At 36.9% G+C, this 115,810-nt stretch overlaps 2 protein-coding genes across 2 annotated transcripts; one reads left to right on the top strand and one right to left on the bottom strand.

Annotated features, from left to right (window-relative positions):
• Positions 1-19,632: 19,632 nt before the first annotated feature.
• LOC146601082 (uncharacterized) lies at positions 19,633-70,037 on the bottom strand. Its single transcript, XM_085312308.1, has 14 exons — positions 69,997-70,037; positions 65,768-65,851; positions 56,954-57,151; positions 54,667-54,771; positions 52,465-52,592; positions 50,247-50,327; positions 47,867-47,989; positions 47,103-47,195; positions 44,958-45,018; positions 44,326-44,474; positions 40,932-41,135; positions 40,365-40,531; positions 39,810-39,961; positions 19,633-19,988 (listed from the first exon to the last, which is right to left on the bottom strand). The coding sequence occupies exons 1-14, from the start codon at positions 70,004-70,006 to the stop codon at positions 19,633-19,635; spliced, it is 1,911 nt and encodes a 636-aa protein (XP_085168434.1). The 5' UTR covers positions 70,007-70,037.
• Positions 70,038-77,624: 7,587 nt separating this feature from the next.
• ANXA1 (annexin A1) lies at positions 77,625-95,561 on the top strand. The gene is made up of 13 exons (XM_085313655.1): positions 77,625-77,725; positions 81,657-81,735; positions 83,879-83,972; positions 84,755-84,849; positions 86,316-86,429; positions 87,006-87,096; positions 88,190-88,269; positions 89,170-89,226; positions 90,661-90,754; positions 91,344-91,439; positions 92,423-92,481; positions 93,358-93,480; positions 94,869-95,561. Exons 2-13 carry the CDS (start codon positions 81,670-81,672, stop codon positions 94,926-94,928), a joined length of 1,029 nt encoding a protein of 342 aa, XP_085169781.1. The 5' UTR covers positions 77,625-77,725; positions 81,657-81,669; the 3' UTR covers positions 94,929-95,561.
• The last annotated feature ends 20,249 nt before the right edge of the window (positions 95,562-115,810 follow it).

Genomic DNA, 115,810 nt, shown 5'->3' with positions numbered 1-115,810 from the left:
AAGGTTTAAAAGCAAGCAAAGACAGATCTGGATGAATTTTTATGCAGCTACATGCCAGTTGCATTTCCAATCCCTTGCTACTATTATTTTCTAAAATAAAAGGAGTAACAAGATAAAATGAAGAATGGGGAAAAAAAAAAGTAAGATAAAATCTACAGTCTGTTGTCCTCAGTAGTGCAATATTGTTAGATTATACTTTTCTTCTGAGTATGTTGAATTTGATTTCATCTTATGGGGATGTATACACAAACATAAGATTAAGTTGTAACATTAGGTAGGCTTAGGCTGTGTAAAATTCACACTAGGAAGTAATATGTTATGGGAACCGTGCTGTGGTTACCATACTGTACTGTCTGGAGTCAAAGGCAATCAAATGGTGCAGGGTGCCAAAAAGTCTATTGTTTTACCATTTTTATACTTGATTATCTAGAACATAATGCGTCTGTGCTCATGCCACCATTCTTTGTCTTTGCACTGGAAAACATGCAAATAATAAATCTTTGTTTCTCAATGATTACCAAGAACACAGACAGATGTTTAAAGACATAAAATTCAGCTAGCTTGTATTTTTGACATTTCAATTGAAGAACTCTTTTGTATTGTACATGTGTGTACATGCATGTAAATGAGAAATGACAAATTTATCCAAGTATAAAGTAATTTATCTCTGTGAATTATGCATTTTCCTGGGCATAAATACTTTTCCCCTTATCAGAGAGATAAACTATAAATCCAAATGAATATCATATGTCACCTGAAGGTTTGTATTCATGAAAAAAAATAAGAAAAAGGAAAAAATAATGACAGCTCAGCTGCAGTCCCATCAGAAATAGGCCAAAACTCTATAAAAACCTGACACATATCTATGTTGCCTGCACACATTACATTACATTTACAAACTAGGTCTAATGTGGAGCTAGACTGCATATCGCTCTTATTTGATTAAACAAGGCTGTAAAAGACCTCTCAGGAGACTGACACCCTGGCACAAAAGGCTGCTGGAAATATATGCTTACAGCTCTCATGAGACTCTTAGCAGACTTGACAGCCCTGGAGCTCAGCAACCTCTGGGGTGCGGGTAGAGAGGATAGAGGGCTGAGGGCAGAGGAAGAGGGGATGGCCCCAGCTTTGTCCCTTCCGTCAGTCTGACTGCTAGGATAGCTTGTGGAAGACGAGGGTCAGAATCATCTCACCCTTCCCAACCTGCAGTTATTGGCACAGTAATGGAAATAGTTGCAGAAAAACAAAAATCAGCTACTTGGAGAAMAAAAGGTTTTTCATCCTCATCAGAGGCGATAATCCAAATATTGATTGACACATAGACATTTTTTGCGAAAAGAAGAAAAAAACCAGGAAAATATGCACTTTTGTCACCACACAAACAAATCCTAATGTAAAAAAAAGGAAAGGCCTCTTACATCGCCCAAAGTAAACAACAAGAAACTGTTCAGATTATTGTTTTGTGTGTTGGGCTCAGCGAAGCTGTATTAACTGAAAAGTCTCTAGTACAGTTAATATTACCCCTACACTTAGTAGTCTTCCATTCAGCTTGAATTCCGCTGAATAATATGGAATTACTCACTCTTCTCCTGTGTATCAAAGTAGATTTTTAATGGTGTATTTATCTTCAGGTTACTCAAACGAAATCTGTGTCTTGAGAATGGTGCAATGCCAAACTGCCAAACCATTAATAATATCTTCTGCACAATACTTGTCACAGACTTATTGTGTGAATTACTTAAGAATTATATTTTACTTTCAGAAAGCAATATACATTTTTTTCTCTATTAAAACTTTCTCTTAAAAGCTGTTAATCAAAAAGACAAATCATGACAAAAAAACATTTCTGACATGCACCCTACTGCTGGATAAACAAAGTACCATAGATAGTATGACTCTTCAGCTATCAAAATTGGCTGAATTTTACATTTTTTTACCTTTGCTGAAGGTAGGTTGTTCAGGAAAACATTCATCTGTGAACTCAGTGAGTCTCTACATGAAGGCATCTGCCTGAGATTTCAGACAGCTTAAAGAATAGTTGTTAAAAGAAGTGCCCTGTCCAGCTTACTTTTTATGACTGCTGAGGCAATGTTGGTAGTCGATTTAATCTTTCTTCTTCAATTGAAGATGCTATGGAATTCAGTAGCTTCAAATTTTTTATTCAATTCATTCAATATTCAATTAATTATTGGATCACAAAGGTTTCCATTTTGCAGGTAACATTTTTTTTTAATCACTATGGGCTGGCAGTAATTTTTTACATCTGTTGCTGGTCTCCAGCTTTCCAAGTGAGAGGGGATTGCTTGCCATGTACATGGGAAGAAGGCTTTTGAGCTAGATGTCCAGAGAGCTCTATAGAAGCCAACACACAAGGAGTTGATCCAAAGGAACTGGTGAGTATAGGTTGCCTACCTGAACTCGAAAACCATCTCTCCTGAAATCATGACAAATTTTCATCACAGGATATTGAGCATAAGCAGCGGCAGCCAGATGGACAGGAATCAGAGCAATTAAACACTTTAATAACAGACCACTAACAGACCACTGTTACCAAGCTTATAAATCAGGGTAAATTATAGCAGTGCACCTCTGTACAGCCACTACTCATAGTACTGCATATGCCTTGGTCACCTGCATGAAGCTGAGTGGCTCAGATTTGGCAACAGAGCTCTAGGCTTTAGGTCTGCTTGTTGAGCACAAGCCCTTTCTGCAGCTTGCTTTTTCTAGCCTTGGAGCAAGGAAGGCTCTAAAAAAGTTATCAGTGCTCAGCACAGACTTATGCCTGAAGCTAATGTCACACTAGCTTTACATCAGCATAACTTCACCGAGTTTAGTCATGTTACTGTTAACCTAACCCAGCAGGAGAACAAGGTCGGGCCTTTATAAGAAAGGTTGATTTACATTTTAGGCATGTTTTTAGGTATTTRGATTGCATGTATTTTCACAGTTTGCAAATATTTTAACACCTTTTGTGTCTCTATTAGTTCTGCCATGGATTCCTGAGAAACATAAATGTGGTGTAATATTATGCTCACAAAACCTGAATAACTCCCTATGGATGGTAATGCTCTATGCAGTGGAGAAACTGTGTGTTAACATATGGAGAAATCTTCATATTATTCATCACCTTTTTCTCAATCATTTGCAGATCAGTGGAGGATGAAGGACTGTTTGGCATTTGTCCATCAATTCCTGTCTTCTGCTGTAAAACTTTTTAACAATAGCCAAATCAAACTAGCAGAAGCTTAGTGGCTTTGGACAAGTCCAGTCTCTAAATGATGTCTGGTATGACAAAACCTACATCTGTGTCATTTAGAATGGGTTTGCTTCAGGCATATCTCTGCCCATGGCAGTGAAACAAATGTCTTTCACTCTGGAGGAGCTGATAAAAGAGCGGAATATAGTATGATATTGTTATTAAACTTCTTGTAGGATGAATCAGCCTCTTGAAGCAATCTTATGTGTTGCAACTCAGTGATAAAATGCACATTTTATCATAACATATAGCATAAAATACACAGTTTATTTTAACTAGATATATGTAGGAAAGAACTAAGCAGCAAGCATCAGTCAAGTGTTTCTGCTACTCTAAAGGAAAAAAAAATTAGTATGGTCACTAAGGTAAAAAATAATGCAAACATTTAGCACATTCTCTAGATTAACTGTAAGCTGAATTTTTGTTAAAGGAGATAAAATGTTTAGATGTTCAATTTAGCTGTGACACACCTGTATATCTGAATCTGGGAGAATTACTTTAGGAAGATTCTAGGCATGACACTGTTAAATTTGTTGCCAAGCAACAAATCTCTATCTCCAAAGTTTGTAATCTTGTTTCTGCATAAACTTCAATTAGAAAAGTCTTCCCCAAAACAAAAGTAAAGGATGACTCTCTGACAGTTGTAAAATAATACAGCAGACAATTTAACAGGAAATGCCTTAATCGTGTTACTTTTTACAGCATATGCTCTAGCAGCTGAAAAGAACAGCTCCAGGGCAGTCAGAAAAACACCTGAGTTTTATGAGCTGTCAGATACGGAAGATATGGGATGAAGCTCCTGAAAAGCAACATTGTTCAGACCACAGAGCTATGTGGAGAAGACTGGCTGCCTTTGCAGTGTGTCATTTTCCAGAGCACCCTAGGACTGTCGTTTCAGTGGATTGGAGACACCTGCTATGCCTGTTCCAAAGACACCTGCTTTACCAGAAAAGTGTTGCTCAAGTTGACTGCTCAAATCAGCTATTTTTCTGCATAGAAGAACTTCTACAGTAAAAGAATTTTGGTGCTTTTAGATGGGCAAGGAGACTGAATTAATATTGACTAAACTTAAGAGCTTTATTAAGACTGTCCAATCCACTGAAACAACAGTTCCTAGGTAATAAAAATCCACCCCAAGCAATAACTACACACGCATATCTTTGTCCAGAAAAGCTCTTATTCAGGTCATCTACAGCAAAACATCAGGTATTAATGCCTGAGCTAAGACATATTTACCAAAGAAAGGGTTGGACTCCAGTTTCGGGTTATGTTGTTGGCATCGTTACAGGACACAACAAAGAGCTGTTGGCCTCTGTGTATGCCTCTGCTACTTGGGACTGACCAACAAGTTTTCAAACTTTCACTAAGATTTAAAAAAATAAAATCAGAATAGCAAAAGAAGAAATTCATATAGTTGTTTTAGAAATGTTGATATTAATTAGAAATTAAAAATAAAGTGTCAACAAATTCAATATATTTAAGCAAATTAGTTAACATCTAAATAACATGGCCAAAGACAAGTTCTTCTGTTTTGTGTCCACTACCAGGACTGAGTGGTTAGTTTCCAGTTTTGCAGAATGCATTTTAGTGTAAAGATTTATTGCAGAAAAAATTGAGAATGATAAATGATTGACTTCCTATCAGGCTTAAAAAACTATTTAGAAATTGGACTAGCCTTCCAAAATCCTCCACAATAAATATTGCTTAAGTGAGGTTTGCACATAGTTTCATTAACTATGAAGACACCAGGGAAGGTTGGATAAAAGTTGCCTAACATTTAAATATAAAAATTGAGTTCTATTTTTTTAATGTAGCCATAATCTTAACATGTTCATCTACCTTGAGTGATTTTTCTTGCTTGTTTTTCTACTCCCACTGTTCAATTGAAGTTGGGATCACTTTCTGGAAAATACGTTTTTCTGGAAGTTTAAGTATGTCCTGTAGCTATTTATCACTTTAATGGGGAGCTGGCACCACCAGAGTTCTATTCTTCTCTTTCTTCCCACCGTAACACTCACATCTAATAAGCAATTTCAGACTGTAACTGCTTCATCAGAAAGACTTCCTTTATTCTCAAAGTCTGTTATTAGAATCTCACATCTTTCTTTCTTTCTTTCTTTTTTTTTCATCATCATTTCTTCTTCCTTACAATTGTGGCTATTTGTATACATATAATAAAAATCTTTATTAATTATTTTTTTTTTCATTCAATTGAATTTGTACATAGAAATGAATTTATGAATGAGCTACCTCGTTTTCTGTTTCACCATGGGTATTGAAATTAATGAGGTTTGTGTATCCTGATACTCTTTTTTTCTACTGGGTGTACTTGAGACCTACTGTCTTAAGATACAATTACATTTCAAAATGTCTCTTGCCTCCCTCTTATGCAAATTTTATACTCATCTTCATGGAAGAAATTAATAGATGGGACATTTAGAATAAAAATTTATTCCCTAGATTGTTAAATTTTGAAATAAATCTGTGAGCCAAGAAATTCATAAACACTACTAATTTTTGACTTCCTTATCTTTTCCAAGAGTGAATAAAAGTAGTTTGCTTATTCTCCTCAAGATAATTCTGAATTCAGATTAATTATTGCTGATTGATTGTGAAATATTGCAAATAGGATGTGATTTATCATATACTGATTATTGTACCTCGATTATTTGGTGTATGAAAATAGCTAATTGATTAGGTACGTTTTTGATTTTCTAACAAATTATTTCATTAGATTTCATTGTCAGTATTTGTCTTTCATTCCCTTACTGCCTACTTTTCTAAAGTTGTTTACTTTTCTAAAGTTTCTATTTTGCAGTGGTGTTAAAATGTGCATTGATCTTCATTAAATTAATCAAAATAATGTAGCAAGTGAGCAATGCAAACTTTCTCTAATATAAACAATCTAATGTCTGTAAATTTATTTATTTCCTATGAGAAGTAGGTGAATCCTAAAAGAGCACTAGTTTAGTAAAAATTCCACAGTATTTTACAAAACACTGTAACCGGAGATGAAGTGCAGACCATTATAAATAGAAAAGAACTGGACCACTAAAACTGAATTCTTGCATATATTTTCAAGTATATGCATGCATATGAAACAAATGTTGGGATCTCAGGGAAACAAACTGCTTCTCTTAATGCATCATTGCAGCTTAAATAGGTAATAACCATTTGTTCTACTTAACTGGAAGATTTCAAAATACACAAAACCATTTGGATGATGGAGATCTCTAAAGAATAGAAGCCAAGAATTATATCAAAGTACTAATTATGTCAAAGGTGAAATTTTAAGAAAGTTAGGAGAGTATGTGGTCAGCTTTGTCCTCTACTAAACTGTAATCAGTAAATTGTCTTTATCTTAAAACATGTAATAAAATATAACCCATGGACTTTTGAGCTCAATAACAACTGAAGGTAAAATTCATTCAGCTTTAAAGTCCAGGTTATCAGAGTGTATGTAAATACAAAGGTGATATTGGCTTACCTGATGGAACAAGGGCCATATCTTCATATGGAAGATCATTCACAAAATCCTGAAGGTCATTTTAACCCAGAACAGGCACTACTACAGTACTTGCCAAATAGAAAAGCTTGTGGCTAGGGTTCTGTATTTTTCTTACAGTTCTGAACACCAAACCTTCAAATTTGTGCATTTCCTTATAGTCTTATTCACTTCAGTATGACATTCAGTACTGTTGAATTTTATTCAACTYTCGGGAGGATATGGCAAGAAGACAACAGGAAAGAAAGTGAAATACAGATAATTAGCTTATTGCATGAGATTTACAATGCACAGTAGCAAAGATTTTGCAACGTTATAAATCTTATTGCTGTTCATACAACTGAGAAATAAWCAGCTTCACAAAAGCTTTCTACAAGAAGCAATTTTTACTTAAGAATTCCTTTAGAATGGATAACTTCAGCCAGCTGCAAAAACACCCTTTTCACGGCCCTCACGTTCGCTGATTATGCTTTAACTTCTTTAGCCTCCATTCCAGTCACCTGGAAGATGAAAGTTAAACAAGAAAAATATCTGTCATCAAGCAGATGATAACAAATAAATGGTAAATTAGATATGACAAGTTACATTTGTAATGCCATTTGCTGTTATTTCAGTCTGAAATGCTCCTAGTATATTTAATTTTACTACTTGCAGCAGTGTTGCAAGATACTGCTGGCTCCTGCAATTCACTAATGCAGAAAAGGAAAAAGAGAGGCACAGGTGGGAAGGTTCACTCATGAAGACTGTCCTGTCACTTCTACTGACTAAAAACATGAGGCTTCCTCACTTTTTAAAGGAATTATATGATACGGCAGAAGGGAGCCTAAAGGAGGCAATTGAAGAGTCACTGTTTTTAAGGAAAAGTTCAATGAATTCTGAATTTGTGTAGTCTAGATCCAGTGTACTCTAGAAAAATTAGCCTGACTCAGGCRTTTTCATCAGCTTCATCTTGCTCAGCCCTTTTAAGGAACTTCTTACATTTCTAGGCTTTTTGTAACATCCAGAAATTCAGGATGGGAGATGAAACATGCTRTTCAAAATATTTTTTATCCTTTTTTGTTGAGTCTTGGTTGTACACTGTATGCCTTGAAATTTCACCTGAATGTTGTTCTTCACTTTTTCACAGTTGCTTCCTGTGATTGTCTTTATTGTATCTGTTTGAGAAATGTCTAGAACGCTATTCAAGACAATACAGACACAGCATAACTGTAAAGCTACCTCTGTGTGTTGATAYGTAGCTTAAACACTGCCTATATTTAGGAGAGATATCTGGAAACCATGCTCTTAGCCAGATCTTTACATAAATAATACATCAGTGAAGAGGTACTGATGTAGTGATGATGTGATGATTTTAACTGCAATTTAAGCTCAGGTGATAATATAAATAAGAATGAACTTTGTTCTTTATCTGGTAAGAGTAAAACTGTATCGGCATTTTATCTGAACAATGTCTGAGAGTTCCTTAATCTTCTCATAAAGCAATTTCATGTTCACAGACTGTTAATGATTTACTTTCCTTGCTCAACTGTCTTCTGCATCTGCTTTTCGTTATACCACTAAGTGCTATAAAGTTTTGCACTGATTTCAACTCACAACGTGATACATTTCCAGGCCCAGACTCCTGTTGGGCACATGTGAAGCATAAGTCTTGTCTGTGTATCTTTACTGCATGTTTGCTAAATGAGTTGAATGATGGTATTATTCAAACTTTTTAAAATTGAAATTTCTTGAAAAATACAATAACACCACTGTGTTCACTTTTCTAAGATTAGTATTGGATTTAATATAAAATTAGTATAACTTTATATTGAATCAGAAACCTTAGAGGAGATCTGCGGCGGAACAAAGTAAATAAGAAACTAAGATAATGAGATACCTAGAAGTCAATAGAAACTTGATTTAAAGTAATCTGTGCTTAGCTGCTGAAGTTAAATATCCACCATTGCTTAACTTGCAGCCATGCAACCCAAGGCTCTRCTCTTTCAAGATCGCAAAACCTGAGCAGCCTCAGGGATAACGAGACCTTGAATGGAAGGTTTCAAAGGGAAGAAATTGGCTGCCGTAATATTTCTTCCCTGRGTACCTGTCTAGCTGTCGTTCCTCCAGGAATGACGAAAAGTGTGATATAAGGAATCTCTTTCTTTCTTTCTTGCATAGTTGCTAAGAGTAACCAAAATATAAGGGCAAAATGCTCTCTATTTTACTTTACTTAGGAATACTTACAGTATGGCTCAGCATATTTGAATGAGGTCAGAATACATCTTGGAAGGCAACCAGTGAGGATGAGACTGCAGGAGAGGCTAGGTGACACCACAAGCACGTGAGCTTTTGCCAGCATGACTGCAGAACTAGCAAAAGTTTATCTGCACATATCTGCTTACACTTCCAGTATGTATTTTCAGTACAGTATGGGAATGTTTTAAGGTACAYAGTAAGGAGCTAATGGGTCACAATGAGCAAGGAACTGGCTCAGGAAGAGGTATATTTATACCTTTTGAAGCACAAGAGCTACATTTCTAGATTGTGGGGAAAATTAGTCTGAGGCAGAATTCCTCCTGGAGAACTCTCCACACATGCTGCAGTGGTCTAATCAGAACTTTTTTTGCAAAAATAAAAAGAATGTCAACCAAAATGCTGTTTTATCTAGGAGAAAATACAAGAAAAAAACCCTCCTGGACTCCTGACTGATGGCCTGCAGGAAAGTTCAGACTTCCATGAACTGTACCTCCAAAACCCSTATAAAAACAAGGCACTAAATGAGGCTTTTTGAAGGTCCTGGCCCTTGAGATTTCAGCCCAAGACTTCAGGAAGAGGGCTCAGTATTTCTTYGAACTTCTACAGCATGGGGTAATTCCTCCTTCCTCTATTTTCCCCACCGTATATCGTTCCTACCCTACAGCTTATTCTGACTGAGCACAGAGTGGAATGATTCACAGTTTGTTTCTGAATGGTACAGCCTACTAAACTCCAAACTTTGTTTTTTTATATCACCAGGCTATGTCACCATTTCTAAAGCCACCTACTATGGAGAAGCCGTTCCCTTGGCTCCCAGGCTTAAATGATATGGAGTGGTTTCTGACCCCACTACTTAAGAGTAGTCTTTGAAGTGCAGAGCAGCTCAGTTCACACTGTGTAGCACTGAGTGTCTCCCCCATGCCCTTAGGGTGCAGTTTTATGTGTATGTGGTCTCAGTCCATAATTTCATGAAATAATGTGAAGCTGTTTTTCAGTTCTTCAGAAGCATCTGTGGCAGGAAAGATGTTAAGAAGGAATGAAGCCCACTGGAATACTACTGAAGGTAGGTTTTTTTTCAGAATTTTTATAAAGATTTTTCCTGAAGAGATATATTCCTGATCCCGTCTGGATTTTATGTCAGAGGAAGTTTGCTGGCTTGCTTCAAAAGAGAGGCTAGAAGCAACTAACAAGTGCAGTAGATCTGATTCTCCTAGTARATTAGGTAGTGTAAATGTACCTAAAGAAATTATTTCTGAACCACTGACATTTTCAGCTTCCTTTAGTATGAACTCTAGATGTTTTTTGCCTCACCATACATGCATTTCTCTACACATCTTTCTCATATGATTTTGRAATACTTATTTCAGAATATTAAACTCTCGCCTTACAAATATTTAACCTTGAAGATTGTTAATGAAATGATTAAACTGTCTGGTTTCTCACTGTCAGTAGTCTTTTAATGAACTAACTGTCATTCACTCATTTAACCTTCAGTGAGAAGCCAGCAAAACTTAGCCCATATTTGAACAGACTCAAAAATGATCGTGAGACTGTGTGAGACACAAAGACTATTCAATAATTAAAACTACCAGTTAGTTCCCAAGCCCTTTTGCTGAATGTCAGCATCAGCAATGATGGGAGCCACTAGCAGCAGAAGGCACACCACTGCTGGTGATTGCAACTCCCAGCTCTGTGCTGGAACACGTATCACTGGGATGGCTAGGAATACCATCCTTCAGGAATTTTAGTCTACCAGATGTAATACACACATCTCACTCAATGAAATGCTTTCAGTTTTCATTTTTATGTAAGTTTCATTTTTATGTAAGTTCACAAAGTCATCTTTAGCTCTTCAGAACACACTATTTTCATTTGAGTTAGCAAATTCATGCTAGCACAGAGCTGTTTAGGTGGCCTTTCTCTGCAAAATTATCACTGCAGCTGTTATTAATGGTTGTCAGTGTTGGAGGAAAGTCAACGGCTTACATGGACTTTTAAGATGGATTCATCAGAGCAAAGTTGTGTACAAGAGCAGAGAATGAAGACAAGTCCAGTATTACTATTTAGATATAAAGATAAATAGGTAATGTCCATACAGATATCTGTAGAATGGTATTTTTCATGGAGTGAGAGGGAGCAACATGCTGTATCTACAATGAGTTAGGAGTTCAGATCTTGTCCTGTCTTTACCAGACAAACGATGAATATTTTGATATGTTCATCACCTTCTTGAAAATGTAAATAAGCATTCATTCATTCATTCTTTCTTTCAGCACACATTCTAAATATATTATGCTACTTTGAGAGTAAGAAAATGAAAAGAGCTTTTCTTAAAGTTTTTTTTTGTTTACTTATTTTAACATAGTCTGTCAAAAGAAAAGTTTTAAATTAGCTTCTGAAGAAACAGAAGAATACATACATAAACTGAAATTAAAAGAAAAAAATCATAAAATAATGTATTTTCATTTCTATGAGTCCAATCTATTTTATCTTCTGAAAGCCTTCAGGGAAAAAAAAAAAAGTTTTATGTACTCATAGCATTTGGAATATAGTTTTTAATACATCAAGATAACTTAAACTCAACCAAATGTCATAAATTTTTCCCTGCCAGGAGAGAATGAGTTGGCAGATTCTATTAAACTGAGGCTGGTGCGGAATAAGCAAATTATGACAGATGTAGGAAACAAAAGGGAATATAACTTTATTGTATAGAGAGAGTGAGTGAAAAGTCACAGGGCATTTAATCATGATTTATCACACAGAGTAAACAGAAGAAACAATAAAGCTCAGTTGTGAGAACAGATAACTGAAACAATAAAAGCCACTACAATTAAAACATGTGGCTAGGCGAGAGTGGAAACTGAGTGATGTGGCCTAAACACTCATGCGTAAATGCAATAGCAAAGGTACTGCTCAATGGACCTTTGTGGGAAAAGTATTCCCATCTCAGCCAAATTGGCCTTATTGGTAAATCTTTCAAAGAAAGAGCTAAGAAAGAGATTCAGGACAAAATGCTGACCAAAAGAAGCAAGGAATTGTGAGAAAATGAACAATTATTTACTTAAATGCTAAAGGAGACAGCACATATAGGCAACTTTTGTAGATATTCTCAATGGCTTTGAAGAAATTGCTGCTTCTGTTTTCAGGTTTTCCACCCAAAGGAAAACAAGAACAATATAAAAATGTTGAATTCTAAGAACTAGATAGTTGTTCAGATTTGAAGGGGAAATAGTTTTGCAGGAGATTCTGGAGATTCTTGGAAGTCATCTCAAGGGAATCTGATTAAGAAATGACCACTGTGCATCTATATGAAAAGGCATCTGTTAATAACAGCACAACCTCATCTAAAAAGTATTTTATCTACTTGTCATCAACACTTCCTCAATACTGATATTAGCAACAGATATTTCAGGACATCATATTCTGGCCTCGTATTTTCCATATTCACAAAATCTTGAATGTTAGATAAAAATCAGCAAAGAAAGGAAATTTACTTTATTCTTACCACAGAAGGCACATTGTAGAAATACAGTGATATGTAACCTGGAATCGCTGAAACACAGTGAGATATAAATACTACTAGTTTTGCCTAGTAGTAGCCTAGGTTAACAACAACCTTTTGATATATAAACACCATTTAGTCTTGTTAAGCCAGAATGGTTGATTGTACTTSTGTAAAGCAATTGGTGAACAACACCAAGGTGAAATTACAAATATTCTTTATCTACCATATCAAAGAGCAAGATGAATGACATCTGATGCAAAATATTTAATGCATTTTTTGTCAAAACTTGAACAGAATTGACAGCTAGACATATTCTTTATACTGAACTAGTACTACCTCCTTATAGTGTAGAACGGTTTTATGTATTTCATCCTTTATTAGTTTGCTTATCTATCTGTCTATTTACCTATCTATTTATCTATCTTTACTCAAAATATTGGGACGTCTACATTTTAAGGTATTTTCTACAAGTAAATAAATCTCACTATCACGATGATAATTTGGGGACTTTCTCATGGCCCTTCTTTTTTTCCTACATCAGCATCAGCAGCACATGGGAAATGAAATATCAATGAGAAAAAACACAGATACGAAAAAAACCCCATAGCTATGCTGTTTAGAGAGGAGGTCAGTTACATTAGCAAGGAGCCAAAGAAATGGAAAGTTTACTACTTTCTTTTTTAATCTAACTCCAAAAAGGAAATGTCAAAAACCATCAAAATTCACAGCACAATTAGCATAAAAGTGTGGCAGGCCAAAAAGAAAAGAAAAAAAACAARTTAGTTGCTTGAAAAGATCAATTGCGCCTCCTTGTGGTGTACCGAAAAACTGTTCAATCTTTGACTCATGGCTGGTTTTTACTAAATTGAGTCAACAAAGGTAATTCTATTTCGATATACTCTGAGATTACATGAGGGAAAAAGCATTAAATGCAGCTATCTAGAAATGTTTCTTTTTCTGTGTCTGTGTAAAAGATCTTGAAGCAGATCACTGCAAAAATGCCATTAAACTCTATGTGAGTTTTGACCAGTACAAGTACCTCAAAAATAATAGTCAAATATTGTCATAATTACATCAAATTATGACCCAAAGTTGGTCACATTCCTGCCCTGGTACTATTGATCCAATTTAAGGCCCTTGTGTTAGTTTTTTTCCGCTCTCAAATATCTGCTAGTAGACTTTTTTACTAGAGGGTTTTTCCAATATACTCACAACTACAGAGGACCGTGTAGCATTTGAGATTGCCTTTAGGCTGCACACATCTCAACCAGGTGTTCACTTCATGSTTGTACCTTGCCGCCTTTCCACCCAGCCACAGTTTTGGTACTGTCCTACCCTCTGCATTGTGGGCAAAACGAAGAGGTATTGGTACTCTCCAGCTATCTCGTTTCCCCTGAGGTGCAGATCCTGAGCAATCAAGCTTTTCCCTGGAGTTGTGTGGGGAGTATTGTTTCATTAGCAGTCACTTTGAGAAGCTAAAGATCAAAACTCTGTACGTCTACCAAAGAAAACCACAAACCAACTCAGTCAATGAAATAAAACAACAAAGTTAAAAAATCCTAAATGCTCAAAAGATAGATCAAATAAAAAGAAGTTCTGAAGCTCAACTCTGATGTCTCCAAAGGCTGGAAGCTGCTTGTACAATCACAGCAAATTTATCTGTGTGTTTCTGCTCATTTGTGCCACCCAAGCCTGTACCACTTCATTTCTCAGACTGGTCTTTAATAGGTTTGTCTCCATTAGAGATGGTACGGGCATGTAAGTATACAGATAAAACATTTAATACAGTCTTCATTTGAGTAATCTTCTTATTGTCTGTTTTTATTGCAGAACAGGTATGAGACAAGTGAAATCCGCACCCCTAAGAGAATTCAGTAAGATTTTCTGGAGTTAAATGAAGGATTTATAGAATTTTTGTTCTATGGAAGTGATTTCTATAGACTGAGAAATAAATAAAAAATCAGAAGCTGGTACTAGGCAGATTGTTGTTCCTTTGTTACTGGTGAATTATATTTGGGAAAGTAATTTGCAAATGCTGATACTAGTGCATTGTGACTCTACAAACCTTGGTGAAATAATAGCTTAGGTATACTGTTGTATATGTCATGAGATTTCAGTGGCTTTATATCAGASGTCTAGCGATTATTCCCTTACTCCTGGTCATTTTTTGTTATGGGTAAARGTGCAGTCCAATGTTATCACTTGTAAAGAATGGACTGGTATAAATATAATGAGTATTGGGGATAGTGGTGGAAGCTGAAGATTCGAAAGTTTTGCTAGATATGAACTTCATAACTTTCAGTTTGAAATTAATGTTGAAGATACAGAACAGTCTTAAGCAACATTTATTTTTGCTTTTCTGAACGCTCGTCTTGTTAACAAAATATTGTAAATATATATTACATGCACATGACTTAGAAGTTTTTTTTTTTCCACTGGAATTGAATAATACAATTCCCTTTGTAGTAAAAATGCTTGGACAACCTTGATATTCCCATTAGTCTGGAATGCCTGTATTGAAATGATCTCCTCCGTCATTTTTCAATGAGTAAGTAGAGTGGTTGGAGAAAAGATAACTTGTACAAATAGTACATAGAGAGCACACTGAGAACACGGCAGAGTGCGGTTTGCTTAACATTAATGTAATACTGGAGAAGCTTTAAACTTATCTGAACTGCCAACCACTATATGTGTGCAAAGTGGGAATGAAATGGCCAGATGTTAGGAGATCTGGAAATAATGGTTAGCCACAGCTTCACTATGAAAACACAGCTAAATGATGCCAGATTCTGCCATTAGCAAGAACGAAGTAGAAAGAATGGCTCATTCTATAAAGGGGAAATGACACATAATTGCAGGTAAAGCTGTTAATACTCTTTGGTTGTTATTATCCCCAAACCTTGTCTTTGCACTAGTAACACATTGTGACAGAACTGATCAAAAATGATGACTGAAACAACTTTGCTTATTTTTCTAGTGTTCCAGTGAACACTGTCCCAATAATACGRTCTCAGATATCTTTTGAATGCACTCATTCAATAGACACAACTTGGCTTTTGTCTATGCTTTGGCTAGGAGGAAAAGATTTGGAAGATTACAAGAATGATGGACAGATCTTCCTGAAATCTGGTCAAAATTTGCTCTTATTGACCCAGCAGGGATTTTTTCCTGGAAGACTTATTCATGAACATCTGCACAAGTAAAATCAAATGAAGGATGTAAAATAGGAGAGTCTAGAGTCCTCCTGTCAAGACATGCATTTGCTATACAGAGTGGCTCCTTCAAGGGTACTCTTTGGATTGTCTGTGGCAGTCTAGACTATGCTTGGAAGCCCTTTTCAGAAAACACAGTGATATTTTACATGCAGCTATGTGAATTACAGCCTCTTTCCTCTGTAATTTAGTGCTGGATTCTTTGGCATCATGAGCTTCTCCTCTTCCTGAAAACTGCGAGTACAAGAATGTTTTATATATAATGGCTATAAATATATGTGCCCCTGGTGGCACTCCATTCCTAAKAGAACTTTCAAATCTGTAAAAGATTTCTTCAAATTAAATAGCCTGAACAGAACTATCTTTTTTGGATCAAAGGAGCATCATCCTTCAAAGACTTTTACCGTAAATGGAGGATCGAGGTGGACTGAAATGTCATTCTTGCTTTTTTAAAAAGGATGTTTCGGTGCTTAGAGGAACATGTGCTAACAGGCACTGTATGAGTGAGCTTAGTTTGAAATGCAAGTGATTAAAATTTGAACATAAAATTTCYCAATGAAGTTCAAAAAAACCAACATCAGAGGGAGCCATAGTCTTTCCAAATGTGCATATTACTGTGGCTGGATGCACATGGGACGTTCCCAGCTGGAATAGGCAATAGTTTAATCTGGTGTCTGAAATGCACCTTATAGCATGAAAGGCTTTTTGGTTTTATACTCATTCTGCTGTAAAAATTAACTACAATCCAAAACTTACTTATTTCTAGTTTTAGAAAGCTCCCAAATTCAGTGCTAGGAGGTTAAAATGTCCATTCAGGCAGAGCTGTATGTAGATCCAGGGACTGTTCAGACACTTTCAGTTAAATGATTCTCCTGCCTTCTGTGTTTCTTGGCCTTTGACATTAGCTCATATACTTAATTTATGATTCTGTTGCTGCAGGGAATACATGTCTTCGTGGCCCTTTTGGCATGCCCTTTTTTTGTGTATGGTCTATGCCATTACAGTGTGTGTTAAGTATTTAAAATAGGGATTCTTGAAAATTAATATTCTTTAAAGACAGAGAAAAAAAGGAGCAATCTAAGCAGGGTAGTATGTTAGCCTATATTTTTATCTTTGCTTTCGTGGAAGGTGAATTTAATACGGATCTCTACTCTAAAAAAATTTTTGCAAGGCAGTAAAGCAGTATATTGGTTAGACAAGCATCCAATGGAGTTGYAGTGGAGCTGAACATGGCTGTCACCACTCAGGGAATACTCATACTGAATGCCTTTCATAAAGGGAGAAAAAATTCTCCCAGCTTCAGTGTTATGTCCCAAAATGTTGGTAGCTCAGCTGCTGTGGTCCCTCACTAAGATGATACTGACATTTTGTAAAGAAAAGCAACAAGGTTTTACACCTTTATACCATAATGTTTCTAGTGTATCCRGTATGGTTTTTGTTTCCATGTTATGTATAAAAGTTGCTTTTACTCTGAGCTTTAATTAYAGAGTCAGGATGTTGCACCGATCATTCTGCAATTTCTAGAATTACTGGAAGTTCTCATCTAACTATCACAGAAATATAATTAATTTGCTAATGAATGATGAGTGAATGAATGAATAATAATGAACAAGATATGGGGAGAGAGGAGAAAGGGGGCTAAGTTTGATGCAGGCAAAACTCACTCATTGCTCCTTAGAAGAAAAAAAAAGAAAAAAAGGATACAAAAAAGAAATGAAGCACGCAGGACAGACACTAATCACTTTCCATTTAGTGCATGATGAGAAGTCACTGTACAGCAGCGGTGCGTGTGGTGAGAGAGTCTGCCTAAAACAGAACTGAGCCGACGATGTAACGAAATGATGAGACAGGAACAGAATTTAGCAAGGAAATCAAAGCCCAGTGACCCGTGTGACAACATGCATTTATCCAGCCAATGTGACTCCTGTGAGGAGCACTCGTTTATACTTCAGCAGCAGTTAAGAGCTAAGAGTCTGCATCCTCTGTAATTTRCTGCTGTCTTCTATGTCTTCTGTGGCATCACCAGCTCCTCCCTTTTTCTCCTCCCCTAAAATTTGGGAGCAGGAATGTTCGAAAGTTTTTCATTGTAGCCTCAAACAGCTGCAGGAGCTAAAAGGGAGCTGKCTGGAAATATCAAGGTAGTACTGATTTCCATTAATATAATGAGCCAACACCCCTTCTGCAGTCAAATTCTGAAAAGGAATTGTTGTGAAAATAGATTCTACATCATTAAAGGAGCAGAACAGTATCAGGAGTGACTCTTATGATCATTTGCTCTCTATAAAAGAAGGTATAAAAAATGAGAATACAGTTTATACTYAAAATACTGAATTTATTCAGAAATTAGACTAGATAAGAAAAAATGTAAAGTGTTCATGTAAAGTATTGTGTATATATGCATAATTTTTTATAATTATCCAAGTATTTGTTTTTAATATCTTTTTTTCTTACTGGATAAACAATTGATCATATTTCTTCAGTACTGTATAGTTATAWAATTTTATGCTGTGTGAATAGTATACAAATTAAGAAATATTTGGACAAAAAATAATTAATTCATTTAGAAAAGAAGAGTTAATATGCTTTTGTTTGTTATATGTTACTATAAGTTAAGTTTATAGTGGCATGCTTTTTAAAAAAGTCTATGGTTTTCTTACTAAACTGCTTTTTATTAACAACAAAAGACTATATATCTAGCATATACTGCCTATAKTTTCAATAAGCACATGATGAAAAAGCAAAATAGTGTGACGGTAAAGAAAAGCAAATTCAGCAGTAGTGAATGGAAGAATAATTTATTTAATTTAAAAATAAACAAGAGRAAAAGTGAAGAATATGTGACTAACTGCCTATAGGAGATAACTWTCTATAGAAATGGATGTGTAACATATTTGAGAATTATACAATAGAAAAATATTTAAACTAATTGTTTCTTATTCTGYGAATATGAAGTGTTATCATCAACATCTTTAAATGTGAGGCTAGCTGAGGATTTTTATAAATGTGTTACTTACTGAGGATCTATTTTCTCTGCTTTGGTGCATAATATTGCAGCTGTTCATTTTGTAGAAATKAAAAGGACAGATAGCATCTCCTAGTTCAGCTCTTAGTTTGAATCTGCAGTACTTTAATTCTGCTGCCTTTCCTCTTCCAAAACTGAGAGGTTTTTATTTATATGCAATACTATCCTTCCTTTTTAACAGCTTATTTGATTGTTTCTGTAGTCAGAAAATAATATAAAAATCATAAAACTAGCTATATTTTATTTAAGACTGAAATAAAAGATCATATTTTCAGTTTCACAGCAATATAGAAATTAGAAGAGATTTTAAGGACTTCATGCAGTGGATTTCTCACCCTCTCTTAATACAGGATAAATTTTAACAAGCATGACCTATAAGAAGAATTATAATTTATACTAGCAGTAGTTAGATTTTYCTTTTACTTGTCATTGAAATATGCATTCTTCTTAACTAGTTTGTAGGTGCCATTAAACACATTGTGTTGAATCCTTTTTTCTTTCAGAATCTACCTATGGAAATGTTCATTTCTCTTTTGAGCAGTTATGAGATGACAAGGACTGCTTGCATTTGCAGACATCCTTGTTGCTATCAAAAGGAAGAAAAGATGTAACAAAAGGATGAARGCCCCTCCAGGTCCAACCCCTCAGCTGCTTTTCAGAAGCTGGTCTCAACTCAGAGAAGACCCTCGTATAACCATAACACGATTAAGAAAAAAATACAGAGACATATTTCAAATAAGGCTGGGATTTATGCTGGTGGTAGTTCTGAGAGGCATTCACACAGTTAAGTAGAGAAGGAGAAAGCTTTGTGGGCAGACTAGATTTTTATACTTTTTCACGGCCTGAAAATGGGTGAACTATGACTTTCAATGAGAAATATAGAGAAGGCTGTAATCTTCACAAGATGATTGCAAGAAATGCCCTGAGAAAGCTGCCGTCAAGGGAGGCCGAAAACTCCACGTGTTTTTGTCTACTAGAAGAACAAGCTTGCTTTGAAGCTTTGGATCCCGTGAGAGCATTTCTGGACCTCTCAGACGGAGAAGGCAGCTCTCTCCTATAAGCTCCTTCACTGGATGTGTAGCAAATGCCATCTGTACCCTCTGCTTTGGAAAAAGGTGCAACCAAAATGACAAGGAGTTCCTCACAGTTCAAATTAATCATGTGGTCATGAGGATCTTTAGCTCTGGCAGTGATGCAGGTTTGTTCCTGATTTTTCATTATCTTCCTGACAGTAAACTGAGAAGTGGCTTTGCCTATATTCAAAAAAATGAAGGATTTAACGACTGAAAATATTTAGGAACACTATATCTCCTACTATCAGATGAGAAGGTTTGCTTTTCTTAATTTGAACTGCTATAAGAATCCCTCGAGTTCAAATAACCAGTCTCATAATTTGTTGCTTTTTTTCCATTCAGCATTATCAAGAGGTTGCAGGGATAGTGTATTGAAAAATCTGTGATGTCTATATTTAACATACACTTTTTATRCCTCCTCCCTATGCTAAATTCTAAGGAGTAAATAAATCATTCATATACAGTTCATGTAGAACTACATTCAAGATATTACTGGTACTCCATGTGAATGCTGAAAAAAATTAAGGTGATTAAACTATGCTGACAAATGAGAAGATCATTTCTACTGTCAGTTACATGTTTGGGGCATGTATGCTTACATTTCATAATTTCTTTACATTTCTTTAATGGTTTTTCAGTCATTGATTCTTCTATTTTCCCCCCTAGTCCTCTTGCCCTCACTATTAGAAAGCACAAGAAAGCACAGTGGGAGCATTTTAATGTTTTAGTATATTCCAGTATGCTAAAGTAGAGGACAAACATAAAGCTCAGAAGAGAAAAGGACAATCAGCTGTGATAATATATTCCAAAAAACCACTATTCTTTTATGAGCATTAGTAATAACAAATTATTTTAGATACTTTMTTATCTTTAAAAATCTGCCAAAAAATAATTTTAAGCACTTATGTTGAAGAAGCAGACAAAAGAGATAGTGGGTTGAAGAAATAGCAATCTTGGGACTATGAAGAGATCCTAAAAGAGAAAAAAGCTTCAAGTCCAGAAAAAAAAAATGGTCATACCAAGTATAATGATATTTTTAATGTGAAYGTTAAGAAGTCTGTTTATTTAGCAACTTTTTCTTCCATAATGTAAATATCTTCTAATTTTATCTTTCTGCTAAATAAATAAATATTTGTTACTTATTAAATCATTTACTTATTATTTAATATTTCCAAAGAGGCAAACTGTTAGTTTTTTAAGGTAGCGAATGCATCTTTATATTACCKTTAAGAAAGTAATAATCACCTTAATCAATTTCACAAGTCAAATACAAAATTCTCTCTTCTTTGTCAAGAAGTTGCCCACAATGCTGTATGATAGTCACAGTGGCAAAAACTAACATGTTTTGTCTGCAGGCCAGAAGAAGAAATGCAGCCTGTGTTTGGTTCTGAATAGCTGGTTCTGATTATACAGCTTGGGAAAGGTTTGAGCTGGGCAAATCTTTCCCCCTTTTAATCCTGTTGGTACAGATCAAGGGGACAGTATTATAACTTCTGCTTCTTGAGCTTGAAGAAATTGTCTTTCAAAGTGACRCTTACTAATGTCAAAAAGTTTGTTTTACAAATATTATTGTGCAAAGAGAAAAGGTGAAGGCACTTTGGGAAACAGGCGATACCTACAACTACAAAAAGTTTCATGGTCCTGGCTAGAAGTAATAATAGCATAGAATAAAGGAGAGTATGTTTCACAGAAAACTGAGTTGCTTTCTTTCTAAATTATCCCAGATTAGTTAAGCTCTTGTTTTTAGACCCCAGCAGGTACATATTTTATGACTGTGACATTAGGAGCCAAAATCAATGATGTCCTGAAATTCAAAGTTTGTAGGTACTGTTTTCAGTTTGGACCCATTTGCACACAGAAGGCTGGCAAAAAGCTCTCTCTACACACGCCATGCATGAAATGCATTGTCCTACCTGTACTCCCACCTCATGGCATACGCTTGTAGGCTCGTATTCATAGCAGTAGGAGTTTCATATGAATTTTTGAAGAGAAGACATTAAATCTGAAAAATACATATAGTTTGCAAATTTTGGAAAGGCTGTCAAAGTGAATTTACAGATTATACTTAGTTTGATTCCTTAGTAAATTAGTAGTATTATGTGTAGTGATACTGAGGAACTGGAATATAAAAAAACTGTGAAACAAAAGTGTTAAGCTCTTTCTAGTGCTGGTTGGTGGAAACTACAGATTTCTACTGTCATGGTAGCATATTTTGTTCCTGAAATCTGATACAAACATTGTTTTAATCTTTCCTTGATTTCTCAATATAYTTCTCATTACTAATTCATAGAACTRTATTGGTTACAAAATGTAAAGCAAGAATTACAGTCCCTTTCAGAACTATAAMGAAAAATAAGTTTATTAGTATTTAGTTACCATAATCTTGACATCATATTTATTAAAATATGTTACCTGATTTCTATATAATATTAATATTTATTTTTAAACTGAAGAAAAGCTCAGTTACAATCCTCTAAAATCAAGTATTATTTTAAATCACAAGAAATACTAAAAACTAACTTCTTCATTCATTTATTAACATAAATCAAGTATAACTCCATATTAACTGATCTTTCTGTACTATAAAATGCATTTAAAAAATAAACTTCCTTTCAACATAGATCCTATTACATTTTTTCTGTGTGCTCCAAAACATACATACAGGGTTCTTATACAAGCTATTTCTTCAATTATTTTTTGACTTTTTGAAATGCTCCATCAACTAACCTGTTATGTTGTTAGTTACTAAAATTGCAGTTACAGCACGAAATACTAATCTCTACTGCATAAGATACTTTATAGGTAAGTAGATTGCTACATCCCTGTCTTGACATTGCTTAATCTATTAAGATATTTACTGGTTAAATATATAAATTTCTGATTTCATTTATATCACCAATTTCAAATTTTTCAATCTAGCACATACATTTACTTGAAATAGGAAATCTCTCTCTCTCYCTCTCTGTCTCCCTTTCCCTCTCCCTATTTCCTTCTCCCTCCCTTCTTCTCTCCTCTCTCCCTCTCTCGCTTTCTCACTCTGTCTCCTTGTCTGTCCCTCTGTCCCTCCTTTTTTTTCTCTCTTGCTCTATGCCTCACGGGGGAAAATATTTCCTTTTTTATTTTAGTTGGCTGTGCTTTTTGTTTCTCTCTATTCCTTTCCAGTTAACCAGTCTGACAGTAAAAATTGCCTAATCCTCAAACCTAGGCTGAAAAACTTCCGCAGGTGACGTACACGTGGTATCCCAGAAATCCTTAGTAATGATTCCAGGGCAAGGGAGACATCCAATCCATTCTTACTGCCATCTACAGTTTCCTTCTGTTTTGGTCACCCAGGAATCACAGATAAATTGGAATTGTAAAATGGAACACACATTTTGTMTAATTTGCATGTACTTTAAATGAATTTATAAGTTTTAAAATTGCATGCCTAGTGCCAAATGCAGAAACAGCCATAATACATTCTTTCTATGCATGCAAAAAATTGACAGAGAAACATTCAGATTTTTGTGGAGCTTTAACATTTTTCATATACTCTGAATTTTGGACATTTTGTGAGTGCTACAGTTCTGCAGTAGCCACACTAGATGCTTTCCAGTTGCAGTGCAAAATGTCATACACTTTTAAGACTATTTCAGCCCGCTTAATCTTTTCTTCCGCGTGACTAGAAGAGACCATTGGGCCAAGTCGGCTGCCTAGGCAAGTCTTCTGTGTCTTACAGAGAAGTTTCATTTTTGAAGTGTTCAGTCATTCACCCTATGTACCTTTCACAGTTCCTCCTTTGTAAGCGCTTAGCCAAAGCTTCTCATGCCTTAATGTAATGAAAGTTTCTGAAGATTCTACAACACCTACCTGGTAGGAACTCGGGCCTATTTAACACTGAAAGATTTCTAAGAGACAATTGTCAAATAAACAGGGAGGTAGCTGAAGAAGTAATGATCTTTGGGCTTGGTAAAAAAAGACGTTTGAGAGACAGTTTGCTCATGTGAAAATCTTCATCTGTTTAATAGTGACTACACTGACTAAATACCAAGAGTTTGGTAGGCTAGAATTTACTTCTCCGAATGTTGGACTAACAATGAATCCCAACCAGTTTAAAATTTCAGTCTTACTGCAATAATAAATTTTAGTAAATTTGGCCCCAATTTTTTTGAAGGCACATATATCTGGAAATCTTTGTGAGAAACAAGAAGCATTCAATTTTTGGATTAAAAAAATAATGTTTAATGAGCTTTTTTCTGAAGAAAACTATTTTAGTTGCACTTTTAGCTTAGTTTTATAATCTAAAAATAATTTGGTGATTAAAATTCTTCCTAAAGAATGCTTTTTTCTGGTTTATTTTTTATGTAGTACATAGGAACTCACATTTTGCAGCATAAATAGTAGTCTATTAATGACTACTGTAAATGATTAATGTAAAAGTAATCTCAATTCTAATCTTACATTTTAAGTAATCACACAAAAGATGGTAAAGCCACTTCCTCAGAACTTGCCATGATTTGTTTTCAATGAAATAGGAATCCAGCATCTTTCTAAGGCCTTAGTGTCCTTAAGATCGTGTCAAATGAGGATGAAATACATATTTTTTTTATGGTACTATGGACTTAGTCAAATTGTTATATATTACCTAAGTGATAGCAAAAAAAAAAAAAAAAAAAAAAAAATCCTTGATTTGATAAAACTGCCTATCTAGGAGATTCAGTCAAAGCTACTTAAAACAAGATAAAGATGGCAAAAGTGAGTTAAAAAAAACGTAATTTACAGACAGAAGAAGTTACTTATTTTTGCTAAAGACAAATTACAGTATCATTCTCACAGCTAGGTAAATATGTTCATTTGTCTATCATTTGTGCATTTTTTCTGTTAGCTAGGGAAAGCTTTCAGTGAAGATACATTTGTATGCTGTATTTGTATTTATAGATGCCAGCTGAATAGATGCAACTAGAAATAATGTCTAAAGAATTATTTCAAGAATAATAGATTTTAGAAAACAACTTCAGCTCAATAAATGTTGTTATTAGCAGATATCTATGACATCTCAGAGTATCTTCTGCAGAAAATGAATAAGAACTTTGCTGTTCTCAGTATATGGCTGTGCTTAAGAGTATGTTTTGCAAAGGTTAAGTATTGTTATTTCATTCACATGAGGTTTTAGAATTTGGGTCTAAATATTAGATGAGCAGTCAATATTTCATTTTCTGGCTTACAAGATAACAGAGGAAGCTTGAGCACTGCCCCTAAAAGCATTGGCATAAAGTGAGGTCAAAATTCCCGCTCATTTCAGGCTTACATTTTTAGCAAAGCAAGTATAATGCGTACACAATTCATACAAAATAACTTGTCTGACATTCATTCTCTATTGCATTTCTACATGAGCAGTTATTATTCTAAGTATTGATACAGAAATAGTGAAGCGTGCCTGTAGTGTTACCTGACATTACTGGGAGACTCAGCTTGCAAACTGGTTCACTTTGAGATTTAGTGGGAGGTGATAGATTTGGCTGTGCTGAATAGGGTGAGGAAGCTATGGTTTCTCTTGTAAGAGTAGTTCCAGGTATCAATACTTATTTCATATCAATATTAGTTTCATATCATAATTAAGTTTAATAATTTATCTCTTTTTCTGCCATAAAAACATGGATTTGTTAGTATATCCTGTTTAGACCATTCCACCTCTAGAGTAGGAAAGATTTAGAGTAGAAATGAAAAGCTGTCATAAGAGCAGAAATAAAGAAGACTAGGACTAAATCATGTAGAAAATRTATTATTAAGAACATCCAGTATGAAGTTATTTAAAACAAAATATTTTAATCCTTTCCTATACYGCAGTAAATTTGTGTCACCTGATTTAATGGAAGGATGTATGTCTGAATAGTTTTGAAACACTTGTCTTTCAATCTGATTAGCTAATATTTGAAACAAAATATTACTGAAGTAACAAGTTCAATTAAAAAAAATCTGATACATTGATTACCAGAACAGTTCTATTCTTTACTAATGTAGAGATATAAATCTGTAAAATATTTTAGCAACCACATTTCAAGAAATAAGCCAATCAAATAAAAATCACTATACTAGAATCAGGTGAAAATGTTTTTATTTAAGACATTTTCCAAAAAGGTAAAATAATGTACAGAAATTAAAAAAGAGATAAGAAAAACAAAGAAAAATGAAAAGAGGAGAAAAGTTGATAGTGTGGGGTGGAGACAGTCCGGGAAGCAGRCAGCCGGCGTTCTCCGTCAGACTCCGAGTCCCAAGGCCCCGCAGGGCTGTCAGTTTCAGTAGCATCTGTAACTGCTTTACGTCTACCCGGATTTGATTCAGCTCAAGAAAGATGAGTTCAGAGTTTCCTCTAAAGAATTAAATTTCAGAACAGTTACTCTGAGGACTTTCTTTGACATTGAGCTCCAGCTTCCCAGCCAGAGCTGATCTATTCCATTTCCAAGAGGCATGCAAGCACCATACAGTGCTTTGCTGGGCGCACAAGGGAGTCATCTAATGTCTTTTAGTTGTTCACAACTTCATTTCTTGTGATTATTTATTAGCTGAAGAGATAAGGCCTGCCAGTTCTCACTCTTTAGAGACAGACTACCCCTGCTCCCCCACCATGTAAACACACCATCATCCCTGGTCYCTTGGGACACTGAGTCTAAAGCAGRCTTTAAACTTACCTATTCCTACTTGAAATAAAATAGTTTGTAGTCTGTATGAGGAGAGAAATTCAAAATCTCATTTGTGTTTCAACAGGGTAAAAAATTCCTATTCATTAAAAGTAGGCAACTCCACTAAGTTAACAATAAGTTTTCATGCTAAATAAGCAGTGAGTGTATTCCTTTCTGATCACCTAGTAACCAATATGCAGGACGTGTGCCAAGACTCCACTGAGGAATTGTAAAGCAAAGCAAACCTTCTCCTAAACTGTTGCTTTTGTGGGGAAATGAAGAGCATAGACTTAGRGCTGGGTAATTTTGTTAAGATATGCACTGTCTGAATCTGCAGGCACTAGAATATTTAAGCAAATAAACAAGAAAACAAGGTTCATAACCAATCAGATTAGATTACGCTGTTAAAGGATACTTTTTAAGGATACTGCATTGAAACAAGTCTTTAAGCAGCAACAACAAGAAAAAAAGTTAAYGTGCAATTTGCTTTATTTGTATTCGAAACCAGTGACTTCTGTTTACTAAATCGTGAGGCCCAGTTAGAAAAACAGACAGACAGCTATCAACAAAATGCATGCTACAACAGTGTATCATTGATGCTTTTATACTTGATAGAAAAGAATATAATTTTAATRTTCCTGGGAATATAAAAGAAAACTTATCCAGAGCGCATGCAGAGGCAATGACCRGCACTTGTGAGAGCAGGTTTCTGTGATGGGAAAAAGGAGCAGGAAGCTTTTCCTGTGCAGATCTCCGACTGCTTTCTAGGCTGGCAAAATCAATACTAGTGCTGTTAACCACAATCTCTCTAGAATTGTTCCTCTCTATCAAGTAATTATCTTAAAAAATATGGACTCTTGTGGTCATGAGCTAGAATTGTGCCAGTTCTTCCTTTGTTACTCATATTACTCTGCGTTATCCTGTGTTGAGTGTGGGGGACAAGGCCTCACCAAACTGATATAYGGAAAATAGGGTCTTGTCACAGAAAATGCTCAAGGTTATATCATAGGGTTAACATTTTCTTCTGTTTCAGTATCAAATTAGCAATATTCATTATACAATGCCCTACTTTTCCTTTGTTCTAAGCAGAATTGTAGGGTTTAGGAGTTAGCTGACTGYTGTTGTTAGTTCACTTTCCACTGCTATAACATAGCTGTGGTCTACAAGGAATAATTAAATAAATAAATWAATTAAAATAAAACCAACTGTGGAAAGACAAATTTGTCCTGTTTTATTGCAAAATGAATTAAATGTCAATAAAAAGGGTCCCTTTTTTAAGCCTTCGTTTCTTATAATAGCATAGAAGGTAAGTTTTTTCTTTCAGAAGATGATCATTCTCTTAAGTATGGCATTCGTTTTGTTTCTGTGCAATTAAAAAGGTGACATTAGAYTGTACTAGATGTTGGAAAGCCAGAGGTGCAAGTATTGCATGTGCACAAGTTGGAAGAGAAGATAAGGGGAAGTMAGGGCTGGAGAGGGCTTTCATTTCTTCTGTGAAGATTAGGCCAAGTGGGGCCAGATTTAAGGGAATCCTGTATCAGTAAAAAGCATCCAAACGGAGGTATGCACTTCCACTAATAATTGTGACCGTTTCAGCTTTGGTTATATGTATTTTAGGCAGAGAGAAATATATCCCACTTGGAGATGGACAGAGTTCTGTTGCCAGGTGAAGGCATTTTCTTTAGAACATGGAAAGGAGAGAAAACTCTGCTAGAAATTTGCCATTAATGTTTGAAAAATCAAAGTCTTTACTTATTCCTGACTTTCTGGAAAAACCTATACATGTGAGTTTTAGCACCAAGACAAAAATCTTGGATGTTCTCAGACAGTCACAATTTGATCACACTGGTATTGGTACCCATAYCATTGCTAATCTTAGTTTTGCCCTTTCCTTTTGCAAAATGTATGAGCACAGTGGTAAAAAGTCAATAATAAGACTATAAAAAATCCTCTAAGTTAAAATTCAAACCCCCCTATATATTCTGTCAATCTAGCTGGCTTTGCGTCATGCTGTCACTTGCTTCCATTCCTACTGCGAAACATGTATTTGTCTTACGATCTTTTCCATCACACAATATATAAGATAATATTAAAACACATAAGAAAAGACAAAATTTCGAAACTTAGCTCCGTAAACAAGGAATGGTTTTACAATGTGTGTCAGCAGAGAGCTGTTAAAGTGGAACCCGTATTCAAAGTAGAATTTGAATGGTTCCATTAAGACAATACTTATTGTGTGTTCGTTTCCAAGAACAGGCCATTTTTTTTTACATCTATTTAAATGAGCGTAGTTAAAATGAATTTGTCTAATGATCTGGAGATTTCCATATTAACGGAAAGTTCATTCRGCAACGTATCTCACATGAGGGACAAAGCACCTCTCTGAGCCTGAAGAGGTTTAATGRGAGAGCTGTGGATACCTGAAAAACATGACAGTGTTGAGAATTACACATAGGAATAGTGTTTTTATTTTGTATGTAATCTACCTTTTACTGAAAAGAAGTCCCAATCATGTCTGTAAAACACTCATATGTTGTAATTGCATAGTGTACACCAAATTTCCCCTGGGATAGTGATATCTGAAAAAATCAAAAATAGTAATGTCAGAATTTTATCACAGCCTAAGCTATGGAAGAAAGCCATCATCAATGCAGACAAGTTAACTATCTTAGGAATTTGTGTGCTAGAGAGCTCGGCAGCAGCTCCTGAGCGTAGTCTGGAGCAATAAACACTGTTCCTCTTGAAACTGGAAAGGAGCAGAAAGAGGATGGTAAAATTCATACTCAGCCTTCCGCTTCTTTCAATCTTTCTTTCTAGTAAGAAACCTAATACTTGGCTGCTGTAACAATAAAGATAATGACAATGAATAATGCTCACCYGTGTTCTCTCTGCATGTCTAGTTAATAAACCATTTATCCAAAAAGTGAGGTTGACTAGTGTATAATTTAATTTAAAATGTTAAATCTGCCTAAACTGATGTAAAACTCAAACATGTTTGGGAGTGGATATTTTTCTGATTCAGAACTTTTTTCTTCATACAACTACTTTCATCTTTCAAACTATAAATGATCAATAAGTTTTGCAAACCTTTGCTTGTAGTCTTCCATTCTGAAAAGACAGAGAATTCTTTTTTTTTTTTTCAAATTGTATATAGTGAAAAATTGGTTGCTGTAACTGTTAGAGCTATTTCTTCTGTCCTTCATACTTGTTTGAGATAGGATCTACTTTTCTGATTGGTAAAACCAGTATATGTGAAAACGGAAGAAGACTCATGCTATTTGCTTCAAGCAACTAAATATCCCTTATTCATYAATTTTTGGGGAACATCTTGAATTTTTTCTCATTTTGGATCTATGGAAATACAGTTCCAGGGTAATACAACATTATTCTGGTATTKTTCTGTTGACTATGTACAGAAACAGCAAGGCTAGATATTCAAAAGTTTCATCCCCGGCCATCATGCCTCTATCCTGTGTTCCAGTTATACCCCTTCCTGCTTTCATACCAATGAGCAAGGGATGTGCACATGGAATTTTGCCTTTTATGAATTTTTTGCCTTTTAGAAACTGAAGCACAGGAAGTTCTGCCTGACCGTGAGGGGGAATTTCTTCCCTGTGAGAGTGACGGAGCACTGGCACAGGTTGCCCAGAGAGGTGGTGGAGTCTCCTTCTCTGGAGATAGTCAAGGCCCGCCTGGATGCAACCCTGTCTAACATGCTGTAGGTGACCCTGCTGGGTGGGGATGTTGGACTAGATGATCTCCRGAGGTCCCTTCCAACCTTCCAACTGATTCTAAGATTCTGTGACTTTTTAAAATTAGTAATTTTCAAAGACATAGAAAAGCAGTCCCCACTCTACTCAAATTCAGAGGGCATTAAACTGCTAACTTCCATTTGTGCTCCTGTAAATCTACCCTGAATTAGAAAGCTCAGGTTACTTCCTGAACAAGGAAAGAACATTTCTCTTTACATGGAGTTGCAGGAAATCCGCCAAAATAAGCACAGAAAACCTGTGACTGCTTCTCATTTTACYGAGTAACTTTGTATGACACAATCTGCATGAAGCAACGTATTAAACCAATGTTAAGGCAGATTAAACTGCCTATACTTCTTCACTTCAGCTATGATCAAACAGCAGAACCATTTTATTTCTGCTAGTAAAAACCATCACAGAAAATGATTCATAGTGGTGCTGAGTTGTGATTTCTGATATAACACTATGTACTTGATGCTATCCTGAAGTCAACGGCTTTACTATACAGTTATGAAATGCRAATGAGATCAGTCCTTAGACCGGGGATCTCAGAGTTTTCCTCTGAGAAGGGTATCATCATTATTTTTGCAGAAATATATCAAGATTGATTCTTTTCTTATATAACTGCCATGAGTCAGGGCATGTCTTTGATTTTCTCAATTAATTGCACTTGCAAGAATAATTTTGGCAGGAATGTCTAAGGCACTTGAAACATAGGCCCCATGTGTCTCATATTAGAGTCAAGCCTATTACACATGACAAAATGTCATGTGAAAGCTTTTTCAGACAAAAATTTATCCAAGATTTTTGTTTCTTTTTGGAATCATCTCAGACACATTATTAATGCTCAAATAAGTATAAGCAATAAAAGAGAACTGATGGAAATGCTCCAGACTTATCAAAAGATAATATAATAAGTACTAGTAATGGCATTTTTTGAGCTGGTAGGTATTAATAAATTCAGTCAAACTTTTTAACCATTACTCTTGGGAAGTTTCAGAGTATTTTAGAATAGAAGACTGAAAATTATTGCAGTGCATATTAATTCAACTCCATTATCTTCCCTTGAAGATATTGGACAGTACACATGGCTATACTATGAGAGTTTTACTTTACATTTTACTGCTGCTTTTTTCGGGGGGAGGTCTTTTTCTTTTTCTTTCTTCATGACCAAATACTTCATTACTATGGCTGGAATGAATCTTTGTCAGACATTAAAATAGAATTTCATGAAGAAGTTGGTATTATTGGTATTTATTGGTATTTAATCAGAAAAAACTCATTATTTTCATGAACTGCAGTAAATATTCCCACTTGACTGTTTGMAGGTAAAAAGATTATATCTGTTAAATGAGAATTATGTTACATGGAAGCTTTACTAAAGAGTATTTACTAATTTGCTACAGCAAATGCTTCTTCTCTGACAAGAAATGAAGCATTTTAAAATAAGGTTTCTAAATAATGTATGTTTTCTAAATAATTATTGTTATTTTTTTCAGGATATGTGCATTTGTTTTGGTTACCCTCTAAATTCTTTCTTACTTTTCTTTTCTTCTTCTTTTTTCATTTTTGTCTCTATGTGCTAGGGGAAGAGTAAAATAAAATAACGACGGATTTCCAATACCAGTGTGATGCATCATAATCATCCTTAAAAGGCCAGCCCTGGAGAAGATTTACAAATGAGAGAAACTGACAGATTTCCTCAAAAATTAATGTGCCTTGTTCATTTTTACAGTGCAGGATGATGTAAGTACCCCCTTTTCAGCTTTGCTATTTAAGACTTGATTCAGATCTTGCTCAGACTAAAGTGAAAATTTTATTTTATTTTATTTTTGGTATTATTTTCTTCCAAAACATTAAAAAGATTGAGAGCTAGTAGTGGAGAAAAACTTTCTTTTTTTCCTTTTTATTTCAAAAATAAAAATAAAGTGGGAAAGTGAGATGTGAAAGAAGTGAGGTTGTTGAAAAGATTAGATAGGAGAAAGTAGTGTGATTAGTAGGATTTTCGTTTTCCAGTTATTCTAATAGAATTTATATATCTTGACTATCTCAGTCCTTCTGATAGCCAGACATATATTTACATCTTGATTTCAGGAATTTCTTTAAATATCCAAGATCAGAAACAAACTGTCAATTCGCTAGTTTCAGTTAGTATACATTTACTTAATAGAATAATTCTTACTAAAATCAAATCAAGCTTAGATCAGTTGACACTGTTTTCTTGTTYTTTTTTTTTTTTTTTTTWTTTATGATACACTGGATAATTTAATGGAACCTAAAGTATTTAAGAGCTATTATTTTAAATGCTGTTTTGTGAATTTTTGTAATTAAATTTCATCCCCATCTTAATGTTGACATTAATAGCAAGTAAAAATCATCTAATAAAGAAAAGAATTCTTTTCTATTTGTTGCAGCATTAGATAAAGATATAAAAGCTAGCAATCTGAACAATTGCATGTTAAGCCATGAAACTGCTTCAGTAAACTAGCACAGGCATAGGATTAAATGAGGGAAGAAACTGAATTATGAGTTCTGGCATTAGACTCTCAAGGGGTATAATCCAGAAAGGTTAGATAGGATAGTAAGGATCATGTCAAACATTGTTCATTCGTACAACCTTTTCRTATGATGACTGTTTAAATGGTTAAGATAGCTAACAAGTAAAGTTAATAAAGAAGTTCCCTCTCAATGGATGCTAATGTCTTAATACAACTGAATATATTACATTTCATTTCATTTCACCATTTCATTTCATTCCACTTCATGTCATTGTTTCATTTAATTTCATTTCACTTTATGTAAAATATTCAGTTGCTGTACACTAGGTGCATTGATTACTGCAGTAGAGATCAAAATGTTCCTCTGACTTGCAGCAAAGATCTGGCTAGTTGAATGGTTTTCATTCTGTAAAGTGGATTTAATACAGCCCTTGACTGTCTCACCACCAAATACATCAAAACGGTATCACATCTTATCTGCTGCAGATCAGTTTGCAGTCTGGACATGTACAGTCCATGTGTAGTTCATATATAGCTTTTGCAAATATTTAGGTTATTCCACCTTCTGTGGTGGACCAGCACTGGCCCGTTCCCACCAAATGCTTGGACAGATGATCAATGATGCTGCATCTTGAAGAGTGGTGTGTCCATCACTAAGGACTGATGACAACCCTTCTCTTACCCACTCTGGTTGTTTTTCTCTACAGCATCATCATGACAACGTATCTATATTTTAGTGATTCTGCCGCTTTGTTTCTTTTCTCTTGCATTCCTTTCCAGTGGTCTTCCTGCAGAGAGGTGGACTAACAGCCCAACTGAAATAGGCCATAAGTACATTAGAGGCACTCAAGAGCATACAATGTGTTCCCAGCAGTATATATTTAAAATACATTTATTAATTTGTTAGAAGAAAAATCCTCTGCCATAAGTATACTTCTTAAGACAAGAGTGTTCTTTTTAGGGGGTAGGTATGTCAAATCTAGAAGCACATAATGAACAAATAGCAGTAAAAGACAAACGAAATACTGTCGATATTTACTTTCTGAATGCCAGGCCTGTGCTGGACTAAAATATGTGTACAGTTTAGTGTATAGAGAGTAACATCAGAGACTTGACTCAGCTGTCCACTGCAAACAAACTTCATAGCTCACTGCAAAGGAGGGTGAAGAACTGAGATACTTCTTACTTTAGTACAAGAAGTGGCACTTCAAGACAGTCACTGAACTATGTCTGAAGTTGCCACAGAGTGAAGAAAATCTTCAGGCTTTACCTTAGCTAAAAGTTTCCATAATTTCTGAAATACACATTTGTGACAAACTTTGACTCTAAAGTTCTTGGCTATGTAATAATTACCTTCTTAGATAACCTCTAAAATTAGAGGTAGCAGTGTTTTCAACAGTATGAGGGGAAAAAAAATCTTTTTTTTTCTAAGTTCAAGATAGGGACACTTATCTATGAATTATTGAATAAATATGTTTTCCCTTCTGTGTTTGATAGCTTGCAATTTTGCATGAAAGCCTTGGCATTTCACTCACGTCTGTTGCTTATTTCTTGTGGTACTTGACATTTCTCAGAACAATTTTCACCTTTTTAAAGAAATTGGTACAATTTTCATGTTTATACCTGGATTGATTTGTTGGAAAAATGTACTCCTAATGAAATAGAAGGGTAATAATGGAAGTCTGAAAAGGAAAGTTGTCAATTATGCTCTTGTAAGATRTAACAAAGATATACAAGATGAGGCAGAGAACAGAAAAGAGAACATAGGTCCAGTCATAGCTGAAATTTCAACTGAAAATTGAAATATTTTCAGAACATTAGCTGCATTCTTGGTTGATGCAGATTGGTAAGAGAGATACAAGCATTTGTGCTCTAACAGCTCTTGTAAGGATTGTATTGACTTTCTCACTCCCACGGGTCCCACTGCTCTGGGCTAACTATGTAGCACTTTGTTAGGTCAGMAAGTATTTTGGGTGTAGCCTAGACAAGTGGACATTTGTTGAAAAGTTCAGTATAACTGAGATATTATCCATGAAAGTTCATCCTAGGATCTGGAATGAAAAGCTGCCTAAGTAGGAGTAGGATAAAGCTGGTTTTGAACAACTTACTTCAAACCACGTCAGAAGTGAAAATAGCACCACAAAGGTATACTTCATTTCTTAAAGGAAGGAACTGTGGAGGAGGAAATAGGGTTATTTCTTTACTAGCAAGAATTCAATGCTTTCCACTTTATACAGAGAATTTTTTAATAAGGAGCTTAGAAATGAGATAGACCAGGTGCAGGAAATTGAGGAATACCCGTAAGGAAATATAAGGAAAGGTAAGAGTTCTTTGCATGGAAAGTGTACTAGCTATACTGAGAAACAGCTGTGTCCTGAGGGGTAGCAAGCTGCAGCTGAGTATCAGTGATTCTTGCAGTTATTGTGGTCTTTAAATATGTAAGAGGAGCAAAGTTTGTAGGAAGAGGTGACAACTTTTTAGAGCAGTTGTGGTGAGCTTACTTTAGGAAAGTAAGTGCCTTTATTTGCTGAGGATAAGATGACAGCTTTCTCTAACGCGTGTTTTTACCGGTACTTCTCATTGCCTTCTTGCAGGTGACCAAAACGCATTTTCTTCGCACAGTGTGTGAGTAGCCCCATCTACTGGGTAATGTAAAATCACAGCTCCTTACTCCTAAAAATTATACAAGAAATTATGAACTCTCTGCAATTAAAAATGTCCCAGAGAGTAAACTGGCTTTGAACCGCAGGCAGTCCTGCCTGACTGCGAGGGGGAATTTCTTCCCTGTGAGAGTGACGGAGCACTGGCACAGGTTGCCCAGAGAGGCTGTGGAGTCTCCTTGTCTGGAGATCTTCAAGGCCCACCTGGATGCAGCCCTGTCTAACATGCTSTAGGTGACCCTGCTGAGCAGGGAGGTTGGACTAGATGATCTCTGGAGGTCCCTTCCAACCTTACTGAWTCTGTGATTCTRTGAATTGTCTGACATATAATAGAGCTAACTAGCATATGAAATGATATACAATGAACAAATATGTTGCTCCTGTGGAACTTAAATTAGACTTCAGTGAACAAAGTCTAGCATTTTCAGAACATTTCCGATAATTCAGAATATTTAAAAATAATTCAAATAATTAATTTAAAATATTTTTAAAAGTTACATATTTTATACTGTGTTACAGTGAAGCCAAGAGATGTCTGGGCTTTGGTCTCTTTTTATTARTTTGATTACCAACATTATGCAACATAGCCTTTGTCAAGTACTGCCACAAAGTTGTTTTGCAGGATTTTAAAATTCAGTATAAAGTGCAAACAGTCCAAATGTTAAAGTGTATTAGCATAAAACTCTTCTACTTTTGGTATTCTAGGGCAAATCCTTTTAGCTTTCAATTCTGATCMTTTTGATTTACATTTGAGAGAAAGAAAAACTATACAGCAATGAATTTCAGTGGTTGTCCTTACCATAGTTAACAGAAAATATTACTGTTCAGAATTTGTTTAAAGTAATTCACCTTTTGCTTTGTTTGTAAATTATCCATGATGCAACTATGCTTCCAATAAACCCACTAGCATAGACTCTGGAAAAGAAAACATACGCACTTTAAATGCAAAGAAACAATTTCAATATTAAAAATATTAGGCCTAGAAGTTTTGGAGGATCTGAAAAGATTAATAGCAGCCTAATCAAAACTAATAACAACCCTACATAAGCTCTGGCTTTGACTCCTGTAGAATATAATCCAGGGGTCTAAAGGTAAATATCTTTATCCAATATGTGATAAAGATATTCTTTAAACAAGAAACATCTCCTTGAAGATATATTTTTCCCTCTAAGTTTCAAATTTCAAAGCATTCARTTTTCCTACTTCCATATTATAGATAAATAGGGAGTAATCATGCCTAAGTCCATATTTTCCTTGGCAATGGAAATAATTAAATGAAGACACAAGATGATAGAATTCAGAAAGGAAGGACCTTGATCAAAACTGGGCAAGGGGCAAAAGGACCAGAACCGCTGACTAATTTCTTTGCACCACTTCATTGTAAATGAGGTTAAGAAGGCTCCCAAAATGGAGTCAAACTTAAGTGTTTGCTGAYACTCAAATTGAAGTGTCAGCAAACAGCATAATAACATGAACAGGAGGAAACTGCCAGGTTCAGGCAGTATTCAACCAGGAGATTCAAAGGAACTAAATATAAAATTACTGAAATTTACTGGATATTGGGCTAGTTAGATCTTTTGTTAGATCGCTGGGCTAGTCTTAACAGGTCTAGCTCATGGTGCTGCTAATGCCAAGGTCATGTGTTCAATCCCCATATGTGCTAAACTGAGGGTTGGACCAGATGATCTCCAGAGGTTCCTTCCAACCTTACCATTCTATGATTCTATGATAGTTCTTCATCTATAAAAGAAAGGAAAAGGCTTAGTTTAAGTCTTCAGTTATTACTCTGACAAGATTAGGAGAGTCTCCTAGTACAGTCCATCTTTTCTTTCTCCTTCAGCTGAATCCTGCATACTTATGTGCTCCCTTTTGGGGATCTAGCAATTCAGCTAATGTGTACTCATGCACATCTCCACACCATCAGTGATCAATATAGAGAATTGGYTGACTGGTAAAAACTGGCTGCCAGTGTATGTATGAGCTGCTTTTATTCCAGCCCATGTACCAATTATGCAGCATTACAATAACATGATCTACCAGATACAGTGTGTCCATAGTGATCTACTGACTTTATTGTATCATTTACAGCATAAAATCAATATTCTCTCCATATATTTACTTTTAAAAGGTAAAGACAAAAAAAAGTCATTCATTTGGGATTGACCTATAAGCATTTGATATGTGATGGCTGTCTACCAGGTCAAACATTATTAGCCAGTCAGGTACTTCTTATCTAAGCCTTTAAAAATGAACGTAACTCTTCTTTTTAAGTATAAATATCTTCTATTTTGTCCAAAACATTTTAAGCAAAGAGTGTAACTTTTATTTAAACAAACAAAAGCTCTATTGTTATAATTAGTGGTTGTGGGACAGACCTTGCTTAGCATTAACTGGTCAAACAATTACTATATTTTCCTCTGGTTCCCTCCAGCTCCCTCTCTCCATGGGATGTTCCTGCTGTCCCTTTAGACAGATACTCCACATGAAGATTCCCAGATTTCCTTCTGTAACCTCCTCTCTCTATATATTGCTTGTAGAGGCAGCCCAGACACCCAGTTTTAGTCAGCTACGGTTTAGCTGTCTAAAACATATCCCATCGAACTTCAATCAGATCTATACCTTAYGACTCAAAATCCTGGACTCTTTTGTTAGTCAGGAACTCTTTTACGTTATCACAGTACTGTCATTTTTTAAAATATCTTCAAAATGTTTCTTAAAATGAGTATAATTTTGAAAAGATTTAAATGGCTGTGTAAGCTTTGCTGGCAGTTAAGTAGTAACAGTAAGTAGTTGTTATAGTAAGCAACAGCAAATTGAAATTCTTCATTAATTCTAATTCTGTTTCTACTCCAGAAGCACACTGGAAAGTGCTTTTCCGTTCCAGGCTGTCTACCCAAGGTCCACCTCTGAAATAGGGATCTTGCTCCAGGGCTGGTATCTCTCTTACTCTTCTTTTGTTTCATTAGCAGCCTAAAAATATCAATTATATTATTAATAATTGCCAATGTAAATATTTTATAGTTCATGTGCATTACTTATGAGTGCAAAGTTTCTGTGCATTAACTCAGCATAATAATTGTTGTGTTAATGTTTGTGTAGGGGAGATAAGGATTTCAGGTAATTTGAGGGATATTTGCTTTGAGATCCACAGCAGCAATATGTAAGGGGCCTCATTGCACCATGGTTCACATTGTGTTGCTTAAGTACTTTTTTGGGTCACTGTTGTGAGGAAAAATTCAAATCACCTCGCTACTTCTTGTCTGCCTTATTCTTTGATGCAAAGAAATGAGATGATATTTCACTTCTGGCCTACCACTTAAGTAGGAAATATATGTATCCCAAATATTAGCTACATGAACACTTTGCCTCTACTTGTAAAAGGCATCMATGGCCATCATACGTAAAAAGATTTGTAGGTAAATGAAAAATAAGTGCATATAAAGACCAAATAGAACATTAGAGCTTTTACATACAGAAAAAGATACAAATCTATAATTTGCTAGTTAAGAAGGTTCTACTATTCTTAAAGTAAGTATTCTTAGTGCTAGTATAATATGTATGGACTGTGTGTAACTCTGTATGTAGTTCCTATTGAGATCTGCTTTTTGGGAAAAGGCACACGTTTAGACATGTCACAGGATATAACCCAGAACAAATCTTAAATCCCTGAAGAACAGTTWGGAAAAGAAAGGCATTTTTCAATAGCTTCCTTAAAAACATGTCAGATGTCATTTTAGTTTATTACCTAGATTTGTGATTTACTCTTCTTCATGACTTTGTCTGGAAGGTGGCTTGTCTTCTCAGAGCATGTATCTTTTCCTGGRTCTGCTGGGGGTTTCCAGTAAGTGTTTAGTTATATAAGGGAAGTACTGAGTTATAGCACAGTAACCTTCCTAAACTAAAAATTATTTCAAATAGAATTGCACAGCCCTCCTCCTTTCCTTGCATAAGCTACCAAAGCCACATATTCTGTGTTGCAGAATCAGAAAAAAAACAAGCCAAATATTTGAAAAAGATTTCCTGCTAGTTCTCTCAGAAGTGCAGAATGATTAAATTAATCARTAATTAAACTAATGCAATGTACATATTGAAGGACTTTTACATACTGTTCAGGGTTGCCTCTCTCCAAACCCTACAGACATATTTACTGAAAATGACAGAGATATCAAATAAAAAAGCACAGTGGGAAGTAAATATGGAAGCTATGTCTTAACAAACCATGACTCCGTCTTAAAATTCATATACCAATTCATTAAAATACACACAACTCTAGCTGCTTCATGGGTAGTTTGTGGCAGGGCTGCATATTTCCTCAGTCAAAATATAAGCATGAATCTAAATGCCTTTTTACTGCTACTGTATTTCCTTATATTCTAAAATCAGCTGGTTCAGGATAATTTAGCTTCCCTGAATTGACAAGAGGTTTTCTCACCTGTCAAGGCTGCATAAAGACARTCCCTTTTAATCCAGTTGGGGATTTCCCCTGTCTGGATACAATCAAACACAATCTTCTCTGTTTCAACATATTCTAATTCAGACTTTGCTCTCCCAAGATTTCTGAAAAGCTTTGTCAAGAGTTGTGTCCTGTCATTGTCCAGAAAATGAACAGTTTGTTAGAAATAAGTAACTTAAACTACAACAAAGAGTATGAGGAAGAAGCATCCTGTAAAAATGTAGGAAGAAAGAGATGGTTATGGTGTAGCACACACTTGACAKCTAAGCTTATTTCAGTATATTTCATAATACATTGGATAAAACTTGTATAAGCCAGCTGAGCTGAGAAAATTTTCTGCTCTTCTGTAGATAGTTTCTCTGAGTTCCTTGATTTTTTTTTCTTTCAATAAAGCTACATTCTGCTTTGCTTTTTACTTATAACTATGCATGGAAATTTTAATAGCATTTATTAAAATGTATTTTCTTTGTGTGAAAACAACCAATTACTTTTCTGCATTATTTCTATCTTTGCTTTATTAACTATCTAGTATACCTTTTGTCATCCGTGGGTTCATTTCCATAACATACTTCATAGGGGAGAATGTCAGCCTGAGCWTTATTAAAGGCTTCTTTCCGATCAGTCCTTTCATCCTTGTTCTTCCGGATCTGCTGACTGATGTACTGTTGTGCCTCAGGAACATCACAGTATATGTTGTGAACCTGCGATGGATCAAAAATTAGATCATATTTGCTGCAAAGCTGGTACCTCTGTTTGTAGTTCATGTGGTTCAGAAATCAACTGTAGAGACAGCAAAAYATGTATTTTTTCACAATGCCATTCTTATGATTCACTAATTTATCTTTTAAAATAATGCTAATTAAGCAATGTGATGATCTAAACAATTTTGTGTAGGCTGAATTTCAGAGGAGATTTATCGTTCTTGAGTTCAATAAGGTATTCTAAAAATTTCAACTATAGCCTTTAAGTGAATGTAAACAAACACATCCATCACAAGTTTACCTATTTTTAATGTAATAACAGTGATTATAGTAAGTAAAAAATAAACTTTTAGAAAACCTGGCAAATCATTTTCCATCTTTTTAATGACCAACTACTTACTTCCTTGACAAGAGTTTTCAAAAATATCAGCATTGTGATTTGAGGTTTCATTTCTTTGTTATATCTTCTCTCACTTTGCAGAAACTCAGCGACTTCTTTCTCTCGTTTGTCTAAAGACTCTTGTATCTTTTGCAGTATGGTGCGTGCTTGCCAAAGATATCTCTTTTCCATGAAGCACTCAGGCTTCATCTCTTCATCAGCGACCTAGGAGATAACAAAAATATATTTTACATGTATGTTAGACTTTCATTCCTTTCATATGAACTTTCCAGGATTTTAATGAGTGAGCTAGAGCAAAAAGGAGAAAAGCAAAAGGAATATTGAAAAAGGCCCCAACATTTGGAATGTAGGCTCACAATTCAGAGAAGGAGATTTTTTAAAGATTCCTGAAGTAAACTTTACACTATCTAATATTACAGTGAGGACACTGTTGCAATATCACTGGGAGAATCAGAATTCAGAAACTGCTGTACAAAATGCAGAGTGTAAAAAAAAAAATACTTAACCATACAAAATTGCAAACTACAAAACCATACTAAACTAAAACCATGTTAATTAAAAGCAAAAACACAAAGACATTTCTTTTAATTTCATAAATGACTGTTTATAGCTATAGCTCTTAAATCACATTCTAAAATACCTGAAATTTTATTGCTATCTCTACAGTCTTTATTCTTTTCACATCGTATTTCTTATTTATGAAATAAAACTGAGAAATCAGACTTCTATTATTTCATTGAAAAGATGTAAATAGTACAGTCTACTAAATAGTCTAAAAATGAAGACCATACATTTCTGGATGGCTGTGCCAGAATCTAATATTTATAAGCTACAGATAAAGTAAGGAAAAAAAAGAGTAATTTTTACAGAATTATCTGCCAAATGGAATAACTCTAATAAAAACTACTGTTTGTCTGCATTATAATAATGGATACAATAATAGATTATAAATATAAATATAATATGTATTTAATATAAAAACTTTTAACTAGATAATCATAGCTTAAAATATCATAAAAAATTTTCTCATATAAAACTTTACTAACACTAATTTGGTCCATTTCTCATTCATTGTACACTTACCAACACAGATAAACTATCCATTGAATAACATGAATAAATACTTTATTTAAGTTGACCTAATGTTTTAAAAATCTGTAAGGCAGTGTTAGGGCACCTCTGTATGTGTTTTCTATTATGCATATTTTTCTTCCCCCATTTCAAATAGTGAAAAGGTTTTACCTATACTACAGAAGAGTTGTTCTCAGACTATCATATATCAAATCAAATATAAATAAATGCGATAAAAATAAATATGGAAATATTTTAAAACTTAGGAGAGTGGAAAGCTGATACATTTAAGAGGTATCATCATGAAATGAGTGCCTTTCCTTTATACAGGTATGCCTGAGATTAGCTAAAGAGCCTGTCTGCATGGCAAGGCACATCTTCCCAAGTGTGGTATGTACTCAGCACTCCGGGTTGTGAAAGAGCAAAGTGATCAGCAACAGAAGAACTTTCTCGCTGGGCAGTTAGGGAGCCTACAGCCCWGTAGTGGAGCACTCCTAGAAATCCCTGAACTCTGCAAGTAAATAAACCCTGGTCTAAAGACACACCAAAACAGAAAATACTARAATAAGAGACATATACCATTGTATATTCTGTATATAGCTATTCTGTATATACTATAGCTAAAAGCTAGGTAGCCTTGAAACACTTGCATACATAAACCTCTCAATAAAGAATCAGATTAAGATGAGAAACCCATGGTACTGAGGGAGATGGCGGATGCTGTTGCCAGACCACTCTCCATCATCTTTGAAAGATCATGGAGAACTGGAGAGGTGCCTGAGGACTGGAAGAAAACCAGTGTCACTSCAGACTTCAWAAAGGGCAAGAAGGAGGACCCAGGCAACTASAGGCCARTCAGCCTCACCTCCATCCCTGGAAAGGAAATGGAACAGCTCATTCTGGATGTCATCTCCAGGCACATGGARAAGAAGGTGATCAGGAGTAGTCAGCATGGATTCACCAAAGGGAAATCCTGCTTAACCAATCTGATCGCCTTTTATGGTGGAAGGACTGGCTGGGTAGATGAGGGGAGAGCAGTGGATGTTGTGCACCTTGACTTCAGCAAGGCTTTGGACACTGTCTCCCACAACATCCTCCTAGGCAAGTTCAGGAAGTGTGGGTTAGATGAGTGGACAGTGAGGTGGATTGAGAATTGGCTGAAAGGCAGAGCGCAGAGGGTTGTCATCAGTGGCGTGGAGTCTACTTGAAGGCCTGTGACCTGTGGAGTTCCCGAGGGCTCAGTACCTGTACCCATTCTGTTCAACGTATTTGTCAACGACCTGGATGAGGGCACAGAGTGCCTCCTCAGCAAGTTTGCTGAGAATAGCAAGCTGGGAGGAGTTGCCGATACACCTGAGGGCTGTGCTGCCATTCAGAGACCTGGACAGGCTGGAGGTTGCAGTGGAGAGGAACCTCCTGAGGTTCAACAAGGGCAAGTGCAGAGTMCTGCACCTAGGCAGAAATAACCCTGTGCACCAGTACAAGCTGGGGGCTGACCTGGAGAGCAGCTCTGCAGAGAAGCACCTGGGAGTGCTGGAGGATGACAAGTGACCATGAGCCAGCAATGTGTCCTTGTGGCCAGGAAGGCCAAKGGTCTCCTGGGGTGCATTGGGACGACTGTTGCCAGCAGGTCAAGGGAGGTGATCCTGCCCCTCTACTCAGCCCCCGTGAGGCCTCATCTCAAGTCCTGTATCCAGTTCTGGACTCCCCAGTCCAAGAGAGACATGGAGCTGCTGGAGAGAGTCCAGCGTAGGGCTATGAGGATGATCAGAGGGCTGGAGCACCTGCCCTACGAGGAACGGCTGCAAGAGCTGGGCCTTCATCTGCTGAGAATGTTAGAAAGTTGTCTGGACACAGTCCTGGGCAACATTGTTCAGGTGACACTGCCTGAGTAGGGAGTTGGACTAGATGATCTCCAGAGGTCCCTTCCAACCTCAGCCATCCTGTGATTCTGTGATTTTCATGTTATAACTCAGTTCATAGTATCTGAACAATAAATATTGATTTTTGCAGGAAAATATAGGTTAGAGGAGGGTTAAGAGAAGGAAAAGGAGAAACCAAAATTTCATAGATAGTATCTTCCTGAATAACAATTAGTTTCCAAAACACAAATCTTAATACACTAGATTTTGTTTCTGGGTAAAAGGTAACACTATTCATGTAACATTCATTACTGTGATGTTTTAATCATTCATCACCACCATTCTCAAGCCACATATATATTTGAAGAAACACAGTTTTTACTGTCAGGTAGTTCACTGGTTTATTTTAGCTTTTACTGTGTGAGTGAGCCTGACTGCTCAGTTACCATTTTTGTACTCACCTGTGCTACCTTTAATTCTAAAACCACTGACACATCTGCCTTTTCTTTTTCTGTCTTTTCAGATTTTTTCTGAAGAACTTTTATCTGGAAGTTCACAAGGTCATACACTTTGTCCACATATAGATTGATGTTTTGAAGTTCCTGCAAAGCTAAATTGAAAACAATAGAAAAAACAGGCAAGAACGGCTGAAGAATTTCTAATATGTATTTGCTAGAACATTGTCCAGTTAACCAAAACTTTCTCCCTTTAAAAATCTATACTTTTCAGTCAAATTTATATATTTGTAATTTATAATAATCAAAAAAATGTATTTATTTACTGAACCTCAAATAATTTTAAAGGAATCATATTTTATCTGTTTTAAAATTCTGAAGAGAAAGCTATAGGTGCTAAAGTAAATCAACTCAAAACTGATGCTGACTGTAATATGCCAGCTACTCTTATACAGTTTGGAGTCATGACTGGCATTATCTGCGGCTCCAACACTCTTCTATTATCCGAACTTAAAACACAGTATTACAATGAAAAAGTTTATATTGACTTCAGCTGGTATGCACCAGAGCATAAGAAAAGCAAACAGGAAAGAAAATAGGCAGACTAAGAAAGTCTGTGGCTGAAATACAAAACTCACTCAAGGTGTGCTGGGTGTAAAGACGATCTAGGTTTTTAGACAAACTTTCTAGAATCCAAGTCTGCAARACAAGAAGAGAACACAGCAGGAAATTAGTGTCCTCAGTTTTCATTATATTACCTAGAGGAGAATACCTGCAATAATTAACAACTTAATATTGTGTAGGTTGCACCTTTCCTTATTAAATAAGCATATCCTTGTTATAAAACAATTTGGTGAAAGGATTTTCCAAAACTGGGATTTTTGAGTGCTTGTCAATCAGGAAGTGGGCGTTATGTGGAAGATACTGTTGAAAAAGCATGAAAAAYGAAAATCTGACTTTAAATACTGTTGCTACACAGAACTTAATCAAAAGGTGGTGCTACATCATTAAACAAATACTGTTTCCTGAGCCCTGGCCTCTGAAACACTACAGAAATCTGCATTCAGTTTCATAAATGCAGAAGACAATCTGGCTCTGAGTCTTTTTCTAAGTTGTTAGTTAAGATGTCACTGAACAAATGCTTTGCAATAATGCAATGAAAATTGGTTGCTATAAAGTAATGTTGCGTAAGAATTACATGGAAAATTAAAAAGTGCTCAGAAAAAATAGATGAAGATCAGGCCATGCTCTTAGATTCTATCCACAATAAACAGCAAATTTCTTTCTTTTGTCACAGTCACAAGAAATTGAGGTGAACTTCAGCTGTTTCCTACCTCAGAAGATAGGCTCCATTTGCGAAATAAAATGCACCTCAGAATTTAAGAGGAGAGTAATTCTGAGCAAATCATCAATTGGCAGGTCAAATTAACAAAATCTTTTGCAGTGTACCCACAAAAATGAATTTCATTAGAGGTTAAGTTATTTCTAGAGGTAAATTTCAATAGGCAAATCCAGAACTACATACTGGAATATTTAGAAGGTTATGCTTTTTCAGTGTACACATAGAGCCAAATTTGGCACTGCATAGAATTTTACAGTGTACAAGTAAGTGATTTCGTGTTAAAGATAAAACAGGTCACTGATATAATTAGGAATAAATTAAATAATTTGAAAATGTATTTGGGTAAAACATTGAGACTGTGTCAGGCATATCAGGAAAAGATTATTGATATTAATCCTAGCAATCTATTTTATTCTTTAAAAACTTAATCCTTGTTGAATGTTACATGACATTTGACACTACATAACTGTTGCATAAAATATAACCTTGCTATTAGGCTCACTGTAAGCAAAAATGAAGGCTTATTCTGTTGAAATTCTGTGCAGTTATATTAATGTAGTGAAAAAAGAGTCAGGACTGGATCTCTCTCTCTACAAAGGAATTAATTGCCTCTAGGATGCACGAAGGACGCATGAAGGTAATCTATATCTATTCAGAAAAAACAGACACTCCCCTCTCATTTTAGTATAACTAAATCATAAATTAGAGAGTTGAACTGTTATGGTCTTGCAATATATAAAAATATATGTTTTCTTTTGACTTAACCATCTTTTTTCCTCTTTTTTTCTCCCCCCTATTCTGCTTGAGCAGGGCAGTGGGACTAGATGATCTCCAGAGGTCCCTTCCAACCTCAACCACTCTGTGATTCTGTGATTCTATAAAGTYGCACTGTTAGAAAGAAATTTTGCAAGTCCTGAGGAATTTTAGGCACATCCCTTTTTCCTTCTGACTACCATGCCAGACATTTTTACTAGTTAGGTTAATCGGTTGTATTGCAGTGTTGTAGTGGTTCAGATCAGGTGAAATTTTTGGTTATTTCTAAAAAAAAAAAAAAAAAAAAAAAAMATTGAATCAAAAATAAACAATGTGATTTAGTGCAAGTTTACAACTATTTAAAAGAAAGGAAATGTGAAATGTGAAAGAAAATTTACACTCATGATTTTTAGCAGAAAAAAAAAAGGTAGTATGATAAAAAAAAATGCATGGTATTTTCACTGGTGTTTAAAGGCCTCTATCTTCAAAAACTATTTGGGTGCTCTAAAATTAGAAGACAGGTGCCTAAGCAGCACAGGCATCTCAGTCCTAACCAATTTAGAAATATATATTTAAAGGTAAATAACACAATACCCTTGTTGCCCAGGCTCATGGAACTGCACAGATAAGAAATGGAAATAAGAATGCTGTCTTACTCCAAAAAGAAAACCAAATTAACTTTATGTACCTTTTCTTCTTCCCATTTCTCTGCTTGTTGATTTATTTGGTGAAGAAGCTCTTCCTTTTCTTGGCTTAGTTGCCTGTTCCTTTCCCTCAGACTCTGAAAGTGGCAGAACATGGCAAAAGGATCAGAATTTCTATGCCAAGGCTTCATTTTGCAAAAAGGCCACTATATCTTTTTCTGTGCCATACCTTTTGAGATGTCGTAATGAGTGGACAAGGCTGGTAAGTCCTGATGATCGGGCACAGAAAGCAACCGACCATCTTAAAACAAATATATAGATGGTAGTTTTATTCCAAAGTCTTGAAAGGGTTGAGTATGCAGAAACCTTTTTCTCCATGGGAAAGGAGGAATAGCACAAACCTTTTTCACTACTAGTAAGTATTAGCTGTACTATATTCAGTGTACAATATAGCTGTAAATATTCAGTGAATATTTTTTCATATTTTTTCATTAAAAAACCCAGCTATTTTCAAGTGTACGGACAGCAAGGCAGAACAGCACACTGATTTCTTCTTGGAGCAGTGAAGATGCCTAGGCTGTGAAAAGTGTTCTGAATACATATTGGTTAAGGTATTATTCATCTCCCAAAGGAAGAAAATCATCTCCAGAAAACCATCTACATGGTTCTTTAGTAATTTCACAAATTGTTTTCTTAATTTGACTGTCCTTCCTAAATAAGAACTTACGATGAGTTACCAGCTGCTTCTGCAACCTCTGGAAGTACCTGTGCTTCTTTTTCCCATGTAAAACCAGTACTTCTTGGGTACCTTAATAGTATCTTGCCAGTATGTGCTCCTCTTGTTCACTAGCTCTTGGTAGGCTTCTAACCGGGCTTTCAGACTCCTCATTTTATCACCATAATGTTTCTTCATTGTAGTTACAGTCTGTTCCTGTATTACAAAAGATTGTTGATTAAATGAAATGTAAGTAAAACAGGAAAGCCGAGCAAGAGGAAAAGAACGGTTTTCACTAACACTTTTTTTCTCTTTTTTCCATTATTTTTTATTGTCTGTAAACTTTTCATGTTGATCATATTGTCACAGAAGTTTTGTCTCTTCCCAGGCTGCAGACTTTGAGCAAGAACCCCTACTAAAGTATTTTCTCTCTCATTTTCTGAAGAAACAAAGACCAAGTACTTTCTGGGAGCACACCAGAGTGAATTTGCTCTAAGCAGATCAAAAGTAACTTTAAAGAAATAAAATTTTGCTCAGAAAAGCAAAGCATGGCAGGATAAAATACAAGCAGCTCAAAACATAACTCTATCATGCTCCATTTAAATAAGGCAATAAAATTTTACTAGTATAATATTTACTAGTATAAACAAATACAGACATTTACAAACAAATCAGAAATTTTGTAAAAATGAATGATTTCAGCGCTTCTAGGAGTGTTTCTGATTTCAAATATTTTAACTACATCAGAATAGCCATAACAAAAGCAATTCAATGAAAAAAATCATTATAATCCCTCTCCTTATGTCTTTGTCCTGCAGGCAATTCTCTCTAACCATCTGTTTGTCTGTGTTCTTTCTCTTCTCCCACTCTATTTCTCTTTTTCTCTGTCTATACCCCTAATAGTCTACAGACACGTAAAAATTTAAGATTTGACTAAGTGAGTGTTAAATTATTAGTGAAGCATGGAATCAGGCTTGCAGAGATATCACAATCTTTGTGCAGCTGAAATAACTTGAGATTTTAATGAAATCTTGTTCCATATCTAAGAACAGAGGTCAGTGTACACTACATCTAATGAACTCTCTTGAGTATGCTCTGTAATCTAAAGAGTTTGTTTTGTTTAGTTCACCTCACCTTGGAGGCTCAAGAAGACTTTCTGTATCTTTTTTCTGTGCGTGCCCTTTGGGCAGCATCAAGTTTATTTGTATGGAAATCGTATATCTACAGGAACTAACCGCCTGCCTTACTCTGGATTAAGAAAGAAAATCACACGGTGAATAAGCAACAAGAGGCAGTGACTAAAGTAGAAAGTAGCCAATGAAGGTGTGCGCAGCTTTTGATTTTGGGAGCATTACTGATTAATGTTGATGCAGAACTGTCCCCTCCACCCTTTGTCCCAGGCAACTGTGGCAGCATGGGGTTACAGGCCCAGGCTGGTCCCTGCAGATCCCTRCTGTAACCTTGGCGGAGTTTACTGCAAGGGGACCTGCTCTTTTGAAGAAAATACATAGAATACGTCAGCAGAATGTTGGCTGACTAAACTCAGGTGCGTAGCGACCTGTCTGGGCATGCTGACAGCAGGAATCATGGGGACATCACTTTTAGCGTCAGCCAGCCTGCAGTTTTGGACGGGAGGCAAGCATCTTGTCTGTATTTGAGAAATGACCATATTTTTCTATTTATATAATACTAGGCTGTCAGATGTGGTTTCTTCATTATCTTAGTTAGGTTCATTAACTTCATTAATCTCACAGTAACCATTGCAAGCCAGGTTAATCAAACAGTGGATTTACTTCCTCAAGATGGAAGAGGAAAGGACTCCACATGCAAGGTAGAGAAGAATATACCACAGATTAAAAAGCCCTAAAACTTTCTAGTGCTCTCCACTTTGACAATGAAGAGACTAGTATAGCTTGGCACAGCCTTTTACATTAAGTTTGTTCCTAAGAGGCATAGTCTACATCTTAAGAATAACCTTTGATGTAACTGTGAATATTTTAGCCATAATATCAGTCACTAGGGGATCATGACATTTAATAGGAAAGTTTTGTGACAATGGAGTTTAGAAAATACCTGTGACCATCTGGCTTAGCACAGCTGGTTAGAGCGTGGTGCTAGTAACACCAAGGTCATGGGTTCAATCCCAGTACAGGCCACTCATTTGAGGGTTGGACTAGATGGTCTCCAGAGGTCCCTTCCAACCTTACCAATTCTATGAGTCTGATCCCACCTTTAATACTGAGAAAAGTGAAAGGAAATAGAGGAAGTCAAGGACTGTAGTCACAGATGACAAAAGGCCAGATTTCATGAAACTGCAAGTCAGATACATTCAGACAACTTGATAATATTTCTGGAGACTTTGAATGGGTAGCTGAAAGCAGATATATATATAAATGAAGTGAATTTTATCCTTCAGAGTTCTTTTGGCTAATGGTATAATCTGAAAATGATGCTAATGCTTCAGTAGAATTACCTGGTTTTCTTTCCTTATGTTATCTAGCTCTTTGATTGTTTTCACGTGTTTGATTTTCATTTGCTGCATGTCTTCTACAATCTGAAGATGAAGAAAATGATCAACTTAGAACACTGGCAACTAACTTCAATTTTAATGCACCATCAAACAATCATTGTAATATATTTCTCAAAATGTTAATGACAAATTATATTTGTAATATGTAATTTGTAATTTGTAATTCAGTACACTGAAGAATTTGATCTTGAAAGCAGACAAACAACCAACAGGATTTCAGTCCAAAACCTTCAGGTTTCAGCAATTAAAACTTATTTTATATTATTGAATATAAATCTGTATACTTATTGGCTTGACCTGGATTTTCTTTTCTGGTCATAGGATTGTACCTTTATATCTTTTGAGTTACAGTAGTTATCTGAATTAAGTACAGAAGAGAGAACCATTACAATCATTCTAAAGTTCTTGGGAAACAGACAGCGTTGTGAGACTTATTGCTGGGAAAAAAGTAAAAAAAAAAAAAAAAAAAGGAAGAGAGAGATTGAACAGAGGTGAAGACAGCATTCTAGTTACTACAGACTTCACATTTATTTATTTATTTGTACCATTATAAATAACTCGAAAAACTTCAAAACTGACTTTAAGGTTCACCAAGGCATTTCTCATGACCAATAAAAAACGATGTATACATAAATGATTGGTAAAGTGACCTTTATTTCCCTCTGAAAATGAGTCATTTAAGCTTAAAATTGCATCAGGAGACTTAGTGACTCAGATTTATCCATTTTGTTCCTAATCCTGTTCATAATAGGTGCAAAAGGGAAATTCCACTATCTTTCATCCCAGTTCCTGCAGTCCATTTTCCTTTTGACTTCCTCGTCTGTTAGGTGCAATGTCAAATTACACAAAACTGATACTTGTTGCATTTCAAATGAGACTAGCAGACACTATGGGATGAACAACAGCAATAATGAACATGATTATGTGCAAGTTATTAAAAGTATGGAGCCTCTCAGAGGCTTACTTGGTTTCAGGTCTTTGTTCAGGCTTAATATGATAAAGATTCGGCTGACAATGAATAGCTGAGATGAAATTACACCAACAGAGAAAGTATCTCAGACTTTTGTGGAGGTTGATGCATGATTTTAAAATGGCTGTGGTGGGTAACATTGCTGTGTGACGGTAAATTAAATCCTTATGGGTATCTGCAAACTGTTAATTTGAGAGTGAAAAATCCCTACAGTCTGACACTGACACAGCTCAAAGATGTAAAAGTGGTTGAAGAAGCAAAGTGGTGTTCAAATATACCGTCCAATTTCTGCCAAATATACTGTCCTCAATAGAAATGATATTGCAAAAGCAGAGGAAWTTTACAGAGACACAATTAAAATATTAACAGATATCAAAAGACTCTTGTTGGGGGAGACTGAAAATATTCAGGTAGGTTTATCATTCTTGTCACCCACAGAGCTCTGAGCTGGCTTAATTAGATTACTTCAGATATTTTAACTTGCTTCTTAGCTCAGAAATCTGTACTCTCTACCAGAGGAGTCACCATAGAAATTCTATGCTGCATAATAAAAGAACAAGAGAACAAGAATATTTAATGAAATTGAAAGGTAGCACATTAAAACCACTAAACAGGAATATATCTACATATATATTGCATGATATAAAACAAAATTATGAAGTTCATTAACTCAGGGAATGATTGAACTAAAAAATTAACTTTAAAGGAAGTTTAGGTTGCTTTCATGGTTAAGCAGAAAATACCAAGTTGTGCTAGGTATTGCTATTGCATAAACTGCTGAAATTGCAACAAAACCTCACACTACAAGTCAAAAACCACTTCCAATAATCAAAGATTGTGATGAGAAATATATGAAAACAGGAGGGCTTTCTCTTTATTAGTCACAAGGGATTTCCTTCTATGTAGACAAATATCTGGAACCCGCAAATAAGCAGCCTCAGACCTGATCTTAACTAAGTTAACCATTTACATTTTAATGTTTTTATTTCCATGTTAATGCTCAAAATTTAAGAGCAGCCTTCCAAATATCCAGAAGAAGCAGTAAGATGGTAAAGTAAATTTGTATGAAAAAATCTACTAGGGAAATCACACTTAGTATACCTATGAGAAGAGAAAGTACAATCAATGAGTAATTCTTTTGTACATAATTCATTCACTCTTTTCTTTCTTTCTTTCTTTTTTTTTTTTTACCTTGGTGATATATAATTTAGCTAATTGGTACGGAATATATGGCAGTTCTTCTTTCCTCCAGCATTCCTCCAGCTCAGTGACTTTTTGGTCGTCAGCAGAACAAATTCCAGATGTGTTTGAATGCTCTACTGGATATCAAAAACACCTTTAACAACTCGAAATAAAGCATAAAAATGCACAGATACTCCAGATATACATTTTATGACTTTTTTCAAGACAGTAAGTACAGTGTTGAAACTTTTGTTTGATAACAAAGGAGATGATTGACATTCAGGGCGACAGACAAGCAACATGGCTTTGACTTGGAAGGGTGATGGAACAGCTCATTCGAAATGTCATCCTCAAGCATATGAAGGAGAAGAAGGTGATCGGGAGTAGTCAGTATGGCTTCACCAAGGAGATATCTTGCTTAACCAATCTGATATAGTCTTCTATGATAGAAGGACTGTCTCGGTAGATGAGGGCAGAGCAGTGGACATTGTCTACCTTGACTTCAGCTAGGCTTTTGGCACTGTCTCCCATAACATCTTCCTAGATAAGTTCAGGAAGTGTGGGTTAGATGGGTGGATGGTGAGGTGAATTGAGAACTGGCTGGAAGGCAGAGCTCAGAGGGTCATCATCAGTGGCGTGGAGTCTAGTTGGAGGTCTGTGGCTAGTGGCGTCCCCCAGGGCTCAATACTTTTTCATCAACGACCTGGATGAGGGGACAGAGTGCCTCCTCAGCAAGTTTGCTGATGATACCACGCTGGGAGGAGTGGCTGACACACCTGAGGGCTGTGCTGCCATTGACAGGGACCTCAACAGGCTGGAGAGATGGGCAGAGAGGAACCTCCTGAGGTTCAACAAGGGCAAGTGCAGAGTCCTGCACCTAGGGAAAAATAACCCTAGGCACCAGTACATGCTGTGGGGGCTGACCTTCTGGAGAGCAGCTCTGCAGAGAAGGACCTGGGAGTGCTGGTGGATGACAAGTTGACCACGAGCCAGCAATGTGCCCTTGTGGCCAGGAAGGCCAAGGGTCTCCTGGGGTGCATTAGGAGCAGTGTTGCCAGCAGATGGAGGGAGGTGATCCTGCCCCTCTCCTCAGCCCTCGGGAGGCCTCATCTCGAGTCCTGTGTCCAGTTCTGGGCTCCCCAGTTCAAGAGAGTTCAAGAGCTACTGGAGAGAGTCCAGCGTAGGGCTACAAAGATGATCAGAGGGCTGGAGCACCTGCCCTATGAGGAACGGCTGCGAGAGCTGGGCCTSTTYAKCCTGGGGAAGAGAAGACTGAGGGGGGATCTKATCAATGTGTACAAGTACCTGAAGGGAGGGTGTCAAGGGGATGGGGACAAACTCTTTTCAGTTGTCCCGTGTGACAGGACAAGAGGCAAAGGGCACAAACTGAACCACAGGCAGTTCCGCCTGAACGTGAGGGGGAATTTCTTCCCTGTGAGAGTGACGGAGCACTGGACCAGGTTGCCCAGAGAGGTTGTGGAGTCTCCTTCTGTGGAGATCTTCAAGGGCCACCTGGGTGTAACCCTGTCTACCATGGTCTAAGTGACCCTAAGAGAGAGGTTGGACTCTCCAGAGGTCCCTTTCAACCTTACTGATTCTATGATTCTATGACTTTTCTATGACTTGTGATACAATTGCACATAGGCAGAAGGACAACTACTTGTCCATATCTATTTATACTTTAAATACTTACAGTTATTTTTGCCACTAAAATTGCAAATAAAAACGTAGATAAAAATCATGCATAAAGATGCATCCTCTTAGGAAAATTGTTTTTTATGATTATTAAAATTGGCACTTTAAAGCTTCCTTTACAACTACCTTTTGCAAGTGGTTTTGGAAGACTCCATTCAGAGTGTTGTAGCTACTGCCTTTATTAAATTTTTATTACTGTCTTTTTTTCATAAAAAACATTTCATTACATTTTTGCAGATCAGATATCCTTAACTGGTCTTAAGACCAGGTCACTTCTTGCAGAAGCACAAAATTATTCTAAGTATCATAATTAATTAACTATCATAATTAACAACTACAAGATGTATATGGTCAAAAGAGATTGAGCTGATCATTTAGAATGGTGACTTGTGCAAATCCAAGCCTCAACTTCACTCAGAAATTTCAGCTCACACAGGGAAAAAAGCCTCCCCATCTATGTAATGTACCAAGTGTCAACAAAACAAGAATATTTAGTTTCTACTCTTACCACTGTACCTTTCTCTATAGCTTTCTTCTCACTCCACCCAATCAAGGAATTCAGAAAYGACCACTTGTTTGTGCTGAATCCAAGTTTGTGCAGCCAAGAGTCTCTCTGCTCATCTGTTAACAAAATGCAGGTCCTTAAAGCAAGTGAAAATCACTGTAATTTTCTGAATTCTCTTAATTCTTTAAACTACTGGATTAAAATGTGATAATATATAATTGTACACCAATTCTGTTGGACCCTACAAGGTATTATATGAGTAAAAATGATAGCAAAACAGGAGGAGATTAGGACATCACTGGGAGAGCTATAAGCAGAACAAAGGTGTATCTGAGACTTGAATGGTTCTACTGGATCCTGAAAATAGAGACATACTGAAATCAAATTTGTTTCTCATGATATTACTGGTTGCGACCATTTATTATGCCTAGCAACTTTGGTGAGCTTTTGACCATTTGCAACTAATATCAGTTGTTCTGCTGCGCACAGGAAAATCTAGTCTGTTTTCAGTTTTGCCTCTGAAATTAAGTTTCTGAGTGGGGAAATCAGATTCTTAGAGGAGATACATCTGACTCAATTTTCTTAGAGAGCACTCTGCATGCATGGAACACTTCTGCTAGGAGATATGTAAACCAAAACACTCAATACAAGCACTTTTTCCAAGTATCCTGGTATGAAAGTGGAACTGCACCTAAAGGAGCCCTCTAACTCTCTGAATAGGTCCAAACAATGATGAGAAAGAAAGAAGTTTTGGCCACTGGGGAAGTCTTGATCTAGGGCCATTTTAGTGAGATCCTGAAGAAATATTCATTTATTTTTACAGTGCAATGATTTTCTACAGCCAAATATTGGTCTCATCACATTGATTTTATTGGATATTTCAGTAAAATGTACTAGTTATAAATCTAGTCTACCTAGCTATTAGATAGAMTCAGCAGGTCCTATTGGCATATAACCATAAGTATCTTGTTGTCCAAAACATAGTTCTGATGATTTACAAAATACATAACTGGATAAATACATGTGGAGAAGAGTGCTCTTAGTTCAAGTTGTTATTCCTCTTGAATTTATTATTTGCTTAATTATAGCACATTCATACATATATTATATATAAATATATTAGATTTTTTTTTCTGACAATTATATCAGTTAAGGATGCATGTTAATTTATATAGACAATAACTGCTTCTCAAAGGACTTTGATATTTCAGTGCTTGGAACTACATTTATTTGATTCATATTTGGCTTTTTCCATTGAGTTGGAGACTTTCTGAAAACACAGGTTTTCTGGAAAAAGCCCTCCACTACACATTATTCTGCTTTTGGTAAATTAGATAGAACTAGCCACTAGATTATTAGCACTTACAAGCTGATACTACAGGTTCAATCTTCCTATCTAGGAAAAGATTTATCTTGCAACCCTTAAAGGAAAACAGACATACAGATATTGTTTCCTATTAGGAAAAAATATATACTGTATAGCTGGAGCTTGCTATAGCATCTGGTGAAATTAGTGCACAGTTCCCTTTCAGTTTGTAGTAATCCATGGAGAAGAAGGACACCTGAAATTTCCATGGTGTAGATTAACTCACGAAGAATAAAAATCAGTCTATCCATTTTACCTTAGTTGAGCATCTTATATAGAGGATCTTACCCCCAGAAAYACTCAATATTAAGTTTTCACACTACACTTGTAGGGTAATACACATAAAACTATGGAATGGCAGGTACTAGATATTTCTAATAACACTTCCTTTTCTTTTTCAGTTTTACCAGTAAGATTGGCTTATAAAGGTGTTCAAATCACAGCACCTGGCAGCTTAATACCTTCTGAGCTGCGAGCCTGATCAAAGTTCTCCTTTTCCACTACACAACTAGAATCAGAGCATAACTTTTAGTCACTCAAAACAAACCTCATTTTTTTCTTGACGTTGGTTAATTTCTGGTAAAAAATAYCTTTTTTAAAAATAGAATTTAAGATATAGAACWTATAAGTTTATTTCTGTTCTCCTACTGGCTTTGGTTTTAATGGGCATAAGGCTGATATGCATTTCTTGTGCAGGAGGACCATTCTACTATCCATWTGCTGAATTAGGGCAAGCACTTTCCCATTTCATCCATATTCATATTCATCCATATTCAGGCTATYCAGTGCTGATGATGAGATATAGACTATAACATTTATGCAGTTCTGCTGCATAATTTGCTACAATGCARTACTGGGCTACCAATCTGCCTTTTTGTGGAAAACAAGCATAGTATCATGCTGAATATCTGAAGCTCAAAGTGGCAGCTTACCCTGATCAGGTTCCTCTTCAGTCGTAACACTTTTAATCACACAGGAGGGATGTTTCTGTATCTCATCTGAATCAACAACACTGCCTGGTAGAGGAACAGATGTGTGAATGGTAGTCTGTGATTTAGGTTCAACATCATTCCTTACTGCGTCTTCAGAGACTTRAGAGATTGAAGGTATAACTGTCTGCACCCATGCTTCTGGAAAAAAAAATAAAGTGATTGTTGGTAATAAAATACTAGGACTGTTCCTACTTGAATAAACCCAAGGATGCAGCACAAGTGGAATACATCCTGAAGTGCGTTGAACCCGAGAAGTTTGGGCAGTTTTTTAGCTGAAGAGTGTAGGAGACTGGTTATGTCTGGCAAAAGTATATTATTGCCATAAAGAAACTGTTCCATCAGTTTTTACGCTGATCTACTTGGGGAAGGATTATGCTTTCTAAGGATAAATGATCTTCACTTGATCTTATTCTGGGGCAGAATGGACTACGGTCCATAACACTCATTGCGAAGATCAGGGTGCAGCTGGCAATACTCTGTTTTTTTCCTAATCTGCTCTTTAAAGTACTGCTAACTTCATTTCCCATAGATAAACTCTCAAGGAACCGAATTATTTTCTTACTTACCTAGATACTTTTCTTTCCACAGTGGAATCTATTAGGGGCAACCACATCCCACTGCAATATAGCACATCAGAGCAGTTGTTAAAATATCACCCACTGTCTTGCAAGCACTTTTCAGGTTGCTATCTCACAGCTAACCCTCATGCCTCGGTGTATCCTCTAATGACTGCAGCTCTCCATCCTACGCAGAAATTGCAGCTTAAATTCAGATTCACCTCAGGCCTGAACAGTAGGCCCTTAATTTGATTTTTAATGAGTAAATATTTATTTTCCTCTTCTGTCTCTCTTTTCTGTAATCTCTACTTTTTTTTCTTTATGAGCAAATGGTAGAAGTGAAGACCTTTCTGAGACATGATCACAGTTTATCGCTGTAGGCCAAAATTCCTAGAGAAAAACTTTAGTCACTCAAGGCACAATTACAGGATTTCATCACCTCCCCTAGACATGCTCAGTTCAGCAGTGAATCTCTTGTCCTACAGCTGTTTTTTCTCCTTAATTATCCTCACACTTCTAGAGAATCATAAGGGAAGGTTTCCATTAATAATGAAAAGGGGACAGTCTTTGCTGTATTCTGCTAGAGAATATTTTCGGCTGCCAAAAACTCATTATAACGGTATAGAGTTTCCATGTAATAGATGTACTAAAAATAATTACACTGTAACAAGGGTCAGCTTGGTTTCACCACTCTTCCTCTCCTACCATTACCACAGTCTGGAACATTTTTTGTTTTCTCAATCAATTTTCTCAGCAACACTTGTTGAGCAGACAATATATGAACATTTGCGTACGGATAGTAGCTTCCGAGCAACCTGAAATGTAGGTGATATTAGGCTGGCAGCTGGATGAATTACTACTGAAGCTGGAAAGATAAAATTTTTTTTTTGCTTATAATGAATATAATAAGCATTTAAACTTGTCTGTGCAATAAAAAAGCTGAAGCATAAGAGCTCTATCCAGAGCACAGACTTAGGTAAGCTATAGTGATAGCTATAGTGACAGTAAGCTTAGCTAAGCTATCTGAGTAGGAGGGTTTCATGAAGGTTAAAAACAAATACAATACTGTTTAACAGTACTGGGCACAAGTGAGAGATAAAAGCAGCAGAAACACTGTGGGAAGAGACAGATGGAAGCACTAGCGAAATACTTGTAAATAAGTTTTAAGGTAAGAATAAAGATGAAAACAGCTTTTGAATAGAGCATTTACCAGTAAGAGGCTTGTGTCTGTAAAGAGAAAGCCGTCACCTGTTTGATTCCTATTGTGGTTAAGATACAAAACAAGGTGGCTTTTTCATATTCCTTTTTAATAAAAAGAGTTAAGCTATAAAATAACTTAATCTATCATCAGTTTCACTTCTGTATCCTAAATAACCATGATTTAGAAGGAAAGAACAAAACATAATAAACTTTGATAAGCTCTCATTCTTGCAGTCACGTTACTACCAGTTTTGACTGAGACTAACAGTCTACTTTGCTTCATGGYTAGGCTAACCAGTCTGCAGTTTAGTGTAAGTAATTTAAAGCAAAGTTTATCTGATGATCAGAACTTGGTCTGAATGAAAGCACTCTCATAGTTCAAGGTGGGACCTGGCACATTTCTTTTAGGCTGCAGTAAGATCAGCATGGTGAGATCTGTGCCTTCTCTGGTAAATGGAAAGATCTTCAGCTTCTAATCTAAATATAAAAATATACAGAGTTAGTGACAATGAGGTTTCCCTCCACCTACCCTTTGTAAGAGGAAAAAAAATTGTAGGGAATTCCATCAAAGACTTCTGCAAAGAAATATCCATGTTCTGTCTTGTGGAGTAGGAGGTTTAATAGTGAATACTTGCAAAGAACAAGGAGAAAATACCTTATTCATCTATATAGTAAGGGTACATGTAATAAAATACTGACTCTAGAAGTAATCTGGAGCTTTACTTAACCTCTAGTTTTTTCTATACAATATTTTAGATAATAGCATGACTAACCTGGGGATTTTGGAAGCSGGGGGGATTAGCTTATTTTACGAGATAGGTTTTGGTATCCTTTCCTTCCCTGAGATGTTATTTATTTCTACCTGTCATTATTTAAGATACAAAAAGAGAAGCCTATAATTTTAGAAATGGAGGAAAAATGATTCCTTGATGTGCAACCTGAATAGATTTGTTTTCTATTTAAAAGGTTAATTTTCATTTCATCTTCACTCCCAACAGTGAATCTCAACACTTTATTTTTTCTTTAAATTGGGTCCCTGATAGTATTGTTTCCATTTCTAAGAGTATTTTGGAACTTTGCAGGGGGTAATAATTTTAGATAAAAGCTTCAATTTTCATTTAGAGTTCCACTGTCACTGCAGGAACTTCCTATATATCCTCCAGGGAAAGGTAGCATGCATCATTATTTTGTCACTCTTTCCCCTGAGTATTAGCTGGTTGTCCTGTGTGTACATGCAACTGCTAACCGCTTAATGAGGAAGGTAAAAGGTCCTCACATTAATAATTCTCTCACTGAAAAGTAAAGATGAAGCTTGTAGAGGCTGCCTGGAAAACAAAATGCATGTAAATATATGCATTTACAGAAAAGGATTACTTATCTTTTCCTGTTTCATAAAAAAAAACAAAAAAACAAACAAACAAACAAACAAAAAAAAAAATGATGGTTGAAAAAGGTACAAGTTAATATTTATAGCTGTACATAYTGGTTTCCTTTATCTATCTATCCATCTGCTAATTCAGTTTTTCTTGTAGTGTCTTGTAGTGTCTACAATTTGTCTTCTGCAAGAATAAAGCTTTTAAGCCTCTAAATCAATAAATTGTGGAAACTTCTTAAAAGTTAGCTTGCTTCCTCCAGTCCTCAGATAACAGAGAAATCTTGAGCAAGAGGTTAAGTTTCTTTGGATGGTACCAGGTGGCAAAATTCTTCCCCAAGARAGCAGGAGAGCATTAAAGCCTGCCAACCTCCCATACATCGGTGAGGCCTAATAAAGCTTCTTTGGGCCAGGCTTGTAAACCCAACCAGAGCAAAAGAATAAACAGCTTTAGGAAGGTAAGGAAATGTTCGTCAATTAACTTTTTAGTAAACAGACAGGGCATTTATGGCTGCTGTTTGAAAGTGATGAGGTTTCATTAACAGGAACAAGAAAAATTTCAGAGAACTAACCATGTTCTTACAAAACGAAAGAAATAGGGAGAGTTATTCCATTTCATCTGTTATAAGGATTTATGCTCAAGGGATGAGACAGGAGCTATGCTAGCTGTATCTCTGCAATGAGAAAACCAAACTAATTCCCTATGAAGCATCAGTCTTTAATGTTGTCCTGGAGATAGGGCCACTCACAGTTACTCTGCAAGACTGTGTCTGAAGTTGGCATGCTTCATGCTTCTGTTTTACACRGATGTGAGCACATCTGGGAGGCTAAATTTGGCATGAGAGGAGATCGGTTATCCTTTATGAAAATTATCAGGGCATAAGCAGTTATCACAGCAAGGAAAGGGAGCAACAACCCTCTGTGGCTACATCCCCAGCTGTGGTGGTTCAGGGATCTGAACTGTGGGCTATGCTGAGGAATCTGTTTGGTCTAGATGAAACTTTGTTATATATTCAAAACTGGTGCCTGGGAAGCATTTTTTTTTCTTTTTAATTAAAAGTCATAATTTAAAATAGAGCAGTCAGTCTTTGCATGCTCATTTTATAGTTAAGTCATTCCTCATTGATATTTTGYGTGGAGGAAGAGCTGCTTAAGAATTCACAATGTGCTCCAGATGTAGCTGCTGCTGAAAACAGCTGTTTCCCTATCACATAGTACTTCTGTGCTGTTTCATGCCAGCTGCAATAAAATGTAGCACTCTGTGTCCAGGGGTAATAAAGCATATGTTCTGAGGTCTGTCTTGCAGCTTTATCACATGCCACGTATTTCTCTGTTTAGATACTTTTATTTTCTAGAGTAAATTCTTTCTTATGCATTGCACCAACATAAACTGCTCCATGAGAGGAGGTTATTTTCTTTATGTAGGAGAGGCTGGCAATTTTGAAAGAAGGACAGGAATATAAGTGCTGCTTGGAATACATGGTACTGTTTAAAATAGGAAAACAGATGGAAGAGGATCCCTCATTCCTGGGGCTGAAATTCCAGCATCATAGCTTTTATTTTTTGCTTCCTGCTACTAGAGAAGTTATTCTTTAGAAAAAATTAAGACATCAATGTATGCCAGCATATCATTATGTTATATTATTATTGTTGTTGTTGTTGTTAATGTTATTACTATTACCATTATATTGCATTTTTAAGGAAACATTTTCCTTGTGAAGTAAAAATATTGCATATTTTAACGTGCATTTTTAAGCGAATAAAACAAAGTAAAGCAGAAAAACTTTACTGCACTACACTCTTAATTTCCTTCTTCCTCATAGCAGATAAGAAAAAAAGAAGAAGCAGATGTTGCATATTGTTATATAAAGGGAATTTTTCAGAGGATCTCAGAGAAAAGGCAAATGATCTGGCATTTGCTTTCTTTGCAAAAATGAAATATTTCTTAAGTTTTGCCTTCTTAATAGAAATTCAGCTAAAAGGTATAAATTTTTGTATTGCAATTACTGGAATATTCCACCAGAGGAAAAGGCAACTTCATGACAAATTAGCACAGTTTGATTGTTAGAAACAGTAAAAGAACATAATTTTTCACACAGAATTCCAGGCATCAGAAGGTTTTTGCTACAGAACTTTAATTTTGTACTAATAGTATTCAACTTTTTTTTTGCCAATAGCAAAAATGCAATAACATTCAGCCATGAAAGAAAACATAGAGGTTTAACATACAAAAGTGTGTTCTGTAGAACATCTCATAACATAGCCATTGGTCCAAATGAAACACAAAATTGCAATCCTTTTCTTGTCCCAAAATACATCTTGGGAAAGGCATGTATGTGCACATTAAATTTATTTTCTTTTATTATAAGACCAAAATTTTAAATGTAGCAATGACTGGTATTCTGAAGAGAAGATCTATATGTTTTGTACCACTTCTGCCAACCAATTACTTTTGTGAGATGGAGAAAAGGCTAGGTTTTGCAGTCAGTAAAGCCAGTGGAATAGCTCAGTTGTGCTGGCATTAGAAGTGACGTCAAGCCTTCATTTACTTTAATGGGAATGTTATCAGTCCACTCCCTATCCTAACCTAAATAGGAATTTATTTGCTCAGACTGAATCTGATCACTTGCAGCTATGGTCTGAGGGAGCAAAAAGGGTTCTGTAAGTAAAATAATACATTTCTAGAAAAGGCTAATTTCTATTAAAGCTAGTTATTTTAYGAAGTTCCTTTTTTACCCCTGTACAATAAATATCAAAATGAATAATTTAGTATAGACTGGTCAAAAAGTCCAGATAGAATAATTAATATGATTTTATTTGTCCATATTAGCATCATCTTTAAATAAAGCTGCTATTTTTGAAAAAAAAATCATCATCACTACCAATTTAAACACTTCTGAATGCATTTTCATACCAGGAAGTTCTTTCCTTTCTAACCTGAAAAAAAATATCTGTGACAAAAACTCATTCTCTGAGGGGAAGCTATTTCCATTGCTTGTTGAACTGTGTCCTATATTTAGAGTTAAAGAAGAATAGAAGTGGATGGAAATCCATCTGCATTTGCCTGCAAGTTTATCAGAAAAGAGGTAGAAGGAGGCTACCACGTCTAATGTAAGTATACCAGAGCCGGGCTGCTCAAAATAGCATTTTGCTGAGGATCTCAATGGCTGCAGGGATTTCTCAGAATTAGGCCTTGTGAAATGGGAGCCACACGCTCAGAAGTGCTGCCTGCCAACTTCACCACTGAAAGCAGCTTTGCTATGAAAGCATGGAGGCATGGGCTAGATAACGTGTATAGAGCTGGGGAGTTCTGCAATTTCCTTGAGATATGAGAAGCTGTAATTCCAGGCAAGATGCACCCAGGTAGGCCTCATGTGGTTGCAAACAAAGTTTATCTTTTTGTATTTTTAAGGATCACAAGCAATCGCAACGCGCTGGCAAGCTGGCAGGGCTGCCCACAGGAAACATCTGAGGAGCAGCCATGAGAACATGCCTCAGGCTTATCAATGTCTTGCATTATTGAGTTGTGCTTCAGGCTAATTCATAGACAGTCCTGTGCCACGGGTGCTCCAGGAAACCAGCTAAGGGCTCGTGCCAGACTGCCTGAGCAGCACAGCATGGAAACTTTTAAACCATCTAGTTCTCTGTAGTGCAGAAAGGGATGCCATGAAGCTCTAGGTGTGTGCTAATTCACTGTATTCAAGTTTCTTACATTCAGTGGAGCAAGAACATAGCATGCTTGCCTTAACTATTTGAGTACTAGACATTTTTGAATGGATATATCTCTGGCGCCAGTATGAATTTTATTCTAGGCCTATATTGAAGGCTCTTTCATCTATAGTCCCCTGGTAATCTCATGAAAAATTTTGATTTTGAAAAGGTGGCATTCTCCCTGGAAAATTTCCATGGACTATTTGTCAGAAGCTTCCGTTCTACTTTCATATTTTTGATTCCTTATTTCATTGCAGATCAGCTACCAGAAGTAATCAGAATAACAAGGATCACAGCTCCAACAACCTCATGTGATCGAATCTTAATGGAGGGAAACTCACAAGCAAAAAAATAGCAAAAAAATTTTCTTTTGTGTCTGATTTTGGATCATTGAGTATTTTTACTTATATTTCCTAAAGAATTTCAAGTTTAGCAGTCAGTATCCTAAATAAATTCAATTTTCGCTGACTTCAGCAGGAGCTGAATTAACTCAGTTCTCTCTTGGCATTTCATTTCTGACATTTTAATGCAGTTGACCTTGTTAAGTTTATGGGCATTACTACTTAATTCTGAAATGTACTAAACATAAAGCAGAGTATTTTGAATTGATTACTTCTTCTGGACAGGGTCTCAGCTCCAGACCTAGAGAAAACCCTTTGCTCCCTCTTTCAGCTTTGGAAGAGACAAAAAGAAGCAATGCAAGTAAGAACTGTTATTTCTTTAGTAGCATGTATTCAGGTTTGACTTTACGTAGTTCCAAAAGGGAAAAGCCCCATGGAAATTTCTCTGTGCCAGAAACTGTAGCATGACTCTTCAACAGGGATGCATCTTCCTCTTTAAGCTAATCTGATTCCTAACAGATCAATCACTTCTCTGCAGCTGAAATCACTTAATTGTTAGGTCTCAAACTAACATCAGGAGAAGGTGAGGTCAGGTGTATTATTTACGGTTGTAAGGCTGCAGCAACGTTATTACCAATGTTTGCATAGTTGGCAGGTATATTCATGTTTTTGCTCCAAAACTATTTCAGGACCYGCCTAGGTTGCAGCAATTAGAGCATTTGGGAATACAGACTTAGTCACTGCAGCGGATCCTATTTCATCCAGCACCGTAATTTTCCACTTAAGTGGCTCTGTGACTGCTAACACGCAATGGTCTGCCCATAACGTGTGAGGATTGTGCTAGCACACTGAACCAAGTGGGCCGAGGGCTACTGTAATACAAGCTAAAGCGCTGCATGSTAAGACAGTGATAAGTTACCTCCTGAGTCTTTCAACCTCACAGATACTTGGTCTATCACAAATTTCTGTGCGCGCTGTAGGGTCATATCTGAAATTAGCAGTTAGTATGGCCAAGCTATGTTCTGCTTTTCCAAATGCACTTTCCCTCTCCCACACAGATTGAAATATAAAAGGGAAATGGGTGAGGTTGGACCCTTGGACTTACAACTAAACAGAACAAGTTAGCTTTATAAAAAGCTAGACTGGATCAGTAATGTYGAAAAAATCACAAACGTGTTTAGTCACACTAGCTTCAGTCTGGGACAAGAGACCCCAAGCCAAGACGTAGTTCCATCTGTGTGGCTTGTCAAAGGTTTCCAACCAGGCCTAAGACAGATGTCTCCTCAGCAAAGTGCTATACCTGCAATTAGAGTAAACACGCTATTAAAAAAAAAAAGAAAAAGGCAAACCTCTATTACAATAATAGTATACTATTTATATTTATCTCTATAATTATATAAATTATATTATATATATAAAAATACGTATATTTTATATATATATTATATATATGTTATATATAATTGTATAGAGATTATAAATACATTGTATAGAGATTATAAATACAAGATATTTATAATTTCCAACCATTTGCTGTGTGCCAGTGTTTGCAAATAAAAGAGACTAACATCACCTGTTTTGCCTTGGCTTTTAGCAGCAGGAGAAACAGAATTCCTCTTCTTCCAGAGCCAGGATTGTGATGATAGGGGGATATTTTCTTCAGAAATGAAATATTGCACTAAGCAAAAGCAAAAAATAAACAACCYCCCCAAAAAAATGAAACAGCAAGAAAACCTCACCAAACTGCATGTTCTGAAAAAGTCATTCTTATTCCAGTTGTTACTGGATTTTTTTTTAATGAAAATACATGCAGCTAATATGCATAGTACAAATAGATGGATCTAGCAGTATTTCAGAAGGATCATCATGTTCTCCTACTTATCACATGCTATAATAAAAAGAATAAAGTAAACTCTACAGTACTTTGAAAAGAAAAGCTCCACTTAGAGAGATTAAAATCGGTCATTTGATTCTGACAGAGCGTAATCATGCTCTGCAAGGTCAAGAAAAAATCAATGTTACARTATCAAACACAGCTTTTATATTCTTGGACCACATTTAATATATTGCCTCAGTGTTTAGTCCAGAGCATAGAACACTTTACATGTAGTACTGCCAGCTATGGTATTAATTCACTTAATATCTTTCAGATAAAGTACTRTAGAAATTATTAGGCATTAGTGACTGAGAGTTATTTCACTGGTTGCTCCTCCAGAGGCCCTTTACACAGGGGGTAATACATGTTAATATCTATTATTTATTAATATTTTAATTTTGATGCTAAGTGTCATATATGCTGAAGACTAACAGCTAAAACAGCCCTAAGGCTGGAGAGTCAGATGGAGCTTTCCTTGACTTCAGGTTATTTTCACAAACAATTAAACCAGCACCTAATGGGGTTCTTGCAAATCATCAAATATGCAATTAATTCAAACTGTAATTCATGCAAGTGTGCTACGTGACTGGGAACTGCTGGAACACAAGGCACAGCTACAGTGAACTGCTCCTGACACCWGAGAAAGGATGCTGTAAAGCGCTGACAAGATTATGTGATTCTTTCCTTGATTCTGCAAATTCAGTATTTAAACTGATAATGCACAGATCTAAATAGTCATACATCTTGATATATCAATGCAATAAACACCCTCCAGATTAATTTCTCTATGCAATAAACTGGCATTTAAAGGCTATTCCAGAAAAAAGAAGACTTAAACCATTAATACCTTTGCATCTATTTCTTGTTGGTATAATTTAACACTATACTTATTGTATATTAAAGCACAAAACATTGTGATTTTCATCAAAATGGCAAAACTGCAAAGTGCCTTTTAGCATTCAAAGCATTTTTTAAAACCTAGTCACAGCAGAAATTTGCTGAAGTTTGTGATTTATGAGGTGTGGTATCCTACTACTTACGGATTGGATGGTCATGCACACTAGTCTGGACCTTGCTTCAAATTGAGCATTGCACAAGAGWAACAGCAGGTTGTTCTGTGATATTCATGCCTGCAGTTATAGCGTATATGCCTGCAGTTATAGTATAATTATATGCAAGTCATTCCTTATGTAATGAACTCAGCCTTGGTATTGTTAAGCTGAGGATTTGTATGTCAGTAGGATTTCATTTTCAGAGAAGGGTGTCTCTTATAACCCTACCTCACCTCTTRAGAGTAATTTAACAATAAATTTCTGATGATAATTTTACATGTATAAATTTGTTTGTATTGTCACAAACGGCTCCTCACATTAATCCAGACAAAAATACATTATGCAAAATGTTTTGCAGAAAACCCTCACCTTTTTCTACTTACTCTCTCTGGTCAAACCACATTTCTTTCCCTATCATTCTCAGATTACACTGCCTTAAGCAACAGGCTTGCCCAATGCCATTGCCTAACAGAGTTGACAATCAGTAGGGTTGCTTAACTTGTTAGTCTTAACTTCCAGGTTATTGTGTCAGAAAGGGGCACACAAATAACTCAATTGACTTGTCCTTTTAAAACTAAAATCATTCAATTATCCTATAAAAATACATTGTCATAGGACGAGGATATATACAAGTAGGCACCTAAAAAGTTGATTTGGAACAAAACTTTGGCTTCAGCAGTTAATACTACAGCTTGTTATCCATGACAAATTGTGTCACAGATAACAGTTTTTCTTTTCTTTTCTTTTTTTTTTCTTGTTGTCTTTTGGCAGTTATGGATATTTTCCTCCTGGGAATCAAAGTGAAGGAACGTATTTCAGCCTACAAGCAGCAGTTACTGAAGCAAAGATGAGAATCTAATCTTAGATTTCCTTGGAAACTGATAATCTTTTGTAGGTTCATCTGTAGCCTTATCTATTTTATTTTTATTGGTTAGAATTCATGTTTCTGTGTTCTCAGACTTAGCCCATTTATTAGTTAGCTTCCTAAGAATTCAGAGTGCAATGTCTCACTAACAGAGCACTATTCACCTCTAAATCAGCCATGACAATCTTTCTTTTTAAATCTCTAGTGAAGTATTTAACTTGTAAGCATAATGCTTGAGAAGTATATTTGATACCTGAGAAAAAAAATAATTATACTAATATCAGTAGGAAGGGTTCGAACGTATTCACTAGCATAAGGTCAGAGCAGACTGTTCCCTCATGACTGATGGACCAGACCTGCCAGTTGCACAGAAAGAGCCACAAATTTTCTTTCTCCTTCTTCAGCCAGGTGTTCAGCAGCCTGCTCCTTAAAGGTAGGGCAAGGCAGTCTTGCTGTTATTATAGGTTTGCAAAGCCATACATATATTCTTCAGTTACACACCCCTAAAAAGCACTCACAGAATCTGGCCTTCTACTTATGTATTCCCCTAAATCCGTTTACAATAAAAGCCCCAAACTGAAAAATTACTGGCTACTGACTCTGGACACCTTCATTCTTCAGGTCTCACTTGAAATACCTTAGTGACTTGAAATATAGCCATAGAGGATGTGTATCAAAAAAACTGAAGGCCCAAAGGCACTAATCATGTTAAACACTTAGACCAGTATCTTGTAACACTGTGTTCTGTAAAAATGATTTCAAAAGCACAAGTGGTATTTAATGTGAATTTTAACATGTCACATTTAGGATAAATGTGATCCCTGTACAATAAAAWCCAATAACATACATTCTAAAAAAAAAAGAAAGGAAATTTTAGCAGGAGAAACTTTTATTAAAAATTGGCGATGGGCATTTTTTTCCTATTCTGTTGYTGCTTTATGTTCTCTTCTTTGAGACACATTCCTCTGGTAAAAGTATTTGTCCGCAAATGATTTCTTTAGTCAAACATGGAATTAAAATTTCAGGTAAGAAATAAGCAGCAGGAACAGGAAAATTTGAGCGATGATCTAAGTTTACAGGAAAATATTCCTAACAAGATGCATTACAGAAAACAAAGCATGACTATCTATACCTAAAACATTTTTTTATCAGATATTTTTCTAGTCTCCTATTAAAGCTCCTCTTAGTTAGTGTGKAGTTTTTTACTTAATGTCCAACTGAAATACTTTTCCCTCAAATTTAAGCTCATTGCTTCTTGTTCTACAATCAAGTTACTGTTTTCTGAAGACTTCAGAATAAACTCTTTTGAGCAAGGGYTTAAAGGTTTTTACATTATTAGACTAACAAACCCACTTTTCAGTCTTTCACCAGAAGGTACATTCACCAGCCTTAAGATCATTCCATTTTCTGTTTACTCTCTAACATGCTTCATGTATTTCTTGAAATGACATGCCTAAAGTGAGACACAGTAAATAAACTTTGCAATATAATCACTTGCTATGGCTGAAGTAAAACTCAGTGACTTGCTGAGCTATGGAAATGCAATCCAGTTTTTCTAAAAATTCACAAAATACTTGTAAATCGAGGAGTGGCTTTACTTAGGAGAATTTCAGTTATGTCACCATACCGAATTTTTATGAAGACATGAAGAAACTTCCCAAGTAGTCACTAGAATTAGAATGCACATATCCCTAGGTTAGCAAAGAAAGCATTTGAAAAATTATTAGGTGTATTCAAAACTCACCCACGTGTGGACACAATATATATTCCATATTTTTGCTGCTTGTGCAATTTAGCTTTTTTCGTATGTCTTTTATATCAGTGAGATCTCTTTTCTTTGAGTTTTATTTATAGCTAAGAAGCTTAAAACAGATTATTATCTTTCCCAAACTCAGACTGTCAACACAGTATTTGCTTCATCCTTCCACTCTCAATAACAGCRTTCTATAACTTAACATAAACAAACACTTCAGGCTTTTTAAAATATATATTATGTACTAGAAAGTTACCTTCATCCATTGCAATTGGTCTGTTTCTCAGGGACARTGTTTTCCACAGAGAGGAGAACTAAAGCCTGCTATTTTCTGTCAGCCTCCTACGCTATGTATATAAATATTTATCTTTAAATATGCAAGAACTTTGCTAGGCAACAAGATACCTGTAGAAAGCAAATTGGGAGATAAGGATCAGGTTTCTTCTTCTACTGTTTCCTGCGGCTGCTTTGTTAGGAAACTAAATCTTATTAGATGAAACTCAATTAACTGAAATTTAGTTAGAAAAGAAAACAGGCATATGCTATATACCTGAAAGCACAAACACAAGATTACAAGTGTTTCATTAAAACATTTACAAATGTCCGCATTTCCTTATTACAGAAGACAGAATGTGATATCTGAAACTCTTGCAACATTTCAAGTACTGATGAAATTGGTAAAGATCTAAGGAGTGTTTCATACAATTTCAGCCCTAATTTCACATAAGCAGGCTTATTAAATGCTTCCAGATGTGAAACCAGTATTCTATTAGAATATAGTCTGCCCTGTTTTGGYGGATTGCTTTGCACAAATGTCCTCTCTCCTCTCTGCTTTATGAAGGTAAAAATATATTTGTCGAGTAGCCTTATGTTGAGATTAGTTTCAGCTAAAGAAGTTGGCAGTTTGTTTTGAACTGTGTTCTCTTGTGATAACCCAGCTATTTGCCCTATGATATGTTCCTATATTGATGTGAGCAACCCAGTAGAAGGAACTAGGGAGAAGCAAGTCTTAGTCAGCAGCTGCAAAAGCAAATATAGGATAAATTGTTCCCAAGCTGATGTGATCCAGCTTCCCTGGGTGGAACCAGCAGCTCGGGATTTCTCTTTCAGCTYGGGATTTCTCTTTTGCTGCTCTTGTTCTAGACTTCACCTTTAGGTCAAAAAGAATTAAAAATAGGGGCTTGCCTTTAGGAGGTGGCCCAAAAGTGAGGGGTTTGGTATCACTAACTCCACAAGCAGTTTCACCATCATTTTACAGGTCCATTTTACAACTTTCTTTGTTATATTTTTTGTTTCACTTAATCATTTTGGGAGTGAATAATAGTCCCAGTCCTGAACTAGCTCCTGACTGTACTAGCTACTAAGSAAAAATAATAAAACAGACAGACAGTGCCATATATATCTTAAAACCTCTCCTTTCAGTATTCCTTTCTGACTCATATATTCTTCCTCATATTATGTGAGGAAAGAGTATCTGCAAACCTTCTTTACATTTAAATCACCCTTCAGAAAATGTCATTAATAATCAATTACAACATAGGTCTTTCTTTTTAAAACCACCACATCTTGGGACTCCRTATTTCATTCTGCCTATGATATTATGTTATTGATAATAATATTTTGTATATAATTCTGAGAAAATAAACGTTGAGGGTTGGGAATCTCTCCTTCCTCTATGTATATTGCCAATTGCTATGATTCTTTGAAAAACTTAGCTGCAGCTCCAGGGATAAATAATCTGAGGAGGTTGGTTTAGTTTAGAATTGGGCCACCTATGAAATATCACCTCTGCACCTTTCCCCCTCTGAGGAAACTCAGATGTAAATGAAGCTCTGAGTTATGTACCTTTGGGCACTTACAGTGGAACAAATTGCAGCAAACGCAAACATGCCTCGAAGTGTCTTCTCTTCCAGACAGAAACAAGCCAAAGTCTTTTAAAGTTTTTCATGAATASCTATGACTGAGCTATGCTGTGATCCATTGTTCTCTGTGGAGTACTTTTCTCCAAGCAGCAATAGCCATGAAGTAATCCACTCTAGAACAAGGCTGAAATATAAAAACAGGAATTCTATTTTCTTAGCTGCAAACTCAACAAGCAATTGCCTTTCAACATCTGAATGTAGAAGTTTGGAAGAAATATCACTGATTCAAATTCTTTTGTTGAAGGTCAACAAAGGTCTTACATTTATATTGAGGAAAAAACAAAATTGCAGAGGCCTGAAAAAGTACATCTTCATATAGAATATATCTGTTTAGTTTTTGTTTGTTTGTTTGTTTGTTTGTTTTGTATCTATACCCTTTTTCTGTGAAGGTCTGAAGGAAAGCCCTACAGAGATCTACATTTTTGTCTGAGATTAAACTATTTTAATATTCTGTAGAAGATAAACAGTTTTGCAGTCACTGACTAATTGTGAAGATAGTTCTGTCTCCTCTGCACAGAACTAATTTTGACAGGCCAATTGCTCAGTGAAATAATATCATCCAAGATAACATTTCCTAACATTGACAGTCCCCTGTTAATAATGGTAACAGCTAGGATCATGTATTTCCAGAGAAAATTGAATGTCTAGTTTTCTCAGCCTTCTCTGACTGCTCTTATCACGCCCTGAATGTAGACAATAAGCAGAGCATAACTCACTATTATTCACTGATCATGTCATTCCTGTTTCTCTAATGGTAGCAGGAGCCAAGCCAGGGCTGTGCCACTCCAAACAGGTCTCAGCCTGACTGAAGTGATTCTGAAACTTCAACATGTGACACTTGTTCCTCGCTGTGTTTAGAGAGTAAGATATGTTTTATTAGTTTAATCTGAATGGTTATCATCAAAGTATGCACTTAGAGACACTTGTTTCATCACAGAGAAACAATCAAAGCAGAACAATTTGCTTAAAAGATCTTTGAAAATGTTTTATATATTAATTTTCCTTAAAGGAAGAAAAGAGAACATGGAAAYAGCAATACAGTAGAGTAGCTAACTTGGAAGATAAAACTATTATGGTAATGCTAAGTAAGCTTTAAAATCCTAGATTGCCAAATTTAACTTACATATTACAACTTCATAGGCAGTTCATCTGCTCATTAACTTTTTGCTAGTTAGTGTTGTCTTTAATTTCTCTGAGGTTACAACAGCGTGATTTTTTAGGTGGGGAGGTGTGGTGCATTATTCACCCATCCTCCTGGGCTCAGGGGAAGACGTTGCCTGGCTACAAGTTATGGCAGGCCAGCAGGTTACCTTTTTTTTTTGGTCCATAAAAACAGGTTTTTCTCCTTGTAGGCTCTAAGCTTTTCACGGCAATTGTTTATTGTTCTGTTGTTTAAAATGCCATTTGTKTGTGCCCCTCTGATAAGCATTGTAAGTACTCAATTTAGGCCAATAAAGACTCATACTCMCACCCTTCCTTGTCTCATCCATTTGTTACTCAGTTCTTCCCACTGCAAGACGCACTGAGTTGTACCTTCCTCAGTGAAGTACCACTTTCATCAAAACAAAATGAGGAAAGAGAAAAGACCTACGGATGGAGTACATGAGCATAATGAGCATCACATAGGTTTGTTTTAATCTACTGTAGTTTAGAAGAGGATTTGTGTAACCAGGGCTTCCAACTTTTTCCTAGAAGCTTCCTAGAAGGCTCAGATTTGTTTTGTATAAATTACTTTGGCACACAACCACAGCAGAGTCCAGGCTTCTGCCTGGAAGGCAGTCTGACGAGTCAAGAAAGCTTCTGGAAACATTTCTCAATCTGCACCCCTAAGACGAATTCCTGGATCCACTGAAACCACTGAAATCAACAACAGTGATCCAGTTTGTTTAAACAGAATGGGACTTCTAGATCCACAGGTGATGCTGAGATGTCGTCACTTCACACAGAGCTAAACTGCTCTAACTACAGCATGCGATAATATTTCTTTCATTACATTTGGGACAGTGTACTAACATTTTGTGTTTTCTGAATAGCCAACTGCGGTTTACAATGCTACTCAGAAGATCCCTTTACACTTCTAGAAATCTCTTGGGCTACAGAAAGGTATTTACTATAGCTATGTGAATAGTAAGTATTAGAGAGCTATGTTATGGATAGAAGGTATATGTTTGATTAAAGTATAGAATTCCTCTTGCCAGAGGATCAACGCCAATTCAGTATTTCATGAAGAACTAACAAAATATTAGCTAATCCAACATGAATGAGAGAGATGAATAATGAATATTTTGTGCAGTGCTAAAATACAGCTAGAATCCCAGCCAGAAATAGTCCTCAAAAATACTTACAAAAAAATTTGAAATACTATCAATGTCCAAAAAGCGTGTTTTGCCTACTTTCCCCATTTTTTCCCTATTTGTAAATTGACAGAGGCCAGCAGYTGAAATGTGAACCAAATGAGAAATAATGCATCAATGAAAGCAAATTCTTTAACACAGAAGCCACAGTTTTGATTACCTATCTCACATACACTTTTTTTATTTTATTTTATTTATTTCTGGATTTGAAGCTCTGTACTACTCAGGCAAATAGTAAAGTTTTATATTTTCATGATCACCGCACAACTATATATGGACCTATCTAGAATCACATAGATTAGATGCAATTGAACAGATACTTTAGTTGTTTCTTCTAAAACTGAAATTTAATCTGCTGTAATGTCAAAGCTTCCTTTGATGATCTTCCTGATGACGATCTGAGAAACTTCAGTACGTAGAAAAGATTTTTTTTCTGAACAACCTAACAGAGATGTGCTTCCTCAAACAGGAATTTGTACCTTGCTAAATATGCATTAGTGGGTGAAGTACTGGGTTTGCACTGCCTTTGTTAGTACTGCTATAACTCATACAGTGGTGACATCGGGTGTTAYCATCTGTCTCATTCATATCTCTGTATCTGTTACCTGAAACCTGAGTAYAGCTGGTGGCCTTGCAGGCTCTTGCTATCTAAGGAAATGGAGTAAAGCCTTTCTCCTCAGTTTCCTGGGGTGTCTATAAAAGCTCGTGAGGATGAACAAAATCACAGCGCAAGACCAAAAAGGCGGCTTCCAACTAGTTCTGGCTTGGTATCAGCTGGCTCCAGACGGATGACAGACCTGGTGGGAAATAGCCAGAGCTCTATTTTATGTCTCTTTTTATTATCCGACTTCGTGCATCCAATGTAAGACAATGTTATTTCAGAACAATGCAAGGTGTTAGCATCAGTTTTCACTTAATATTTATCTTATGGGTAATCTGAAGGTGATTAGTACAATGGGCTTCCTCAGCTGAATGTAGGTGGAACAGCCCATTCCCAGACACCMTCAAACATAGGTTCTCTTTAAGGCACTCTTGCTAAAATATTCACAGAAGCACATTCCTAGGGCAGGGGAGGCATTGGCCTCGGAGACAGATGTAGAGCTCCTGTCTTTCTTTCAAACTCCAAGAAATTCCTGAGTTATTTTGCTTACACCAGTGCTCCTTAGGATGAATGGTCTGGCGAAACTCCATTTGCCTATTTGAGCTGTTATCACCAGCCTCAAGAGAAATATTGATAGGGCAAATTTGGCAATTTACCAAGGTGCTATTTTTTCCTTTGCTCTATTTTTACTCTGAGTGAATGCTTTTCCATTTCTCACAGCAACAATTGTATACTATACTATTGTATTGAAATATTAATACTAGCAGTATCTGCGGTATGTTGTTTTGTATGTAAAAGTAAAAAAAAAAAAAAAGTTTCTCTCTTATTTATATTATAGCATTCTTTGCAACTTTTTAATAAATAATCCTAGCCCCCGAAGTTCAGGATAAATTATTACAACTTTGCAAAACAAATGATGGAATTACTGTTAAACAGTTAGCAATAAATGCTTTGGTTTCCTCCAGTTAAACTACAATTTTTAAGTGTAAGAGTACTATGCAGTAAAGCCCTCTGACGATGACTCACTCCAGTTGCAGGAAGACTATGAGTCAACATCTCCGCCCACGAGAAAGGAGAAAAAGAAATTGCAAACAGCTCCTGAAAGGAAGTGTAGCAAAATGGCTGAAACACAYGCCTGAAAGATGAAATAAATAAAACAAGTAAATAAAATAAAGTTGGAAAACTATGATAAARCAGCACAATAGTCCCACCTTTGAGAAAGCAAATTAAAAAGAGTTGACCTGGAAGAATGTCTCATTGAATACTTCTTACTAAGTACTTCTAACATGCTGTTTCCTGCCTGCATAGGCCTGTAGCAAATGCTGCCGTATTATTCTCATTACTTAGAAAACACCAGTAATTTATAAGGAAGCTCTGAGTCTGCATAACTTACCTTTCTAGGTTATTTCAGGACTTGACTCAGCTGGGAACACCAGGATGCACACATATTTCCAACTTTTCAGTGTGAATGGATTGTAATTAGCCATGTTCATTAATAGGCAGTGGAAACAGTCCCAGAAAAAGAGTATAAACAAAGCTTTTGGCCAACATTGGAAACCACTGAAATAAGAATGTGACCCTCATATTGACAYGGAGAAGGTCAGGAGGGCAGGAGTGATCCAATTTTCACACAGAACAATTAAACAGATGATATCCAGCACAGCCTGGCAACTTGCTGATAATATCACTATTAATGGCAGACCCCTTCAATTATTCAGCTGACTGAAAACACCTGCAGTACCTACACTAAATAACACGTGTAGTGCAGAGGAGAGAAGGAAAGCGTCACAAGCAGGGGAAAGCTGCTGTCCTGGCACGGCGGGGGCTCCCTGGGCTGGAGGCTGCTGCTGGGGCCCCTCTCCCCACCCTGAGGAAGCAGGGCACAGGGTACAGCTTGGTGCTGTACCACAATCACAATTAAAAGGGGTGGCGGGACATGACCCAAAGGAAGCCTATTGCCTAAGTTGTAAAGTGAATTATGCATGAGGCGCTGCAAGGACAGCATTTGGTGTCCCCTCTGACACTGCCCTGCAGTTTGTGCCCCTCCTGCATGTTATTAAATGCTAAACGCTGCAGGAGAGGCTGCATTTTGTGAGGTTTTATCAGCAGCTTCCCCTTTCTACGGCTGCCAGCGCTGTGTGGCGGGTTTGTATGCTAACACTGGGCAGATAGGCCAAGCCATTAACTGCAAATGCTTCCYGTTCTGGGATTGGTATTTCTTCACTGGGCACCATGCGCTGCACCAGCCTGAGACGCATTATGCACGCTTGATGCCGTGGCAGATGTGCTCTGGGAGTTGCGCTTGGCTGGTGCAAGGACCCAGCGCTCGCTGATCACCGCTTCCAGCAGGTGGGCCAGTGCCCTCTTGTCCTGCGTGCCCTGCACACTTTGGACTTTGGGGCTTAATCCGAATGGTTTGGCCCATTTTTAATTATAGACAGATGTACCTAATTCTTCTTGCTTAGCAGGTTCCAAGTGTTGCCTTACCAAAAACATCAGTGCCCTATGAACATAGCATAAGCAAATTCATTTTTGGAAGTATTTTATTCCTGGGTGACCTCTGCTGTGACTTCATGTGCAGGAGAGATGATAGCTGCCAGAGCTCAATAAAGCCAAGAACCTGCGATAAYTTTTCCCTGCTCTTTTCTTTTCCTTTTTTTCTTTTAATTTTCATTGGGGAATGAAAATATGTTCACTTAATAYGTTCGCTTTTAAATTGTATAAGAAGTGTCAATTAAAGCTTAGCTGTTGTCTCTTTAGCATTTTAATCCTATGACCCCAAAAGGTTCATGGCAGTTTTCTACAGTGAGGGCTCTGATCGCGGAGGCTACCAAGGCGTGCACATGAGTTATCTTTTCCCTTCTGAAATCTTCTACTGCTTCCTCCTAGTGTATGGTTTTGCAATGACTTTTTTTTTTTTGTGTTTCTGTGTGTTTTGGATAGCACCCAAATTTAGCCTCTAGCAAAGAGCAGCCGGTTGCTGGGGCTGTGGAAACACTCTGGTTGCTAGGTGGGGTCTCCTGCACAGTGCTATAAAACCATCGCAAGAGCTCAACTCTCTTCTTGCAGGCTGTACCCTCCTGAAAAGTAGCGTTTGTGAGGCAGCAGGTAGGTTTTTGTACTTCTTTACTGTTTTTTGTGAACCTGACAAACTTTTAAGAGTTGTGCGCTTCATTTTTCAAGTGATCTGGTGCAATTTTCTGCAGGCTGGATTTGCTGGCACCAGAAGATATGGGCATATGCAGAAGAAAGATGTTCAGTTTTAAAATATTTCATATATGTGCAGGGCCTCAGATAATCATTGCTTTTTTATTGCATATAAGGAATTGAAAAAGGTAGCTTAACTGATTGAAAGTAAACTTATTGGAGTTGACTGTGTCCTATGCTTTCTTTTTCCCTTTGTAGGCTGCTGTAAAAATCTGTTTACTGCAAAACTGAAGTCACTGGGAAACAAAAGTGCTTTATATGTGATTTTTTTTTTTTTTTTTTAAGCGGTTGCTTTGACTTTAACAACAGTTCCCAGCTTTGGGACAGTGGATAAGTCCTTGCTCATGAGAATGATGAAAGTGGGGCAATATAACCTTTCAGGAATGTAACAGGAAAAATCTACTTTGTAGCTAAGAATTTGTCTAAAGCCACAGAAGTAAGAGCTGTATAATTGGAGGTTTGGTCTGCTAACACTTTCCACTGAATTTTCCAAGGGTGAGGCTGTTTTCCTCTCTGATGCTCCATTTTTATCCACTGAACTTTCTTTCTGTAAAATAAATTGTTGTGTACCTAGAGCTACTGCCTGCTTTTATGATAAGTTTTTATGATCTTAATTTACATAAAGATTCTAGTAACTAGCATAGGACTGAAATCAGAAATGATGTAGCTGCTATATGATTAAATGATGATAGAGAAATGATGAGGATGAATTTGATTTGATTTGAACTCCTGTAGCTGGGGAAGTAGTGTAAAAGTTTTARTCTTTAAATATTTTCAAAAAATAGTATTTTTTTTCCTAAAAACATTTTAGAATTTAAAGATGTCCAAATCAAGGGGGCTTTTTGCCGGGAGTGGCATTTAGACTAAAACAGACTTTGCAGTAATTCTTGGAACAGTTATGACTTTACATACAAATCTCCCTTTGATTTGTCATCCAGGCTGCAATACTGTTCATTCCAATTTGTTATGACAAAATGCATGATAATTATAATATTTTTTCAAACTGAAAAACTTTAAATTCTTATTTCCTTTTAATAGGGATGTGTAAAGATTCCAGTTTGGATAGTAGGACACATATTCTGGACTATACTTTATTAAACAGAATAACTTTGAAATAGCTGTATGGTGTGGAATAACCAGAAAGAAATGTCATCGTCTTTGATGGTGCCTTCTGTTTGTACCACTCTGTAGATCTTTTTTTTTTTCCCTGTTGATAGACTCTGATGAAAAAATATACAGAAAAGCAGTAGTTCTTTCTCTGCTCTACATAATATATATATATTCTTTTGCCTAAATTTATCTCTTTTAAATCTAGGCTYTGCTTACACAAGCTGTTTGCATTCCAGAGTGGCAAGGGTCAAAGCATTGGGAAAGGCCTCTACTCTGCTAGGGGCTGGCTGTTTCTTCCTAGATTCCTGCAGTCTTTTTGTATTAGTCATAGTTTTTTTACAAAGCAAGCAAACAACAGTTTTACATGTAAAGCGATTTCTTAACTTTCCAAGCCAGCTTAAGCAAAGTCTTTAACTCTTCTCAAGAGCATTTGTCTACTTAAGCTTCACTTTTTAAAATATAATGTTACTTGTTTTCTAGATGGAAGTAGATGGATCTACATGCCAAAGTGTCTTTATTTAAAAAGCAGAAGAAATAAAAGTTTTGTTGTTAAGACAGAGTTCTTTCACTGAATCTCTAAGTTGAATCTGAATAGGCATAAAGGCTTAAAGGCTTAATGAACCCCGTTTTGTGTTGGTTAGCAGCCCTCTGCTCCAGTCACCCCCACGAGCAGCAAAATCTCGGGAGGTGGGTGAGATTGTGGGGAGAGGCAGCAGGGCTGGTGAAGTCCGTGCCTCTCCCTGGGGCCGGCACCGCTGGCTTCCTTCCCCACGAACCTTCCGCTGTCAACCCAAATGCAGTTTTGGTTCCAGCTCTTTGCAGATCCGGAGCTGTGAAGCTGCCTCTTGCCTRTTAACTTGGAAGTGTAACCGAGCGCACGGTCTGCGACTGCGTGAGTTGACAGACGTACCCGCGTGCGTCGCTGCCCGTGACCAGGCACACAGGGCCCAGCCCGGTGCAGAGGCTGTAAAATGGCATCATCCTGCTGCATATGTGTGCAGGGCAGTTCCCTGCCACGAAATGCAGCAGGACTTCAGATGCTACAGCACTCCATCTGGTCTCATATACTTCAGCTGTCAAAACAAGGGTGGTACAGGAGTCACTAGCAGTTCAATAAAATATTGTTTTTAAGAGCAACATAAATAAACTTTTCTAGTCCTTACTAAATTACACGTGCCTAAAAGTTGGCCCTAGTCCTTTAACTTACGCCTGCTTTAAGTGACATGCAATTACAAGATCAGAACCAGCTTCCAGTTTTTCAGCAGCAGGGGCAGAGCTGAACTTTGTGCCCCCGGGGCTGAGGGAAGGGCAGGGAAGCAGGAGCTTCCGACGGAGAGGGAGCGGGGTGCGCCCTGCCTTGCCGAGRGGAGGAAAGGGTGGAGCCGGGACAGAGGGCTGGCGGGGCAGGTGGCCACCTCTTCCTGGCMGCTGGACCTGGGAATGTGCTTACAGCTTTGCCACGAATGGAAGGAGCAGCTCAGCTGCGGCACATTGCTTGGCCCTCRGAGCGAGTTACTTTGGATGGCTGATCTTTTTCCAGGACGAGTCAGCACAGTATGGGTCACAGGGTGTAAATAAAGCAAGGGTTTGCAGCACAGTCAGCATCAGTTTTAATGCTTCTGCAGAAGAGCTGCACTATATGATGTGTAACCCAGGACCTCCATTAGAATAACATACACCTAGCTGCAAACAGCATTTGGTCTCATTATGGTAGATATGTGAGGTGTTCTTCAAAGACATCCCAGATTAACAGGCAGCGTTATCTTTAATTTATTGTTTATAAGTGTACTTTAAAAGCAAGCCTCCCCAAAAGTTTCTATGGAAAAGTGTGTCTTTTTTTTTTTTTTTTTTTTTGATGAAAAGTCCATTTTGAGTAGACAACTAATACTTTATGTGATTAAAACATATTTTTTCCTCTCTGTTCTCGCACTGTTTCTGTTAAGAAATAGAATTTTCTCCACCTCAAATTTGTTGCGAAGCAACCCATCCATTACCATTGAGTGCTTGGTTTCAAGTTACTTTTCCTGCTCTTTTTCCTATTCTGCATGACATCTTGTAGAAAAGCTAAAAAGCTGACCTGATCTCTCTCTCTCCCCCCTCCCCTTCTTCTTCTTCTTCCTTTTTTTTTTTTTTTTTGTAATGGTGAAGAGCAAAAATTATTGTTTCCTCATTGCATGGATGTTGCTGTACTCTTCAGTAGAGATTGGAGAATATATATAAGAAATAGGGAATCATATAGGTGAAACTGCTTGCCTCTACTTATCTTTTTTTTTCTTAACACAATACAGCTCAGAACTCAGTAAATGATCTCAGGTGAATACTTATTTATCACTGACTTTGAACAGAATCAAATATTTAGTAAGCTATATGGACGTTTGATAATGGATAAAAACAATTGATATGTTTCTTGTAACTCTCCTTTGAAAGCCAGTGCTACCACTTAGGTATTACTGTACTAAATAAGCAAAGAGTCCAACTAGTTTAGTGTCCTATTTCTAATCTACAAGTTGTGGAAATAGCTTATAGGTGTGTGTATGAACAAGCAATTGCAGAATGTTACATCGTCTGCTAGTATCATAATCAAAAGTTATTTCTTTCCAGCAGCACAAACTGATTAATGCTTGGGAAACTAACTTCTATATTTCATAGTTTAAGAGAGGAGACTTTGCAGTGGGAAAGCATGAGGAAATAAAGATTAGTAATTTAATGCATCTCTTCCCAGAGAGTCCATCAACATGGCTATGGTAGCAGAATTTCTGAAGCAGGCATGGTTCATGGACAATCAGGAGCAGGAATGTATTGTAAGTATTATAGCTTTTTTTAGATCATCATRCTTATTTTCAAGTACTTTTCGAAGTGATTTGAAGGCATAGACCAACAAACATCTTTCATAGACTCAAGGGGGAGGAAAGATGATGGCAAAATTCTGCCAATTGGAAGCAGATCAGGATTTCATTACACATAGAATCTAAAAGGTCTCTGATAACACTCTGGTATCAAATGAAAGAATCTTTTTTGTGCACGTTTCAGTGCTAGTTACTAGTTTCTAGGCAGAGCTAGTTACTGTAATGGAAATGCTGTTCGCACTGGCTAGTCATTGATTGACTCAGGTTAAAGTAGTAATCTGATGCACAGGAGTGTGAATGTGTGGGAACACGTTCAGATGACGTACGTGGAGAAGAGGGAGATACTTGGATTGAGATACAGGAAGCCATGACTTGGAGCCCAGGAATGCAAAGGAGGAATGAATACCACTAGGATAAACACTGGTTTTCCCACCATATGGCATGCTTAGGGTGAGGGCATAGGGAAAGAGTCACTATATGTGATAAAACATCTCAAATGATCTGTACTGATACTGACTGGAAGGGATTTGAAAGAAGGGTTGATGGTGAAGAGAAATTACAAGTTAGTGTACTAGAAGGAGCCAGAGCGTCTTTATGATAAGGAAGCTGATTAGGATACTGAAATGTCTGTCATCACAGGTAAAGCAGCACACTGTGAAGTCACAGAAGATTTTGAAAGCAACTTTCATCTTGAAAAAATAGAGTATAGGAGGGAATTCCAGTAAAAAAAACTTTGTCCAACAGTGTCTTATGCATAATCCCTTGACTCCATGCCCCATCCCCCTTGTGCTTGCAGGGTCCTGAGTCATTCTTATTACAGTTGTTATAGGCAATATTTTATTTAGCTACTAAATAAATTTGTCATGGAAACTAGCACACAAATACCAGTCTGGCTAGCCTGAGATCCAGGGACTCAATGAAACCCACTTTTCTGTTGGCTTAAATGAGTCACAGTGGTGGTTTTCTTAAGTACGCAAGACACTTTTTCAAATTTGCAGTACAGTCCGTTACAATTCCTAGCGATAAAATTGTGGAGGGTGTTGACTATGTAACTGTATAACAAGTGTACAAAAAATCAGTACAGAATGCTGTATGTGAAACATGTATCCCCAAGACCTTACCATTTGCCTTGTGCTAATTAACTTTAGAGGCAAACAATTAAAAAAATGTATTCTGATAGTGGGTTGTTGAATATGAGACAAAGAGTACGACTGGTTCTAAGAAAGTGTAGATAAACTACTGTTGTGTTATAAAATGTCATATCACATTTCACGTCAAGTGAGATTTTCTTTAAATATTTTATCCAAGAATCTCAGYACATTTTTTCAGCTGCTGTCAAAGAAGGTAATGAGAACGTTGGTTAGATAGTTCTGCTGGGTTGTAAGTCCTACCAGTAACTTTTTTTTGTTATATTGACTTAGGTCAAGACACATAATCTGTCATGTAGTGGAATTCATTATCCCCCAGTTATCCTAGATTCCTTTAGACTTTGCCTAGGGAGTGTCCAGCACCTGAGACTGGTTTCACCAAAAGCAGCCAGCAGGTAATCTCTGGAGGAAATGTTTCTTACGTGTCATGTTTCAGCACTGAGTAACCAGTTCTCCTTCACTTCTTCCGAAGTCAGGCCTGGACTCTTCTTCGAGACTGAGATCGTGCATACAGGAGGTGTTTGTAATCTTAGATGTGAGTCAGCTGAGAAGCTGCTTAGTATGATTCACAGTCAATTTGCACAGGATGAGTGGGGATATTAGTAGCACTTCACTGATAGTGCCTGCAATTGTGGTTTTATAGTCTTTAAAATTTGGACATAATTGCCTAAAGTGGCAGTTAGGAAGTAGTTTTCTATGGAAGCAGACTTACTCTGAGAAATAGGCCCTCAGAGACCTAAAACAATATATGACCTACTTTCTCTTTAATAGAAGAGGTGTGAAAGGAGATAAAACCAATACATATATCATACTGCATCTGTTAAGCTATATGTAGCTACTGAACTTCATAGTGGTATTGTAAGGCAATCCTRAATACAGGGTTTATTTAAGCATATAAAACTGTCTTGCATAAATTTTCTTGGGAATGAGCATTTTTTTTCCTCCTACAGAAAAGTTCAAAAGGTGGCTCTCCAGTCCAGTCATGCCCTAACTTCGATCCATCAGCTGATGCTGCTGCTTTGGACAAAGCTATTACTGTAAAGGGTAAGAGGAGTTAAATATTTGACCCACTACATTAGGATTTTTTGTTAGGAAAATTGAGAATAGCCCTGAATAGAATACCAGAGTCAGAGGCAATGATAAGCAGGAGGTGCGATAACTTTTAAAAGCCTAACAAGACATCAAAATTTTGCCATCTGAGAAAGAATCTGAACTCTGACAACCTAACATTACATTATAATTTCAGATCTTAATGCTATATTAAAGTTCGTGCATTTGTTGAAGGATGTGTAGTAACAATTTAATTTCTAGAGAATCAAAAAGAATATAATGACACATCAAGCTAATGCTTTTTTAATTCAATTTCTATAAAATCCCTGCAAGAAGCAGTAGATATTCTGATACTATAGTATATGCTTCTGTTATGCTTCTCTCTTAAATCCACATTGGGCACTTTGGCTGTAATTTGAAACCTTTCTCAATTTGACTTGCTGACGTTAAATAAGTATGCCATCTAATGCTGTTTGTTTTATTTATTTATGCTCTAGTATAGGTTCAGCTCTCAGAACACTGYAAGGCTTTCTTATATAAAATTGTGGCAAATGCAGGTTTCTGTTCTATGAGAATCTGCTAATCAGCTTTCTCGCTATGTCACTAAGTAGACGATTGCAGTTTTTCTTTTGGTTAAACTTCAATGTGTCAAACAATCAAAATGTAACGCATTCCAGATGATAAAATATAAAAATGATGATTTGGTTAAATAGCGCATTAGAGATTGATGCAACATTTGCAAGGTATTACACATTATGTTGTTCGGTTACTTGTAGGTGTGGATGAAGCCACCATCATTGACATCTTGACTAAAAGAACAAATGCCCAGCGTCAGCAGATCAAAGCTGCCTATCAGCAATTGAAAGGAAAGGTAAATTTCTGTAGTTTATGAAAGCTGTGGCAGGGGAGGTAATACCCTGAAACTACGTTGCCGTTTGTGAGTCTTTGTACGCAGTTGCAATTATTTCTTTGGGGAAAAAAGTAATCCCGTGTTTTCAGCCTCCAGGTTTTTGAATGCCCTAATGGTGCTCTAAATCATTAGATCACTGAGAGTATAGAGAGCTTACTACCACCAGGAAGACAATCTGCTGGGAGAGAGGAGGACTTCACAGCTTCCCTCTGTGGATACTTAACAGGACAGGAGAGATGCGGGACCATAGTCCTGTTTTACTCCTACAGATGCACAGGGAGCAGTTTGCTTATTTGTTCTAGCAGCAAAACTGTTAGTTCCTGGATCCGAGAAGCCTGGAAATTACTGGATATTTCTAGAGAAGAGTTTAATTGCTCTGCATAAAGGTTCCTTTAACAAGTTTTTTCAGTTGAACATTTAACTCTAAATTGAAGTTATAATAGCACAGTTGGCACAGCGGAGTTACCGAGCCTTTGCTCCCTGGAGTTCTTTTCTTTGTAACTCTAAGTGACTTCTAAGGACCAACTTAAAACAAGTCTAACGTCTCATTTTACCCTAAATTTCTTGTGTTTCTGTTCAGAAAACCTCACGTGTGATTTCATAGCTCTTTTCTCCACAGAGAAAGCTCTATATTTTTTTCAAGGCTAAAATGAAATGTAACTTCAAAGGCACAGGGAGGCTAACACTGTGAGATTATTAGGTACCAGGTTGCTCCCTGGTACCTGGAGCAACATCAGAAGCAGACCTGTGGACACAGTACTTGCTTCCGAAGAAAGCACCTTGTCTTAGGTACCTTGACAAAGCAGGGTTATACATTGACCTTCTCACTCTTATAGCCACTGTCTACAGACACATTTGGTGAGGAAGAGAGCTGCAACTTCATGCAACAAAAAGTAGTTTTGGACATTCACTGATTGCAGGCAGAATAAAAGAGATTTTTTTTTAACTTAGATTTAAGCAGTTTAGAGCACAGTCTCAATCTCTTCTTAACTTCAGGACTTGCAGTTGTGGATAGAATGAGATTTTGCCACGGCATTTTCACTCCAATTTCCATATCCTTTAGGCAATAACCAGATGAACTAAAATGTTCTCCAAATATGTGGATTCACRCAACTCAATCACCATCATAACAGCAATATAGTAGTACCTTGTCTTAAAATACAAGTAGCCTCTTTTGAATTTGCTTCTAGTGCTGTAAATGGGTGAATGAAAACAAGCTGAATATGTACTGAAGAAAACTAACACTTCAATGAGCAGAGAGATGACAATCTATAATTCTCATGTAGATCTTTGCAATTCTGTGTAGTAGCTGAAGGAGTAATGTAGAGTAAGATTCTTTGGATGTTAAACTCATTTTTATATTGTAGCTGAATAGCACCTTTTAACCATTCAGTAGCTTAGCATGTTTTTCATTCTTCCTTTCACAGAGTCTGGAAGATGCTTTGAAAAAAGTACTGAAAAGTCACCTGGAAGATGTTGTTGTGGCTTTACTGAAAACACCAGCTCAGTTTGATGCTGAAGAATTAAGGGCCTCTATGAAGGTTGGACAAAAATCTTTATAGAAAAACTTCCCTAAAGAAAAGTAAATAATTCTCAGGGCCTGTAAGTGATACTGGACTTGCATTTTGAAGATTGTGTATTCTCTTCATTTTCTTCACATTTTGTAAAATAATGTACTGGTAATGCATGTTCTAAGAATCAGACGTAGCAGTCTCTGCTGAATTTCAGAGTTGGAGGAGATTGACTGTAAATTTTATTCCCTTAAAAGAGTAAAATCTCTTTGCTGTTTGAAAACTAGTTACTACTGTGGAGGCAGAAAGCTAGTGTGTTTACTTAGGGGGTTTCTCAAAAGTGAAAAAAAAATGTATATGCTGCTCAGTCATTTTAACACTGCTCTTGGGTACCACTGATGTTCAGTATGATAAAAAATGAATTCCAAGGGAACTGAAATAAGACTATTATATGAAAATAAGATTTTTTTTCCAATTTTTCTGTCTTTCTGCATGTGGGATCTTCAGATCCTTCTCCCTCATTTTCCTGTTCTTTCTGCTCTTCTACATTTTAAGTTTGCTGTATTAAATAACACCATTGTTATAAATTAAACTRTTTTTCAACAGGGGCTTGGAACTGATGAAGATACCTTAATTGAGATTTTGGCCTCAAGAAACAACAGAGAGATCAGAGAAGCTAGCAGATACTACAAAGAAGGTAATTCAGAGAAGGAAAAAAATGTTAATGGTATGCAGCATTGGGAGAAAATGGACAGGCTCTGTTCTTTTTATCTTCTTTTTTTATTATTTTTATTATTTTTTTTTAAGCAGTCATAACCAACAGATACTTACAAACTTAATATCTGGCATTAGAAAGCCTAGTGTGGGTCAGGCAAGTCTTCTCACAACACTATGGCAGACACATTATACTCACAGCCTCACCTCTCAATATGGGAAACTGAGAAGACATTTTAGGTGGTAAGTAGAGCTGCAAGTAGGCTTTGGTGCAGGAGAGGCCGTACTGACTTCTTCTGATCCAGAGAGATCACACTGCAAAGGAAAAGGCTGATGATTCCAGCTAGAAGCGCTGACATTTCATGGAACAGGACATGCAATTAGATGTTTTCTAGAGTGCAAGTGAAACCCAGTTGATTTTCTTCTCCCTAACTAAGCCTTGGCTGACCTCTTAAGGGCTCCCTTGCCTTGAAAAAACGCTTACTGAGTGAGTATCACAGATCTAGTTGCAAGAACTAGAGAAGGAAATTATTTGAAGAAGTAACTAAAACATAATCTTACAACTCTCACTTTGTAGAGTTTGATACGGTCGGTCTGTGTTGTCTAGTTAAATCTCACATTTTCTGAGATTATGGACTAATGTTTCCAGGAGGTTTCCATTCAGTGTGTCTCAGTTAGAAGCCCAAATTTATTGTTTAGTTTTTCAGAATTGTTTTGAGTCCTGTTGGATATACTTCAGTGCTATTTAGAGTAGTCAGAAGTTAGAAGGAAAGACAAATGGGACACAAAGTTTGAAGCTTTTTGCTATTTCACAAGCAAGTGCCTAAGACTGGGCTGTCCCCAGGACCCTTCAGAATGACTGTTGCAGCAGATTGTGGGTCTAACTACCAGTTTCACAGCACATCTCAGAAATGAGAGGGCATGTTGCAAAAAATGCTCATTCTCTTAAAACAGCAGTTTTCCTCATTTCTCTCATCTAGTTTTAACAGGCATATTTAAGTAAGAGACTAGGAAAAGAAAGGAAACAAGACAGGAATGATAACTTAAACTGTGGCTCCATTTTCACTTGATTTCAGTGCTGAAGAGAGATTTGACACAAGACATTATCTCTGATACATCTGGAGACTTTCAGAAGGCTTTGGTTACTCTAGCCAAGGTATGCTATGTTTAACATTCACTGACATTACTAACAAAAAATGTTGTCAATACTGTTAAGAAAATATGTACAGTAAATAAGAATTTATTTATTAATTTATTTATTAAGCAATTTCTATTTTCTTGCATTTTTTTTTTTACTTACATATGTTAGACCATATAAAATTGTTCTTAGAAAAACCTGTACGGATATTTTTTCAAGAGCATGTGATATTTGCTGCTGTTTATCAAATCTGCTTTTAATTCTTTTTTCATGGTAATCGTAAGCATTTAAAAAAAGTAGAAATAACATAATATCAAGTGACTAGAAGTAGAAAAAAGTGATGCTTTTAAGTAGAGAAATATACCTTTTGATGAGCTGTTAAGATAAATTTTAGTATTGTGGGAGGGTGGGAACTAACAAGTGGACAAAGTGTTCTGTGAATTGATGCTCAAAAGCCTTTCAGTTTAAACTGGAGCTGCTATGAAAAGACTCTTTGGAAATGCAATGAATGTTGGATTCCATGATTGCTGAGTATGTGTGCAAAGCTTGTACATGCACGCCAGATTGTTGACATGCTATAGTTCTGATTTACAATTTTGCTTTTAAATGACTTTGAAGGAAGCTCCATGTAGAAATTCATCAGGGAGCAAGTTGTAGCTACTGAGACATACAACTTGACACTGAGTAACAGTAATTCTTATGGGTTTTAATGTACTGTTTCTGAAAGTAGGTGCCAATGGCCTTAAAAATGTGAGCTCTAATTTATTAACAAACAAAAAATTCATAAAACTGTGCCTATTAATGTTTTGCAGTCTTAAAGCATGTACCAGAATAGCAGGCAAGAATTCTAGAATACTGTTTTTCAGTTAACTGAATGACAGTGAGAAATGATCAATTATTATTTATCTGTTTACTTAGGGTGATCGAAGTGAAAATCCTCATGTGAATGACGAGCTTGCTGACAACGATGCCAGGGTAAGATCATACTTGGTGCTCTGCAGTTTCTTCATTTCCCTTACTTGCAATTACAAACTGTGCCTGGCTGTGATGGCTACCTGCGTCTGTTGCACTGCAGACTCTTAACAGAGAATTGTACATTATGCAGTATTATTTTTCATCAAGAGATATCATTTTCCAAGGCTGACATAAGCTCCATCAGCTAAAGAAAATCTTTAACCCATAAAATACCTAGTTTCAGTAAGGTTTCTGCAAGATACCTTCTAGTGCATTAAAGGATGTAGATTGTAGGAAGTAGAGTTGTAGCAGGAGAAATTAGGCACATTTTTTCTTATGTATAAAATAAATAAAGTTTTCCARTTGAGGGACAAAGTTGTAGGTTTAAAAACCAGCTACCATACCTTGACCGCTCTGAACTCCACAGTATATCAGCTGTACCTATTGCTTTTCAGTGGTGTGCTTTTCAAGATTATTGAGAGCACAACATAGTAATTTTTGAAATGATTCTAAAATAAACAACTGATCTTTCTCATACTTTCATCTACATTAGTATGACTTTTTGTTKAAATCTTCGTAAAACTTAGCAATCTATCCTTTTTCCTTCCTCTATCCTAAAGTTTTCACTTTAAAATATGCAAAACTACTATAATTCAAAATTATGTTGGCTTTAAATAAATTTTTAAAAGACCAACCACAAAAGAGCTCACTGAGCAATATTGTTCTTGTTGCTGCGGTATAAGATGTTTAGTTTTTGTCATCAGTCCTAGGTTTGAGAGACAGTAGCTTAATGCCCTATATAGACACTAAAGTTGAATAAAGTTTCTCTTGGTCTAACGGGCTTCATTACTGGTGTCTAGAAAAAGTGTTAAATATTCTTTGCTGCAGTGTGGAGGTCTTCAATTATTATTTCTGGAGAGGTTTGAGGAGGTGGGGAAAATAAAGGAGATTGATTCGTTTATTCTCACTTTTCATTAAAGTAATCTCTGAGAGGAGAGGGATTGCTTGGTATGTAAGCTTCTCCTTTGCATTTGTCCACTTAATAGCAGAGCTGATTTTGTTTGTCTGAAAAGCCTTTTGAAAGCCTGCTAGTCCTGCACACCCACATAGAGCGTGGCATATCACCATGCATGAAAAATTATCTTCACTCAAGGAGGTAACATACCCAAGAGAGGTAGATGGTAATTCTAAAAAAGCCTGAAAATGCAACTTGTAGGTGTATAGTGCTCTCTAGGTGCTATTATGCCAGTGAAATGTGAAGTATTACTTGATAGAGTTAGAGTTAGTCTGAGGCTGTGCAGAATTTTGTATCTTGATGCAGGTTGTATCAAGGACTAYAGTTCACTATAGACAGGCATTTGCCTACCTTTGGCTGGTAGCCTTAGAAGTACATTATTTCTGTTTAGTTTTCCCTGTATTAACGTTAACTTTACTGCCTTCTTTTCTTTMTGACAGGCCTTATATGAAGCTGGAGAGAAAAGAAAAGGAACTGATATTAAYGTGTTTATTACTGTTCTTGCAACAAGAAGCTACCCTCATCTTCGAAGGGGTAAGTTCGATGAAACTTTGTACCTAATGGGAATTGTATTTTGAACATGGCCTGCTCATTCGTTGAGAGATTGTKTAGATTCCCAAGATGCAATTCTGCCTGCTGCAAAGCTCTGTGTAATTGGAGATCGTCTTGCTGATCTAAGGATAAGGTTAGCATCTTCATACCAGTGATGAGCAATATCACTTAAGTTGTTAACAAATCTATTCCTGAAAAGCATCCCAAGGCTAATGATCGCAAAACCAAAGGATCAGGATTCTTCAGGCTGGAGTTGTGAATGCTCCCCAGCCAGTTTATCCTAGGTGGGGAGATACCACCTTATGATGCAGGCTCCAGTGGAGTCACTGGACCACCCTTTTCCCTACCAATGGCAATATGAATCCTGCTATCCACAGTCCTGTTTCTCATGCTGATTCCAAGCGTACAACAACACTGCTCTTAACATTGTGCTTTCGGAGTAAAATGAGAAATACAGCCTACAACCAGTAGGCAGTATTTTTGCAGCAGTGAGGGCAAAAAGAGGAAGAGACACAGCAGGGCAAATACTGTGTATTCATCACTATTCACTTAATTTTCTTCCTTTACTTAGTCTTCCAGAAGTACACCAAATACAGCCAACATGACATGAACAAGGTACTGGATTTGGAACTGAAGGGTGATATTGAGAACTGCCTTACTGCCCTTGGTAAGTGGTTCTGCGGCTAGTAACCCAAAATACATATTGACCGTAAGATTTTTTTTTTTTGGTTTTTGTTTGTTTGTTTGTTTGTTTTTTCTTTGCTTCTTGCATACTCTCTCTAATAGCAAACCCTTCTAGTTTTATCCAGCTTCACTGAGAAGCTTGTTAGATAAAATCTGGTGTGGGAAAATCTAGTTTGAACACAGCGATTTAACTGAGTTACTTAAAGTCAGTTAAAGTGGGTGAATGGATAGAATTATCTCTCCTGACATGTAAAAGGGTCTTACAAAGAGAATAGTCATGTCATGGACAGAGGAAGATTTCTGCAGGAAGTCACTGTACAAAAAAGACCTGCCAGAACTAAGACTATTTGCATCAAAAATTAGATAGTTTTGGATGCATCCTCAAGAAATAAAACTGAAACAAGTCTTCCTCTAGATCTTATTTTCAAAAAACATTTATGGTATGTGATGAATAAAAGTGTGACAGTTTCCCTTCTGAGGTTTTGTTCAAGCAGGTATTCTTGTAAAGGTTCATGGTGAACCTRTATATTAAGACTACTGTTGCCCATGAACAATATAAATAATAACAAAGTGAGGCACATGGCATTATTTAGGGGAAGGATAAGGGGCAGAGGGCAAGATCAATACCATGATCTAGTCCAGTGATAGATGTTGTTGTACCCCTTCTCTGAGGTGTTATGAATTTGGCCTTTTACCTGAACACTGGTGCCACCTGGAAACATTATGGATGATGCTCTCCAGCTAAACTTGGTAGGCATGCTTTGAATACAAAAATCAGTCCCATCGGATCTTTTTTAATCTCATAGGTAGTGGATAGGAAGCAATTAAAATAATTTGGTTTACAAAACATCAGAACATAGCCCCAGGCTTTGCAATGGAGAAAACAAATGCTTTCACATTCTTCAGACTTTTTCTTACTTGTTACATACATGTCAGATGTAATGTTATCTCACTGTTTCATTACAGTGAAGTGTGGCACAAGCAAGCCAGCTTTCTTTGCTGAAAAACTCCACCTGGCAATGAAGGTAATCTAGATCAAGAGTTTCTGTTTGTGGGCAAGGGGTGCTTTTTAAACTGAAAAATAATAACCTGGTGAGAACTCTCTTAAGTTCTTTGCATGAGAAAAAGGACTGCAGGAAGAAATTCAGGATATTTATCTACCTCTTTTGCTTCCTTTCTTTGAAATTTCTGAGTCTTCTTCCATGGGAGGAGCTGTCTGTTTGCTATAGTGTATTCAGGAAGGCATCTGCACATCCATGAATGTATCTGTTACTCTAGACAGTGGCTGAGAGTTAATTGACACTTTTATTTTTTCTTTATGAAACCATGAAAATATTAAAGATAAATAAATGGGAAAGCAATTCCAGAACTGAGGTGGACCCCTAATGAACCTAGACTTTGACTAGAGATTTGAGGTCCCTGTGACAAATTGGGAACATGAGTTGAGTGATGTTGTCTGAACTTACAAAACTAGAACATTTCCTAGTATATATATTAATTTATGTAAATCCTGTGAGTGGGTTAGGAGCAGGACATGAAAAACTGAGCGTATCATTATGAAAATGGAATGTCATTCATTGCACTCCTTAAAAAAAAAAAAATCTAAAACGAAACAGTGAAGTCTAGGTTGTCTTTGGTGGCAGGCAAGCACAGTGAAGGACTTGCCTCTTTTCTGAAAGCAGCTGTTGTAAAGGGAAATCCTAGGTCTGCAGCTGGTAGAGGTAACTTGTGATCAGTGAATTTATGTTGGTTGGGAATGGAAAGGGGGATATGAAAGGGGCAGGGATAGTATGGGGTCTGGACTCTGTACTCCCACAGATAGGGATGATGGATTAACATACAAAACCTTAATTTAAGAAGACACTTCAGTCTAAGTAGTCTCATTTTTTTGCTTTTATCAGGGCTCTGGAACACGGCACAAAACACTTATCAGAATCATGGTTTCACGCTCTGAGGTGGACATGAATGAGATCAAAGGCTATTACAAGAGACTGTATGGTGTCTCTCTCCGCCAAGCCATTATGGTAGGTTTTCTCTTGGGTGAACTATGAAGAAAAACAGTTGGATGATTTAGGAGAGCCAATAAGAGATTTGTTACCTCTTCTCCTCCTCAGTCATGAGTTCATCCTGAGTACCTCATGGTAGCTATAATGTTCTCAGTGATCCTTGTACTGGTAGAACTAATTCATTCTCTGGGGAGATTGTTTTCATCACAAAACCTATACCAATTAGCTATTTGTGGTACCTGTCTCAGGATGTCGTCTTACAGTAGAGGTTAAGTGTTATTTAGAGACCATGCTGTGCCCTAATGCCAATGTTTATGCAGGCATAAGGTACATTGGCAAGAGAATGGCCACCACTGCAGTGACAGCAGCTCTCTGGGAGATGTTTGGTGTCTCTGGCTCTCTGCAGTACTCATGAGAATATCTTTTTAATTTGATACTTATTTATCCTGCTTTCCAGCTCATTTAAATAAGTTACACCAACAAAAATAACTTCTGAAAGGGTTCAGGCCACTCAGTGTATTTTCTAGAAAATTTAAACCAAATTTAAATTTACAATTAGAAGTCTAAACTTGTAAAGCAGCTTTGTGTAGACAACACTAAAGAAATAGTCTTGACTGGGGCGGAAATATGCTCCCTACATGCTCTAAAGCTCACTAGTAATTTTTGGTAACATTTGCTACTTTTTCAGTTAAGTAGCAAAGGTGCTACTTCATTCTTCCTTCATAACTGTAGGCGAGCTGTCATTTGGGATGTAATTACATACCTCATCTTGGTCCAAAGTGATGACTGTGTCCAAATGGCTTGATGCCTTGCTTGGCTATACTATGTAATTCTTAAGTTTCTGCAAGATAGATTCAAATTTGAGAAACATTCAGCTAAATAAGAGATTTGGGGATAAATCCAATATCATTTGATGAAATCTTAACCTCTGAGATAATTTTAGATAAAATGTGTATGTGTTACCCTGCTTGGGAAGTGGGTAAGACTAGACGGTCTCTACAGGTCCTTTCCAGCCCCACCTGTTCTTTGCTTCTGTATAGTGTTTTAATGCACTTTGGACATCACAGGTCAAGGGAGGCATTTTCATTTTACTGAAGGAGAGCTTAAACTCCTGGACAGAAGTCTTCTGTGGTTCACTTCTTCATGCAATAAGGCCTATTAGATTTTTTTTGTTGGTCTTCTCTAGCTTGGCCCCAATCTGGAAATGTATGTGTTTATTTCTATGTGGCATGAATATTTCAGCTTTACTGAAGGTACTCAGTTCAAGGTCAGCCTGTGAATAACATTTATGTTTATTTAGGTAAAGGATTGAGATTTAGACCAAGTATACTGAATGTCTAGAGAAATTGTTTTAATTTGAGACCATTACCCTAACAATTGTATTTCTTTTTTACTTAAACTGGCAGGATGAACTCAAAGGAGATTATGAAACCATCCTTGTAGCTCTGTGCGGAAGTGATAACTAATAATACACTCCAGCCCTGTTACTGATGATCTTTATCTTTTCCTTAGCTGTCTATAAATAAAGTATGTGCTATACACATTGAGGTTTCTCTGGAGTGGTATTTAGTCCACCTGTTTTATCTGGAAAACCTGTAACCTGGAAAGTGTTTTTTTTAATATCTTTGTTCTGTATGGCATGAATATCTTTTTACCATTATCTATCCAAAGCCAAAGAATGCTCTCAAATTTCTGTTTGCTTGATTAACCATGAAAATGCAAAGTTTTTATCTAAGTAAAGCAAATGAACTTTTAAAAATAAATTAACCTGTGAGACACTTACTATGTCCTTTGGTACTTTTCTACATTTAATAATAAGTTTTCTGTATAAAGTACCTGAGAGAAATATCAGCAAATGATTTAATCATCAACAAAGTATAACAACTTCATGTAGTATGGCTGAACCTTTCCATTTCATTTCAGCTAAGGTGCATGCAAACCAGATGTCAAAAAAAAAACTGAAGATATTTGTTAATAAATATTATCTTTATGGAAAAACTAATGACACCTCTGGCTTTGTTGTTGTTGTTTAAATTTCAGAATAAAAAAACCTGCTGTGCTTTGTACATAATAATAAAATGAATTGAAAAATCTCTTAATAGACCATGTAAGACGTTATCTTTTTTTTTGGTGCATTATGTGATTTTTTCTTTTTTTTTAATCTCCAGTGTGAAAAAACTATTTTCACTGCTACTGATCTGGACAGGGTTTGTGCATGGGGTTACTGTTGCTGTTCTGCTAGAGTGAGCCAGAATGTGCTAGAGTGTACAAATGAGCTAATCAGAGCCCCCAAGTGCAGCAGTGGAATTCAGCATTTCTCATCAGCTCTTCATGTACAAACATGCCTGGTCTTTATAATAGTGTCCGCCAGCTACTCGTTTGAGCAGTAGCATCTTAAACCATGGCTTATGTTAAAGTTTACAGAGTCTCTGCATTTCATATTGTCATGGCCTAGAATAATGGAACTACATCTTTGGAAAAAAAGTGATGTCCTATTCTAGAAGAAACATGGGATTGTATCTTGGTCTTACTGGAGCTGGAGGGAAAACTCCACTTGCCTTCCACAGGGTCAGGTTTTTGTCTACCACAGCTATATACCCAAGAGTTATACACCCAGGTTACCACAGTTTATCCTGTTGATGATCAGTGTTGTCCTCATAGGGTAAGTGGAATAGAGGGATTCAGGGTGAAGTAGTTCTTGGAACAAATACATGGTAGTCATCAGTTAAAACAAAACAACAAACATACGCACAATATTGTGTACTGGGAGATCTGTTTGATCAAATGACAAGCTTCAGATAGAACAAAATTAAAAAACAATTGGCACGTTTCGAGTGGCACGAGCAATAGAAAAAGTTTCTCAAAAAGCAGATGTCTGGYGAATTCACTGCCCCAATACTGTAGCCCGTAATGAATAGTAAAGTTTAGCTGTGGTGGTCAAAGTAAAAGGGTAATTGAAAGGAATATCTCAAAATGAATATGGGATGAAGATAGTGTTTTGGTGTTCTTTGGCAGAATGCTCTTCCTTTCTCACTAAACAACAAAATTTATAGTAGGGAATGATTAAATGCAACTGTAGTTTCTTTTTGATCTTGTACCAATAATCACAAGTATTATGTGTACTTTGCTATCATCTTTCACATGAAAGACAGCCTAGTAAAAGTGAAGAAAATTTAATTAGAGGATTTTGATATGCCACCTATGTTGCTGGCTGACTCTTGGACAAGTAGAAAAACACAGCAGATCTGTACTCTTTTAATAAGTCATAACCAGTTAGCTTGTAACCAGCACTTTATGAGGCCTAATGGGGAAACCGTTCTTGCTTCAGTTTTCATAGTCGTTGTGAAATTCAGAGGTGCTGTAGTTATACACAGAAAAAGAATTTGGTTTCATCAACACAGAAAAGAGCTATATTTCAAGGTTCTGCTCACTGTGGTAGCCAAAAGATGCAAGAATCCACGTACACTTTCCTCCTCCTCTCAAGGGAAAGGCTACTGTAGCTCTTTAAAAATAACTTCCAATTAGCTTTAGGAATGTTAGAAAAATTCGATTTACTTGACCTTTTTTATTGACTTCAAGAAGGGATCAGTAGTCTCATGTTCTCTTTGAGAGCCCTACCTATTTAACTTTGAAATGCAAACAAGTGAKTATCTGGATTTCTCATTTACAGTAAATGAGATGATGCGAAGTATAATATACCAATAATAGAAAAAATGGTAGTTTTGCAGGACTGAGCAACAGAAGAAAATGAGTACATTACTGCATTCCTAACAGTTCTCCTAATTTTAAGATATCTTACTAGAATTCCATGTCTCCTAGCTAGAGCCAAGAATAGCTCCACCTTGGCTGTAATGTTTGTATCTGTTTCCACATATGGCAATTGCTGACCCATTACTAATGCTCTAGCACATAAGAGGAGGGATTGCTAGAGGTCTGCAAAGAGGTGGGTTGATGGGGAGTCACAGGTTTGCTGCCACCACAGTCCAGCCATGTCCCCCTAGCTCTTCACTGCTGTCTGAGAAGCATATGGTGCTGTAAAGAGAGGTGCAACTTTCACGTAAATCATGTTCTAGTATAGRCTGATAATTTTCAAAATATTATTTTAAGGTCAAACAAGGTATGACCACATGGTCGTTTCACAAGTGGTTTTAATGTTATGATGGGTTTATGCCTTTCCTTATTTTCATGGGAGATTTGCAGCCAACTATTATGGTCCAGAAACTTCATAGAATCACAGAATCAGTAAGGTTGGAGATCTCTGGAGATCATCTAGTCCAAACTCCCCGCTCAAGCAGGTGTTCAAGCAGGGTCACCTAGAGTATGTTAGACAGGGTTGCATCCAGGCAGGCCTGGAAGATCTCCAGAGAAGAAGGCTCCACAGCCTCTCTGGGCAACCTGTGCCAGTGCTCYGTCACTCTCMCAGGGAAGAAATTCCCCCTCACGGTCAGGCGGAACTKCCTGTGSTTCAGTTTTTGCCTGTTGCTTCTTGTCCTGTCACACAGGGCAACTGAAAAGAGTTTGTCCCCATCCCCTTGACACCCTCCCTTCAGGTACTTGTACACATTGGTAAGATCCCCCCTCAGTCTTCTCTTCCCCAGGCTGAAGAGGCCCAGCTCTCACAGCCGTTCCTCATAGGGCAAATGCTCCAGCCCTCTGATCATCTTTGTAGCCCTACGCTGGACTCTCTCCAGTAGCTCCATGTCTCTCTTGKACTGGGGAGCCCAGAACTGGACGCAGTACTCGAGATGAGGCCTCACGGGGGCTGAGTAGAGGGGCAGGATCACCTCCCTCCACCTGCTGGCAACACTCTTCCCAATGCACCCCAGGATACTGTTGGTCTTCTTGGCCACAAGGGCACATTGCTGGCTCGTGGTCAACTTGTCATCCACCAGCACTCCCAGGTCCTTCTCTGCAGAGCTGCTCTCCAGAAGGTCAGCCCCCACAGCATGTACTGGTGCCTAGGGTTATTCCTCCCTAGGTGCAGGACTCTGCACTTGCCCTTGTTGAACCTCGGGAGGTTCCTCTCTGCCCATCTCTCTAGCCTGTTGAGGTCCTTGTCAATGGCAGCACAGCCCTCAGGTGTGTCAGCCACTCCTCCCAGCGTGGTATCATCAGCAAACTTGCTGAGGAGGCACTCTGTCCCCTCATCCAGGTCGTTGATGAAAAAGTATTGAGCCCTGGGGGACGCCACTAGCCACAGACCTCCAACTAGACTCCACGCCACTGATGATGACCCTCTGAGCTCTGCCTTTCAGCCAGTTCTCAATTCACCTCAYTGTCCACTCGTCTAACCCACACTTCCTGAGCTTCTCTAGGAGGATGTTATGGAAGACGGTGTCAAAAGCCTTGCTGAAGTCAAGGTGCACAACATCCACTGCTCTCCCCTCATCTACCCAGCCAGTCCTTCCATCAGAGGAGGCAATCAGATTGGTTAAGCAGGATTCCCCCTTGGTGAATCCATGCTGACTACTCCTGATCACCTTCTTTTCCTCCATATGTCTGGAGATGACATCCAGAATGAGCTGTTCCATTTCCTTTCCAGGGATAGAGGTGAGGCTGACCGGCCTGTACTTTCCTGGGTCCTCCTTCTTGCCTTTCTTGAAGACTGGAGTGACATCGGCTTTCTTGCAGTCCTCAGGCACCTCTCCAGTTCTCCAGGACCTTTCAAAGATGATGGAGAGCAGCTTGGCAACAACATCTGATTCTATGATTCTATGATCTGCCAGCTCCCTCAGTACCTGTGGGTGCACCCCATCCGGGCCCATGGATCTGTGGATGTTTTGCCTGCCCAGAAGGTCTCTAATCCTATCCTCAACCATAGGAAAGTCTCCCCTTCTCCAGACTTTCTCCCTCGCATCCAGGCTGCAGGATTCCTGAGGGCTGCCCTTAGCAGTGAAGACTGAAGCAAAGCAGGCATYCAGTAATTCTGCCTTCTCTGTATCCCTTGTCACCAGGGCCCTCGCCCCATTCAGTAGCGGGCCCACGTTTTCCCGAGTCCTCCTCTTGCTGCTGATGTATTTGAAGAAGCCCTTCCTGTTGTCCTTGACATCCCTGGCCAGACTCAATTCCAGCTGGGCCTTAGCCTTCCTCGCAGCATCTCTACATACTCTGCATTCCTACAATCCTCCCAAGTAGCCTGTCCCCTCTTCCATATTCTGTGTACTTTCTTCTTCTGTATGAAAACTTCTTCAAGTACTGTGAAGAACAGGACTTAGAATCAACCATTTCACCCTGAAAAGGGCTTCCTGGAGGTATGGGTGGAAAGGAAGGCTAGTTCTAAGCTTAACATTTACGGGTTTCAGTAGTAGTAACACTAATGGCTGGGTGGTTTCCTGTCAAGGACCCTCCTTGTACTAAGGGCTATGCTACAGGATCAAGTGGAAAGAGAGAGAGAGAGAAGTAAACAGACAAGTACAAATACAGTAGATTTTTCTATTCAAATTAATAAGACAGAGCAGTGTAAGTGAAGCTCTGAACATAAGCTACTCCAATCAGAATATTTGTAAGGGCAGCCTACAAGCTGATGTCAAGCAAACAAAAGCCATTTGGATCCTATTTGGTTTTATCTTTCTGYTTAGCAAAGGACAGAATTCACTGCAGGTGAGTTTGAAATATAAGTTACTAAGGACTTCATTCAACAGGATGCTTTTTTCTGTGTTAAACTTTAGGCACGGTTTTGTCTCTAGAAGTCTACCAAGGAGGCATATTTGCACATTTTCTGTAGCTATTCCCTAATCAATATTAGAAACTAAGTGCTAGCACAAGTTAAAATGAGAGAAAGGAAAAGATATTTTAAAGCCTTTCTAAATTTCTCTCAAAAATAAAACAAAAATGCACCACACCAATTCAAATGTATTTAGGCTGTGAATAACTACGCAGTGTTGAAGTTCTTGGGGTTCTCCTGTTTCCCTGTCACTGTGAATGTTCTTGTGATTCTTCTGTCTTTACCCTGATGAAACAAATGATAAATACACAGGAAGCTACAAAAAGGACTCTGGCGTTTCCGGATGGTATTTCCCATCTTTTGAGCTCTACTGCCATCTTGTGAGTAAGTTACGAACAAGGACAAGGAAAGGACACATTACAACTGAAATTCAGCCTCAGTCAGACAGAAATCTTATTCATACATTACTTTCCAAGCAGTTTGAGTGGTAACAACTGAAACAGTTGAGCTTATTGTGGAAGATGGAACTTTTTCTGTATCACTTTTTTAGAGTTCTGGCTTCAGAAGGACAGAAGGTKGGGGGGAAAGCAAACTAGAACTAAGTGATGAGTTCTTAATAGAGATACAGACAGGTTTTTCAGAGCATCGAGATGGAGAACTATTGGAAACGCGAAACATTGTGCACCAAATGTACATCAGGATAATTCTACTTCTGTAACTGAGAAATGCTGGCTTCTGTCAAATCCCGCTCTCGAAAGAGACACTCACCAACCTGATGCTCTGCCTTGTTTGATATGAAGGAAGCTGTGAGCAGAGATGATCAGGAGATTATTTTCAGCACGTTTGGGCAACAGTGGGTATAAGAGAGCAGGAGTGAGCTTGTACGAGCTACCATAATAGAAGGTGTTATGGCAAAGTGATGCAGCTAACCAGCCCTGTACATTTGCTGAGGTTAAGGAAAGGCTGAGGTGTTTTTGCAAATGCAACTCATTTGTTTCATCTTCATTCCCAAAGGTGGCCTGGATGTTCTCTGTTGCTTTTTACCATCTTTATATGTTTCTGTTTTGATTATACCATTGAAAGAAGGTGCCCCCAAAAGTCTTTGAAAATCTGGGCTTTATTTTTTTAATTTCTTGCCTCGCCCTCTGTTAGGATAATTCCATCATTCAGCAATACCAGTGGAGACAGACTAAATACATTGATTGTAAGGGATTCAGATATTACAAAACTGGTTGTCACTCACCATAGCTAGAGAGGTGACCATTACCATATTTAATGTTATTTTGAATACTATTTTTTACACATTGGAGGATCATGATGTTTCTGGATTTTTCTGAATAAATGCATTAGTTCTTCTTAGTTCTTTGATCGTAGCATGTGGAGATTTTCATTGAATTGTTTGCTGTGATACTAATATAGGTTTCTTGAACAGTTGCAGTTAATTAGTACKGTGTAATGTGCTTTTGTGTGATTCTATGAACAGTAATCTGCATCTTCAATTATATTTGCAGTGTCTATTTCAAACTCCTCTTAGTTCTGTCTTATTAACTATATTAAATGATTGTGGACTGCTATCAAAATGGCCATTTGACTTTTCCAGATTGTTGATAAATGTAAGAAGCAACATTAGAAACAAAAAGTTGGGATTTCTCGTTGCTCTATCTGTTTTGAAAATTCCACATGTTTTTTTTTCTTTTTCCATCTCTTACCATATTCTGACCTATGCTAGAATTTCACTTTTCAGCTAGTGACAACTTTAATTTCTTATAAATCTCCTGAAAGTCCGTGCCAGACTTTAGCAAGTCCAACTGAATTGTAAACCTTCTTCTGCTATTTTACAGGTAAGATAAAGCTGGCCGGATAACAAATTCRCATTTGCTTTGTGGAGTTATCCTTGTTTGATGCTGCAGATTATTAGATTTTTTTGTTTGTTTTTAGATTTTGTGTATATTTTAGTTTGATTTTAACTAAAATTTCAACTACTATAGAATATTCAAGAAATAAATTTTTCTGATTTATGAATTATGATTGTTTTATTTCCAGTTTTCTTTATTCTGAAGGAGAAATSGGTAGGAATAAGCACCATAAATTATTGGTTATACTTAAAAATATTGTTCTGTTCTTCAGAAAATATTGAGGGGATAGATTTTTTTCAATAATCTCTGAAATTATCAGTATGTGGAATTACTTGAAATGTATTAAGTTTGCTTCTGTCTAGTTGGGGGAAATGACATTAACTTCTGAATTGTCTCAGAAATATAATATTTGACCTTATAGCAAATGGAAAATCTTGTTAATCTATTGTACMTTAACCAGACCTGGGAACAATTTTTTTTTTTAATATCAAATGCAGATATAAAGACACATGGAAAATTACCAAAACTCACATAATTTCACTCCATCAACTGCAAATCTTAATATTGGTAATTTAGCATTTCRAATTAATTTCATCTATGTGTGTTTTTAACATCTTAGTAATAAGAAAAAATATTCAAATGCAGTATATGCAACATCTACCCAATTCAAAACTTACAAAGACAGGGAGACCTGAATACAAGGAGACAAGGAGTAGTTTGCACAAGATAAATTGGAACAAAAATGTACATACCAATGCTGTTAATTACACGGGTCCACGTAGGAGCGTATTTTTACCTTTTTCTTTAATGTAGAATAAAAAGTACTTTTTCTCCCATAGCCTGTCTGACTATGGGAGAAAATATCTGTGTTGCTTGTAACCACTAGATGTAGCTGTTGATACTTGTGGAAGAAGGCTTTTTGTTTCCAGAAAGTAGGGGTTTTGTTGTTGTTGTTGTTGTTGTTGTTGTTTAATAAATCTTCATGTTGTGGCTTTAACTTAAAATATTAGAGAGCTCCCTCAGTCTGTCCCTGAATTTGCCAGTGCCTCATCCAAAATGATTCCAAAAGGTAAAGTACAAAATTCAAGCACCACATGAGTTCTCATGAATTAATTATAAAGTAATGATATTTCAAAATAAATTAGGATATAAGTTTCCAGCTATCAACCTGATATTGTAACTACAGGGGTGTAGCCCAAGTTTCTCTTGCAGTATCAATGCATTTTACATGGCTAGGATATAGCAGTAATCCGATTAGCTGCAATTGCCACAATACCAGACGGATTCCTAAAAATAGAAGTCCTCTAGTAATCTATCAAGATTACTGAATTCAATGACCACTGGAGATAAATCAGAGAATGCTTGCAATACTGAACAAAAAATTTCATGAAGTTTTATTTTCAGAGACATCTATTCCATATTCTGTTTTACCATTTTCTTGGGAAATGCACTTAAAGAAAAAACATATGATTTTGCTTTATTGCTTTTTAGGTTTTCTTCAGATATCAGGATTATGGTAAATTTCAAACCGTATTGACAGTGTCACATTTTAAAATATTTTATTAGAGTAGTTTAATTAAGAAAGCACAATGTAGAAATATGGCTCCCTTTGTCAACAGAAATGAGAAGAAGTATAAACATATATACCAGCTTTTGGTATTATGTTCCTCTGTAATGATTAAGAGAACGATGTTTGCAGGCACATGTATTTGTATTCAATGCTTTACTAGTATATAACTTTAAAACGTGCATTTAGACAGAGAGAGAGAGAGAGAGGGAGGGAAGGAGGGAGGGAGAGGCAGACAGGATGAATACAATGGTGGCAGAGTCATGCATTGTCTTTGTTTTTCATGTGTTTCATTCATGCCCTGTGAATGGAAAAGACGTGAAGCTAGGGGTCTGATGCACTTTTTAATTTCTAGCAGATAAATGCAAACAAAAAGTTAATGTAACAGGGCTGTAGTTGTATGTCAGGATTAATGACTGAATGTGGACAAGTATACTTATCAGTACATCTATGAATATTATGTTACTGAGAGATGTATGTGAAGATTTGGGTTTAGTTTAATGCTGTTAGTGGAAGTCCTTTGCTTATTGTTAACATGAAGTCTGTTACATGTGCAGGCTACTGGTGGAAGAATGGCATCTACATGCAGACCTGAATGAAAACAAATTTCCTGAAGTTATAAACACTATTGCATAACACTCCCTTATACACTYGTCCCTTGGGCCCGTCTTCTGTTCTCAGTTGCATTTGTGCGGCTTTATAGCTTTCAGTACTGTGGTATATATGAGTCTGCATCTGCATTTGTAGTTCCATACATTGTAGTCTGACTCTGTATGGCTTCTGATCTGGGCAGCASTTACCATTTGTCCAGACCTCTGACTTTCTAAGTATGGTGAATTCTTCCAGCCACAGATATGGTTGGTGATCAATACAAGGAATAGTTTAATGCCCAAAGTGATAGTTTTATGAGTATTTAAACAAAAACAAACTCTGCTTCAGGAGTTTTTGGCATGAGGAGCTCCAAACCTTTCTCAAGTTTGCCTGTCTTGTTTGATCTCTCCCAAAGCTGGGATCTTTTGACCGTTTGCTTGCCCCTGGCATCATTCCTTGTCTCCTGCTCCTGTATCCCCAGCTCTATGCAGCTGCCAACTTTGACCAGGTATTGCTCCAAATGCGCTGCACTGAAGCTGTTTCTCGAGACACAAAACATTTTGCTCTTGTCACTCTGCTAGCCTCACAGTTGGTGCTTCCTTCACCTCACCTTCACTGCCTCAGTCCACAGCTCCATTTTTTTGGCCAGCTGCTCTTGATGTGACTGATTTTTCCATTTGTTGATCTGCTGAATTGKTTGCAGTCATGTTCATTCTGAAATCTTTTGAGATCCATTTTCAGAATCATCAAAACTTCTTCTCTTCCATTAGAATATTCATTCTTCCTCCTTTCATTTGCTTGTACTTCCTCCCTTCTGCTCTGTTCTATTCTCTTCTTTCCCTCCTGTTCTTATCAAATTTATCTGTGTACTTTCCACATTTCCATACCCTAGAGATACAGAAGGAAAAGGCAAAGCCTGAAGCTACTGAAACAGAAATCCAGAACAAATTCTGATCTTATATCAACATCCTTCTCATCCATAGCAATGTTCATGCTCCCTTAGTTTCTAACATCATGCCTCTCTCCTCATCTCCACCTACAGATATCTCTAGAACAATCACTACTCTCTTGGAAAATATGCAGCTATATGTGCCCAGTTCTGCAGCCTCTGTTTGTAATAGTGATCTCTGTCTTTTCCTCTAGCACTGTCTCTGAAGCTTCTTTCACATTAAGAATCCTTGTCCCTACCTATTTACACAAAGAAAGGGACTTTGGTTTTCTCTYCTTTTCTCTTTCTCTTTCTCTTATATTCCCTCTTCTGTTTTCTAATTTTTTGCATCTTATGAAAAACATTTCTGCATTTCACTGTTCTTCATCGATATCTTACTGCCATATATTATTTGYTTGCCCTCTCTGTGTAAGCTTATCTTTCTGACATTGACTCCKGGATCTCTGTTATCAGTCTTCTATCTTACTCTCTGAGGACTTCATCTTCCATGCTGATGACTGTCTTAAGGCCTTACCCTCATAAATCTTTAGTCTCATTTCTTCAGTTGACTTGCCACCTGACTTCACTGTCTTACCCAGCTGAAAAGCCAATCATTTGTTTTGCCTTTCATGCTGCACGGCTTCCTCTCTGATGTCCTTGTTACTTCTGTGACAGCCTCTGGTGTTTTTCACCATTGCCTGTTTGCTCTCCCTTTCTGATACTGATCGCTAGGACCTTCATCAGCAGAGAGGCATTTTTTTCTCCCCTCCCACTTCCTTCTTCCTTTGATATGGTTTGATTCTCTTCCACCTCCTGTTGCTTTCCCACCTAGACTTCTTTTTTTTTCCTGCCCTATCACAAGCCCTACGGTTGTACAGCAAAACTTTGTTTTCCGTTTTGCATAGGCTTTCATAATTTTTCCTCTGGAACTGTGAAGGATCTGGTGATGCATAACCAGCCTACYCTTTCCATTGCTACTGCCCTTTTCTTCTCTCTGCTCCTCCAGGGTTAGTTATTAACGGGAGATTGTTCCTACCTGATTACATATTTTATAATGAACTCTGTGCAAGAGGCATGGTTACAGAACAAATGAAATAGATGAGAGATAGACAGGAATTATCTGTCATTAATGACAGAAGCCATCAGGTAGTCATTAATCCCCAAGAAAAACACTGTACGTGGGTTTTTATTCTTCTATCACTGCAACTTGCCTTTCATATTTCATTCTATTTTTCTGGATCTGTATACTTCTTCTGCCCAGGCAGGTACAGGATGAATGAGCCATCATGTAATAAATCACTAGAGCTGACATAAGAAGATGTAATGCATTCTCAAAAGTAGTTCTGCATCTCTGTCTGAAATTTCTCTTTTGTGAGGTACATTTGGCTGTACATTCAGGCTAAGCCCTTCAGCTGATCTTGAGTCATGCAAATCCAAATGTTTTTTTCAAAGGCCAGATTTCTAGCATTCCAAATTCTTTGAGTTATGTATGAAATTGGAGAGATCTCCAGGTATTTTTACCTACAAATTTCAGCACAAATGTAGTCAAGTGCAATTCTGGATGTGTGCATATGGGTCTAAGTGGAAAATTGTCCTTCAAATGTATGAAATTTGTCAAGCTTGGATCTATTAGAACTGTCTGGATCCATTTTTGGGATGTACATATGCCACAGATATGCCTTTTTTTTCTTCTCTCTCTCTCTCTCTCTCTTTTTTTCTTTTCAGATGAAGAAAGGAGCTGTTTCCATAGGTTTTTACCAGTCGAGAATTCTGCTTATGCAAATTCTTTAAGGAAACAGATAAGCTAGCAAAGCTGCTATGCCGATGGTAAAAATCTGGCTCATTATGCTGATATCTAATTAGTAATAGTGTGAAGTGGAAATTAAATACTGATACCATAGGAGAAACAAGCATATCTGCACCAGTCACTTATCAAGAATGTAAAGCCCATTTAAATCAAGTACATTTTCATTTGATATATACATAGCTATCTGGAATTTGTGGTATCTTTTTGTCATATTCATTGTTCTGCAGTTGGAAAATATGAAACTGCATTGGGATATTATGGAAAAGTAAATCCTAGTTTTTATTTTTTTTTAAGGAAATATAACTTAGCAGTAGGTAGGAATCTATTWCTAATCCTCAATGATTGTACATATTTTGGAGTGTACTTTTTTATTTGCCTAATTTTTGCTTTCTGTATTAAAAGTATAGGTATTTGTATTCAATTTGTATTTTTGTACAGAAAATCTAGGTCCCACAAGACAAGAGTTATAATATAACAAGACAAAAGTTATAATATAACACTCATACATAGGCTAAACAAAGAATAGACAAATACTATGTCAGAATTATTTGTCAAGCAAAAGTAGTGAAATAAGGTTGGAAAGTAAGATTTTGCTATTATTTTCCATGTTACAACTAATTTGAGCTTCTTCAGAACAGGTATCTGCTTCCCTTGAGTCATGAACTTGGTGCAGCACCTCTTAGAGRTAAAACAACAACAACAAATCTTACTTTATATGTTTATGGTACAGAGGGTCATAAAAGCAAGCACTCTGTGTACTTACCATTTTTGTATAATCAACAGGAAGCCTTAAAATCTTCAATGGCTGATTTGCACATTTTCATCAGATACTTGCAAGTGCAATCAAAACAAACCACTACAGTTTAAAAGTTCCAGCAATGACTCAGTCACTTGATACAAAAAAAGGAAAAATAAAGACAAAAAAAACCCCCAAAAAATCCCAACCCAAAGTCATCCATTTTATATTTAATGAGATTTTATTTAAACCAAGGCCATTCAGATCTCTCTCTCTCTCTCTTTTTTTTCCTTGAAGTATCTGCATTGTGGAATCTAAAATGTATTGTCAGATATTATAAACTGATTGTGAAACTGAATTGCTTGCTGCCACACAAATATACTCAGAAAAGAAATGCATATACAGTGCATTACTATCATTCTTACTCTGACTAAATGTGTTTACTTTGTGTGTGTGTGTGTGTGTGTGTGTGTGTGTGTGCTATCTAGAGCTAGAAGGAGCTGGTGGATCCAGTTCAAAACAAGGTTTTTCTTTCCTGCCTGCCTTCTACCATGACCCCAACACAACAAAAGCATTCTTCACACCGACAGGGGAAAATTTTTCATGMAACTTAAAAAGAGGAACTCTATTCTGAGTATGTAAAGACATGAAACGTCAGGGAATAGGGCTGGAGAGCTGTGCTTCCCCCTGCTATTCTTCTYAGCTTTGGACCAATTCTTCTGGTCTCTGGCCTGGAGTAGGTAACCTCTTTATGCCACTTGCAAGGTGTGTTAGGATTCCTGGACACATATAAGTTGCTCACAGTCAATACTTTGGACTGCTGATGGAAACAACTATGATGCAGGTAGTGCAATATACTCTTTACTGCTGTTACAGCRTAGCAGAAGGCCAGCAGCATCCTGTATTAGTGTTTCCATAGCCTTTTGAGAATATTGCAGAGAGCACCACAGTGATTTGGTCTAAGAGTTACATGTGCCTGACTAACTGTGGTGAGCCTGACACCTTGTCAGAGCCCGATCAATATAAATGCTTTCAGTCACAAACACCAAATGGAAATACGAGGTCAGTTCAGGGTTCAAAAAGCAATTCCAAATTATGAACCTAGACTAACCCTTTGAATAATTAGGGACAGGAACTATCCTTGCTGCAGCTTCAAATACACTGTTGCCACACACATACCTTTTCCATTGATTTAATAAGCCTCAGATTGGTGAAGTGACTTTTAGATCTTGGAAATTTCTGAATATACCTCACCACAATTAAAGAGTATTTAATAAGAGCAGAAGATGTTGATGTTCAGCATGGACTCAGCTACCCACACAAATTTTAGGGTAAGTAGATGCCCATCACAAGAAGGCTGAAATCTTTTAAGTAAAATAAAAAGGAATATTTTTAATTATATGTGTATTGTTCACAGATGAAGACCAGCTTACCTTATCAGAACTGAAAGCACTGTGTTCTGTTAAATCACTACTATCAAGAACAAATTTTTGCAGTACAGTTTATAATGTTCCTCTATTGGAATAGGCAAGTCCAACAAACTAACTGAAATATGTGCACAGCTACACTGTATCGAGATATCTTAATAATAYACCATAGAGTGCATTCGTATGCACTATTTGGTCCAATGACTGTAGAATACAAACTGCATTGCAGAAGTGGCCATTTACCTCAGGAAGAAGATATTCACAGGGATACGTCTGAAAGGGCAGGTTTAGTCAGCACTTCTCAGAGGTCTCTAGCGAAAACAGTCCCTAGACAGCCCGTTGATAGCCTAATAAGCGTATTAAAAGCTCTCACTATTTTAGTGATGAAGTTGTTTGGCATGTTGCTTGCCTTGTGCTATAAAAACGYGTAGATTACTGCCTGCGTTTTGTTGGAAATGTTTATGAAAGCAACAGAGCGCACTCGCATCCAGAGAACACACAGGACCGACGCTGCACGCTCTTCTTCTCAATGCTGAGTTTGAAAGGCCAGCACCGCAGCTAGGCGCAGTTGGGGAGGAGAGGCCAAAGTAGCTCTTGGGACACCTTTTACCTTCCTTTTCTGCTTCTTACCTTTTCAGATGCATTACTTGTTCTTCTGATAGTTTTGAGGCATGTGCGAAAACTACTCCAGACTGCTGGGATACCCTGTGATGTGTTTTCAAGATAACGGCCGTGTTTTGACTCTCGTTTCAAGGCTCATGGGAAATACTCCCTGAATCCTCTTTGGGCAGTTACAAGGCCCAGTCTCTACTTTTGAATATGCTCTTTTTCTTGGAAAGCATCTTCTAGAAATCACCTAAGAGTTAAAGAGCTAATTTCTGTTGCACTCATACACCCCAGAGAGCAACAGCTGTCTTAATATTTTTTTTTAAATGGAACTGTATATTTTGCCACTGAAGAAATATGACTATTCCCATAACTCATTCAGCAGGTGCTAATGAATAGGGAAGATACATCAAATTCATTTTCATTTAATTTTGTCCCTCTAGCTAAGAACTTTAACGCTATGGTCTTTCTGCAATAGAAGCAGCAAATGAACAAAAACATGATACTGAATGTTATTACTTATGAAATGTATCTGATGAGATTTGATTTTTCACCCCCCCAAAAAAAAAAAAAAAAAAAAAAGGACCTTATGAAGACAAGAACTGCCAGGAGGATCTCTGCATTTCTACAGCTTTCCTACACATTCTTGAAGATAGATATAAGGCAAATGGATGCCAGTAAAGCCCACAGGAAATTATAGCTAACCGTTACAAGAAGGATACTTTTGCTCTTCCAAGTAGGCAGTACTTCCCAGCAGGAAAAGAGACAGGTGATCAGGTGATAACATGTTTTGAAACATTCCTAAGCAGGTCTCTTTCAAGGTTAGCCAGATCTTTCTTTCTTTCTTTCTTTCTTTCTTTCTTTCTTTCTTTCTTTCTTTCTTTCTTTCTTTCTTTAATTTTGCATTGAGATGAGAGAGATGATTAACTGCTTACAATAAATTTTCAAATGTCAAGTGACATTTTGGTGAACAAATACATACTCCTTCAAGTTAAAGCAGTACTTGATATAACATCCATTAGAAGGAAAAATATATACATATATAATTATACTGAACTCAGACTTTTCCCAGTATGTCAAAGTCCATCCGCTCTTTCAAGCCAACTGGTTGTTTCAAATCAAAYGGTCAAGCATAGTGACAACTAATTTGCAACTGACAAGCATCAGAGAAATCTTCACTATGATGTCTACAGAGAGAGAATAACTGATTTTGTTTTTACAACTGAAATTCCCACTTCCTCTGAGCCCACTGACACCATATCTGCCTGAGCCTACAGTTAGCAAAAAGCCCTAAATGCTGCTCTCTTTTCTATGGGGGAGCTTTTAGTTTGGTTACTACCTTCCCAGTCTCCTTAAGGGAACACTGTGCTGTAGTGAATGAAGTCATGTCTGGAGTGTTACATTCAAAGTGACAAAACTGAGAGTACAGATAAGCAGATGAAATTCCAGAGTCTGCAGAAGCTGTTAATGGTATAATACAGCAGTCAGCATCATGTAAACCTGTCACTACTGTATTGTTTTCAGATACTGCCACAGAAATGTTTGCAAACCAACAAGTTTCAATAAAATAATTAGGGTTTGTGTGTGTGTGTGTATGTGTGGGGGGATTAGGCATCTATGCAGGAAGTCCTTGTTAGCATTTTTTGAGCCGTGGTTGTCCTTTTCCAGCTTGTAATTACAGTGGTATAAAGTAAGCAAAGACAGCGGTAGTCAATCAACACCCACAAATCTATTTAAATGCCTGGAACATCTTTGATCTGTGTTCTTCGCATTGCCAAAATGTTGTAAGTCTGCATAAAGTGACAAGTGCAACAAAAATTCTCAACAACAATGAATTACTTTGTTATTCTTTTGTATCAAATCAGGGTCCTGGCTGTAGTAAGAGATGGTCTAATCAGCAGGGAAAAAAATGGTCTGTGGTCTGCTTCAGTGAATGACAATCTGGCAGAAAAGATGTTTCAGCATCTTCCTACCATTTCATGCAGTTGATTGTAATGACTGTTGATTGTAATGGTAGTTTGAGTCATTTCATATTATGGGAAATGTCAAAATCTGTATTGTCCAAGGGCTCACAGGTTTACAGAAATACTAGTTAGGAACTGCAGCTAATGCAATCTATAGCCTTCCTAAATACTAGATGTAAGCAGCCTTTTACCACAGTTTTCCCTCATTTCTGCATCTCTCTCTCCTTCACTATATTATTACAGCAATTATTTGCTTTGCACTATTTCATTTTGAGGACCATTATGCTGGGTCCGAGATTGTCCCAGGGAGGGCCTGTTATAACCCAAGAGCAGTGTCTCTTGATGTTATGTAAATCCTGTTCAACAGCACTTATGCAAGAATCATGCTCTTGACCTGCAGATGACATATCATTATAAAAGGACCATTTGAAAAGTACGGCTGCTCCTCTGCCTGCTTCCAGGATGCTGCTTTTTCAGTCAAAATTTTAAATGATTTTATAGTTAAGACAAAATGCCTCAAAATAATCATTAAAAAAGGAAAAAACAAACAAACAAACAAACAAAAAACCCCACCAAACCCTAGCTTAGTTCTATTTTCTCCCATACATCTATTCTCTTTTTCTTTCGCAATTTGCAATATTCCCAGTCAAGCTTCCTCCATAAGATTTTTCTCCTTGTCACTACTGCTAGTTGTTTCTTTTTCTGATGTTCTGTGTCCTTTACCTTTGCTTCTCCCTAGTGTGCAAGGTTTCTGTTCAAACTCTACCAGCGTTTCCTGAAGCTTGTTTTCCTGAGTGTGACAGTGCAACCAATCTGAAGCCCACCTCAGGGATGCAAGCCAACCATATGTGTGTTCAGTTATGTGTCTGCCGCGTGCTAAATAAGACACAGTTTGATGACAGGGCTTAGAGGAACCAGCAGGGAGCCAATGCTGGCAGCGGGGCAGAGGAGGGTACCACTCCTCCTCTATGCTTCTGGTGGCACTTTCCTCCCTTTTCCTCTGTATAGATGCTGGTTCGCATTCGAGTTCCTGGTCATTTGATCAGGGAGAGGGCCAGCTAGGCAGAAAACTAATTGCTCCTCTTAACGGTCAATTTTCTGCTAGTTTAACTCCCTGACTTGGCTGACCATGAGGTTGAATGACCACTGCTGGCAGAGGAGGCACAGCATGAGCTGGGTGGGGGCTGGAGGTGGGTCCCTGCCTCCCTGCAGGCACTAACCCTTGTCCAGCAGTTTCCCTGCGATCCKGTGAGGATACACACTCTGGGAAGGCACTTTGGTGTCCACCTCACTTATCTCTGTACAATCTTAACATACAAAAGCTCATTTTGCTACTGAACCACAGGTCACTGACTATATAAACTGACTAGATTTTTCAAATATATATTTAATAAAAATAATCAAAAAGTAGTCTAGTTTTGGTAATTGCTCATAGGAATTCCCAGTCAGCCCCTGAATGTGTTTTTTTCAGTTCTTTGAATATCAATAGATGTGGCTTTAAAGTATATTTTTAACTTTTGACCATTGCCTTAAATTGTTTGTCTTGGAAAAGGTTAAAGATATAACAATGTGAAGAGAAATAAATTGAAATTAAAAATCCTTCAGCCATAAGGAATATATCTGACAGTATAAGCAAGGAGAAGAATAAAAATAATGAAGAAGTTTTGCCGATGAATCCTAGAAAAATTATATGACCCTGACTAAGGCTCCAAAATGAGCAGGAGAATGGAAGATGGTATGTAAGAACACTTTTGTCTCTTAGATGTATGTCATTTATACATTTTGATGTGACTGATTAAAGTTTAGTGGAGTTGTTGACCACTTCTGTTCAGTTGCTTCTGCTTTTATTTACAATTTGTAGTTCAGTAGAGCTGGTATGACCAGTGTGACTCTCTAACCAATAAAAAATGTGCAACTGTTATTGCAAAAATCTCTTTGAAAAATAGGAAAATATGATTCAATATATTTTTTGAAGATTGATCATAGTTTGATTATGGTGAGGCTCTAAATGGACCTGATTTTCATAGTTTCAAACTCTTCTCATATTTCTTGAAAATGTTTTGAACAACAATCCCCTCCCTCCCCACCACTCACTTTTTTCTCTTCAAAAAATTAGTCTGTGGAAAAAATGTAGGTTTTTGAATTTTTTTGAAGTTAGAATTGAAAAAAGAAATCTATAGAGCTCCATACTTTTCCACTATATTTTTAATGGGAAAGAGAGAAAGAGGAGAGAAATTCTCCAAAATGCAAAACACAAAGGTAAAAAAAGAAAAATCATTTTTTAAAGAGATATTTTAAAAATTTAATTGAAAATGATGTTTTCCTTAAAGAGAGGGTTTCATGAAACCCTAATATGAATGTTTCTCCACAGAAACATTTCTAACCACTGTTAGTAATAAAAGGTTTAAACAGTGAACAGATTCCTTATCATGCAGTAGCAGGCAAGGTAATATTCATATTCCATCTTAAAGAGTAGTCGTTAAATGTTTCCCTGATGGATTCTTTTCTACAACAAATATTCCAGAAGATGTATATTCACATGGCTTATTTTGAGATAATAAAAAAATACTCATCTCAGTGGCAGTAAAGCAAATCAACAGGACTAATGCAATGATGTGTAATACTAAGAACAAGAATATCTGAGCAGCATGAACTCATTCTAGTTGCTATTTTGATATTGTAAGGTTGAGTCTATTGAATTAATGCCCACTGAAAAGAGCAGGGGTGTGAATCCAGAAAAAGGGATGTATTAAGGTGGGCTTGAATAGTTTTGAAAGCTAGATGTTATAACCCTAAACTGCAGCTTTGTCTTTTTATTTTTATTTCACTATTTGAAACAGTGAATCACTGTATTGTTATCTACCCCCACTCATCCATCAGCCTGTGTAAGCTCTCCGTGTTGTCTTCCAGACGCCAGAGCCAGCCTCTTGTCTGGATGCTTCTCCTCCACAGAGGTCTTGAGAATTTTTTTTTTAACCTAAGTTTGTGCTTCTACAGCTGTTATCGTAGTGATAAAGAGTCAGAGAGCTTTCTAGTCATGTACTTAGTCACCTTTTATACTTATCCTTGTATGCATGACTTTGGTAGAATTTTAAGAAGCCAGCTACTGCTGCAGATTTAAAATAATAATAATAAAAAATCCTAAATCCCAAAACCACCCCATGAAGGGACAGTGTGGAAGTTGCAAGAGAGCCTTTTCTTTTCCCTCTTCTTCGCTTTTCTTTTCTCCCTCTTTCTGTCTGTGATGGCTGAAGACAACCCATGCTCTGCATGCTGTGGCTGTCCACCTACAACAGCAACGCAGCTGAAAGCTGAACCCCAAAACAAAATTCTGTCCAAGCCCAGAAGAAACTGGAAAAAAATGCAGGTAACACAAAGCCCAAAGAAATTTTGTATTATGCCTTCTCGCTATTAAAAAAGCAGTTACTGCAAGAGAGTCTCATAAAGGGAAGAATGCCAAATAATCTTTTTCAATGCTTTTTTCTTTTAAAAAATATCTAAAAGAAAAAGGAAGTCCTTTCTTTCTTTTTTTCCCCTCCCTTTTTTTTCTGTCTGTATACATTTTGATCTGATCTGAAAGTAGTCAAGGGCGAGAACAGAAGGAAAAAGAACTTTTGATTTTAGGTCTACACCAAAGCTCAGTGACTAGGCTAGAAGACGACTCACGAGCCTAAGAGGAAATCACAGAAAGAGCAAATTGGCCACAACCAACATGTAAAACCCCACACAGACTTCTGTAACATCAAGAAAATCTGAAATAGAATCTGATTCCACTTTGCTTCTTCCTGCTGCTCTGTCTGTTGAACTCAGTGTTGCTGAGAAAACTGTCTATACCAAAATTGCAACATCTTCTCCACCCCCACCACTGGAAAAAACTGAAGGGTTCAGAAACCTTCTTGGCTCAGGTAGATTTATCRCAGGTTTATCTAAAACACATTTTGGTTAATGAGTGCAGACAATTAAAAAGCAAAATCATTTAACTCCCTGAGAGGATGGTTAATACCACATGCTGGGCAAGCAATCTTACTGCTATTTGGAGCCTAGGAGGACAGCATAGATCAGAGTTCTGGATCATTTGGGTTTGCAGTTCTCTACAGTTACCTGTTCAGCACTCAGCTTGTAAAAATTCCAGTTAGGAAACGGGGGATAGTCTTTGGCAAGTCATTTGCTCTTCAAGTATATGAAATACATACCTTTTTAAG

This window comes from Rhea americana, unplaced genomic scaffold (genome assembly GCF_003343005.1).
Source record: "Rhea americana isolate MKP2758 unplaced genomic scaffold, rheAme1 scaffold_11, whole genome shotgun sequence".
NCBI classification, from domain to species: Eukaryota; Metazoa; Chordata; class Aves; order Rheiformes; family Rheidae; genus Rhea; species Rhea americana.
Note: the sequence above shows the minus strand (reverse complement) of the source record. Positions and strands in the feature narration are given on the sequence as shown.